A 144179-nucleotide genomic window follows, 5' to 3' on the forward strand; every position below is an offset into this window, starting at 1 on the left:
ATATATTAATGATACTGTTCAATAATTTCCACATTTGGTGGAATCCCCTTTCTTGGAACAGGCATATATAGATCTCTTCCAGTCAGTTGGTCAGGTAGCTGTCTTCCATATTTTTTGGCATAGATAAGTGAGCACTTCCAGTGCTGCATCTGTTTGTTGAAACATCTCAACTGATATTCCATCAATTCCCGGAGCCTTGTGTTTCACCAATGCCTTCAGTGTAGCTTGAACTTCTTTCTTCAGTACCATTGGTTCCTGATCATATACTAGCTCCTGAACGGTTGAACGTCAACTAATTCTTTTGGGTATAATGACTCTGTGTCTTACTTCCATCTTCTTTTGATGCTTCCTGCATTGTTTAATATTTTCCCCATAGAATCCTTCACTATTGCAACTCGAGGTTTCAGTTTTTTCTTCAGTTCTTTCAGCTTAAGAAATGCAGAACGTGTTCTTCCCCTTTGGTTCTCCATCTCCAGGTCTTTGCACATGTCATTATAATACTTTGTATTCGTGGGCCATCCTTTGAAATCTTCTGTTCGGCTCTTTTACTTCATCATTTCTTCCCTTCACTTTAGCTATTCTACATTCCAGGGCTCCCAGATTTATTTCAATTGGTCCATATAATAACAGGGTCTTGGAAAGCTCAACTGTAATTAAAGGAGATGGAATGGAAAGACCCTAAAAACAGTCTGGCTTTAAACATAGATGGGACAGCCACTCAGCTGCTTGAGAACGCTCCGACAATGAGTAAACAGCTACTTGAGGCTATTCCTAAAGCCTTTCCTCCAATAATTGATTGTAAACAGAATAAGGATGAGAGTGTTTATAATGATCAAACCAAGTTGCTCCAAAAATTTTCTTAACATCCTGGTTTAACCCTGCGTGCCCCAGGTAAAACTGGAGCTTTTAATGCTGTTTTCTTATCTGGGTTCAAACCTGAAATTTCAGCCTTAGTTAAATGGCATTGATTAGACTGGAAAACAACTCCCATTGTGGAATCAATTAATCTGGCTTATAAACTTTCCCAGCGTCTTGAGGCTGAAAGGGACAAAAAGGTTAACAAATTCCTGGCTCTCCAGTTGCAGCAATTACAGCCCCCACATCAAAATAAAAATGCCAAACCTTCTAATGGCCCCCAAACCTGGCATCTGCCACTATTGTAAGAAACCTGGTCATTGGAAAAATGAATGTCTTAAATTTAAAAAACTAAAATAAAAACTCCCTGACAAGATGTTGGGAATGAAATGGCTTTGGGAACAAAATGGGCTTTTCCTATGGTGGCACCTAACCCACAAGCAGAAACTGTTATAAATATTAATGGAGAAACTTGCCAATTTTTTTAAATTTACGCTGGAGCCCCCTATCTGCTATTAATACCACTTTTCTTTTTTTTGCAAAAGCCTGTGCCCCGGAGCACAAAAATCTCTCAGGTAGTGGGGGTTACTAATCATTTACAGACACTGATACAATCTGCCCCAATATCTCTTGGTCTTATTGAAGACTTACACCCTTTCTGCTTAGTCCTGATACCCTTGTTAATATATTGAGCCAAGATCTTTTATCTAAATGGAATTATCATCTACAATTTACCAAAAAAGGAGAAATAATTTTGAGTTTGCCTGGTGGCCCAAAATTTACCGACATAAGTCTTGAATTAGAGGAGATTCAAAAGGAAGAAGTCCCTTACTGTCTGTAGGTGCTGGTTATGCATAATGATGACTCAACTCAAGCCAGCCCTCTTCTCCTGATATTGTTTTACTAATTCCTGAAACTTTATGGGTCACCACATCTACTAACACAAGCTAAGTTTTCTCAGCAGAACCAGTCAAGATTCAAATAGATGCATCTAAACCCTTGCCAGAGATTCCTCAATATCCCCTTAAATGACAAGCTAAGGAAAGATTAACTCCCAGCATACAGGAATTCCTTACTAAAAGTGTGATTGACCCCTGCAGCAGTCTACGTAATACCCCATTCTCCTCGTTAAAAAACCAAACAATAGGGGCTGGAGATTTTTCCAGGACTTGCACGTCATTAGCCACATCATTATTCCTAGGATTCCAGTAGTCCCGAACCCACGCTGGTGGAAAAGCAGTTAAGAGTTCAGCTGTTAACTGAAAAGTCGGCAGTTTGCTTCCATCAGCCACTCCTCGGAAACCCTATGGAGCAGTTCTAACTGTCCTATAGGCTCCTTATGAGTCAAAATCAACCCGATGGCAACTGGTTTGATTTTTTTGGTTTTTAATGTGCCTCCAGATGCCACATGTCGTAGTCACCTGGGGCTGCAATAACAGAAATACAACAAGTGGATGGCTTTAACAAAGAAAAATTTATTCTCTCACAGTCTGGGAGGTTAGAAGTCTGAATTCAGGGTGCCAGCTCCAGGGGAGGCTTTCTGCCTCTGTTGGCTCTACAGGAAGGTCCTTGTCATCAGTCTTTGAGGAGTTTCTCAGCTCAGAGACCCCAGGTCCAAAAGATGTGCTCTTCTCCTAGCTCTTGTTTCTTGGTGGTATGAGATCCCCATGTCTCCCTGCTCACTTCTTCGTTTTATATCTCAAAAGAGATTGGCTTAGATTGTATCCTGTCTCATTAACATAACTGCCAATAATCCCACCTCATTAACATCATAGAGATAGGATTTACAACACATAGGAAAATCACATCAGATGACAAAATTGTGGACAATCACACAATACTTGGGATCATGGTCTAACCAAGCTGACACATGTTTTGGGGGACATAAGTCAATCTATAGCACCGTGCATTTCACTGTTGTTGAACTTCACAGTTTTTTTGTTTTGTTTTGTTTTTTAGTATTCCCTTGCACTCTGGAAGCCAGTATTTGTTTGCCTTTACCTGGGAAAGCCAGCAATTTACCTGGACTACCATGTCCAAAGGGTTTACCGAATCTCCTACTTATTTCCCTTTCTCAAATTTTGCATGCAGGTTTGTAGCCTTTACAATTTGACAACAAATCTTCTTTGTTGCAGTATGTTGATGATTTGTTGATTTGCTTAAAGACCTAGCAAGTCTGCCTCAAAGATAATGTAATTTTATTAAAATATCTAGCTGCTGGTGTAAATAAGGTTTCCAAAGAAAATTTACATAGCCCCAAAATTCGTTGCTGTTGAGATGATTCCAACTCATAGAGACCCTATAGGACAGAGCAGAACTACCCTATAGGGTTTCCAAGGAGTGGCTGGTGGATTTGAACTGCTGGCCTTTTAGTTATCAGCCAGAGCTCCCTTTCGTCAAATATTTAGGTCATTTAGTCTCTGCAGAAGGCATTTCCATTGACCCTAAACATAAAGAAGCTATTTTTTGCTTTCCCAACCCCTAAAACAAAGAAAAAACTCCGAGGATTTTTAGACCTTTGTGGCTATTGTGGAACTCAGATTCCTAATTCTTCTTTGTTGGCCCAGCCCTTTTTTAAATATTTAAAGGCCTCTGAACCAGATTCATTCCAAACTGCACAAGAAGACCAGGAGGCCATAGAGGAATTAAAACGGACTTTAATGAAAACATCTGCTCTAGGCTTTCCCAGCTATCACTTAGATTTTTTTTCTTTTTGTACATGAAGTGTCTGGAGACACTTTAGGTGTGTTGACCAAGAAACATGGAGGATATCAAAGATCTGTGGCCATTATAGCCTGCAGTCTGATGCTATAGCTAAAGGACACCCTTCCTGTGTCCGGGCTGCAGTGGCTATAGCCAAATTAGTAGAAAGCACTGCAGATATAGTGCCAGGATTTTTTTTTTTTTTTTAGATGTTTATGTGCCTTGTGCTGTATCCTCCATACTTAATTCTGCTTTGATTCAACAACTTTCTCCAGTCCTCTCAGTTCTTTTGGCTGCATCTAATGTTAGACTTGGGTTTTTTTTTTAATGTTAGACTATGTTCTGTGATTTGTTTAAATCCAGCCATGCTTCTCCCTGAGACTGACAATGATAATTACCCTATTCATAACTGCCTTGTTTAACTGAACAGCTTTTGACCCCTCGAAAAGATTTCGGAGAGATCCCTTTAACTAACCCTGATTTAGCTTGGTTTGTGGAAGGCTCTTACTTAAAACCAAATTCCACCAGCTCTCATTACCAGGCCAGATATGCCATCACAACTTCTAATGAATTCCTTGAGAGTGAAACTCTCCCTGAGGACACTTCTGCCCAGCAAGTGGAATTCTTTTTACTATAGCTTGCAAGCTTGTGTCAGCAATGTCTGTTAATACTTACACTAACACTAACAATAGGTACCGTTTTAGGGGTTGTACATGATTTTGGCATGTTATGGAAACAAGGGTGATTTTTAACTTCTTCTGGAACTGTCATAAAAAAATGGAATTATAAGGGCAGACCTTTTAAACGCTTTACTACTCCCCTCTGAAATTGCTGTAATAAAGATCCAAGTTCACCAGGCAAAGGGAGTACCTCAAACTGAAGAAATTAAAGGGAACACTCTTGCTGACAGAGCAGCCAAACAACCTGCTTCCAGAATTACTATTGCCCTAATGAAAAACAAAGAAAAGGACCCCTTAGACTTGTTTATTGATGGCTCTAACTTTTAGAAAAGCATTTGAAGCAGCAATTGACCCAACCAAGAGAGGCTGAAATATGGAAAGAGGTAGGTTTTTTTCAGGACCCTGCCACTAAAATATGGACAGGACCTAATCAGAAGCCTACCCTACCCAAACTTTTGCATGTTCCTATGTTGAGGACCCTACATGAAGGTTCTCACATATGATGTGAAAAAATGATTTAAAAAAAAAAAAATAGAGACCCCAAAAGAGTATTGATGGGGGAATTTTTCTGTAGCCACTGAATATGTTACCTCCCATTGTCCCATTTACCACTGCTACAATCCCAGAAAACATCTTAAAGTCCTACTTGGACAATTACATTTGTTCCCTGGGCCCAAGCTTGAACAGCAGCTACATTTCATTCAGCTCCCTCTAATGGTTATAAGTACGTGTTGGTGATGGTCTGTAGATTTTCTCATCGGGTAGAGGCTTTCTCCTGCTGCCATGCAACTGTGGCCTTTGTAGCCAAGGAACTCCTTGAAAAAAATCATTCCTACCTGGGAAGCACCAAAGATTCCTTGAAATGATAGGAGGACCCACTTTACTGGCCAAGCTATTCAAGAAATTTGTCAAATCTCCTCCATCTTTCAGAAATTGCATTGTTCCTATCACCCTCAGCCTTCTGGCCTAGTTGAAAGGGCCAGTGATATAATAAAAGCTCAATTGGCCAAGCTTTGTGAAGCCCTAAGTTCTTCCTGGATCAAATTCTTCCATATGCCCTTTTAAATTTAAGACCTACCCTCTTTGGGCCCCATAAGCTTACCCCTTACAAAGTGGTTACAGGAAGACCCATGTCCCTCCCTTTTGTTGCTTGTGTTGACTCCGATATTGTTCAACCTGAATTATTAAGATATTGCCAAACCTTAATCCAGTACTCTAAAGAATATTTTTCACAGGTTAAAGAAGCCTTTGAGGACCAGAGACCAGTACCTCAAAGTCTGCCTAATATTGCTCTGGGGGTTACGTAAACTGGAAGAAACAGCAGTTAAAAGACTCCCTAGAGCCTAACTGAAAGGACCATATTTAGTTCTCCTTAATAATTCTTGTGCTGCTAAATTATAGGGTGTTAAAACCTGGATCCATTTATCACAACTAAAAAAGGCCAAGACCCCCCTGTGGGCTTGCCAACTCTCTGGCCAGAAGCACGTGACATCTGAGGTAGACAACTAGTCCCAAGATCATGGAACAAGATATCATGCATGTGGCCAAAATTTTTGGACTTTGCCTTATAATTGTAGCTCTTCTTATGTTATTATCATCTCTGCTTCATGGTCGTGATATTATTCCTTGGTAATTGTATTCAAAATGAAGGTACCTTTAAGCCTTCTTCTCTTATTCTTAACAATTCCTTCCAGTACTTGGAAAGAAAATGCATTTGTCAGGTTAGCCCAATCTGTTGCCAATGACAGTAAGCAAACTGAATATTGGATCTTTCATCCCTCCCCACAATCTGGACTTTAAATCTCAAATCCATTGGCATCTCCTGTATTAGACTATGGTCATGGACCCAATGCTACTGTTAACCCCAACATCACCTCAACATGGCCTATACGTATTAAATTATGGCATCCCCCTGGGCTATTGGCTCAACCTCAGGTACCATGTCTTAATCTAACCTTAATTAGAACAAAGAAGTGTCCTGAAGCTGCTTGGGACCCTCCTGATCCCAACTGTTCAAATGATTTTTAAGTTTCTTGTCTAAAACTCCCTAGGTTTGGGACTGACATTCACACAGCTAATATAACAAATTACAAGAGTAGATTTGGGAGAATCTTCTGTGTCAACCTGTGGGGTCCAGAACAGTTAGGCTTAGGAGGACTACCAATTTGCAATAACTCCATAATGGAAGAATGGTTCATACAAGTAAACCAAAGCATTCCCTTTCCACACAATGAAAAAGGTGTGATTTGCACTCCCTATGGTTTTATGGGTATATATTTTTACATGGGGGAATAAACTATCCCATAATAACAGATCCTAACCCCAAAGACAGACCTTGCACTTGGGCACTGCCTTGTCTAGATGGTTGGAATATAACAGGCCAATGCACTTTAGGACATTTAGGAGTACCTATTTTTTTTTTATAGAAATCTGTTCCTATAATGAAAATATGCACTGATAGTTTGAAACTTCTTACTAGTATAAAAGAAATGCAGATCCTTTGAATTGGGCAGACCAAATGAAATACCAAAACCCTATAGCCAAAAAACCTAGCTTAGGATAGGTGCATATCTGAGCTTTTTTACCCTGATATGAAATCCTTCAGCTCAAAAACTCTCTTTGCAATCTATCTGCTACTGTGGCCCAAATTTCTGCTGATATTGCAGATGGAATGGCAGCTCAGCAGAAATCTTTAAACTCCCTGGTTAAGGTTATACTGGATAACAGAATAGTTCTTGATTATATTTTAGCTCAGCAAGGAGGGGTCTGTGCCATTGCTAACATCTTTTGCTGCACCTGGGTGAATGCCTCAGAAGTAGAACAAGATATCAGAAAAATCTGCCAGAGGGTTACTTAGCTGCACTCGATACCTCTTCTGTTTGACTCTCCCTTTTTTGATATCTTCAGTTGGCTACCCAACAGCTATGGTTCTTGGTTATGCTCATTATTACAAACTGAACTAATTCTTTTGATCATTATATTGTTGGTTATTGGACTAATGAAATGCTTTTTTAATGCTTGTATATAGGATAAAGCCCCTCTTCTTATGCAAAGAATTATGTATCTTGAAAAAACTTATGCTCTGTAACAGCTAACTTTTGCCTCTTCCCTGCCTTCCCTCTAAAGCAATGTGCATTGACCCTTACTGTTTGGGATCAGCCTGAATTGTTCCTCAAGTATCACCTTGACTGCTACCTCCATAACAGCTAAACCAACTCACCCTAAAGACCAGCCCTATTAGCAAGGCAAGGTGAAGAGACAGACCCTTATGAAAAAGCAGATAAAAGCCCTGGCAGAAGAAAGGTGACTCCATTGTGGGTGATGTGATCAATGCCCTTTAGTGCAGTCTTGATCAAAAGAGGAGAATGTGCTAGCAGACCTGAAAAATAAGAGGCATTTAAGCCAAATTTACAGCAATAGGTTAATCCACACTGACTTGGAGGAGGGTGGGGCAGGGTGAGGCAGAACTACAGCTGTTCTAAGAAAAAGTACTTGCACAGATTGCCCCCGCACCCTGTTCTTAAGAGATACAGGTTAATTCTGTAAATTAGCTGGTATGTAGAAAATAGCTGAAAAACAAGTTATTTCTAAATGTTTGTGGTCATGCTGAACATGCTGAATTTCCTCTATAGAAACCCCTCACACCATTGGAGACTGGGAGCATATTGCACTTGTGCTTTGTGCTGCCAACTTGAGCTGCTTTTCCTCAATAAAACTCTGTTTTTACTCCTAGCAGAATACAAGGTTTTGCACTTTTACAGCATTTTGCCTTGGAAATCCTATGGAGCACTGTTCTACTTTGACACACATGGCATTCCCATGACTGGAGGGCAACTAGCAACACAAGATTTCATTTTAAGTTGTTACAAGTAGCCATGCTGTAACCTCTCCCCTTGCCTCAAACCTTCAGTGGGTTTGTGGTGCTAGGAAGTAGGAGGGAGGGAGGGGTTTTGGAAAAGGAAGGAATTACTAGAAAAGAAGGCTGCATTGCATGTTTGCATCAACGAGGGCAAGCTCAAAGGCGAGATCAAAACTGACTGAATGCAGAATCTGAGCTAGAAGTAATTAAGAAAAATATAAGCCCCTTTCCCTACCGAGTCTTGGAAGATATACAGCTAGAATGCTCCTTAGAAGCAAGGATGGCAAGACTTGGTTTCATACATTTTGGACATGTTATCAGGAGGGACAAGCCCCTGGAGAAGGACATCATGCTTGGTAAAATAGAGGGTCAGTGAAAAAGAGGAAGACCCTCAGTGAGATGGATTGACACAGTGGCTGCAACAACGGACTCAAACATAGCAACGATTCTGAGGATGGTACAGGACCCAGCAGTGTTTCGTTCTGTTGTAAAAGGGTCACTATGAGTTGCAATCGACTCAACCTCACCTAACAACAAAAACGCTACCACGAATCTTCAGAGGTTTTTATGGGAATTTTGAGTTCCATAAGGAGATTGAGACTTTCAGTAGGTTTGAAACTACATATTATAAAGAGGAGTGACATCAGAAGTCCATAGGACACAAGGACGTCCAGATGGCTGACACCTGGGTTACTTTACCAAAACTTACAGTGGATAGAAACAACTGTTGTGGACAAAAGTTGCTGAGGAGTTCAGCTTCACTAACCCTCATCAACAAGAAGTGCTCTTTTATTTCCAGTAGCGCTTTCCCACACTCTCAGGTGGGCTGACCATGTGACCAGCTCTGGCAATTGAAATGTGAATGAAAACGACATATGCCACTTTGTTGCAAAACATCTAGTCCTTGACTCTCCAGCCTTCTCTTTCCTGGCTATGGCGATGGTAGACCTACTCATTGGGATGGGATGCCAGTTGGAGATCTAGAGGATAATTGTCAGCTGGCAGCACCTACAGTGGACTTTGCATGAAGAAGAAATAAAAACTTTTGCTGTTAAGCTCCTTAGGTTTAGGGTTATTTGATGGTTATGCCAAGTTACAGCTTCCAATTCAAGTTCTTTGAGCCCTGACTGGAGCAGGTACACAGAGCTCCCCTACCCCACAGGAAAACCAGAAACAGCAGAATTCTGAACCCAGTAGAAAAGGTGCTGTTGTGGAGAAAACTGTAATAATTTTAGGCGCATTCCATGCCAAGGGCTTTCTCCACTCTAACAGTTCTTAGGTCAGAACTACAGCATCCATTTTGCATCTCCCACTTTCCTGGAGAGTGTATCTTTAGGGGAGAGCAGAGCTGGCTGCCATCCATCATTTTGGAAAGTGATGAGATTTACAGAGATAGAAGACTAAACAAAGGACAAGTGCATTAACAAATCTAGCTGTCCAAAAGTCAGGGCTAATGTTAACCAAGACGAGCATTACTGCGATTCCATCAAGATGTCCTGTTATTTATTTAACTTTTCCATTTTCATTTTTTATTTGGGTAAGATAATTGCTTGTGATAAGCCTCTAGTGTGGAGGTCTAGTGCATACAGAGTGGGGGAGACGGGCTTCAGTCTGTGGTCTCCAGATGCACTGGGGAACGGAAATGGTGTATTAGCATATTGAAATGATCTCAATTAATGTCCTTTAGCTGGTTTTCTTCAAAAAGAAGAACCTCTCCAAAGTGAATAGCCTACTTGTTGGCAACAAGAAAAAAGCCTTTAGGAGGATAATGTGTTTACCTGCTTGAGGAAAGGTCTCCTTTGAGTGAATTTCATACGAAACAAAAGTACGCATAGTGTTTCTTCCTTTGGGTTTGGGACAGTATTACCTGTGTATTTCACCTCCTAGCATACACAGCATCTACACCAGCAGATCCCAGTGCATCAGCTGGACAACACTTGGTGCCACAAGTCCTCAAATGGATGAGACCTGTTTATAAATGACGACGTTATCATACAACCGTGAGCATTCCAATGGAAAGACAACCTTGACCTTCAAGGACCACACTCCCATTATGTACCTCTCCCCCACAGCCCACCCTGTCCTTCTCCCCACTGCCCTCTCTGTTCTGGTCTGAACTTCCAGGAAGCTTAAGTAGGAGTAAACCTGGAGGTGGTTCCTGGTTCTGTGAGGCTGGTAATCACTGGAGTATTTCAGTGTTTGTTGGACCACAACGAAAACAAGCCCCCAGGGGTGGTAATACAGGTCCTCCTTTATTCAGAAAAGAAAACAAAGGTTTGCAGAGTGTCTTGTCCATGCTGATACTTCCGTTGCTGTTGCCAAGACCAACAAAGAGTCGACTCTGACTCGTGGAGAGTCACCTGTGTCAGAGCAGAACTGTGCCCCGTGTCGGAGGAGAACCGTGCTCGGCGTCGGAGCGGAACCGTGCCCCGCGTCGGAGGAGAACCGTGCTCCGCGTCGGAGGAGAACCGTGCCCGGCGTCGGAGCAGAACCGTGCCCCGCGTCGGAGGGGAACCGTGCCCCGCGTCGGAGCGGAACGGTGCCCCGCGTCGGAGCGGAACGGTGCTCCGCGTCGGAGCGGAACGGTGCTCCGTGGGGTTTTCAGGGGCTGGCTTTTCAGAGGTAGATCACCAGGCCTTTCTTCCAAGGCACCTCTGGGTGGGCTCAAACCTCCAACTTTTCATTTAGTAGCCAAGTACGTAACCATCTGCACTACCCAGGAATTCCCAAACAATATTAAAAGGATTTGGCCCTTCGACCCTCTGCTTATCTAAATTTACCAATTGTTTACAAGTCAGTTTAAATCCTTGCTCCTCAAGAAGCTTTCCCTCTCCAGTCCTTCACTGCCTGAAACACTCTTTGGGCCAGGTCACTCGCTGCTGGGGAAACCTCTTCAATTGTCCCTGCCTTACTCCCCCGAGACTGAAAGCTGCCCCCGGGGGAGGCCAGGGCCCAGTCAACTTCAGAGGGTTGGGAAGGGGGGAGTTTGCCCCACCCTGGCCCGCAAAAAGATAAAGGAAAGAGGGTTGGGCAGAAACTCTGTGGAAGGTTCCTTCTATCTCCTCAGACCCAGTGGCTCTGGGGCAGGGGAGGGTCCTACTTCGGAAAATAGAGCCTTCAGAAACAAGGATTAACCACTTTGTGGTAGGGGCTGGACCAGGTGTTACACAGAACAAGAAAGACAGATGAGGACTTGGGGGATCTTACAGTTCATGGGAGCTTTTTTTCCCGCAAAAAAGATTTCATTAGTTTGCTCTGAAGATATTTTGTTTCTACTTAGCTTTAACTTCCAATTCCCACCACTATATTTTAAAAATTATGTGATACATCATTACATGTAATAAAGTATATATGTATTTATGTACGTAAGGTCCCATAAGTTTGCACTCAGCTACTAATCTAAAGGTGGCATTTTGAACCCACCCAGGAGGGCCATGAAAGAAAGGCCTAGAGATCTGCTTCTGTAAAGATTACTGCCAAGAAAACCCTACGGAGCAGTTCTACTCTGTGACACATGGAGTCATCGTGAGTTGGAATAACTCAATGTTCTTTTTTTTTTTTCATGTACATAATATATATCCATACATTAGTTTATATACATATACATAACATGTGGAGTCCTGGGTGGCGCAAATGATCAAGAGCTACGCTACTAAACAAAAGGTTGGCAGTTTGAACCCACCCAGAAGCAACTTAAAAGAAAGTACGGGCAATCTGCTTCCAAAAGGTCACAGCCTTGAAAACCCTATGGATCACTGTTCTGCTCTACAACACATGGGGCGGCTACGAGTCTGAATCAGTCCCACAGCATCGGGTTTGATTTGGGCATTTCTATAAATATGTGTGCAGTAAAAAGAATTATAATAAGATGGTCTCCATAACCCTACCACCAGGTTAAGTCATATGACGCGGTGGTCGAGAGCTCGGCTGCTAACCAAAAGTTCAGTGGTTTGAATCCACCAGCTGCCCTTTGGAAACCCTATGGGGCAGTTCTACTCTGTCCTTTAGGGTTGCTGTGAGTCAGAATGGACTCGAGGGCAATGGGCAGGTGATACCTGTAATTACCGTGTGCCCCTCCCCATCACATCACGATCCTGCTCCTCACCCACTTTCTGTGTTTTGTATTAACCATCCCCTTATTCTGCCTTGGACTTTTGCCATGCACACACGTATCATACACATGTATTACCACAAAATACATTTTTGGGTTCACATTTTTTTTTTACCGTTCTATAAATTGCATAAACTTTATGTCTTCTCTTACAACTTTCTTTTCTGTTTCTTGATAAACATTCTATCTGTGAGATTCAACCATACTGAAAATAGCTGTAGTTCATGCACTTTGACTGCTACATACCTTTCTACCATATGAATACACCAGAGTATTTTGTATCCACTTTCCTTCTGGCGGATATTCGGGCTAATCCTAATGTTTTGCACTTACTGTATCAACAATGTTGCTCTGAAGTCTCACATGCGTGTCTCAGTGCACATATGCTAGAGTACACAGCTATGAGTAAACTTTTTGGTTATGAGAATAAAATGCCTTCAAGTTTGCTAGATAATGTTGAATGGTTTTCCAAAATAGTTACAGTATTTTAGACTCTCCCCACATTGTATAAGAGTTTTTATTGCTCCACACCCTCGCTAGCACTTGGTACAGCCCACGGCAGAAGATTTTAGGTAGCCATATCTAAATGTCTTAAAAATAAAGAAGGAATCATCCATGTGGGCATAAACCCATAGGACTTAAAAGTTAGACTCTCGGTGTAAAATATACCTGGTTATTATGTTTTTATTTATTAAAATAGTGTGGCTTTAGCTGGGTACACTCTCAAAATCCTGGTATAAAATTCCAAGTTTATAAACTAAAAGAAGTGAGGATAGATCTTTATGTTGCAAAAGGATTCATTACTTATACAGAATTTATAAAACGTAATAGCGTATGTTGGGTGCTGCATCTTAGTTATCTAGTGCTGCTGTAAGAGAAATACTACAAGTGGGTGACTTTAACAAACAAATTTATTTTCTCATAGTTTAGGAGGCTAGAAGTTCGAAATTCAGGGCACCGGCTCTAGGGGAAGGCTTTCTCTCTCTGTCCTCTCTGGGGGAAGGTCCTTGTTGCTTTTCATCTTCTGCTCCTTGGCTCTTTGGTTATCTTCACGTGGTGGCCCATCTATCTTCCCCCATCTCTGCTTGCTGAATCTGCTTTTATATCTCAAAAGAGGTTGATTTAAGAGACATGCTCCACTAACCCTGCCTCATTAACATAACAAGAAAACCCATTCCCAAATGGGATTATGTCCACAGGTATAGGGGTTAGGATTCACAACACTCACTTTTGGGCAACATGATTCAATCCATAACTACAGCCCCATGTACTATATGAACATCTGATCTGTATGCAGTGAGGCCGTTTTCAGGTAGGGATGTCATTGGTCACCCTCTTCTGTGGATCCATTCTCTAGCAGACTTTGCCATGGCATGGGATGCACACGAGTCCAGCAGAGCGGCATCAGTGATGTCTCCATCCTCAGCTTCTGCCGACGTTGAACATTCCTGCCTTCACTCTCTTACCTTCTCCAAGTGAGAACAGGCTTCTCTGAGATCAGCTTCCTGACACTGGACAGAACATTCCAAGAGGGCAGAAGCAACATCCGCTTCCCTCCTCACTGTACTCTTAGATGGCAGCCCAGTGCCTGACACTGTCAGAGCCATCAGCAAACTTTTCTCAAATAAGTGAATTACCACTCAAAAAATAGTGCATGTCTTCATCTATTGCTTATTTACTCGTGCATTCATTCCAGAAAGGACACTCACCCTAATATCTGGTTGGCATGAGAATGGGGACAGCATCTCCTCACTAGCGCCATCGGCACTCAGGCCCAGTAACAAGGAGTTACAGCACTGTGAACAGACAAGAGGGGAGACATTTACGATGTCCCTAAAGACCAGAAGGGCCAGGCCTCAACCAGGCTGTGGGGATCCAAGGAAGGAGCCTCAGAAAGCATCGAGGTGGACACACCAGAGGAGGAGACTGAGCATGCAGAGCTTGGTGCTAATGACAGAGGGAGAAAGATGAGTGGGAGCAACCATGGCCACCACGATGCTGTGCTGAGCTTGCGGAGAGGGCAGGGCGAGGGAGCCCTGGGGAGCAGACCCTTTTCCAGGAGCCCACACAGGCCTAGATAAGCTGGTGTGATGCTGGTGAGCTCCGAGATGTTCTCTGACTCTGCTCCATCGCTCTCTGCATAGTGTCCTTGTAAGAGCCTTACCAAGTCAGTTAGACACAGACTTGGCCAAGAAGTAGTGAGAGACAGGGGCCCCAACAGAGAATCTCATCCATATGGAGAAGGCACACTGTGGAAAGGAATGGAATGAGGCCAAATAAGCTTTCTGAGAGAGAAACAGACAGAAGTGGCAGGTCGGGTGGCTGCAGCTGAGAAGAAAAAAGGGCCGGAGTACACACTATCTGAGAGGCAAGCAGAGTCTATACAGAACCCAGGACAGAGCTGTTGTGGAAAATTCTGTAAGTAAGGCACACTCTGATTACAGCTTCACCAGAGAAAGCCAGACAAGGGGAACACACAGGGGCCACAGAGGATGACTGGCCTTCAGACCTCAAACAAAAGCACCAGAGAGGAACTTGGTAGACTCTAGAGTTTTATTTTTGCTTGGCCTTTGTAATCCTGAAATTCCAAAATAAATAAATAAATAAAACAAGGTTTTATAGAAAGTCACCCCTGAAACCTGAGAGCTAACATCATCAGGCGCTGCTATCCTAGCTTAGGAAGCCCTGGTGGTGTAGTGGTTAAGAGCTATGGCTGCTAACCAAAAGATCAGCATTTTGAATCCACCAGGTTCTCCTTGGAAACTCTATGGGGCCAGTTCAAACTCTATAGGACTCCTATAGGGTCACTGAATCCACTTGACAGTAACGGGTGGTTTTTTATCCAGGCTTAAATGTCTCCTGGAATATCCCTCCTGCATCCCTGACCACACACTGCCGTCTTGGTCTGGTCACTGCCCTCCCCTCCTCTCTCCCCACCTGCAGTTGAAGGAATGAGTCTTACTAAGAACCCCTTTACTTCACTCCCCTCAGTTCCTCTTTCTCACTCCAGTCCTTCCATCCTTCTATATAACCTGTGTGATGTGTGTTTTTATTCCATTTCTTTCCATTTCTCTCTTACTCCTTTTCCTTCCCCCTATTCCTCACTTTCCTCCCTTCTTCTTTTCCTTTCTTTCTCCACCTCCTCCTTCTCTTCCAATGTGTTGGTCTCTTTCATGTTTGAACACATTGCAGATGACAAACCAGTGCCTACCAGACAACAAGGAGTTGAGGTGGATTACTTGGCTCTTTATCAGTCACTTCAGTGCTGCCTGAAAGTTGAGAAGCTAATTGAGATCCTTCATAAAATGTGTTCTTTGGAGTGTACTATCATGGCCATCCCTGAGCTAAGCACATGTCCCAGGTCTGCAAAGAGCAAGAGGTAATGGGAACAGGAGAGGAAAGAAGATTGTGAGTCCTGCAGTATCACAGACATAATAATCTCAAAAGTTCTAGCTGAATTAGATGGAATCAGGGACAAGTTGACTTAACTACTGGGAAAGTGTTTCCCGACTGGAATGATTTTCCACGGAAGAGAAAAGAATGGTGTCCTTTGCTGCTCTTTGTGAACTGGGAAGATTCTGTGTATTCTAGATGCCTTAAGTTTGACATGGATGATGGCTAAAGGTAGGAGGTTGGGCTTTAACCTCCTAGGGCCCTGCTAACCTGAATTATCAGCCATCATTCCAACCTAAACATTCCCTCTGTATCCAAATCTCACCTCAAACTGTAAATCTTGGAGCCATCTGTGAGTTTTCCCTCCCATGTAGCCTCAAAAAGTCAATTTAGATCTTCCTACTCCCTTTTTTTTTTTTTACTCCCTTAACCCATTGCCATCAAGTCAGCTCGGGCCCATAGCAACCTTATAGAACTACCCCATAGAGTTTCCAAGGAGTGGCTGGTGGATTTGAACTGTCGACAATTTGGTTAGCAGCCAAACTCTTAACCACTGTGCCACCAGGGCTCCACCATAATCATATATTGCCTAGTAAGTAACAACCAAAATCATAGCTATTGTGGTGTATTATACATTATTATAAAATCTATATGTTAACACATACTGTTAATATACTGCAGCTTCTTACCTATTTCATGAATGCTTGTGCCATTGCTCCAAATACATCATGGGCCCCTTAAGACTGAAAACCACATTCTTTACTATCCTTTGTTCTCCATGACTCATGGTGCCTCACACAGGAAGGACAAAGACCACATGGGTCACCATCTCCTCCACAAGCCTTGGGAGCCATTGCTGGTTAAGTCAACATATTTTCTGCTGAGCCTGGACTCAACTTCTGAACTTTTCTTAGCACCATGCTCCAGACAGCTGCCACCAATCCAGGTGAGGAGAGAACTATTTGCCGTCCTTGTTTGTTACAGTTAATTTTATGTGTCCACTTGGCTAGGCTAACTTAGCTGCTGTTTCATATGTAATAACACAATGTGATCACTTTCCATAATGTAATCTAATGTAATGCAATCAATCAATTAGTTCAACAGGGAGTTTCCTTAGGGTGTATTCTGCCTTCAGACTATAAATAGACATTTTGTCAGAACTTTCTCTTTCTCCACTCTAAACTCTTTCTGTTACCTGACTTATGGATCGTGGGATGCAAGCTGGCAGGAGACTCCAGTTTGCCACCTGGCCTACAGACTTTGGACTTACCAGCCCCCACAATCCCATGAACCAATTCCTGGAGTAAGTCTCTCTCTATATCTCTTTCTCTCTCTCCTGTCTCTCTCCACATGTGTGTGTGTGTGTGCATGTGTATACACACACACACAAAGGGGAAGAACACACTCAGAGTTTCTCAAGCTGAAAGAACTGAGGAAAAAATTCAAGCCTTGAGTTGCAATAGTGAAAGATTCTATGGGGAAAATATTAAATGACGCAGGAGGCTTTGAAAGAAGATGTAGGGAATACACAGAGTCATTATACCAGAAAGAATTAGCCAATGCTCAACCATTTCAAGAGGTGGCATATGATCAGGAACCAATGGTGCTGAAGGAAGAAGTCCAAGCTGCACTGCAGTCATTGGCAGAAAACAAGGCTCCAGGAATTGATGGAATGTCAATTGAGATGTTTCAACAAATGGATGCAGCGCTGGAGGTGCTCATCTATGCCAAGAAACATGGAAGACAGCTTCCTGGCCAACTGACTGGAAGAGATCCATATTTATGCCTTTTCGCAAGAAAGGTGATCCAACTAAATGTGGAAATTATAGAACAATATCATTAATATCACACACAAGCAAGATTTTGCTGGAGATCATTCAAAAACAGCTGCAGCTGTATATCAACACGGAACTGCCAGAAATTCAGGGTGATTTCAGAAGAGGACATGGAACCAGGGATATCATTGCTGATGTCAGATGGATCCTGGCTGAAAGCAGAGAATACCAGAAGGATGTTTACCTGTGTTTTATTGACTATACAAAGGCATTTAACTGTGTGGATCATAACAAACTATGGAAAACACTGCAAGAATGGGAATTCCAGAACACTTAGTTATGCTCATGAGGAACCTTTACATAGATCAAGAGGCAGCTGTTCAGACAGAACAAGGGGCTACCAATTGGTTTAAAGTCAGGAAAGGTGTGCGTCAGGGTTGTATTCTTTCACCACACCTATTTAATGTATGCTGAACAAATAATACAAGAAGCTGCTATATGAAGATGAATGGGGCATCAGGACTGGAGGAAGACTCATTAACAACATGCGTTACGCAGATAACACAACCTTGCTTGCTGAAAGTGAAGAGGACTTGAAGCACTTACTAATGAAGATCAGAGACCACAGCCTTCAGCATAAAGAAAGAAAACAAAAATCCTCACAACTGGACCAATAAGCAACACTATGATAAATGGAGAAAAGATTGAAGTTGTCAAGGATTTCATTTTACTTGGGTCCACAATCAACATCCATGGAAGCAGCAGTCAAGAAATCAAACGACACATTGCTTTGGGCAAATACGGGGCAAAGACCTCTTCAAAGTGTTGAAAAGCAAAGATGTCACCTTGAAGACTAAGGTGCACCTGACCCAAGCCATGGCATTTTCAACCACATCCTATGCATGTGAAAGCTGGACAATGAATAAGGAAGACGGAAGAAGAGTTGATGCCTTTGAATTGTGGTTTTGGTGAAGAATATTGAATATTCCATGGACTGCCAAAAGAATGAACAAATTTGTCTTGGAAGAAGTGCAACCAGAATGCTCCTTAGAAGCAAGGAGAGTGAGACTGCATCTTACATACTTTGGACATGTTGTCAGGAGGGATCAGACCCTGGAGAAGGACATCATGCTTGACAAAGTATAGGGTCAGTGGAAAAGAGGAAGACCCTCAAAGAGGTGGACTGACACGGTGGCTACAGCAATGAGCTGAAGCATAACAACAATAGTAAGGATGGCGCAGGGCCAGGCAGTATTTCATTCTTTTGTGCATAGGGTCGCTATGAGTTAGAACCGACTCGACGGCACCTAACAATAACAAATATATGTGTATATAATATATGTGTGTGTGTGTGTGCATATATACATACTATCTCACTGGTTCTGTCTCTCCAGAGAACCCAGACTAAGACACCATTCCACGTTCCAGCCCCTCTTCTTTGATCACTTGGGCACATTGGTCTTGTAGGAAGTAGCGTCCCCCACCCACCTGGTGAGAACAAAGAAGCACAGAGCTGGTATCACCCATTATGGTAAGCAGGCACAGACGACTTGGGGACCTTAGGGTAAAAATTTCTCATCGCCAACTTTGGCCACATTTTCTCTCTCTTTCTCCATCTCTCTATGGTGCCTTGCCCATTCTCACCAACTTTCTGGCTTTGAGCTCTCTTCGAACTCATAAACTTGGTGATTCCCTGCTCCCCCTGGTACACATCTGCTCAGCCTTCAGGACCTGTCCAAATGTAACCTCTTCGGTGAAGTCTTCGCCAGGTCTGGCAGTTAAACTTAGGCCGTCTGTTTGCATGGTGCTGGCCTATGTCCCCAGCATAGTACTTGTGCATTTTGACATAAGCTGTTAGTTTTCTGCCCAGCTGTCTCTCCCACTAGACACACAGCTCCTGGAATGTGTGCCTGAGCTTCTTTCCGTTTTGTATCCCCAGTGCTTCAAATAGATTTTGGCTGTTATTAAATTGTGAGCTTCCAGAACAGTTCTACTGTGTACACACAGGGTCGCCATGAATCGGAATTGACTACAGCGACAACAAAAATCATATTATTCACTATACGAAAAAAAATTGTAAGCTTCCTCAAAGGACTATCTAAAGGCATTATTGACTTGAAAAATCCATTAGGATTCAACACGTTGTCTTACTGGATAAACTGAGATTCAGACCTCCCCATCATTTTACCCCTGATTATTTTGTCCCAGGAAAGCAGGCTGGGGGCCAGGAGACAGGCAGATCTGATGGCTTGTGATGGGAACATTTATGATGCCAGTCTCCCCGCTCCTGACTTCCTTCACAAGAGTGGTTGGGGACATTGTACAACAATAGCACTCGATTCACGCTTTACTATTTTGCTCTCACTTGCTCCAAGTGGCACAACTGCCGCTGGTCCTCGGAGCACATCTGTTTCCCATTCCACTCTATGGGAACACCATAGTCAGAGCCGAGAGTCCAATCTGGAGCAGGGCTCCACGGGAAGAAGACTCCCCAAATCCCTTTTGCTTTCCAACTGGAATAGCTTGTGAAAAGGAAACTGCTGTGCTTCGGGTCCGGCAAATGAGCTGCAGCAATAGCACCAACCACTGAGAGGGACGTTACCCATTGCCCCTGAGTCAATTCCAACTCATAGAGACTCTATAGGACCGAGTAGAACTGCCCATACCGCTTCCAAGCCTGTAATCTTTACAACAGCAGATTGTCACATCTCTCTCCCACAGAGCAGCTGGTAGGTTTGAACAGCCAACCTTCCGGTTAGCAGCTGAGCGCTTAACCACTGTGCCACCGGAGCTCCTTGAGAAGGATGTTAATTCCTCTAATTGATGGTGAGTGTCCGTCATTTCAAAATACGATATTTTTCTGTGAGGAAACCAGGCCAATTTATCCATTTACACTGTTGCCACGCATTTGTGAAATGAAAGTTTTCTCTGAGTTCAATGTGATGAAACACTGATTGCGGACTTCTGGTGGCCAGGAAACCAGATGTCAGGGCTGAGATGAGGATTCCAAGGCTGAGGGTTCTCCTGAAGAAGGGAAAAAAGAGAACGAGGCCTGCCCTCATGCAGATTCCATGTGACAGAGAAGCCTTGATGGCCAGTCAGGCGTACATGGCGTATCATCAGTTACCCAACACTCCATTGGCATAGAACACTGGCTGTGACCCTTGGTTAGTCACTTCCACTTGCAGAACACCCTCATCTGTAAATTGGTGACAACAATCCTGCCTGACTCCATCAAAGGGTTGTGGTGTGGATAGAATAGTGGATATCAGAGAACACTTCTTAAACTGTTGTTAGTTACCATCAAGTTGGCTCCAGCTCACGGAGACCTCGTGTATAACAGAACAAAACGCTGTGCCATCCTGCACCATCTTCATGATCCCCGGCACGGTTGAGTCCATTGTTAAGGCTGTTATGTCAAACCATCTCACTGAGGGTTTCCCTTGTTTTTATTGGCCCACTACTTTACCGAACATGATGTCCTTTTCTAGGGATTGGTCTTTCCTAAAGACATGTCCAAAGGAAGCACACTGAAGTCTCCCCATCCTTGCTTTTAAGGAACATTCCAACTGTATTTCTCCTAAAACTGATTCGTTCATTCTTTTGGCAGTATGGTATGCTCAATACTCTTTGACAATACCACAGTTTGAATTCATCGTGTCTTTTTCTGTCTTCCTTTTTCAATGATCCGACTTTACGCATGCTTATTAGGTGACTGAAAAGACATGGCTTGGGTCGGACACACTGTAGTCATTAAAGCAACACCTTCATTTTTTAAAACTGTAAAGAGGTCCCTTGCAGTAGATTTGCCCCGTGCAGTACGTCATTGGATTTCTTGACTGCTGCTTCCACGGACATTGATTGTGGATCTAGGTAGAACGAAATCTACTCTGGCAGGTCTTTGACCTTCACCAGTCAGTGCTTCAAGTCATCTTCATTTTCAGCAAGCAAGGTTGTATCATCTGGTCCTGATGCTGCGTTCTTCTTCATATAGTCCACCTTCTCTAACTATTTGTTCAGCATACAGATTTAAAAAATATGCTTATCCAGTACTTGTGCATGGATCAAAAGTCAGTCATACGAACAGAACAAGCAGATACTGCGTGGCACAAAATTGGAAAAGGTGTACAGCAGGATTTGTAAACTACAAACCTAGTACTCTCTACCGTAACCCCCGTTTATTTCCTTTGTGGACTTATAATCTGTAAGTGTGTTGCTCACTCGTCTATGCCAAGAAATATGGAAGACAGCTTCCCAGCCAACTGACTGGAAGAGATCCATATTTATATCTATTCTCAAGAAAGGTGATACAACCAAATGTGGAAATTATAGAACAATATCGTTAATATGACATGCGAGCAAAATTTTGCTGAAGATCATTCAAAAATGGCTGCAGCAGTATATCAACAGGGAACTGCCAGAAATTCAGGCTGGTTTCAGAAGAGGACGTGGAACCAGGAATATCATCGCTGATGTCAGATTGATCCCGGCTGAAAGCAGAGAATACCAGAAGGATGTTTACCTGTGTTTTATTGACTATGCAAAGGCATTCAACTGGGTGGATCATAACAAAATATAGATAACATTGTGAAGAATGGGAATTCCAGAACACTTAATTGTGCTCATGAGGAACCTTTACATAGATCAAGAGGCAGTTGTTCAGACAGAACGAGGGGATACTGATTGGTTTAAAGTCAGGAAAGGTGTGCGTCAGGGTTGTATCCTTTCACCATACCTATTCAGTCTATATGCTAAGCAAATAATCTGAGAAGCTGGACTATATGAAGGATAACAGGGTATCAGAATTGGTAGAAGACTCATTAACAACCTGTGTTATGCAGATGACACAACCTTGTTTGCTGAAAGTGAAGAGAACTTGAAGGACTTACTAATGAAGATCGAAGACCACAGCCTTCAGTATGGATTACACCTCAACATAAAGAAAACAAAAATCCTCACAACTGGACCAATGAGCAACATCACGATAAACAGAGAAAAGATTGAAGTTGTCAAGGATTTCGTTTTACTTGGATCCACAATCAACAGCCATGGAAGCAGCAGTCAAAAAAGCAAACGACGCGTTGCACTGGGTAAATCGGCTGCAAAGGACCTCTTCAAAGTGTTAAAAAGCAAAGATGTCACCTTGAAGACTAAGGTGCACCTGACCCAAGCCATGGTATTTTCAATCACATCATATGCATGTGAAAGCTGGACAATGAATAAGGAAGACCGAAGAAGAATTGATGCCTTTGAACTGTGGTGTTGGCGAAGAATATTGAATATTCCATGGACTGCTAAAAGAATTAACAAATTTGTCTTGGAAGAAGTGCAACCAGAATGCTCCTTAGAAGCAAGGAGAGTGAGACTGCATCTTACATACTTTGGACATGTTGTCAGGAGGGATCAGTTCCTGGAGAAGGACATCATGCTTGACAAAGTATAGGGTCAGTGGAAAAGAGGAAGACCCTCGAAGAGGTGGATTGACACAGTGGCTGCAACAATGGGGTCAAGCATAACAACAATTGTAAGGATGGCGCAGGGCCAGGCAGTGTTTCATTCTTTTGTGCATAGGGTCACTATGAGTCGGAACCGACTCGATGGCACCTACCAACAACAACAACAAAGTGTGTTGTGTATGCATTGCTGTCTTGTTCAATGTCTTGCCCACTAGAACGAAAGCTCTCTGCAGGATTGAGAACAGTGCCCAACACATAAGACAAACTCACACCTAACAGTTACTACCATCTTGCTGCTGTCCCTCCTCAAAGCTTACTCATTCCCACAAACACCTTTGCTGAAGCTTTCCCTCTGCTCCTGAAACATCTTCCCCTCAATTTTACAGCAATCTAAGCTCTATACTTCCTTGTGGGACCAGTTCAAGCCCCACTGCTTCTGTGAAATGTTTTCTCACTTTTACTTTTTATACTCTTCCTTTTGAAAGACAGTTCCTCACTATAATATACACCGTCCACAGTGCACGGCCACACCCTCAGTCACACACTCACTCAGCAAGTGCTGAGTCATTTGGTGTGTTTCTCTCTCCTCCTCAACCCAGTGCAGTGCTCAGCCCAGCTCTTCGTGAGCGTCACCTAATAAAATGCACATTTCTCCCACAAAGAACAGGACAGTATGTCAAAAAAAAAAAGAAAAGAAAACTGCTGCCATTGAGTCAATTCTGATTCATAGGAACCCTATAAGATATAGCAGAACTGACCCACAGGATTCCCAAGGCTATAATCTTTATGGAAGCAGACTGCCACATCTTTCTCCCGTAGTCTCTGGTAGGTTTGAAAGACCAACCAAGCACCTAACCACTGTGCACCAGGGCTCCTGGTAAAGAAGAGTCATTATTAGAAATCTCAAAACATCCAAGAGTTGCAGAAGATGCCAGTCCAAGAACTTATTCTGAAAGGGTGTCAAGGAGACAACATTTCCTTCCTACTCAGGTATCATACCACACAGACATTTATTTGCCCACTGAATGTGGGAAATTTCCTGAAGGAACTAATTCATTCCTGCTAAGAACCTGGAGGGGAGCTGAATTTCTCCGGTAACGACCAGGCATGCTGCAGGGAAAAGCCCCTGGAAGTTATAGTTCACTTGTTATGACCATCCTTTCCACCTCCCTGGGCTCCTCTGCCCCAGGTGGATACACCCCAAATCAGAGAACACCCAGCAGCTCTCATATGGAAGACCCCAATTTTATTTTTCTTTATATCTATCTCTTCTAACAAAGAGGAAAACAGAGTTATCAAGTTCACGGATGCACTCACATAAAGCAGGTGGGGCCCCTTACGCTGATCATCAAGGATAGCCAGAATACCCTTAAGCAAGAAGCTGTGGAAGGCCCCCAGGAGTAAACATCCAATTTCCCCAAACACAGAGACCAGTTGACACACAAATTCACAGGCCCGCATTCCTGTGGGCAGATCTGCTGCAAAAGACCTCTTTAAAGTGTTGAAAAGCAAAGATGTTACCTTGAAGACCAAGGTGCACCTAATTCAAGCCATGGTGTTTTCAATTGCCTCATGTGCGTGCTAAAGCTGGACAGTGAATAAGCAAGGCCAAAGAATTGAAACCTTTGAACTGTGGTGTTGGCAAAGAATACTGAATATACCATGGGCGTCCAGAAGAATAAACAAATCTGTCTTGGAAGAAGTACAGCCAGAATGCTCCTTAGAAGCAAGAATGGTGAGACTATGCCTTGCATACTTTGGACATGTTACCAGGAAGGATCAGTCCCTAGAGAAGGATATCATCCTTGCTAAAGTAGAGGGTCAGCAAAAAAAAGGAAGTCCCTCAAGGAGATGGATGGACACAGTGGTTGCAACAATGGGCTGAAGCATAACAATTGTGAGGATGGTCCAGGACTGGGCAGTGTTTTGTTCTGTTGTATGTAGGGTTGCTATGAGTGGGAACAGAATCAACGGTACCTAACAACAACACATTCCCTTAGCTAGAATTCTGTGTAACTACTCCTGGGCTGTGATGGTTTCTGAAGCATTCAGAGGAAACTGACTGCTTGGGGACTCAGCTCAGGCTCCTGAAGGCTGAAAAAGCAAAAGCTTCTTTTTCAAGGGTGTCACTCTTGTGCACCAGGCACTGTCACGTCTTGTGTCTCCTGGAATGTCCATAACACACTTGTGCTGTGGGTGATATCTCAACTTTATTTGCAAGCAAGGAAACTGAGGCTTAGAGAATCTGCCCAAAGCACCCAGCTAGTACACAAAGACGAAGGCTCTAGCTAGAGTCGGAAGTCTCAGATCGATCCCCTTCCCATTACAGAAACCAGCCTCATCGGGGTGAGGCAACAGGAGGCAGGAAGAATGGGGCAAGGGTGATAAATGTCAATGGGGAAAGCAGACGCCACCTTGCAAACTCAACAGTCCCTTATACTTCCGATCAGCTCTCCACCATCCCAGCCCCAAGGTTTATAGACCTCCCACCAGGCTGTGCATCTTTTATCAAGGTAAAGGACGAAACTGCCCCGATTTTCGTATTTTATCCTTTTCATGGAATTTTTATTCATTCATGTACTCAATATTTACTGAAGGTCTACTGTGCCCCACACATTGTCCTGAGTGCCAGAGGTCTTACAAGGAATCCCTGAGTAGGGCAAATGGTTAATGTGCTCCACTGCTAACCAAAAGGTTGGAGGTTCCAGTTTACCCCAAGGCACCTCAGAAGAAAGGTCAGGTGATGTACTTGTGAAACATCAGCCATTGAAAACCCTATGGAACACAGTTCTACTCTTAACACACGTGAGGTCACCACGAACTGCAGTCAACTGGACAGCAACTGATTGGTTAGAGATGGCGCAAAACAAACCAGATAAAGATCTGCCCTCAAGCAGCTTACGCTCATTACCACTATTCGAGGTTGTTCAGTTCACTTATTTGTTTTCTTGTGCATTTGCTTGCTTATTGCCTGTCCCCACCCCCAGCCCAGTCCTGAATGTGCAGGTCTCATAACAGAAGGGAGACTATCTCCTTCTCCACTCCAGCGCTTACAATAGCGGATCTACCAAGGCCAGCGCAGCACCATAGCCCCCAAAACGTGAGTTGGTCTTTTTAGGCTTTTTCCCTTTAAAGGCATCCCCCCCTTCAGTTCATTCGCTCAGCTGTGCATTGTATCAACAGACTTGAAGGGTGGAAACACCCTGTATCATTTTTATAGACTCTGAACTTGATGGGAACGTTCTGAACTATCTGCCACATTCTTTGTCTTCCTCTTGCATATGCCTCTAGCAGATGCCGCCTAAGCACACAGATTGGAAAAAAAAATGTTCATAGCATTGGAAAAGTGAAGTGAGCAGTATGGGTCCTCAGCGTCCATCCGCCCCTTCAGTCCTAACAGAGCCTCAGCTTGGCTCCTACCTCCCCTGACCTCACACGACAGCGAGCTCCTGGGCTGCTGGAATGGTCTAAGTCATGCCCATTTCCAGGGATTGGCTCAGGAATGGGCATGTGACCCAATTTCAGCCACTGAAACAACAGGGGTCTCTCAGCCCTGAAAGAGAACCAGGAGGAGATATGTCTCGCCTCCTTCCCTGGTCAGTGTCGCGTTTGGCCGCCTGGAGCTGCTACAGTTCTCTTGTGACCAGGCCAAGGAGGAAGCCAGCTCTGAGAGTGACTGGGCAAAAGATGGAAGAACGTGAATCCTTGAGGACAGTCCTGAACCATAAATCAGGAACCCTGTGGATTACCTGTTTTATGAAGAGAAAAACTGCCTTATTTTTTAAAGCAAATTTGATGCAGTTTCTGTAGTTTTCAGCCTCGAGCATCCTGATGGATATCGCAGAGTAAAGGAGATGACTTACATGGGTAAGGGCCACCACTGAGTCAGCTCTGAGTCAGCGCGCCCTGTGTGTTACAGAGAAGAGCTGAGCTCCGTAGTTTCCAATGGCCGATTTCTGGGAAATAGGTCACCAGGCCTTTCTTCTGAGGTGCCTCTGTTTTTAGACTCGAACTTCCCACCTTCCAGTTAGCAGTCGAGCAAGCTCACTGTTTGCACTACCCAGGGACTCTGGGGTAAGGGTAGGAGAACAGGTAGTCTGCAAAATTCCTCTCTGAGTGACGACCTACAGAGGAAATGACAGACGGGCTTCCCGGGAACACAGCCAAGTGTGATAAGTGCACCTGTCTTGACTGGTGAGTTTGGGGCTCTCCTGAGGAGTTGTTATGCTTTCCCCTTTCCAGTAACGAAAAGTGCGTTACTCAGTTTTCCATCTTGCTCTGGCTGCTAGGAAGCTCAACACAAAACCTGTTGCTGCATCACAACTCTGTCAGCCCATATGATTGGCAATATTTGCTGCTGCTTCTCTTTTCTATCAAGTTTTCTATTTTTACTGTATCCCTTTAACCTTATTGTACATTTATATTCCTTTAAACTTGTTGTGCATGGCCAATTTAGATTCTCTTTGACAAGGGATGAGGTATAAATAAATCAATCGATAACACAGCCATGAGACTAGTGTCTCAAGAGGAATTTATAAAATGAACCTCCAGATGGAGCCTGCTGACCTAAGCTGATCAGCTTTCTCAAAGCAAAATGTACAAATACCCATGATGTCAAGCCTTTTGCCCAGCTTTTCAGAGTCAGGAGGATACTGCTTAGAACTCTACCCAAAGTGGACATGGTGCGTGCTCAGGGTGAACCTAATAATAGAATTAGCTGTGATGGGGGTAGGGGTGGCTGAGAGTGAAGATGAGGGTGCTATGCAGCCCAGGAATGCAGAGCACCCTGAAATCAGGGTAGGCTCTAGCAGGCAAAGACTTTGTGAATGATGTAGGACTTGAGGAGGACTTTTTCTGTTCTGTGGTTGACCTCTGTGAGGGCAGTAACTCCATTTCACCTATTTATTTTTGGCTCCTCAGCTCCTAGCAGAATGCCTGACGCATCCTAAATACTCTATATTTAACTCTCTTATACTCATTTGTGCTCCGTGGCTTTAGGCAAGTCATTTCACCTCACTGTTCGTTGTATTTTCTCATTTGTAAATGAGGGTGAACTCCTAGGCTGTTGTGAGGATTGAATGAGTCAGTACATATAAAGTGTTCAGAATACCCTCTCGTTGCTAGTTGTCGTCGAGTGCACTCTGACTCATGACGACCCCATGTGTGCCGAGTAGAACTGCTCCGCAGGGTTCTCAAGGCTGTGACCTTTCAGGAGCTGATCCCCAGGCCTGTCTCCCAAAGCGCCTCTGGGTAGGTTCCAACTGCCAACCTTCCGGCCAGTAGTTGAGCACTTGACCCTTTGCGCCACCCAGGGACTCCTAGAACACTCTCTAAAAAAGCAAAACCAAACCCGCTGCCATTGAGTTGATTCCCACTCATAGGGACCCTATAGGACAAAGTAGAACTACCCCATAGGGTTTCCAAGGAGTGGCTGGTGAATTCGAACTGCCGAACACTCCCTGGCACACATTAAACATTTGCACTAACTATTACTATCTTTGGAGCCTTGGTGGCACAGTGGTTAAGCATTTGGCTGCTAACCAAAAGGTTGGCAGTTCGAAACCACCGTGTGCTCCTTGGAAACCCCGTAGTGCAGTTCTACTCTGTCCTGTGGGGTCGCTATGAGTCAGATTCAACTTGGAGGCAACAGATTTGGTTTCTTTGGGTCTTATCATCTTTAAGAAGCCACAATGTTTCCAGGCCTTAGTTGTTTTTTTTGTTTTTTTTTTCTCTTATCTCCTAAATGATTTTTTTTATTGTAAATATATAGAGAACACAACATTTGCCAATTTGACTTTGTTCACGTGTACCATTCGATAAAATAAGTGACATTAATCATGTTGTGCAAACATCACCAATATCCATTGCCAAATTCTCCATCCCATAAACAAAAACTTGACGCTTCCTACACAGTGATCCCCATTTCCTTGTTCCTTCTGCCCCTGATGGGCCACACCTTGGAAACACCATGGCGGCAGTTCTGCTCTGTCCTATAGGGTCACTGTGAGTCAGAATCAACTCAATGGCAACATTTTCTTTTTAGTTTCTACCCCTGATAACCACAATTTATTTCTAATCTCTGTACATTTGTCTAGGCCTTAGTTTTTGCATCTTTCAAGAGTCAGGTTTGAACTGAAGAAGAGATGTCAGATACACGGCCCTCTTCGCTGCTTTCTAATTCTCTGCCCATGACAGACATCACTAATTGATCACACCACTCTCTCCTACCGAGTCCCATCATAGCCTCGGATCCCCCCCCACCCCCACCGCCAGGGCAATTCTACAGGCAGCCACTGCCAGTCCTTCAAAGTTAACATAAGAAATGAAACCTACTCACCCTTCCGGGAAGATACAATCTTAAAGATTCTGTGATTCTAAATAAACAGGTCTAAGAAGGGGATGGGAGCCATAAGGAAGGAGTGGAGTCTGCCTGTTCCAGAACCATCCCCTTTAGATACACAGCCTTGAGACTTCGCTATTCCTCAGCTTCTCCAGGACAATGACTGGCCCGTTTTCTCCCCTTTTGCAGTGTAATTGCAGAGATAAAATGGTGTGTGGCTAATTGCTGGGTAGGCCACAAACAGAGCAACCCCACATGTAATTTCAGACTGGCAGAGACTGTAAATTATTCAACATGATAACCAAGGAATGATAGCAGCCTGTGGACGTGGAGAGAACGTTCCAAGAAAATAAGAAGCTGGCTTTCAAGCCAGGATACTCAAAAACAACCTTATACAAAAGTGAAGAGTACCTTGGGCAGAAATACAAAGGGGCAGCTGAAGCTGAGGCCTGGGAGAAAGGTCTATGGATTCTCATTTATCAGGGGCCTTAGTTTCCCTGTGAGAATAATAAACTGCTATAGAATGTCAATTCTTAGTTATCTGTGTTCCTGATGGAAGGGAAATATGTACAGAATAGTACAAAACAATATGTACCATATGGATTAAAATGACCCAGATGAAAGACCTTTCTGTCAAGCCATTCCCTAGATGATGCCAAAGGTTGCACAGTTCACCTCTAAGCAAAAGATTGGTGCTTCAAACCCACCCAGGGGCATCTCAGAAGAAAGAGCTGGGCACCTGCTTCCCAAAGGTGTAGGCTTGAAAACCTTACGCAGCAGTTCTCCTCGCCCACTTGGGGCCGCCGTAAGTCAGAACTGACTTCACAGCGATGGGTTCAGTTTTTGGCTATCAAGCCAGTGCCTCCTCCTGGCTTCCGTTTTCCCTTTAATGGCCCCACTATTCTCTCAGTTCCTCAGAAGCCTTCTTCCATTCCTCCTTCTCCCTCTGAGTGTTCATCCCATCATCAACATGTCCTAGCAAAGGTTTTCCCATCCTCCTTTTCTTTCCATTCCCATTGCCACCACCCTTGGTTTGGGCATCAACCATCATGGCGGCCGCTAGCTCTGCCCTCCTGGCTCTGGCTTTTCCTGCATGTTTCCACCTGTCCTTGATTTCTTAGAGAAAGCTCTGACCCAAGCACTCCGCTTCTCAAAAGCCTCAGCTGGTTTCTGCTGCCTGTGAAGGGAAGCCCAAGCTTCCGGCCTGATATTCAGGTCCTCCATAACACACAGCTCAACTCACCTTGAGGCTGCACTTTGTCACTCCCTTCCACTTGCCTCTGCTATCCCAAAACGGCCTATCGTCCACTGTCCCTGGGACATACTCCCTGCCTTGGAGGCTTTGCTTAGCTTGCCCTTGAAGGCCTTCCCCACAGATTCTGCAAGCCAAGCCTTTGACAAGTTTGAACATGCTGACATTCACTCCCTTGAGTCCTAAAATCCATGACCAAATTCCTTGGCCAAGTGGTAGCACCGTATCTCCCTCTGAAGATCTGCAGAGAGTCTGCTCCCACCTCCTGGGCAACTCCTTGACTATGCCACCTGCCACTGAAGGAAAGGACCCTCCAGCTCTGACCCTAACCCAAATGGCTGGGTGGTAGTGGGGATTTTATAAGCTTACCATTGAGATAGCTGGGCTGTGGTGAAGGGGTTGGTGGTTGGGTCATAATAGGCGAAAATCTCTTTAGAATCCTCTCTTGTCCTTCTTTACCCCCACTAACTTCAGTGTTGTTCCCCGATTCCCCAACTTTCTTTTAAGGCCATTAAAATCAAAGAAAGCCACAGTATTCTAATAGGTTTTAAGTCATTTTTTTCCCCCAAAACCAAAGCTCAGCCAGCTGGGCACAGGCTAAATGATAGGCTACACCCCTTTAACTCCTGTTCTATAAATTGAAGACAGACAGGGTCATCCTCACACATCCTCCATTGGAAATCAACCCTCAGCACCTCCACTTTATGCACCTCCGGGATGGGGCTGCTTTGGCTGCTCCCACCCCTTCTGCCCATCTGCTGGGATGGCACGGTGCCCACTCACAAGTTGGTTGGAACCCACGTAGATGCCAGGCAACAATGTGTTTTGATGGGCAGCCTGCAGAAGGTGGCAATTGCCATCTCTTGTGAGTGAAGGCCATAAGCAGTGCCAGCCCTGGCATGCCAGGTCTCTGTATACTTGTTCACACCTGTTGACTCCCCAATGCCAAAAAAGAGTACTTCAGTGAGGACAAGGGTGGGGAGAGAGTAAGTTCTCGAGTGTAACTGCCTCTTTTGGGTTCTCTGGTGGGGGCTGACAGAACCTAGGGAGACTTGGTTAGTCAGACCCAAGGCCATACCTGTGTCCAGCCTGGAATTGCTCTGTGGCTCTTTCTAACACTCAGGAAAAGGCACCAGCACAGGTGCAACTCAACACACACCTCACTTCCAAGCCAGAGACAGACACACACCTCACCTCCAAGCCAGAGACAGACACACACCTCACCTCCAAGCCGGAGGAGAGAAGCAAAGAGTTTAAGCTGACTTTAAGCAAGTTCTTTCCACCAACAGCCTAAAAGGCTACCTAGAGGCTTCCACTTCCTTGCTTGTCTACCTGTCCTGGGGAATTGCAGTTTTCTAGCTAGACCTGAGCCGAGCTCCATAGTCAGACAGACCTGGTCTTGTAGCTCAGTTCCACTTACTGGCCCAAGGATCTTGGGCAACTTACCACCCTTACCAGAGCCCCAGGTTCCTCATCACTAAAACGGGGGTAACCAAACCTACCAGACTGTCGCAAGAATGGAATAAGACAGCACAAGTGCCAGGTATGGCGCCTGACATGTAGTAGTTGCTCAACAAACTAGAGTCTCCTTTCCTTTTCTGTTTTCCCCTTTCTTCTGTCAGTCTCCATTCCAAACAGGAAAGGTGATTCAGGAGCCAATGACATTACAGGTGTCAGTCTAGGGATAGGTCATTGGGACCAAGTAGCAGAAGAGATCCGAAGGTAAGGACAGAGGGAGGGAGGAAGGAAGAGAACGAGATGGAACACGAGAGAAGGAAACCCTTTCTGAAATCCCCTGCAGTCTCTGCACTCCCATGGCAATGTCTCGTCCAACTAATGGTTGTGCCCTGAGCTCTATCGTCACCTCAGCTCGTCAGTGTCTTCCCACAATTTCACCTTCACTCCTCCACAAAACTGCCTTAGAAAAATAAATATGAAAGAAAACTTACTGGCAAATTCTCAGACTAAAAGGGACTAGGAAGAAGGGCCTGGTGGTCTGCTTCTGGAATTCAGCCAATGAAAACCCTGTGAATCACCACAGAACACCGTCCAATTCGCAGTCAGTCCTGGGGATGGCACATGACTGGACAATGTTTTGTTGCATTGTGCTTGAGGTTGCCAGGAATAGGACTGACTAGACAGCAGCCAGCAACAACAACAAATGCCCTGTCTAAATACACAAGACCGACCTACAAGTCCTTGCCGTGTTCGTGTTCGTGTTCTGTGGTGCCCACAATGTGCCCAAGGTGGTGCTGGGTGGAGTGAGGTGAGACAAGGCGTGAGCCCTGCCCTTCCGGCCCACAGTGTAGGAGGCAGACCAGAAGCACCAAACCCATTGCTGTCGAGTTGATTCCGACTCATAGCAACCCTATAGGACAGAGTAGAACCGCCCCATCGGGTTTCCAAGGAGTGCCTGGTGGACTCGAACTGCCGACCATTTGGTTAGCAGCTGTAGCTCAGGGGAGCCCAAATAGCCCTTCAGTAGATCAGGCAGGACTGAAGCTCCAAACGGGATGTAAGCAAACAGCTCTGGGAAAATGTGGCTTTAATTTCTCTCTCCTTCCCAACTGGCCAGTGCTCATGTCTCAACCTCATCATCAAAGTCTGCTTCTGGCCATAAAGCCCTTGAGGGAAGGACCATTACGCACCCCAGCGAGGGGCTCTAGGAAGAAGCCCTTACCAACCCTGAGACCCTTGTTTGCCTTGTTTGTCACAGGGACCCCATGTGACAGAGCAAGAGATGCCATGAGGTGGCCACATGGGTGGCTACTCTGCCCCACTGGCTCTGTGGAGCTGCTTTAATGGGCCCGTTGGGTTTGAAGGCTGATCCATGTACTTGGGGGTAGACTTGGAAGCTGGAAAGGCACTTGTAGGAACAGGATCTTGAGTCAGGAGCCGAAAACGTGCAAGACAACCCTGATCTGCCAGAGCTGCCCAAAAGGTTTCTCCAGGAGTCCGCCCGCAGTTCTCGAGGAGGTAGGTGAAGAAGGAGAGAAAAGGTAGCAAAACACTGAAAATAAAATACGCAAGCACAGTGATGCCACCCTAGGGCAGGGGAGTAGCATCAAGAGGATATTCGGGGTGGTACAGGAGAAGAAAATGACTCTCGAAAAAAAAGAAGGTGGAGGAAAATTCTCGCAGGGGTTGTCTTGGATGCTCAGGACTTCAGTGGAGTATCAGCCCCTAAAGCTCCAAGGAAAAAAAGGGCATCGTCACAGAGGGAACGGGACCTCTTGACCCTAAACAAAATCTAGCTTTTGTGTCCACAGGAAACTCAGAGAAGAGCTGACGCACCAGAAACCAAGCAATCAGTTCAGTTTACAAAACATCTCCTATATTCCCACCGTGAGCCTTATGCCAGGACCAACAGGGCGCTGAGACACACGTGGTCCCGGCCCCCATGGTGACTAAAGCAAGCCCTACAGTCAGTCAGCATGCCTGCATTCAGGGCTCAGCAACTCCATCCGAGCAGCTGGCCGAACCCAAGCAAGCTGCTTACGCCCAGGTTCCCCATCTGTGAAATGGGAACAAAAGCAACACACAACTCACAGGGTTGTTGACAGAATTAAACAAGGTGATCTGCGAAAACTTAGCATCGTGCCTGGAATGCAGGCTCAGTGAGCGTGTTATTATATTTTATTGTCGTCAGCAGTAGTATCATTACAATGATCATTATTATTTTGATGAGTTTCAGGGCCTAGTAGGGGAGGCAGAGATGAATCAAATATAAGCACAGAAAGTGTAATTTCACATGACGGTAAGTGCCACACAGAAGTAGCTCGTGGTATTTTGAGAGTGAAAACCTGGGAACCTCAGCTAGTCAGTTGTTGTTAGGTACCATCAAGTTGATTTTCAACTCACAGGGACCCCATGTGACAGAGTAGAACTGCCCCATAAGGCTTTCTTGGCTGCGTATCTTTACTGGAGCAGATTGCTTTTTCTTGCGGAGTCACTGGGTGGGTTCAAACTGCCAACCTTTCAGTTAGCAGCTGAAGTTCTTTAATTTCTCTTTTACCAATAGCTAATCAGGAGACTCCAAAAACGTTTTACTGGGGGGAGAACTGAGAGCTGCCAGCTGCTTAGGTGTTAGCCATGGGAAGAAGAGAGGAGGGGGCGTGAGTGGGGTTGGGCAACGAGACAAGTGCTCCAGGCAGAGAAAGCTACCTGTGTCCAGTCCCTGAGGCTGGTCCAAAGTCAAGACCAGAAGCTGATCCACAGAGGGTTGGTGGTGAGTCCCAAAGAGCCTAAGACAGAAACAGGAAGTCCCAGGAGGCAAGAAAAGGCTGCAGGATAGTCCTTATTCTATCAGAGTAAGACTGAGGAGAGACAGGAGAACCAGCTTCTCTACCCATAGGGCTGATGGCAGTCGGAGACACCCAACATAGCTCCACCGTGATCTGGAACTCGCAAGCCACGTGAGTGCCAGCAAAGCTCAGGCGCCCTGCCAGACCTGGGAAAAAATAGAACTGCCCGCTTCCCTCTCTGCGCCTCACCACGGCCCAGGGAGCAGTGTCCCCATGCTGCCCCCGGCCTGCCAGCTCCAGCGCCCTTACTCCTGTCTGACAGGGTCACACTCACCAGCCATGCTTCCCACTTCCCCCAAAGGAACAGCCAGGTCCAGCCCCAGCCAAGTGGTTCTCTGATAGTAGATCCAGTAACCTCCCTTTGAGAGAAGGACCGTGGCTGCAGAAACAACACTGGAGACTTTCTCCTGGGCTTGTCCTAAGGCCCCCAGAGTCCCATACTTAACTCGCTGAGATCTGTGGGTCCAGTGGGTAAAAGCATGGCTTAGGAGTCTCAAGGACCAGAGTACAAACCCCACCTCTGCCACTTACTGTGAGCCTTACAACCCTAAGCCCCAGTCATTTTATGGTATCAGCCATAAAATGGGGCTGATACCAACTATCCGTAGGGCCATCCCAAGAAGATAAAAGAGACACTGTATGAAGCATGCAACGCCTAGCACATTCTTGATAAGGGGTCACTAAACCAAACCACACCCATTGCTGTCAAATTGATTCCGACTAATAGTGACCCTATAAGACATAGGGCTCCCAAGGAGCAGTTGATGGATTCAAACTACAGACCTTTTGGCTAGCAACCAAGCTCTTATCCACTCCATCACCAGGAATCCAAGGGGAGAAAAAAGGCCTAACAATCTACTTCTGAAAAAAAATCAGCCATTGAAACCCTGTAGAGCACAGTTCTACTCTGACACACATGGGGTTGCCATGAATTTTAGTATGGCTACTACTGGTGGCGTAGTGGTTAAGTGCTATGGCTGCTAACCAAGGGGTCAGCAGTTCGAATCCACCAGGCGCTCCTTGGAAACTCTATGAGGCAGTTCTACTCTGTCCTATAGGGTCACTATGAGTCGGAATCAACTCAGTGGCAATGGGTTTGGTTTGGTTTTATTACTGTAAAGTAGCCTGAGCTGCGCTTGGCAAGGAGAATCAATTACCTTGGGAAGGTAGAGCTAACAACCCTCACTTTGAGGTTCTCACAATTACCACTCACTAGTTCTTTCCTAGGCTACCATCTGTGTGCCCTCTTTTTTAGTTACTTAGCCTTTTTCCCCCGTGTATCCGTCAGTTTGTAGTACTGTGGGGGCTTATGTGATGCTGGAAGCTATGCCACCTGTATTCAAATACAACCAGGGTCACCAACGGCTGACAGGTTTCAGCTGAGCTTTCAGACTAAGACAGACTAGGAAGAAGGACCCGGCAGTCTACTTCTGAAAAGAATTAGCCAGTGAAAACCTTACGAATAGCAGCGGAACATTGTCTGATATAGTGCCAAAAGATGAGCCCCCCAGATTGGAAGGCACTCAAAAGACGACTGGGGAAGAGCTGCCTCCTCAAAGTAGAGTCGACCTTAATGACACGGATGGAGTAAAGCTTTCAGGACCTTCATTTGCTGATGTGGCATGACTCAAAATGAGAAGAAACAGTTGCAAACATCTATTAATAATCAAAAAAAAATTTTTTTATATTACTAATCGGAACCTGGAATGTATGAAGTATGAATCTAAGAAAATTGGAAATCATCAAAAATGAAATAGAAGGCATAAACATCGATATCCTAGGCATTAGTGAGCTAAAATGGACTGGTATTGGCCATTCCAAATCAGACAATCATATGGTCAACTATACCAGAATGACAACTTGAAGAGGAATGGTGTTGCATACATCATCAAAAAGAACAGTTCAAGATCTATCCTGAAGTACAAGCCTGTCAGTGATAGGACAATATCCATACGCCTACAAGGAAGACCAGTTAATACGACTATTATTCAAATTTATGCACCAACCACTAAGGCCAGAGATGAAGAAACTGAAAAATTTTTATCAGCTTCTGCAGTTAGAAATTTATCAAACATGCAATCAAGATGCACTGATACTTACTGGTGATTGGAATGTGAAAATTGGAAACAAAGAAGAAGGATCGGTAGTTGGAAAATACGGCCTTGGTGACAGAAACGATGTCAGAGATCTCATGATTGAATTTTGCAAGACCAACAACTTCTTTATTGCAAATACCTTTTTTCAATAACATAAATGGCGACTATACATATGGACCTCTCCAGATGGAACACACAGGAATGAAACAGACTACATCTGTGGAAAGAGATGATGGAAAAGCTCAAAATTATCAGTCAGAAGAAAGCCAGGGGCCAACCGCACATCAGACCATCAATTACTCATATGCAAGTTCAAGTTGATACTGAAGAAGATTAGAACAAGTCCACAAGAGCCAGGAGAACAGAGGCTGAACGACGAGGTGAGCGTAGTGGGAGTGTTGGGGAGCTCTGGGGAGCTGCTCCATCAGGAACCTAAAGGAAGGCTGGGTGGCATGTGGGTGTTTCCCTCCAGCTAGGCTCAGCTGCCTGGGTGAACCTTGGGAGGTGGGGGGGGGCGGGTAGAGAGTTGAATTTAAACAGGGCTGGGATTTTGCCAGGCAACCGTGAAGGCGGGAGGCTGGGACAAGGAAGCTGACAGTGTGCATACTCACAGAATGAAACCTATTAGAAAGAAGGAAATTTGATACGTTAGAAACAGTCCTGATGCAGCCATCCATAAACCAGCCTCCGGTCCTGGTTCCCCCACCAACTACCAAAACCAAACCAACCCAACCTGGTGCCGTCGAGTCGATTCCGACTCATGGCGACCCTGTAGGACAGAGTAGAACTGCCCCATAGAGTTTCCAAGGAGCGCCTGGCAGATTCGAACTGCCGACCCTTTGATTAGCAGCTGTAGCAGTTAACCACTATGCCACTGGGGTTTCCCTCCCACCAACTGTGTGAACCTAAATCACCTCCACTCACTGAGCCTCCATTTTCTCACCTCTCAAATGGGGCTATAATCCACCTCACAGGATGACTTGAGAGTGATCTGATGAATGTGAGAGAAATGGATCAAACTGAAGCAAGGTACTATTTGTAAGCCAAATTCCACTGGGAAATGCTTTGTTAGCCAATCACTGTGTTCTTAAAAGTAATAAAAATTGCATTTCTTTAAAACCAAACCAAACCAGTTGCCGTAGAGTTGATTCCAACTCCTGGTGGCCCCATGTGCTGCAGAGTGGAACTGCTCCATAGTGTTTTCGGGGCTATGACCTTTCAGGAGCAGATTGCCAGACCTTTTACCCAAGGCGCCTCTGGGTGAGTTCAAACCACTAACCTTTCAGTTACTATTTGGGCATTTAACTGTTTGTGCCTCCTCTAGAATTAAAAGTGTTTCTTTAATTTTCATTATCAGTCCTTCCACAATTATATGATATCCTAAAGTTTTCTAGGACCTTGCTGACCCATTGGATGGTTTAATTTATTTACATCCATTGCTCACTTCAACCTGTTCTTTAAAAAGAGATACCTGTGCTAATCCCTGGGGAAGGGGAAGGGGGAGAATTTCTGTAAAGAGGAGTAACACCAGGTCCCCAATTTTGAGAATATTCTGGAACTCTGCCTTCGTACACCTTTCAGAGGTCTGGAACTACGTCTCTTTAATTTGCTTTGCCCAGAGATGACCACTGCACAAAGCAGAGATAACTACTTCTCGGAGATGACCACTGCACAGAGCAGAGATCACTGTTTCTCAGAAATGAACACTCTGCAGAGCAGCGATAACACTTCTCAGAGACAACCATTGCACAGAGCAGAGATAACACTTCTCAGAGATGAACACTGCACAGAGCAGAGATAACCCTTCTCAGAGACTACCACTACACAAAGCAGAGATAACACTTCTCAGAGACAACAAATACACAGAGCAGAGATAACGCTTCTCAGAGACAACCACTGCACAGATCAGAGATAACACTACTCAGAGATGACCACTGCACAGAGCAGAGATAACTACTACTCAGAGACAACCACTGCACAGAGCAGAGATCACTGTTTCTCAGGGGCGAACACTCTACAGAGCAGAGATAACACTTCTCAGAGATGACCATTGCACAGAGCAGAGATACTACTTCTCAGAGAAGACCACTGCACAGAACAGAGATAACACTTCTCAGAGATGACCACTGCACAAAGCAGAGATAACACTTCTCAGAGATGACCACTGCACAAAGCAGAGATAACACTTCTCAGAGATGACCACTGCACAAAGCAGAGACAACTACTTTATTAGAGACGATCACTGCAGAGATCAGAGATAACACTTCTCAGAGACGGCCACTGCACAGAGCAGAGATAACACTTCTCAGAGACGGCCACTGCATAGAGCAGAGACAACTGTTTCTCAGGGACGACCACTGCAGAGCAGAGATAACTGCTTATCAGAGACGACCATTGCACAGAGCAGAGATAACTACTTCTCAGGGACGACCACTGCACAGAGCAGAGATACCACTTCTCAGAGACGACCACTGCACAGAACAGAGATAACACTTCTCAGAGATGACCACTGCACAAAGCAGAGATAACACTTCTCAGAGATGACCACTGCACAGAGCAGAGACAACTACTTCTTCAGAGACGACCACTGCACAGATCAGAGATAACACTTCTCAGAGACGACCACTGCACAGAGCAGAGATAACTATTTCTCAGAGACGACCACTGCACAGAGCAGAGATAACTACTTCTTTAGAGACGACCACTGCACAGAGCAGAGATAACACTTCTCAGAAACTACCACTACACAAAGCAGAGATAACACTTCTCAGAGACAACTGCACAGATCAGAGATAACACTTCTCAGAGACGACCACTGCACAGAGCAGAGACAACTACTTCTTCAGAGACGACCACTGCACAGATCAGAGATAACACTTCTCAGAGACGACCACTGCACAGAGCAGAGATAACTATTTCTCAGAGACGACCACTGCACAGAGCAGAGATAACTACTTCTTTAGAGACGACCACTGCACAGAGCAGAGATAACACTTCTCAGAAACTACCACTACACAAAGCAGAGATAACACTTCTCAGAGACAACTGCACAGATCAGAGATAACACTACTCAGAGACGACCACTACACAAAGCAGAGATAACTGCTTCTCAAAGACAACCACTGCACAGAGCAGAGATAACACTTCTCAGAGACAGCCACTGCAGAGCAGAGATAACTGTTTCTCAGGGACGACCACTGCACAGAGCAGAGACAACTACTTCTCAGAGGGGCTGGGTACTGCTCCTGCTGACACTTTACAGTTTGCAGTGTTTAAATCCCTTTGAGTCATGCTCATCTGTTCCGTTCAATAGCCTGGGGTGCACAGAGCGGATGTGCTTACCCTCACCACCGAAGGGAAAACCAAGACTATGGGAGGGATATGCCTTGTCCAGGTGCCCAGAGCCCGTACGTGAGAGCGCTGCTTCCGAAACCTTGTCTTTCCGTTACCCTGTGGGACTTGTGGCCACAATGGAACTAGAACCCACGCTTCAGGCACACAAGTGTCACGCCATTGTTGCTGTTGTGTTGTTGTTGTCATTGAGGTTGTTGCTGCTATTGTGTTGTTGCTGTTGTTGCTCTTGTGTTGTTAGTTGATGCTGTTGTTGCCATTGTTGCCATTGTTGTGTTGTTGCTGCCGTTGTTGCGTTATTGCTGTTGTGTTGTTGCTGTTGTTGAGCTGTTGCTGTTGTTGTTGCTATTGTTGTGTTGTAGTTGTTGCTCTTCTGTTGTTGCTGCTGCTGCTGTTGTTGTTGTTGTTGTTGTTAGCTGCCATCAAGTTGGCTCTGACTCATGGAAACCCACGTACAACAGAACGAAACAGTGCCTGGTGGTCCTGTACAATCTTCACCATTTTTGGTAGGTTTGAGGCCATTATTGTGGCTACTGTGTCAGCCCATCTCAGTGAGGACCTCCCTCATCTTTGCTGGCCCTCCGCTTTACCAAATATGACGTCCTTCTAAGCAAGATCAGCCTCTGCCGGTGACATGTCCAAAGTAAGAAAGTCAAGTCTTGGACAATATTCTGTGATCCATAGGGTTTTCATTGGCTAATTTCAGAAGTAGATCCCCAGGCCTTTCTTCCTAGTCTGCCTTAGTCTGGACTCTCCGCTGAAACCTGTGGCCCATGGGTAACACTGCTGGTATTGGAAATGCCAGCGGCAGAGCTTCCAGCATCACAGCAACATCCAGCTACCACGGTGCGACACACTGACAGACACACGGTGAGCCCACAACCAGTGGGTGGGTGTGAAATGCTCCGAGTAGATAGCACAGCATGCGACACACTGACAGACACACGGTGAGCCCACAACCAGTGGACGGGTGTGAAATGCTCCGAGTAGGCAGCACAGCACCAAGGGAGCTCACACTCCATTGCAGAGGGTGGACAGTGCTCCACAGGAACTGAGCAGCATTCCAGAACATTCCCGTTCTGCAAATCATGCCTGCCCTGAGACTTTTGATGCTGATGTCTGAGGAAAAGGGCAGAAAGAGCAGCAGCTCAGAATTGAGACCCCTGAGTCCTCGTTCTGCTCCCACCACTACCTGTGGTGCTTTCATCTTCCCTCGCCTCAGTGGCATCGTTTGTATGATGAGGAGGTTGGTGTCATGCTGTCTTCAAGCCTTTCAACCTGACTTTTGTGCCTTACCTGAGCCTGCTTCCCCAGGTACAGATGGGCTTTGTGCCAGGGCTCAGAACATCTACCTGCCTGACCGACAACCACAAACAGCAAGGAAACCACAGTTGCTCTACTTCACTAGCGTGATGATGGAAAAACTTGGGGTGCTGAGTATCCATTGGCCTTTCAGAAATCCCCTAGAAAATACATTCTTACCAAAATGTTGGTAAGAATGTAATTAAAGCAAAGTGTTGATTAATTCATTCAAGTTGTATACAGATGGCATTTCAACTCTGGACCAGACGCTGTGCTAGGCACTGGGAACACGTCAGAAGCAATATCAGGCACAGTGTGCACCTTCCTGGACCTTATGGTCCCCTGGTGGCACAATGGTTAAGTGCTCGGCTGCTAACCGAAAGATCAGCAGTTCAAACCCACCCAGTGGCTCTACAGGAGAAAGACCTGCTGGTCTGCTGCCGTCCAGATTACAGCCTAGAAAACCCTACGGAGCAGTTCTATTCAGTCATCTACACTCGTGATGAGCAGCTCTGAGTCGGGGCCGCGTCGATGGCACACAGCAATACCACATGGCCCTCTAGTCGCCTCGATGGCACACAGCAATACCGCATGGCCCTCTAGTCGCCTCGATGGCACACAGCAATACCGCATGGCCCTCTAGTCGCCTCGATGGCACACAGCAATACCGCATGGCCCTCTAGTCGCCTCGATGGCACACAGCAATACCGCATGGGCCTCTAGTCGCCTCGATGGCACACAGCAATACCGCATGGCCCTCTAGTCGCCTCGATGGCACACAGCAATACCGCATGGGCCTCTAGGAGAGACAGGCGTGAATCAGTGAATAACAGAAGTGCCTGTGAAATTACCACCGTGGTAGCCCAATGAGGAGGCCCTGGGTGGCGCAAACAGTTACAGGCTCGGCTACTAACCGAAAGGCCAGTGGGGCAAACTCACCCTGGTGATCTGCTTCCAAAATGTCACAGCCTTGAGACCCCTGTGGGGCAGCTCTACTCTGACACATGGGGTCACCTTGAGTCAGAATCAGCTCCACAGCTACTAGTTTTGTTTGTTTTAGTGCAATGAAAGGAGAGTGCACACGGCCTGGGGAGAATGTAACGGGGCCTTGACGGGGTTGGAGAGTGCACACAGCCTGGGGAGAATGTAACGGGGGCTTCACGGGGTTGGAGAGTGCACACGGCCTGGGGAGAATGTAATGGGGCCTTGACGGGGTTGGAGAGTGCACACGGCCTGGGGAGAATGTAATGGGGGCTTGATGGGGTTGGAGAGTGCACACGGCCTGGGGAGAATGTAACGGGGCCTTGACGGGGTTGGAGAGTGCACACGGCCTGGGGAGAATGTAAGGGGGGCTTGATGGGGTTGGAGAGTGCACAGTGCCTGGGGAGAATGTAACGGGGGCTTGACGGGGTTGGAGAGTGCACACGGCCTGGGGAGAATGTAACGGGGCCTTGACGGGGTTGGAGAGTGCACACAGCCTGGGGAGAATGTAAGGGGGGCTTGATGGGGTTGGAGAGTGCACAGTGCCTGGGGAGAATGTAACGGGGGCTTGACGGGGTTGGAGAGATCAGAGCAGCCCTCTCCAAGGAAGTGACAACTGAGCTGCTATTGAAGAAGCAGGCAAAGAAGAGCGCTCCATTGGAGAATGGAGGGTGCAGTCTCCATGGTGGACGGAACGCAACAAACTCATAGTCTAAGGCAGACCAAGGAGCCCTGGTGGTGCAATGTTTAAGCACTCGACTGCTAACCTAAAGGTCAGTGGTTCAAACCTACCAGCAGCTCCACGGAAGAAAGATGTGGTGGTATGCTTCTGTAAAGATTATAACCAAATAAAAACACCCAAATCTGTTGCCATCGAGTCAGTTTGGACTCAGAGTGACCCTATAAAAGATTTAAAAAAAAAAAATAGAACATCCTGTGGGGCAGTTCTACTGTGTCCTAGAGGGTCACGATGAGCCGGAATCAACTTGATGGCAATGGGTTTGGTATTTTTGGTAAGGCAGGCCAGAGGAAAGTAATTACTGAGGGCAAGGAGAATAGGGTACAGACTGGAACCGGAAGGTTTGCAGGAGCCAAACGAAGAATACCTCTTAAAAAAAAAAAAAAAAATACATGTAATGTGTGTGCTGTTTGTCCTGATGGCATAATGGTTAAGAGCTCAGCTGCTAACCAAAAGTTTGGAGGTTTGAACCCACCCAGCAGCTCTGGGAGAGAAAGACCTGGCTATCTGCTTCTGTAAAGACTACAGTCAAGAAAACCCTATGGGGCAGTTCTACTCTGTCACGTGGAGTTGTTATGAGTCACAATCAACTCACCAGGACCCAACAGGAACAATTTTTTGACCTAGCAATGCTAGATCTAAAGATTCTTTTTACAAACACTTGCACAGGTCTGCAAAATATGTACGTAAGATGTTCATTGGAACAGGAAATCTGGAACGTGCTTGGGCTTGGCTGATTAGATCCTGGTACGTCTATGGGAATGGAATATTATTCAGTGTTAAAAGATGATGGGATAGATTTACATGTATTAAATGGAAAGCTGTATTATTATGTGAAAAAAGTACACTGCAGACTGAATGCATAGAGTGGATATAATTTACTTTTTAAATACATATGCATACTCTATATTGTGTATGCCATACACAATTCATTAAGCACAGAAACAAATCTAGGACTATACACATCAACGGCTTACAGTGGTTACCTCTTGGGAGCAGGAATGAAGAGGTAGGACTTTCATTTTTTCTTGATATGTACCTGTATTGTTTGAATTTTTTTTTTTATAACCAGCAACTATTTCTTTGGTAATTAAAAAAACGTGAATTTATTTTAAGAGACAGAGTGTCCACTGACCTCCTTGAAAATCTCCCCCCCCATAAGTCCATGGCCAAAATTAAACCTGTGTCTCTGCTTCCTTTGAGCAAGCTGACCACCTTTCTAAATTAAATCATTGCTTACCACCCACCTGTCCTCTCTCTCTTGCCTTATCTTTTCTTGGATTTGGTGGAGGAAAAAAGTGAATATGGGTCAAGTTATAAAAAAAAGGAAGGGACAAAGATGGGAAAAGGAAATAAGAAAAGGAAGAAGGGAAAGGAAAGAGAAAAGGAGCCCTTAAAGCATTTGCCTGCTAACAGAAAGGTTGGTGGTTCTAACCCACCAGTCATCCCTCAGGAGAAAGATGTGGCAGTCTGTTTCCCTAAAGATTTACAGCCCCCTTTTTTTTTTTATTTTCCATAGGTCCTTTCAAGGGCCTCCTGAGGGAGCGCCATTAAGAGTGAGAAAGACAAGATTGCAGTGCAAGAGCCGAAGGGACTGGGAGAATAGCATAAGACTTATTTAGAGGCAGAATGGTAACAACTGCAACAATGATAATAACCCTCATTACCCAGTGCCTACCTTTGGATTGATTCTTTCACACACGTTCGTATTAAAAAGCAGATGTACAACCTTGAACAGCACTGTGACTTCTTACAGTCTCAGTTTTCTCATCTGTATCACAGAGAAAGTTTCTTTGTTCACAGGTCCTTTTTGGGGGAGTCAACCAAGATTGTACCTAAATATAAAAAAAAAAAAAAGGTACTATTAAAACTGTCATTCACTTTATTATTCTCACCCCGGCAACTGCACCAGAACAGAGAACCACCACCATCAAGAAGCGCAGCAACGCCAGTATCCGGGGGTCACCATGTGCTTGCTCTTTAGATCTGCTGAAAAGTGGTGACTGGCAATCCGTCCGTTCACAGATTTTAAATAACTGCCTGTATGTACGGGAGAGGATCTGGCTGTGGGGAGGGGTGGTCGCTAGCACCCGCAGCTGCTATGGCTGCGAAAATTTCACCTCGAGCAGCCTAAACGTTCATTTTACAATGTACACTGCTGATTACTTAATTATGTCTAAAATATAAGTCAGACACTCTACGAACCCCGGGGAGTAAATTACACAGATCTATGAAGCAACATCTCTGCATTCATTCCGGTCTCATTTCTGAATTATCTTTCTCCCCCCAGTGAATCTGAAAAACCTCTTCCTCTTCTGCAAGTATATGGCTCAAGGATCATTTTCTCAGTGTTAGAAACTCTGCGGAGGAGAACCCATCTTCAGCCCAACGTTGCTCCTCTCACCAACAGGTTCCTGTCTTTTTTTCTGTTTGAACTAGGAGATCTGCATAGGCTTGATCTCAGCATGAACCTCCCTGTGACCTGATTTTGTTACCATGGTCACCAATTAGATGAGTCCTGTTGACTGCAGAACAACAGTCAAAGGATTTCTGTTAAGTTCTGGGGTAGAAAAACAGTCATATTTTGTGAACGCACTTTATATATTATTTTTCCCATTTGCCTGCTCTGAGGTCTCCCTTCCTGTATCTGCTGAGAACTTAGTTGTTTATAAAATTAAAAGAAAATGCTTCCAGGGTCTCAGTAATTAAATTTTCTTGCAAAGTGAATGGATGGCCTGGGACACTCATTCCTCTCTTCTCCCCCTGGGATAGAGCCATGTAGGTCTTACCTAGACCTCACCCTTGCCTAAATGACTTCACCCCTGTTCCATGGCCTCACAGGGGTACCAAAAAAACAAAACCAAACCAGTTGCCACTGAGTTGATTCTGACTCATAGCAACCCTATGGGACAGAGTAGAACTGCCCCATAGGGTTTCAAAGGAATGCCTGGTGGATTCGAATCGCTGACCTTTTGGTGAGCAGCCGAGCTCTTAACCACCGTGCCGCCAGTGCTCCCACATGGGTGCACATATACAGAAATACACTATGACCTTTATACACGATGACCTTCACCAATACTGAAACCAGGTGCTGTTGAGTCGACTCCAACTCGTGCCAACCCACGTGTGTAAGAGTAAAACTGCATTCTACGAGGTTTTCTTTTTTATAATTTATTTTATTTTACTTTTCGTTGCTGTGGAGGATACATGGCAGAACATACGCCAGTTCAATAACTTCTACATCTACGATTCACTGACGTTGATTACATTTGTCAAATCGTACAACCATTCTCACCTTCCTTTTCCGAATTGTTCCTCCCTCAGTAACTTAAACTCACTGCCCCCTAAGGTTCCTATCTATTCTTTTGAGTAACTGCTGTCAACTTGATCCCACATAGACAGTTCTTAAAAGAGCACAATGCTCAAGACAGATATTCTTTACTAACTAAGCTAAACTAGTGTTTGGTTTGGGGAAGACTTCAGGGGATATTTTTGGTTTAAGATTTAAAGATATCTCAGGGCAATAGTTTTTGGAGTTCTTCCAGCCTCCATGACTCCAGAAAGCCTGGATTTCATGGGAATTTGAATTTCTGCCCTGCAATTTCTCTCTTTGATCGTGATTATTCTATAGAATTTTTGATAAAAATCTTCAGTAATGGTAGCAGAGCACCATCCAATTCTTCTGGCCTCACGGCAAAGGAGGCAGTTGTTCGTGGAGGCAATTAGCCACACATTCCATTTCCTCCTCCTATTCCTGACTCTCCTTCTTCCTCTGTTGTTCCAGATGAATAGAGACAAATTGTTGTGGCTTAGATGGCCACTTGCAAGCTTTTAAGACCCAGGCACTATGCATGGAACTAGGAGGTAGAACAGAAGCACTAAACATGTTATTAGGCCAATTAGCTGGGATATCTGATGAAACCATGTCCCTAAATCTCTGATCCAAGAAATTAAAACCCATGAGGTATATGGTTATACATAAGCAGCCTCAACAGATGCTCTCCCTCTCTCTTTTTGTAAATACATCTACTACACAACTTTTGCCAATTCAACTTTTCACAGGTGTACGACTTATTGACAGCAATTACAATAATGGCCTGTGCAACCATACCCTTCATCAATACAATTTTTCATTACCATACACTGAAACTCAGTGTTCTCCATAGGGTTTTCAATGGCTGATTTCTCAGAAGTAGATTACCAGACCTTTCTTCCAAGGTGCCTCTGGGCACCTCTAACTTTTCAGTAGCAGCCAAGCATGCTGTTTGCCCTACCCAGGGCTTCTTTACCAATATTAGACATTTATATACCGAAAGTGCTTACGGATAATTTCGAAAGGGTCAGCTAGGCAAGGTTTCCATGTAATCATTCCAGTCAATGATTGTGATCCAGTGATTCAATGACTTCATAAAAACTATGGTTGTTGATTTATAAATGTTGACATTAACAGGTAACATGTAAGTACGGACTCTTTTATGACTACATTACTCTCCCATGGCTGCTGTAAAAACCCATCACAATCTGGGTAGCTTAAAACAACAGACATTTATTTTCTCACAGCTCTGGAGACCAGAAGTCTGATATTAAGGTGTCAGCAGGGTCACAGCCCTTCCAAGGGCTCAGAGGAGAATCCTTCCTGGCCTCTTCAGCTTCTGGTGGCTCCAGGAATTCTTTGACTTGTGACTGGGTAACTCCAAACTGTCTCCATCTTCACGTTGTCTTCTTCTCTGTCTCTGCATCTCGTTCTCTTCTGTCTCTCATAAAGACACTTGTCACTGGATTTACGACCCACCCAGATAATCCAGGATGATCTCATCTCAAGAACCTTCAACTTAATGTCATCTGTAAAGACCCTCTTTTCAAATAAGGTCACATTCACAAGGGACAAGGTCATGGACATATCTTTATGGGGACACCATTCAACTCACTACCATGACAATATATGCTTTTCTGAAGGTTTTACAAAATTAAGCTTAGAATTTTTATATGTATAAAATTTTTATATGTGTAAAATTGTCAATAATTTTGAACTTAGTACAATCCCAAAGATTATTTATAAGAATACACGCCTCTCCAAGGACTAGAAGGCAGGAGGGGACAGGAAAACTGGTAATAGGGAACCCAAGGTTGAGAAGGGAGAGTGTTGACATGTTGTGGGGTTGTTAACCAATGTCATGAAACATTACGTGTACTAACTGTTTAATGAGAAACTAGTTTGTTCTGTAAACAAACAGAACAAACTAAAGTACAATAAAATAAATAAAGAATACACACCTCCCTCAGCATTTACTTATTAAGCAAAGCTTAAAAATTTGATTTTAAATTGATGAATCAGGTATGAGAATGCTGAGAAGTTATGAAAGAAACTCTATATGAAATACCTTAGGATTTACCAAAATAGCTCTGTCGTTGGGTGCTGTTGACTTGATTACAACTCATAATGACCTCATGTGACAGAATAGAATTGCCCCATAGGGTTTTCTAGGCTGTAATCTTTATGGAAGTAGATCAGCAGATCTTTCTTCCACGGAGACACTAGGTGGATTTGAACTGCGAACCTTTGAGGTAGCAGCCGAGGGCTTAGCCATTGCATCGCCAGGGCTCTAAGACCAAAATAAATGCTGAAGGCATTCTGAGAATGGTAAAGATACAGAAGAACAACAGGAAATGAGAAGATGATTGGATCAACACGGGACTGAACAAATGGATGTGCTGAGTGAGAACTATCAACAAGTCACAAGCAACATGGAAGACGTAGCACAGGCTCTATGTTACCACTGTGAGCATTCCAGTGCCGGATGCAGGAACAGGGCCATCACACCACCTATTTCGTTGACTGCTATTAAGATGACTGGAATGGCGCATGTTATGCTGATATAGGTAACCCTAGTGTGTAATAGTTAAGAGCTACAGCTGCCAGCCAAAAGTTCGGAATTCAAATCCACCAGATACTCCTTGGAAAATCTATGGGGCAGTTCTACTGTGTCCTATAGGGTTGCTATGAATCGGAATCAACTCGACGGCAATGGGCTTGGGCTTGAGCATGTTGATAAAGGGAAACCCTGGTGGTGTAATGGTTAAGAACCCTTGGTTGAATCCACCAGGTGCTCCTTGGAAACCTTATGGGGCAGTTCTACTCTGTCCTATAGGGTCACTACGAGTTGGAACTGACTTGACAGCAACAGGTTTGGTTGTTTTTATTTGTTTGTTTGTTTATGCTGATAAAACCACTCATCAGTACAGCATTGTCATTGCTTCACATCTCCAGGCACTTTGTACAGCTGTTGCTGTTGCTGTACTTTTGATAGTTGCTTTTCACCATGTATCTGCCTGTTTCAGGCTATTTCTGTTGTAAATTGTTGTGGATGCCAGGAACTCTGTGGTTGAAAGTTTGTTTTTTGTTTGCTTGTTTCTGTTTTTTATCTCCCGCTAAAGCAACAAACTTAGGCTGAAACTAAATTGGGGAAAAGACTGAAGTTTGTAATCCTCCCCTCCCCGCAAAAAAAAAGTTGTAGAAAACCTGTGTTTTATTCTTATTTTCTGCCACTTCAATACTTTCTTAAGGGAGGGGATACCTTTTTTGCTTCTTCAACTGCCCTGCCACAAAGTCTATTGACAACCTTGGGTACTATATTAGGTTCCTACCTACTGCTGCTGTAATAAATTGCCAGAAACTTGGTGGCTCAAAACAATGTTTTCAGATGTCCAAAATGGGTCTCACGGGGTGTCATCACCATCAAGGTGTCAGCAGAGCTCTGTTCCTTTCCAGAGAATCTGTCTCCTTGCCCTTTCCAGCTTCTAGATGCCACCCACATTCCTTGACTGAGAGTCTCCTCCTCTATCTTCAAAGCTAGCAACAGTAGAGAGTTCTTACCACATCCCATCACTCAGACCTCCCCTTCTGCCTGCCTCTTCCATATTTCAGGACCCTTGTGTTTGTATTTTAGAGTCCTGGTGGCACAGTGGTTAAGAGCTCAGCTGCTAACCAAAAGGTCGCAGTTTGAATCCACCAACCACTTCTTGGAAACCCTAAGGGGCAGTTCTACTCTGTCCTATAGGGTCTCTATGAGTCAGAATTGACTCAACGACAATGGGTTTTTGTTGTTGTTGTTGTTTTTTGTGATTACATTGGGCCCACCCAGATAATCCAGAATAATTTCCCCATCTCAAGGTTCTTAATGTAATCATATCTGCAAATTTCCTTTCATCATGTAAAGTAACATATACACAGATTCCGGGGATTAGAATGTGAACATCTTGCGGGGCGGGGGGGAGCGGCATTATTCTGCCTACGGCAGGTACAAAATGGATCAAAGAATCAAGGCCACCTAACTCTTTGCAGTCCACACACATGCAACCCTTCCAAGTTCAGGCATATCTCTTCTGATCACCAGGGTTGTGAATTAATTCGTGATGTTCCTGGAAGCAGCTGGCAGAGGGAGAGGGGTGGGGATGAGAGAGAGGTGGCTAATGATCAGATCTTCAGTAGCTGAGTTTCTGTAATTCACAAGCACAAAACTACTCCTTTTCAAATGATTGCCATAAAAATTCCACCCCATGGGAAATGAAGTACACAGGTGTGCCTCATTACAAGCAAACTCCACTTAAGGAAATCTGCCTTCACCTCGTAGATGATTTGCTGAAGCCATAAACCACGAATCATACCCCAAAGTCCACCTCATCCTGCTGGAACTCCCAGCAGCTCGCACCACTTCATGTCTACTAATGGAGTAAAGCAGTTGCTAATGGGCTAATAAACTGGCCATTAACAGCTTCTTAAGTAGCAGGCTAGGGAGCTGAGCAACTGGAGTTATAGCCACTGAGAATGAGCTGAGTTGACTCGGTTTGTAAAAGACCCTAAACAGGGGAAAGAATTTTTTTCCCTGAAGGTTGACTTATTTGGCTTCATGTGTGGTAGCAGTGATTGCTCTCATTACCAAAGGATTTCTCGCTTTATAAAGATGTTCACGGTCAAGTTTCCTGCCAAGTCCTTCCTCTGGGCATTTAAACGTTGGTTTGCAGACCATGGATTACTTCCAGAGAGACTATTGAATAGAGACATTTTTAAATGATGCCTTAAGACATACTCTTTAAAATTCAATCAGAAATGAAGACAGAGCCTCATTACAATTGTAGCATGAATGTCCCCAAGCATAACCAGGTAAGAGTGCAGATGAATCAGGGTCCCTGGGTGGTGCAAATGGTTGATGTGCTCGGCTGCTCACTGAAAGGCTGGAAGCTTAAGTCTACCCAGAGGCACCTCAGAAGAGAGGCCTGGTGATCTACTTTCTAGAAATCAGGCATTGAAAACCCTATGGAGCACAGTTCTACTATGACACAAATGGAGTCGCCATGAGTCAGAGTCAACTCGACGGCAACTCGTTTTTGTTGCTAATCAAGCCCCTCTTCCCATTCACTCATTCAATAAAGATCTACTGGGCACATAGTGGGGGCTATTGTAGGTACAAGGGTACATTTGTTCTCAACGAGAGAGCAAAACTCCATGCCTTCGTGGGCTGACACTCTCTGAGTGCTGAGACAAAAAATAAACAGTAAACAAGTAAATGATGCAGGCTGTTAGAAACTGACTAGTGCGTGAAAAAAAGAGAGAGTGAGGAAAGGGAATCAGGGGTGTCGGGGGTTCAGGAGTGAAGGGAGACTGCCTTGAGAAGGTGATATTTAAACAAATGAAGGTGAGAGTGAGCCAGGAGGAATTCCAGGCATGGAGAACGGCTAGCACAAAGGCCTTGAGGCAGGGGCGTGTCTAGCTTATTTAAGGAAAAGTAAGGAGGCCTCTAAGGAGTACTGGTGGCACAACAGTTAAGTGCTCAGCTGCTTACCAAAAGGTTGGTAGTTCGAACCCACCCAGCAGCTTCATGAGAGAAAGACCAGGCAATCTGCTCTCATAAAGATTGTTGTTGTTGTTAGGTGCCATTGAGTCCGTTCTGACTCACAGCCACACTATGTACCACAAAATGAAACACTGCACGGCCCTGCACCAAGTTCACAATTGTTGTTTTGCCTGAGTCCATCATTGCAGCCACTGTGTCAATCCATCTTGTAGAGGTTCTTCCTCTTTTCCACTGACCCTGTACTTTACCAAGCATGATGTCCTTCTCCAGGGACTGATCCCTCCTGACAACATGTCCAAAGTATGTAAGATGCAGTCTCGCCATCCTTGCTTCTAAGGAGCATTCTGTCTGCACTTCCTCCAAGACAGACTTGTTTGTCCTTTTGGCAGTCCGTGGTATATTCAGTATTCTTCTCCAACACCACAATTCAAAGGTGTCAACTCTTCTTCAGTCTTCCTGATTCATTGTCCAGTTTTTGCATGCATATGAGGCCACCGAAAATACATGGCTTGGATCAGGAGCACCTTAGTCTTCAAGGTAACGTCTTTGCTATTCAGCACTTTAAAGAGGTCCTTTGCAGCAGATTTGCCCAATGCAATGCGTCGTTTGATTTCTTGACTGCTGCTTCCATGGGTGTTGATTGTGGAGCCAAGTAAAATGAAATCCTTGACAACTTCAATCTTTTCTGCATTTATCATGATGTTGTTTATCAGTCCAGTTGTGAGGATTTTTGTTTTGTTTATATGGAGATGTAATCCATACGGAAGGCTGTGGTCATTGATCTTCATCAGTAAGTTCTTCAAGTCCTCTTCACTTTCAGCAAGCAAGGTTGTGTCATCTGCATATGGCAGGTTGTTAATGAGTCTTCCTCCAAACCTGATGCCCCGTTCTTCTTCATATAGTCCAGCTTCTCGGATTATTTGCTCAGCATACAGATTGAATAGATATGGTGAAAGGATACAACCCCGACACACACCTTTCCTGACTTTAAACCAATCAGTATCCCCTTGTTCTGTCTGAACAACTGCCTCTTGATCTATGTACAGGTTCCTCATGAGCACAATTAACTGTTCTGGAATTCCCATTCTTCTCAATGTTATCCATAATTTGTTATGATCCACACAGTTGAATGCTTTAGCATAGTCAATAAAACACAGGTAAATACCCTTCTGGTATTCTCTGCTTTCAGCCAGGATCCATCTAACATCAAACGGATGCCCCTGGTTCCACATCCTCTTCTGAATCCGGCCTGAATTTCTGGCAGTTCCCTGTCGATACACTGCTGCAGTCACTTTTCAATGATCTTCAGCAAAATTTTGCTTGCCTATGAAAAAAAAAATTTTTTATGATATTAGAGATATTGTTCGATAATTTCCGCGTTCAGTTGGATCACCTTTCTTGAGAATAAGCATAAACATGGATCTCTTCCAGTCTATTGGCCAGGTAGCTGTCTCCCAAATTTCTTGGCATAGACGGGCAAGCACTTCCAGCACTGCAACTGTTTGTTGAAACATCTCAATTGATATCCTGTCAGTTTCTGGAGCGCTGTGTTTCGCCAACGCCTTCAGTGCGGCTTGGACCTCTACCATCAGTTTCTGATCATATGCTACCTTTCGAAGTGTTTGAACATCAACCAGTTCTTTTCGGTACAATGAGTCTGTGTATTCTTTTCATCTTCTTTTAATACTTTTCCCATAGAATCCTTCACTGTTGCAACTTGAGGCTTGAATTTTCACTTCAGTTCTTTCAGCTTGAGAAATGCCGAGTGTATTCTTCTCTTTTGGCTTTCTATCTCCAGCTCTTTGCGCATGTGATTATATGCTTTACTTTGCCTTCTTGAGCTGCCCTTTGAAATCTTCTGTTCAGCTCTTTTACTTCATCATTTATTCTGTTTATTTTAGCGACTTTATGTTCAAGAGCAAGGTTCAGAGTCTCTTCTGACATTCATTTTAGTGTTTTCTTTCTTTCCTGTCTTTTTAATAACCTCTTGCTTTCTTCAAGTATGATGTTTTTGATGTAATTCCACAACTGGTCTGGGCTTCAGTCATTGGTCTTCAATACGTCAAATCTACTCTTGAGGTGGTCTCTAAATCAGGTGGAATATACTCAAGGTCATACTTTGGCTCTTGTGGGTTTGTTCTAATTTTCTTCAGCTTCAACTTGAACTTGCATATGAGCAACTGATGGTCTGTTCTGCAGTTGGCTTCTAGTCTTGTTCTGACTGATGATATTGAGTTTTTCCATTGTCTTTTTCCATAGATGTAGTCAATTTGATTCCTGTGTATTCCATCTGGTGAGGTCCACGTGTATAGCTGCCATTCATGTTGTTGAAAAAAGGTATTTGCAATGAAGGATCTGTTCGTCTTGCCAAATTCTATCATGCAATCTCTGGCATCATTTCTATCACCAAGGCCATATTTTCCAGCTACCAATCCTTCTTCTTTGTTTCCAACTTTCGCATTCCAATCACCAGTAATTATCAATGCATCCTGACTGCATATTTGATCAATTTCAGACTGCAGAAGATGGTAGAAATCTTCAGTTTCTTCATCTGTGGCCTTAGTGGTTGGTGCATAAATTTGAATAATAGTTGTATTACTGGTCTTCCTTGTAGGTGTATGGATATTGTCCTATCACTGAAGCGTTGCGCTTTAGGATAGATCTTGAAATGTTCTTTTTCATGATGCAGGCAACACCATTCCTCTTCGAGCTGTCATTCCCAGCATAGTAGACTATACGATTGTTCGATTCAAAATGGCCAACACCGGTAATTTCAGCTCACTAATTTTTTTTAATGCCTAGATACCAATGTTTTTGCATTCCATTTCATTTTTGATGATTTCTAATTTTCTTAGAGTCATACTTAGTACATTCCAGGTTCTGATTTTTAATGGATGTTTGCAGCTGTTTCTTCTCATTTTGAGTTGTGCCACATCAGCAAGTGAAGGTTCCGAAAGCTTAATTCCCTTAATGCTCTCTCAGGCATTAAGGTCGACTCTACTTTGAGGAGGCAGCTCTTCCCCAGTTGTCTTTTCAGTGCCTTCCAACCTGGGGTCTCATCTTCCGGCACTTTATCAGACAATGTTCTGGTGCTATTCATAAGGTTTTCACTGGCTAATTCTTTTCAGAAGTAGACTGCCAGGTCCTTCTTCCTAGTCTGTCTTAGTCTAGAAGCTCAGCTGAAAACTGTCAGCCATGGGTGACCCTGATGGCATTTGAATACCGGTGTTATATCTTCCAGCATCACAGCAACATGCAAGCCACCACAATATGACAAACTGACAGACACGTGGGGGCACATAAGGATTACAGCTAAGAAAACCCTGTGAGACAGGTCTACTCTGTCACATGGGGTTGCTATAAGTGGAAAATCCACCCAATGGCATCCAACAAGGAGATCCCTATCCCTAGAAAAGAGAGAGTAGATGAAGTCATAGGGGTAACGGGGCCTAGATTATATGGGCCTTACATCAACTCGACAGCAATGGGTAAGAGGTCATTGTAGGCACGGAAGCTTTGAGCTAGACTACCAAATGCAAGGTTGATGGTTTGAACACGCCCAGCAGTTCCATGAAAGAAAGACCTGGTAATTCACTTCCATAAAGATTACAGCCAAGACAATCCTATGAAGTTCAGTTCTACTCTGTAATAGACGGGGCTTCCATGAATGGGAATCGAATAGACAGCAACGGGTATGGGCTATCGTAAGGACTTTGGCCTTTCTTCGGAGAGGGATGGAGAGCTGCTAAAGAGCACAGCAGAATGGTGAAGGAATCTGGTCTCTATGCAAAGTCTTCCCCACTTGTTTCTGGGGAACCCTAAAGTGATTCCTCACGTGAGGCAGTCAATAGCAAGCTGACTGCTCTTCCCCATAGTAGCCTCCCCATCACAATAATCCCCCCATGTCTACCCTTTTAGAAAATACCAATGTCTGGCCAGACTGCTGCTCCTCATACTGCCTATTCCAATTCTTAGCATGCCAGAGCAGTGCTTGGGGGTACAATCGTCCCAACCTGGTCCTGCTCTCTGAGAGCCACACCCAAAACCACACAGCTTTGGCCCAGACTCCCACAGCCTTTCAGGATAACAGCTCCTCCACCTTGGTCTCTTGCCAAGCTAGTTAGCCATTCATATTTCTTAAGAAGACTTTCCCCCAAATTTTTCAGTTCCTAGAGGATATACTTAATCTAATAACTCAAGATTTGTCTTAAATGATACCATCTCACAGTTCCATTTTCCATGAGTATATTATTCCTTTGAGGCGTAGCTATCTTACTTTAAAATCTGGCTTCGTTACTAGCCTCTCCTTCGGATTTATCCTGTCTTGGAAGCCCCCCTGATGGTAGGAAATACACCCTTCACTGCACCTTCCCCCAATCCTGCGCATCTAGCCTTTCACACGGTAAGAACTCAATCACTATTGATCAATTACGTTGCCATAGAGTCAGCCCCACTCACAGGAACCCAGGTGTGTCAGAGTAGAACTGGGCTCCACAGGGTTTTCGACAGCTGATTCTTTGGAAGTAGATCACCAGGCCTTTCTTACGAGGTGCCTCTGCGTGGACTTGAACCATTGGCACCACCCAGGGACTATTGCTAAATTGAAAAACAAAAACCAGTTACCATCGAGTCAGTTCCAAATCATTGGAACCCCATGCGTTTCAGAGTAGAAACTCCACAGGGTTTTCATGACTGTGACCTTTCAGAAGCAGATGGCCAGGCTCTTCTCCCAGGGTAGCTTCAGGTGGGTTTGAGCCACCACCTTTTTGGTTAGTAGCCAAGGGTTTACCTACTGATACCACCCAAGGACTCCCATCGCTAAATGTCGTTATTAGTTGCCACGGAGTTGATTCCGACTCATTGCTAAATTATTAATTCCTTACGAGCTCAGTCCTGCACTGAACAGAGAAGGTGCCCCAACCCAGTCAAAAAATGTCTATTTTTGGTAGGTAAGGGAAGCCTGGAAACACTATCAAATAATGGTGGAGTATGGTCAAGTACCTAAAACCAAAACCAAACCTGTTGCCATTGAGTTGATTCCGACTCATAACAACCCTATAGGATGGAGTAGAATTGCCCCGTACGATTTCCAAGGAGATGCTGGTGGATTCAAACCGCTGACCTTTTGGTTAGCAGCCTGAGCTTTGAACCACCTCGCCAAGTACAAGAACTGGGTATTACAAACTCTGGCCCCTGTGGATTCAGAGGGACGTGCATGGGGTCTGAGTTGTCAGAATTAATTTCCCAGAGAGCACAGGACTGAAACTGGAGACCGTGAAGGATGAGTAGGGCCAAACAAGACTCACAGAGCCACGGTACTCCTTTGAAGAAAGAGATATAGAATAATTGGCCACCACAATTTGTGTTGTTCAGTAATTACAGAATCAAGGAGCTAGTCATACAACTGGCCTAAATAAAGTCTATGAACTGACCAGGAACCCTTCCTGGAGTTTCACGACATGAAGTCAATCCAAAAACTGAACTCATTGCTATTAGTCAAATCTGAGCCATAGCAACCCTATAGAGCAGCGTAGCACTGCCCCATAGGGTTTCCAAGGCTGTAATCTTTATGGAATCAGACTGCCAGGTTTTTCTCTAGAGGAGCAGCTGGTGAGTTCAAGCCACCAATCTTTCAGTTAGTAGCCAAGCGCCTAACCACTGTGCCACCAGGGCTCCTACATCGAGCGGGGCATGTAGAATATCCCTCAGCAGAAACCCCATTAGTGTTCCATCAGCAACAAAAACAAACTACCCAGCACTTACTTCCATCCAGTGAGCTGAAATGCCGAAGATAAAAGTGTGCCTGTTAGCCCTTCAATATTAGTAAACTTTGGACAAAACAAGTCAGGTAGTTGGAGAGTCTAAAGGGCTTGTTGTAGGTATTCAGGATCTGGTGATTGGCACTAGGAACTACCACAAGTACATAATGGAGGAAAATGTGTTTACAGACAGGTGCAGGTAGCGTACAGGCTTAGGCAACGAGAGAGCATAACTCAAGGGTGCGATACCTTGGCCACTGTGCGTTACACCAAGAGGCATAATAACGCTGTTAGTTGCCACCTCAGCAATTAGCCCACCATTGGGAGCTGGTAAATGAATTAGCACATGTTGTCATTGGGAACTCAAGACATTGTTGAGAAAGCAGCAATCCAAGATACTGGAGACGGGTCCTGAGCGTCAACCTGCCGAGACCAGAGAGAGATCCGATATTCTGCTGTTTGATAAACGTGTAAGCCTGCACACTTATTAGCATTTCTCTTTCACCAATAAAAAAATTATCTCAGAACGTGTGTGTTAATTAAATAAACAATTTTTTTTTTATGGACATACTAGGGAAACCCTGGTGGTGTAGTGGTTAAGGGCTACGGCTGCTAACCAAAAGGTCGGCAGTTCAAATCCGCCAGGTGCTCCTTGGAAACTCTATGGGGCAGCTCTACTCTGTCCTCTAGGGTCACTATGAGTCGGAATCGACTTGATGGCAGTGGGTTTTATGGACATAGTAAAGGTGCTAAACCTGGCTGTAGGGCTTATGCGACATCAGAATATAAATTGGTTTCTAAAAGGTTAAAATGATTTTCCTGCACTAGAATTAAAGCTTATAATGTCTGGGTCATGCCTGTTGCAGGGGAGAAAATTATAAAATTCATGCAACAAGGTACTGGGCACCCTCCTATGCTGAAGAATTAGTATTTATTGGTTTATACCATACATATGGACTCCAGGTATTATTATTTAACTGATTGATCCCTGCTAAGAAATTAAGGTTGTGTCAAGTGTAAAGACTTTACATTTGTGCAACAAATATCATCTAGGCAAGACTTGAATAAATTAAATCACATAGAAAAATAGGTTGCTGGCTAGGAGTCTGGTAAACCTTTTCATTATGGAATAATTATTTGGAAAAGTGAGTAACAATTTGCTATGTAATTCAATATGTAACAACGATTTCCACTTATTTGTGTTTTCTGAAAATACTTGAGCATACTTGCTTTGTGGGTTGTAATTCTTAAAAAACAAAATATCAACCAAAAAATAATAAGTAAATAAGAAAAATAAAAAGATCGCCCAAAAAAAAAAAAATTTCTTTTTGGGCAGAAAATGTTATGAGATAGTGCCTTGACACAAAGACTTTTTTTTTTAAGTCAGTCTGATCCAAAGTTGTATGCCCCAAGTTTATAAGAAAAAATAAATCATTCGGATTAGGGTTGAAACAATTCATTTACAAGTTGTGGGAACTCTTTACACTATAATATTTGTAAAAACAAATAATATTTGTAAAAACAAATAATTTCTTTTTTTTTTTTATTTTTCTTTTAAGATAAAACAATGACCAACCTCAAAAGAAGAGTCAGGCATGTGAGTCATTCTTTGCTGACTCTCCATCTTTGCCTTCAGTCTCAGCTAGATGTGCTCCTCAGCCATGACATACTAGGCTGACCGTAAGCACAGGTTTGCCCAGCACAGTGCTGGTTTACACCTGATGTCCTGGCACAGTTAGGTGTCCCTCACCCTAAAAATGTCCTGAGCTGAGTGATAACTTATATTGTTACCCTGTATGTCATACAATACTGAGGAACTAGGAATCCATGGTATTTTTAACTGATTAAAAAGGCAGTATTTTGGGTATTATTCACATTGCCTCCAGTATGAAGTCACAGCTTTTTTACAACCCGCTTGGCAGGTTTTTGGAAACCCAGGTGGCGTAGTGGTTAAGAGCTATGGCTACTAAGCAAAAGGTTGGCAGTTCGAATCTACCAGGCACTCCTTGGAAACCCTATGGGGCAGTTCCACCCTGTCCTTTAGGGTAACATTGAGTCGGAATCGACTTGACGGCACCAAGGGTTTTTTTGGGGGGGGGCAGATTTTGCTAAGTAGTCAAACCTCTGTCCATGAGTTTGCTGAGTTTGCATTTTCAATCCCAAATCAAAATGTTATCATTACCCTCCTCTCTCTAGCACCCACTCCCTTTTGCCAGAAATTTCCTGAGCACAGCAGATACTGTCTGGAGGTTAGCAGCTGGGGTGAGTCAACAACAATTCACTGACCCCCAAAAAAGATCCCTCAAATGATGCTCAATCCCTGGGAGCATCCATCATTTTCCTTCTATTTTCTGTGTTTCGTTCTGTTGTGCATAACCAGAATCAACTTGACTGCAATGGGTTTGGTTTTGGTTGCACTTGCAAATGTGTGTTTCTTGTTTATAAGTAGAAACTGAGGCTTAAAGAAAGAAGAAAAACTCATTGGTAGCACAGCCTAATAGATTTTCCAAGCTCTACCCCGCAACCCTGGTGGCGTAGTGGTTAAGGTCTATGGGTACTAACCAGAAGGTCGGCAGTTCAAATCTGCCAGGCGCTCCTTGGAAACTCTATGGCGCAGTTCTACTCTGTCCTATAGGGTCGCTATGAGTCAGAATCGACTCAACGGCAGTGGGTTTGGTTTGGGTTTGGTACCCAGCAACCACCCCCACAGCCCCCGATAAAACACACACACACACCATCCCACAGCCCCTCCCAGTGATAGCAGAGAACCTTCAGAAGCGACGCAAAGCCACTCTACAAACATCCTGTTTCCCGGCTCTCCACTTCTTTATGTGCTGAATTGGTAACGGAGCTAATAAATGTCCAAGATTGCTCTTTCTGGGGGCCAAATTTTTCCTCTCTCCGTGTCATGCTTTTTATTCAGAAAATAATTTTCTTTGCATTGTTTTCACAAAAGCTTTCCAACGCCCCCAAATAATGCAGAGAAATTGGCTTTTATTTTGCACAGGCTTTTTCAATGCACCCTGTATCTCTCAGCATATCTATTATATTAATCCAAGCCATGATGATACAATGGGTAAAAAACAGCGTGCGGATGTGTATAAATGAAAAATTTAATAGATTTCCCTCTTAATGTAATAGAATTGGCATGAGGCATTGGGAACAGGAGGGAAAGTAGTCACTCAAGCATTGTGTTTACATGATATTTAAATACAAGTGGCTGGGGTGTAAGTACTCCTAAGTACACCTGAAAGGAATGGTGCCTCCTAATCATTGTTTCAGCAATTGACAGTTGTTTACACAACAGCAGCACATTCGCTGCTGATTGGAATAATAAACATGCTTAAATACCAGCTGGATAATAGAGGGATAATTGAAACATAGTTTAAAGCTCTGATTTACAGGCATTGTAACCACACTTTTATTTGCCATACAATACCACACTTCTGTGCAGTTTCTGAGGAAAAAAATTTAAAGGCATTGTTTCAAACGCTGAGGTCTATTAAACTTGATTAATACACCCAGCGTAAGTATCTATAGCTCAGCCATGCCTGGGTGTACTTGAGACACCCATTGTGCAATGTGTTTTATCAAAACACTCAAGGCTATAATGGAAGCATTCAGGGAGCTCACAGCAGCGGGTCCACGAGGGCCCTGAGGGCGGATGGGCCCACGAGTACTGGATACAGAACCAGAGGACAGCAGCCAGGTCTCATGACTCACAGGTGAAAACAACAGGGTTGACCTAGATGATCTCTAATTGTGCAGCTTTACAAAGTTGTGGTTCTAAACTCTATCAAATCTTCCTCCGTTTCTTCACCTGTGTTCTTTCTCCGTATCCGTTGCTACCATCTTAGTTCAGGCCAGCTTCTCTCTTACCTGGTCGACAACAAGAGGCTCAGACTGGTCTGCTTCCAGGTCCTCCCTGTTTAAAGCAGCCCACTTCGTGGTCAGCTCAGTATCCTTTTTCAGGTAGGAGTGCCAGAAGGAGGCTGGCTGCCTGCTCAGGTGGCCCTTGTGGGTGGGCAGCACTTGGCAGGTGTTAGTTGCCACTCAGGTCCTCAAATTTGGGGACCTATCTGTCAGTTTGTCACACTGTGGTGGCTTGCATGTTGCTGTGATGCTAGAAGCTATACCAATGGTATTTCAAATACCGGTAAGGCCACCCAGGGTGGACAGGCTTTGGCGGAGCTTCTAGACTAAGACAGACTAGGAAGAAAGGCCTGGCAATCTACTTCTGAAAATTAGCCAATGAAAATCCTATGGCTCACAACAGAATATTGTCCCACACAGTGTTGGAAGAGGAGCCCATCACGCTGAAAGGTACTCAAAACACACATTAGCTGCAACAATGGACTCAAGCATACTACCGATCATGAAGACGGGGCAGAACCAGGCAATGCTTTGTTCAGTTATACACGAGGGTTGCCATGAGTCAGAACCAACTCAATGGCAATTAACATCAACAAAAACATTGTAGAACCTGTTTGCCTGGCATGGGTCAGACATGGGGGACTCACTCATGCATCCAAATTAGCAGGAGCCTAATTTACCAACCAGAATGCTAATATGGTCATTGATTTATCAATTTACCACGGCAGATACATCTCACACAGTAATTCGCCGTGGCCATTCAGAACACTGTCTTGGAATGATGGCCTCAAAGGAGCAAATTACACATCAGAGAGTTGCTTTATAAACATAAAGTAAGAGCAAAAGGATGCGATGATTTGCCACTTTCCTCTCCAGGCGAAATGCTGCCTGAAAGTAATAGCTAAGCTCAAAAACCAAGCCCATTGCCCACGAGTTGATTCCGACTGATAACAACCATATAGGACAGAGTAGAACTGCCCCATAGTGTTTCCAAGGCTGTAATCTTTATGGAAGCGACTGCCACATCTTTCTCCCTCGGAGAAGCTGGTGGATTCGAACCACCAACCTTTTGGTTAGCAGCCTAGCATTTTAACCATTGTGCCACCAGAGCTCCTGAAAATAATAGCAACCCTTGACTATATGCCAGGCACCAAGCCAGTTACTTGCTAACTAATCATTAATTACTATATTAATGACTTATAATTATTACTAGACATTATCGTTCAGAGCTCTCTCTCCTCTGGATTGGGCTGAATATAAATGGGCACTTTTTTTTTTCTGACTCTTTTTTGTGGGTCACCTGCACCAGTCCCAGTGTAGTCTAACACCTCCTGAAAGACGTGGTAAACATGGCCCTGAGCAGGGTGGGGTGAGGCGCAATGGCAGAACAGACAGCAGGATCTCAGGAGACGTGTGGGGAAAGCAGAAGTGGACAATGCATGGCGACGGAGAAGGGGGGAGGGAAGCCCACAACCCCACATGCAAGGACAGTGGCAGGTGAACACTGACCTTTCGATTAAAGGGTTCAGGAACCCAGACCTTGGGTACCTGAGAGGGCTGGCTTATGGAGATCTCGGTAGTCTAGCTATAACTCAGTTTCAGTGGGTTAGGAATGATGTGAAGACCCCAGAGCAGGTGGAGGCTGTGCACCATTTTCGGCAAAGTACAGTGGGAAGGGGCACCCCCCGCCCCTTTCCTAAATAAGAGGCTTTATGCCAGGTGCTCAGTTTTGCTTCCCTGTTAAACTCAGGTGTGTTCACCGCACTTAACCACTTTGGCTGAAGAATGGCAGGCACAGCTATGGTGGGAAACAGTATGAGACAGGAAAGGATTTCTTTTCTCCTCCCTCCTGTATTTTTCAGAAATTAAAAATAGGCTACAATATTACTTTCAATGAAAGCAAATGATAAAGTATTATAAATCGCCAGCAGTGAACACAGCAGGAGAGCATTCCATCAGTGGAGAAGTGGGTTTCTCCCTCTCCGGATAAAGCACATTTTGGACTGATGACTGGCAAAGCCAGGTGGAGGAAGCTGGAACTTAGCATAGGAGCCTGGGGCCCAGGAAGGAACTGGCCTGACAGCTGGAATGGAGAAGGAATAAGACAGAGGACAGGAAAAGAGGAATTAATTGAAATTTTATATAGCGAGTATCAATCCCTGTTTCCTCCTTACCAACCTAGTTTTTATCCCAGGTTAAGAATTTACTGCTGAAGAAACTGAATGAATTGGGGAAACTCGGGCAGCTGGTGAGGGATGTTTGACATTTAGGGGGTCCCCAAAATTAAGGCAGCTCTCCAAATTCCACACCTTAAAAGGAACCCTGCCAGGTAATATCGTTTTTGTGTGCTGACTTGATTCCAATTCATAGTGACCCTACAGGACAGGCTAGAACTGCCTCATATGATTTTTTAGGCTGCCCAAAAGGTCAACAATTCGAATTCACCAGCCACTCCTTGGAAAACCTACGGGGCTGTTCTACTTTGTCCTATAGGGTCACTATGAGTCGAAATTGACTCAACAGCAATGGGAACCTTTATGGGAGCATATCCCAGGTCTTTTCTGCCACAGAGTGCTTGCGGGGAGGGGCGGGGTTTGAACAGCTGATCTTTGGGTTAGCAGCTGAGCACATAACCATTGCTCCAGCAGGGCTCCTAGAGATCCCAACCAGGATTTCCACTACCTCATTCTAGATATGAATAGGTAACTAAGGATTACCAAACACTTGAAGAAAGACAGAGAAGTTCAAGATAGCCAAAAAGTACCCATGGGGAAAACATGTAATTCTGTGGTGAGTGGAGAACTACAAAAAAAAAAAAAAAAAAACCTCTATATATTAATATATTCAGTATATTTGAGAAGATCCATAAAACAAGGATGGTGTATTACTTTAAAAAATAAAATAAAAAGTCAAAAGGGAGTATAAGAAAGAACACTGGGAAATTAACTGTATGATTGATGAAATTCAAAACAAGTTTGAAAGATAAAACCAAGGAATCAGCAAAAAGTAGCTTAAAAAGAAAGAGATAAAAAGCATCAGAGAAAAGAGAAGAAATACAAGTCAATCCAACAGCTTCAACATCTAGTTGATATGAGTCTCAGAGAAAATAGATAATACAAGAAATTTCCTAGCAACAAAGAACACAAGCCTTTTGATAAATGTGCCTATTGTGATTGACACAATAAATGAAAAGGAACTATAAATGTGAAATTTTGCATCTTTAACGGTTAAGAGAAAATTCTAGAAGCTTCTGGGGGGGCGGGGGGGACAGGTCGCCTGCAAAGAAATGAGAATAGAACTAGCATCACACTTCCCAAGAGCAACACTGAATGATAGAAGATAATACTTTTCAAAATTGAAGAAAATTTGATTCAATAGAGTTGTCAATTAAGTGTGCCGTTTTGAGACATGCAAAGACTCCACACCTTGCATTAGAAAAATACTTGAAGACCTGCTCCAGCAAAACAAAGGAATAACACCAGAAAGACTTGGAATTCAGGAAACATTCGTTCCAGGTCAGAAGTAAAGCCTAGCATAACAACTGTGCCACAGGCTTAGCAAGAAATCAGTCTGGATGGAACACAGGACACAGAGCACCACATGGGAGGAATCCATAATAAAAAGGTGGTTCCATAAATTTGATACCATGCTCGATAAGTTAGAAAAATTTAAGGATAAATTTTAGACAATGCAAAAAAAAAAAAGTAATTATAAACGCAAAGAAATACAAAACTATTTAAGAAAACATAATCACATTCCATGCTCATAAATTGAAAGACTTAAAACAGCAAAAATATCAATTCTACCAAAGTGATCTACACCCACAATGCAATCTCAATATAAACCCCAGCAACATTCTTTCCTGCAAAGGAAAAACAAATGACCAACTTCAGATGGAAAGGAAAGAAACCCCCAAAAAACCAAAGCAATATTCAGGAAAAAGAGCAAAAGCAGGAGGTCTCACACTCCCAAATATCAAAACATACTGTACAGTCACTGTAATCAAAACAGCCTGGTATTGGTTCAACGATAGACACACAGACTAGTGGAATAGAATTGAGAACTCAGAATTAAAGCTAGCCGTATATGGACAACTGATCTTCAACGAGGGGTCAAAGTCCATTCAGTGAGGCAGAAACAGTCTTTTCAATAAATAAATAAATAAATTTTTTAATAAATAAATTCAATAAATGCTGCTGGCAAAACTGGATATCCACCTGCAGAAAAATGAAACAGGATCCATACCCCGTGCCAAACAAAAAAAGCTAACTCAAAATGAATCGAAGACCTAAACGTCAAACCTAAAACCATAAAGTTCCTGGAAGAAAACATAGAAAGAAAACTATGGGACCTAAGCTTCTGTGAAAAGAGGATAACGATCATAACAAATGCAAGAATAGAAGACAGCAAAATAGATGGGACCTCATAAAAATTAAAAACTTATGCTTATCAAAAGAATTTATTAAAAGAGTAAATAGACAACCTACAGACTGGGAAAAAATCTTCAGAAAGGACTTATCTGATAAAGGTCTAATCTCTATAATCTATAGAAAACTGCAACAACTCAACAACAAAAAGCCCAATCACAAAATGAGCAAAGGGCATGAACAGAACCTTTGCCAAAGAGGACATTCAAGCAGCCAACAAACGTATGAAAAGATGTTAACAATCATCAGTCACTGCTGTTGTGGGTGCCATCAAGTCACTTCTGACTCATAGCAACTGACCCCATGTAAACAGAACGAAACACTGCATGGTCCTGTGCCATCCCCACAATCGTTATGCTTGAGCCCATTGTTGCAGCCACTGTGTCAATCCATCTCATTGAGGGTCTTCCTCTTTTTTACTGATCCTCTGCTTTAACAAGCATGATGTCCTTCTCCAGGGACTTGTCCCTCCTGATATCTTGTCTGAAGTTTGTGAGGCAAAGTCTCGCCATTCTTGCTTCTAAGGAGCATTCTGGCTGTATTTTTCCCAAGTCGGATTTGTTTGTTCTTCTTACAGTCCGTGGTATATTCAATACTCCTCACTACCACCGTAATTCAAAGGTGTCGAATCTTCCTCAGTCTTCCTTATTCATCGTCCAGATTTTGGATTCATATGAGGCAACTGAAAACACCACGGCTCGGTTCAGGCGCACCTTAGTCCTTAAAGTGGATTTTTACTTTTTAACACTCTAAAGAGGTGTTTTGCAGCAGACTTTCCCAATGCAATGCATCGCTTGATTTCTTGACTGCTGCTTCTGTGGGCAGTGATTGTGGACACAAGTAAAATGAAATCTTCAACAACTTCGATCTTTTCTCCATTAATCATGATGTTGCTTATTTGTCCAGTTGTGAGGGTTTTTTGTTTTCTTTATGTTGAGGTCACTAGCTATTGGAGAGATGCAAATCAAAACTACAATGAGATACTATCTTACCCCTGCTAAAATGGCACTGATAAAAACAAAACAACAACAACAACAAAAAAGCAGATAACAATAAATGTTGGGGAGGATGTGGGGAGATCATTGCTGGTGGGACTGTAAAGTTATAAAACCACTATGGAAAACAGTACAGCACTTTCTCAGCAAACTAGAAGTAGAACTAGCATGTGGTCTAGCAATTCTGCTCCTAGGTATATACCCTAGAGACCTAAAAATAATGACATGAACAGACATATGCACACCTATGTTCACTGATGCACAATAGCAAATAAATGGAAACAACCAAAGTGCTCATTAAAAGATGACTGGATAAGCAAATTGTGGTACATACATACAACGGAATACTACGCAACCATAAAGAACAATGATGAGTCTGTGAAATATATTATAACATAGATGGACCTGGAGGACATAATGCTAAGTGAAATAAGTCAAGCATATAAGGACAAATGTTGTATGATCCCGCTTTTGTAAGACAGAAATAGATATATAAAGAGAGACCAATGTTCATTGGTGGTTACAGGGAAGGGGAGAAGTACGCTTTAGAAGGTAGAGACTTGTTTTACTTACTTATTTATTTAGGTGATGGAAAAAGTGACACTGAACGTGGATGCAGTGAGCATAGCACAACTAAAGTAAAAATGAGTGTTTGAGCACATACATATGGGTACAGGCACATTGGTATACAGGTAGATATAGTTGTATACACAGGGGAGAACAGAGAAGTGTCTATAAAAAAAAATAGGTACATGTAAATACAAATATGTGGATAGTCCACAGACATAACCAAACATCTTCCGAGATTGGTTTTCTGAGTTAGAAGGCTCAGGGTCATAGTCTCATGGGACAACTCAGTCAACTGGCATGACACAAAAAAACAAAAACAAAAACAAAACAAACCCAGTGCCGTCAAGTCGATTCTGACTCATAGCAACCCTATAGGATAGAGTAGAACTGCCCTATAGAGTTTCCGAGGAGCGCCTGGCGGATTCAAACTGCCGACCCTTTGGTTAGCAGCCGTAGCACTTAACCACTATGCCACCAGGGTTTCCTGGCATGACACAGTTCACAAAAATCATGATCTGCTGGTGAGCAGCCATCTAAGACACAACTATGAGTCTCTACTTACTAAGAGCAAAACAGTAAGAAGGCAACAAAACTCTCAGAAAAGAATCAAGTCTATACCAGCCACAACTTCACCTACCCTGAGACCAGAAGAACTAGATTGTGCCCGATACAACCACAGACCATTCTGGCTGGAATCACAATAGATAGTCCCAGGTAAAATGGGAGAAAAATGAGCAGCAGAGCTCAAATTCTTATACACATATGGTGGGGGTTTGAATGTTGCTGTGATGCTGGAAGCTATGCCACCAGTATTTCAAATACCAGCAGTATTACGCGTGGTGGACAAGTTTCCGTGGAGCTTCCAGACTAAGATAGACTCGGAAGAAGGACCTGGCAATCTACTGCTGAAAAAAGTTGGCCAGTGAAAACTTTATGAATAGCAGCTGAATACTGTCTGATGTAGCGCCAGAAGATGAGCCCTCAGGTTGGAAGGCTTCCAAAACATGACTGGGGAAGAGCTGCCTCCTCAAAGTAGAGTTGACCTTAATGATGTGGATGGAGTCAAGATTTTGAGACCTTAATTTGTTGATGTGGTGAGAAGAAACAGCTACAAACATCCATAAATAATCAGAACCTGGAATGTACAAATTGTGAATTCAGGAAAATTGGAAATCATCAAAAATGAAATGGAACACATAAGCATCAATATCCTAGGCATTAGTGAGTTGAAATGGCCTGGTATTGGTCATTTTGAATTGGACAATCATATGGTCTTCTATACCAGAAATGACAACTTGAAGAGGAGTGGCATTGCATTCATCATCAAAAAGAACATTTCAAGATCTATCCTGAAATACAGTGTTGTCAGTGATAAGACAATATCCATATGCCTACAAGGAAAACCAGTTAATACAACTATTATTCAAATTTACCCACCAACCACTAAGGCCACAGATGAAGAAATTGAAGATTTTTACCAACTTCTGCAGTCTGAAATTGATCGAACATGCAATCAGGATGCACTGATACTTACTGGTGATAGGAATGTGAAAGTTGGAAACAAAGAAGAAGGATCGGTAGCTGGCCTTGGTGACACAAATGATGCCGGAGATCACATGACTGAATTTTGCAAGACCAGCCACTTCTTCATTCCAAATACCTTTTTTTCACCAACATAAACAGCAACTATACATGTGGACCTCTCTAGATGGAACACACGGGGATCAAATCAACTACACCTGTGGAAAGAGACAATAGAAAAGCTCAATGTCATTAGTCAGAAAAGGCTACGGGGCCAACCGCAGAACAGACCTTCAATTGCTCACATGGAAGTTCAAGCTGAAACTGAAGAAAATTAGAAGCCCCCAAGAACCAAAGTATGACCTTGAGTATACCCCACCTGAATTTAGACACTACCTCTAGAATAGATTTGACTTGTTGAACACTACTGACCGAAGACCAGACAAGTTGTAGAATGACATCAAGGACATCATACATGAAGAAAGTATGATATCATTAAAAACACAGGAAAGAAAGAAAAGATGAAAATGAATGTCAAAAAAGACTCTGAAACTTACTCTTTAACGTCGAGCAGCTAAAGCAAAATGAAGAAATGAAGTAAAAGACCTGAACAGAAGATTTCAAAGGGTGGCTCAAGAAACAAGGAAAGTATTATAAGGACATGTGCAAAGATCTGGAGTTAGAAAACCATAAGGGAAGAATGCACTCAGCATTTCTCAAGCTGAAAGAACTGAGGAAAAAATTCAAGCCTCGAGTTGCAATACTGAAGGATTCTACGGGGAAAATATTAAATGACACAGGAAGCATCAAAAGCAGATGGAAGAAGTACACAGAGTCACTGTACCAAAGAGAACTGGTCAACATTCAACCATCTCAGGAGGTAACATATGATTAGGAACTGATGGTAACGAAGGAAGAATCCAAGCTGCACTGAAGGCATTGGCAAAAAAAAAAAAAAGGCTCCAGGAATTGACAGAATACCAATTGAGATGTTTCAACAAATGGATGCAGCACTGGAAGTGCTCACTCATCTATGCCAGGAAATGTGGAAGACAGCTACCTGGCCAACTGACTGGAAGAGATCCATATTTATGCCTTATGCCTATTCCCAAGAAAGGTGATCCAACTGAATGTGGAAAATACGGAACAGTATCATTAAGATCACAGGCAAGTAAAATTTTGCTGAAGATCATTCAAAAACGGCTGCAGCAGCAACGGGGAACTGCCAGACGTTCAAGCTGGATTCAGAAGAGGGTGTGGATCTGAGGATATCACTGTTGATGTCAGATGGATGCTGGCTGAAAGCAGAGAATATCAGAAAGATGTTTACCTGTGTTTCATTGACTATGCTAAGGCATTCAACTGTGTGGATCATAATAAATTATGGATAACACTGCAAAGAGTGGGACATTCTGGAACACTTAATTGTGCTCATGAGGAACCTATACATAGATCAAGGAGCAGTCGTTCAAACAGAACAAGGGGATACTGCGTGGTTTAAAGTTGGGAAAGATGTGTGTCAGGGTTGTACCCTTTCACCATACCTATTCAATCTGTATGCTGAGCAAATAATCCAAGAGGCTGGACTATATGAAGAAGAATGGGGCACCAGGATTGGAGGAAGACTCATTAACAACCTGCCATATACAGATGACACAGCCTTGCTTGCTGAAAGTGAAGAGGACTTGAAGCACTTACTAATGAAGGTCAATGACCACAGCCTTTAGTATGGATTACACCTCACCATAAAGAAAACAAAAATCCTCACAACTGGACCAAGAACCAACATTATGATAAAGGGAGAAAAGATTAAAGTTGTCAAGGATTTCATTTTACTTGGCTCCACAATCAACACCCATGGAAGCAGCAGTCGAGAAATCAAACAACACATTGGCATTGAGCAAATCTGCTACAAAAGACCTTTTTAAAGTGTTGAAAAGCAAAGCTGTCACCTTGAAGACTAAGGTGCACCTGACCCAAGCCATGGTGTTTTCAGTAGCCTCATAATGCTTGCGAAAGCTGGATGATGAATAAGGAAGGCCAAAGAAGAATCGATGCCTTTGAATTGCGGTGTTGGAGAAGAATATTGAATATACCATGAACTGCCAAAAGAACAAATTTGTCTTGGAAGAGGTAAGACCAGAGTGCTCCTTGGAAGCAAGGGTGGTGAGACTTCATCTCACATACTTTGGACATGTTATCAGGAAGGATCACCAGTCCCTGGAGAAGGACATCATGCTTGGTAAAGTAGAGGGTCAGGGAAAAAGAGGAAGACCCTCAACAAGATGGATCAACACCGTGGCTGCAATGATGGGCTTGAACATAACAACAACCGTTGGGATGGTGCAGGACAGAACAGTGTTTCCTTCTGTAGTACATAGGCCACTATGAATCAGAAACAACTCGAAGACGCCTAACAACAACAACAAATATATATATATATATATATATATTTTATAAGCCAGACAAACTGGAACAGTAGAGAACAGAGGACTCCCTGAGACTATCGCCCTAAGACACTCTTTAAACCTAGAACCAAGCCTATCCCCATGAGATTACCTTTTAATGAAATAGCAAAGTGGCACACAAAATAAAGAATATTACCCATAAAGTCTGTGCTCTACTTAAAAACCATCTGTATGAGACCAAAAGGTCAACAATTACTCCAGTGAAGGTGGGAAGATAGGGGGCAGTGAAACTAGACTACCATATTTTTACATGAATAATGTGTGCCTTCTATGTTTGTTTGCCAATCTCGTCCTCCCCCTACGAGGTGTTTTCGAGATCGCAGCTGGCAAACAAACGTAGAAGGCACAGGTTATTAAGTAAAAATAAGGTACTGGAAATGGAACAAACAGAACACAATTAAAGAGAATGTTGACACATTGTAATAAATGTAACTAATGTCAGTGAACAATTTGTGCAGAAATTGTCTAATGGGAATCTAACTTGCTGTGTAAACTTTCATCAAAAACTCAATGAAATATTTAAAAAACAAAACAAAACATAGTTAACTACTTGGCTAAGATAGAGTTGTTTCTGGTATCTGAAATAAAACCAAACAGATCTACCTCCCTTTATGTTTTTCCATGTTTGCATAAAAACAAAAGAACATATATACACATACACACACACATACAGTAAGTTAATTTTTTTAATTGATGTCATTCCAGATATATGTATGCAACTTGCTTTTTTCACATTGTTGTTGAAGTACAGAAAATACATTTTCTTTAGTGTTTTAATATTAAAATAGAGGGAATATATTTTCTAGTTTGTTTTAGTATAGCTGTATAAACTGTGATTAATCTCTAGTCTTTGGAAAATGCTGCAGGTTCTGTTCAAGATACGGCTTAGCAGCCTGTTCCACTCTTAACAAGCATGACTGAGCTTTGTTTTGCAACTGGTAAACTTTAACAGAAGTCAAATGTTATCATGACGGTAGAAGTAATTCAAGTAAGTTTAATTTGATTATACAGCATTTAATTTTAGTTCTGAAATTCTGCCCCAATTAGACCTACTGGCATCTCAAAATTGAAAATGTCCTGTGACGCTAATACCTTACAACATGTTTTCTCCTATTCAAAACTGGTGATTGAGAGCTTGACATAACTAATGCCATATTTTTAAGTAATCGCTAAGCATTTTTTATAGCACCAGCTGCGCTGGTCTCCTCCAAAGGCATGCGGAGCTCTCTCAGCTCCTGTGGCCTTGGTCTCTCTCTTCTTTGTTCTCTTGGAGGATGGCCTTCAGCCTGCAAGGCAGCAGCTAGGAAGGCTGCCTGGTGCTTTTGATCTACAACTTTCTTTCTTGCTCCTTATCTCAGTCAGAGTAAACTTGGCAGGCCAGCTCCACTAGCCGAGAGATTTTTCTATAAGTTTTTTTTTTTTGCCCATTACAAACCTGAAAATTAGAGTCCAGATGTCTGGCATGCATATCATTAGTCTAATAGAGTTTCTTGTAGTTGTTTTGTGATGTATACTCATCTGACCATCTGTGGGCTATGCTTAAAAACATTAGGTAGCCCTGACCTTCCCCCTATATAACCCTACCATTAGCCCTTTAGAGTTAGACAGAATTTGGGAGAAATTTAACCCCCCTGTCTCTTGGATACTGGTGTTCAATAAAGCCCTCTTGCTGCTTACCTCCTCCTGTCTCAGTATTGGCTTTGCGGCAGGTGGCTCGAATCCGCGATTTGCGGTAACATTGGCGTTAGGCGCTGTCAAGTCGGTGCCAAGTCATGGTGACCCTATGCACAACAGAACGAACCACTGCCCAGTCCTGCACCATCCCGACAGTTGTTGCTGTGCTTGAACCCATTGTTGCAGCCACTATGTCAATCCATCTTGTTGAGGGTCTTCCTCTCTTTCTCTGACCCTCCATTTTGTCAAGCATGATGTCCTTCTCCAGGGACTGATCCCTGTCCAAAGTATTTAAGATGCAGTCTCACCATTCTTTCTTCTAAGGAGCATTCTGGCTGTACTTCTTCCAAGGCAGATTTGTTCGTTCTTCTGGCAGTCCATGGTATATTCAATATTCTCCTCCAACACCACAATGCAATGGCATCAATTCTTCTATCTTCCTCATTTATTGTCCAGCTTTCACATGCATATGAGGTGACTGAAAATACCATGGTTTGGGTCAGGCGCACCTTAGTCCTCAAGGTGACATCTTTGCTTTTCAACACTTTGAAGAGGTCCTCTGCAGCAGATTTGCCCAATGCAGTGCGTCTTTAAATTTTCTTGACTGCTGCTTTCATGGCTGTTGATTGTGGATCCAAGTAAAATGAAATCTTTGACAACTTCAGTCTTTTCTCTGTTTATCATGACGTTGCTCATTGGTCCAGTTGTGAGGATTTTTGCTTTCTTCATGTTGAGGTGTAATCCATACTGGAGGCTGTGGTCATTGATCTTCATTAGTAAGTGCTTCAAGTCCTCTTCACTTTCAGCGAGCAAGGTTGTGTCATCTGCATAACACAGGTTGTTAACAAGTCTTCTTCCGATCCTGATGCCCCATTCTTCATATAGTCCAGCTTCTTGGATTATTTTTTGCTCTGCATACAGATTGAATAGGTATGGTGAAAGGATACAACTCTGACACACATCTTTCCTGACTTTAAACCATGTAGTATCCCCTTGTTCTATTTTAACAACTGCCTCTTGATCCATGTACAGATTCCTCATGAACACAAAAAGTGTTCCAGAATTCCCATTCTTTGCAGTATTATCCATAATTTATTATGATCCACAGAGTTGAATGCCTTTTCATAGTCAATAGGAAATAGGTAAACATCTTTCTGATATTCTCTGGTTTTAGCCAGGATCCATCTGACATCAACCATGAGTTCCCTGTTGATATACTGCTACAGTTGCTTTTGAATGATCTTCAGCAAAATTTCGCTTGCATGTTATATTAATGATATTGTTCGATAAACTTCCACATCCGATTGGATCATCTTTCTTGAGAATAGGCATAAATATGGGTCTTTCCCAGTCAGTTGGCCAGGTAGCTGTCTTCCAAGTTTCTTGGCATAGGCGAGTGAGCACTTCCAGTGCTGCATCCATTTGTTGAAACATCTCAATTAATATTCTGTGAATTCCCAGAGCCTTGTTTTTCTCCAGCGCCTTGAGTGCAGCTTGGACTCTTCCTTCAGTATCGTTGGTTCCTGATCATATGTTACCTCTTGAAATGGTTGAACATCGACCAATACTCCGCGTATTCCTTCCATCTTCTTTTGATGCTTTCTGGATCATTTAATATTTTCCTCATAGAATCCTTCAGTATTTTTATTTCAGTTCTTTCAGCTTGAGAAATGTTGAGCGTGTTCTTCTGTTTTGGTTTTCTTTCTCCAGGCCTTTGCACATGTCATCATAATACTCTACTTTTTCACATAGTAATATTATTTAGACACCTTTCTATATACAGTGTAAGTACACTTACAACTCATTCTATTTAATAAGTTTATAATTTGTTATTGTTGTTAGTTGCCATCAAGTGGATTCCAACTCTTGGTGACCCCATTTGTACAGCGTAGAACTGCTACACAGGGTTTTCAAGGCCATGACCTTTCGAAAGCAGATCACAAGGCCTTACTTCCGAGGTGCTTCTGGGTGGGTTTGAACTGCCAATCTTTCAGTTAGCAGCTCAGTGTTTAAACCTTTGCACCACCCAGAGGCCCCTATGTTCACAATAAAAAAAAAAAAAAATAGTCCATGTAAATCCCCTTTTGATGAACACTCATATTGTTAGCAGATTTTTGCTATCCCAAATAATAATGTATAAATATCTTTGTACGTATTCTTATATATTGATCCATTTATTCTATGGAATGTATTATAAAAATGGGGTGACTAGAATCAAAAATACATGTGTTTATAATTTTAACAGATACTTTCAGATTATTTTCCCAAAAGGTTTTATCAGCTCACACTTACAACAGTATAGTGCAAGAATATCAGTTTCCATATATTCTCGCTAGCACTGGATGTTACCAATTTTTGTTTATTTGTTTGTTTCATCAGTCTCCTGAGGGAAAATCGTATCCGATTGTTGTTTTAATTGTGGCAAGCAGATTTTGAAATGTCCCAGTCTCTAGATACAGAAACAACGTGAGGGCATTTTGGTTTGTGTGTGTGCTAATTAGGTGTTGACAGTCAGTGTCCTAGGCTGGATTCTCTAGAGAAGCAAAATCATTGAGCATATAAATATATACAGAGATTTATATCAAGTGAACGGGTCACAAAATTTTAAAGGCTGGAGTGTCCCTAGTCAGTGGATCACGATAGAGGCTTCTCCTGATTCATGTAGCCACAGGGGCTGTTGAACCCAAGATCAACAGGTCAGAGAGCAGGGCTCTTGCTCACAGGCTATGAAGATCGACGAATCCCAAGATCGGCAGGAAAGCTGCTAGCTCAAGTACCAAGAACCAGAGGTCTGATGAATAGGAGTCAGCTGCGGGATCCAGTGCAGGCAAAAGCCAGAACATTCACTTATATTAGGATGCAGGCCACATGCCCAAGGAAACTTCCTTTCAACTGACTGGCCGCTCACAACAGATCCCCTCATGGAGGTGATCACATATAAACAATGAGAATCATGGCCTAGCCTAGATGACACACATTCTTAACCATCACAGGCAGAACACCTTTTTTGGAACATAGTGTGAGAAAGAGGGTGAGCGTGAGAGCAGTCAGGAGGGAAGTGTACTACCTCAGTCACAGTGACGGGGGCTGCTCACCCGGAGTCCCTGCAGAAGGGGAATGGCTTATCACCCCAGTCTGTACCACATGTCACCCCTGCTTAAACCACTGAAGGGACCTGACCAAGGACAAAAGACTCACGAGCTCTCAACTCTCTGTACCACAGCTTAGTGTGAAAAGACTGGCTAGGCTGACCAGATTACCAGTCTCAAGAACACGAACTGAGGAAACATGGCAAGAATCGTGTAGGTCACACTGGTGTGTGGGACTCTGGGGTCAGGGCAGAGTTAAGGATCATGGTGACCCAAGTTTATGAAGCTGCAACAGTAAGATGGGGAAGAGATTGGGAAGCAAACCGAAAAAGCCAAACCCACTGCCGTCGAGTCAATTCCCACTCATAGTGACCCTACAGGACAGAACAGAACTGCCCCATAGGGTTTCCAAGGCTGTAATCTTTACAGAAGCAAATCGCCACATCTTTTTCCCGAAGAGAAGCTGGAAGGTTCAAACCACCAACCTTTTGGTTAGCAGCGGAGTACTTTAGCCACTGTGCCACCAGGGTTCCTTGGTTGAGCAGCAGAAAAGAAAAAAGTGTGAGGCAAGAAAAGGTGTGTCTCTAGATGGTGCAAATGGTTAAGCACTTGGCAGATAACTAAAAGGTTGGAGGTTCAAGTCTATCCAGAGGTGCCTCAGAAGAAAAGCCTCGTGACCCACATCCGAAAATCAGCCCCCGAAAACCATGGAACACAGTTCTACCCTGACACTCCCGGGGCTGCCACGAGTCAGGACGGACTGTACAGCAAATGACGCTGGTGAGAAAAGACACAGAGCACAAAATAAAAGATAAACCTCTCCCGAAGCCTGTGGCTGTTGAGTCGACTTCTACTCAGCGCAGCCCTGCAGGACAGAGTGGAATCCTCACAGAAGCCGACACCGTGTCCTCCTCCTCGGAGGGGCTGGCTGGTGCTTTCCAACCGCCGACTTTTCCGTTAGCAGCTGAGTGCTTAACCGCAGCACCACCAGGACCCCTAAACCTCTTCTCGGGGGGCGGCGGATAGAGCACGTGCGGAGAGGAAAGCACAAACGGCGTAGGAGCGGGCTGCTCGTCGCCAGGAGAGACAGGGGCCAGCTTTTCCGTCAGCCTCCAACCCCCGACGCTTCTCTGGTTCCCATTTCTGTGCCTGCTTCAGCCCGTACTTTTATTATAATAAATTCATTGGCAGTTTTTTTTTCTTATTACGAAAGTACTTCAAATTTATCATAGAATATTTAGAAAATGTAAATAAATAGAACAGAAGAAAATAAAGAAGCATCCCTCATTCTGTCACTCAGAGACAACCACAGAACATGCTTCATCTTTTTTCTGCTGATTTTTAATCTGATCTTATGGCCTGTATTATTTTATAATCGGATTGTTCAGAATATTTAACAACCTAGAAATATTAAGAATATTAACAGTATATTATGAGCACTTTCCATGCTATCATTCTTTTATTAATGTACTTTTAACAACTACTTCGTCGTCTGTTCTACAGCTGAACCATAATTTACTTAACCAACCCTCCCATTTGGACATTTAGAGCCCTTTAATTGTCACTACATAGGGTGATAAACTTCCTTGTGCTGATATCTTTCCCTATAATCTTTGCAAAGTGATAAATAAAAAGTGGTATCTTGTTTTAGCTTGCATTTATCCAATTACTAGAGAGGCTAAACATTTAATGCGTTAATTAGACATTTTTAATTTTCTTTTACTAACGCCTGTTAACGCCTATTTATATCATTTTTTACTGGATTTGTTTTCAACGACTTCTGTTGTTGTTGTCGTTAGGTGCCGTCGAGTCAGTTCCTACTCACAGCATAACCCTGCATACAGCAGAACGAAACACTGCCCAGTCCCGTGCCATCTTCACAATCATTGCTATGCTTGAGCTCATCATTGCAACCACTGTATCAATCCATCCTGTTCGGGGTCTCCCTTTCATTCGCTGACCCTCTACTTTATCAGGCATGATGCTCTTCTCCAGGGAATGATCCCCCCGATAACATGTTCAAAGTACATGAGATGAAGTCTCACCATCCTTGCTTCTAAGGAGCATTCTGGCTGTACTTCTTCCAAGATAGATTTGTTCGTCCTTCTGGCAGTCCATGGTATTTTCAATATTCTTAGCCCACACTATAATTTGAAGGCATTGATTTTTCTTCAGTCTTCCTTACTCATTGTCCAACTTTTGCATGCATACGAGGAGACTGAAAGTACCACAGTTTGTATGAGGAGCACCTTAGTCCTCAGAGAAGCTCTTTATTTATTAAGGATATTAACCTTTGCTTTGTATAGTACAAATTTTTCCCTAATTTATTTGTCTTTCAATTTTGCTTGTTGTGGTTAGAAATCCAAAAGCTGCCTAATCCCAGCCCTTCTTTACAATACAGGCTGGGAAGCTCACTTTCCAGACTCCCTTGCAGCTAGATGTGGTCATATAACCAATTATGGCCAATAAAATATTAATGAAAGTTGTTAGGTGAAGTTTCTGGGAAAAATTTTGTTGTTTGCTTTTTTGAATAAGAGATAGGCTTTGTTGGCATCCCTCTTAGGTATTTTGTCATTTTGCCTTCTTTTTGCCTGGAAAATGAATGTGGTACAATGATCATCACGGAACCATGAGATGACTTGTATGAGGGCAAGAAATACACTCAAAGTACAGGAAGTGAAAGGATGGAGACAGCCTGGATTTTCTCACCAACTGTCAGTCTGGACTACCAATCTCCAAATTTCTTGTTTCATGAGGTAAATAAATCTTTATCCATTTTAAAATACTGTAAATCAGGTTTCCCATTACTAGCAGCCATGGATATTTCAGATGAGTAAGTTTATGGTAGTTTTACAAGCATAATTTTTAAGTTAATAAAATATACCATTTTTTTCTTTTATAAGCCTACCAAGTGCCAAACATGTACCAGAACAATGAATGAATGAATTGTTCATGCCTTTTGAATGTAAAGAAATACTTTCCTCATACCAAATATCACCCCAATATCCATCTATGTGTGCTTCTAATATTTACAAATGTGTTTTACTTTTAAATCATCAATCTATCTGGAAATTTGCTTTATGGAATGAGTTAGGAGAATCTAATTTTTTTCTCTAAATGACAATACAATTTCTAAAACACCATTTATTATTGTTATGGACTAAACTGTATCCTCCCAAAATATGTGATGGAATCCTAACTCCTGCACCTCTGGAAGTAATCCTGTTTGGAAATAGAGGGGGATTTTTGTTATAGTAATAAGATCATACCCAAGTAGCGTGGGTTCTATATCTCATCACTTCTGAGTTCAAAAAGGAGCAGATTGGACACAGAGGCACAGCGCTACTGACAAGGTGAGAATTGACATGAGCAGGACCCTGATCTGGACTTTTAGCTGCAGAAATGTGAGAAAATAAATTTCTGTTCTTTAAAGTCACCCACTTGTGATATTTCTATTACAGTACAGTAGGGCTAGGAAATTAAAACAAGTAGGTAGTCTTTTTTTCCCAAAGAAAAGACTTAACATGTCACCCTACACTGTAATTACTCAACCCTTATAATCCATTTTATTGTTGTAGAGCAAACCCAGTCTTACTCTTTTCCCCACAAATATATTATTTCAGCCTATTATTTTGCACTTAATCATTGAGATAACTTGAGAATCATTTTGCTAAATTCCAAACATAATTCCTTGGAAATTTTGATCAAAATTGAATTAAAACTATAGATTATTGATATCTCTAAATATTGATTCTTCTCATCCATTCACTCTGATTTACTTTTATGTCTTTTGGTGATATTTTATAGTTTTCTTTCAATAAGTTTATTCCTAGGTATTTTATAGATTTTGTTGCTATTAATACAATTTTTTTTTTCTATTTTCTAATAGATTTTGTTAGATACTAAAGCAATGATTTGCATTTGTTTTACATACAGGTACCCTCTGAAATCTTATAATGCTTTATAAAATGATTTTGATTTTTTGTATTTTTAGATATGTGATCATAGTCTTCAAATAATTATAATTTTGTCAAATTTGTTCCTCTAGCTGTTTATCTTGTTTTATGCTTCAGCTAGGACAATTGAAGTGCCTGGGTGGTGCTAACAGTTAAGAGCTCGACACTAACCAAAAAATTGATAAGTCAAACCCACCCAGGGGGCTCTTTTTGAAAAAGGCCTGACGATTTGTTTCTAAAAGCTCACAGCCTTGAAAACCCTGTGGAATGCAGTTCTGCTTTACACACATAGGGTCACCATGAGTCCAAGTCAATTTGACGGCACCTGGAGCTGGAGAGAACCAGTACAGGATAAAGGTGGGAACAAGCACTGGGTGTTTAGTGAGCCTTCCTCCAGTGTTCGCTATGCCTTATGACGCTGGTTGTTCATGTGTAATAAGTAATCTTTAGCATGTAAAGAAAACATTTCTATTTTTAGGAAGAACTGTTTAATTTTATCAAAAGCCTTTTTTGGCATAGGTTAAGGTCATAATTTTTTTTTCCTTTTCTAAACTATTGTCATAATTAATTATATTAAGAGATTTCCTATATATAGAAAAACCCTGGAAAACTGAAATGAAAATTCTTGGCCATGATATATTTTCATATGTGCTGGTGGATAGTGTTTGCTAATATATCACTTATATTTCTTTTAATGTATCCATCATCAGAAGCACCTGGAAGGTGTTTTAAAACAGACTGCTGACCCTAACCACTGGACTTCTGATGCTGTGTTGGTTCAGGGCCACGCTTTGAGGACCACTGCTCCATATATCCACTGTCTGGTTCTCCGATGCTCTGATACACACGAAAGGCAATGGTTTCTAGAGCATACCTCTCAGGTTTTCCTCTCTCTGCATCTCTCTGCATTTCACTCCTGGGTTCCTTAGTGTACAATGTGCCTGCACAGTTCCTCATTCTGTCCAGTTATCTCTGGGCAGCTCTGACTTGAAGGAGTTGAAGAAAGATGACGGAGAGCGAGGAGGAGGAAGAGGAACGGGAGGCGCATGGCATCAGCAACTCCAGCGCCTAAATCTTGGATTAGCACTTACACCTATTTGAGCCCCAGAGACACGGGAAAGGGATTGTGTGTGAAGTGTCTTTCCACAGGTTTTCAAGTTATTTCTGTTTGTGCAGTCAAGAATGGGCCCGTTTTTATCTATCCTTTGTTTTTTTGTGATCAGTATAGCTTTGACGTTTCATCATTTTCCAGTCTGTATTTTTAATATTCACACATGTTTCAGCAGGTCTTTGGCGGGAGCTATATCAGAGCCCAGGAGCCCTGGTGGTACAGTGGTGAAAGCGCTCAGCTACTAACTGAAACATCGGGGGTTCGAACCCACCAGCAGCTCTGCAGGAGAAGGATGTGGCAGCCTGCTTTGGTGAAGACTTATAGCCTTGGGAACCCTGTGGGACAGTTCTACTCTGTCCTATAGGGTCACTATGAGTCAGAATCGACTCAATGGCAATGGGTATATTAGAGCCTATTATTGACCAGGCACCATCTGAACTAAGATATCATTTTGAACCAAAACTCTTTTGCACAACTTGGCCAAAGTAGAAAGTTAGAGATATTGATCCTTTTTCTTTCACATCCATCCCATTCTTGACCGTATATAACGGAGAATCCAAAGATATAAGCCTCATGTAACTTAATATTTATGTGTCTAAGAGCAATCTGCCACTAACTCCATGTATGAAGCTACTTACATACAATCCTTTATGGAAAACAGAGTGAAATGTTCCTGTGGGACCAGACTATGGCTGCAGCTCCTGTCTCCCCACGCATTTTGAGACCCCAGCTTCACCACAGACACCATCACCACCATCACTACTACCAGCCCCACTGCTTGACTCCTGTAAATGGGACTTTTGAATCATGTCGACCACCTCAGGGCAGCACCCTACCCAACCATCACAAGCCTAGCTGAGACCTACCTGGGGGTCTGCCGAAGGACTGGCCACAAAATGGTTTCCTGGGAGAACAGCAGTCCCCACACACCATTCCAATGACATACACGCTTTTTAAAAAGTGGGGGGCAAACATTTTCAGGAATCGTTCACAGATTATAAAGGGAGAGAGAGAGCTCACACACACGAGCATAGTAAGCACGTGAGCACTCAGAAACATGGAAAAGGACATTTCTCCGTTGGTGACAATGCTTCTTATATGACATTCAAACACCACAAGTGCTGTTCAGTGGCTTAAAGTCACAGAAGGTGAGCGAAAGCACTTATCGCCTTTGTAGAAAGGGAAGAATAGGCAGCAAATCCGCCTCACAAAGTCCCACTCTGACTTAAATATAGGGTAAGCAGTACTAGAAATCTGTCCACACAAAGCCCGCCATTATGATTCTGAACAAACAGGGAGCCACAATTCCTCAGGACTCCTTGTTAATATATGGTTAGTTATGTCAAGGACGCTAAACAAAGCTGCTTTTCACGTGTCGGTTTGAGCTCTCCCCGTTGATAACCACAGCGACTCCTGGGTCACAACCCCAAACAGGCAGCCATTGTGCAAGAGAAAACAGCCAATGGCTCCAACGAGACAGGGCCACTAGGAATCCAGGCTTTCAGTCACCACGGCCGGGTCTCAGCAAAACTCAGAAGGTAAAGTTTTACTTTGGGGTCTGTTTGTTCTCCTGACACACCTCCTCCACACACACAGTGCTCACCTGTTCTGTCAGCTCTGATTCTCACCTGGAGCCACCCTCCTCCCAAGTAACCCCTGCCCCAATTCTAAAACCTGTTACTGTCGAGTCTATTCTGACTCACAGTGACCCTACAGGACAGAGTAGAACTGCCCTATAAGGTTTCCAAGGCTGTAATCTTTACAGAAGCAGGCTGCCACATTTTCTCCCGCGGAGCAGCCGGTGGGTTCGAACCACTGACCTTTCAGACAGCAGCCAAGTGCTTAACCACTTCATCACTAGTGCTCCTTCCCTGACTCTGGTGACCCACTACAGCCTTCCCTCAGGACCCGGATTTCAGCCAGTCTGTTGTTGTGTGCTATCAAGCCAATTCAGATGCAAAGCGACCCTGTGTGACAGAGAACTGGCCCCTAGAGTTTCCTAGGCTGTAGCCTTTATAGGATCAGATCACAGGTCTTTTTTCCTGCAGAGTCAGTCTGAACAGCCATCCTTTTGGTTAGCAGCCAAGTGCTTAACCACTGTGCCCCAGGGCTCCTTCTGCCAGTCTAAGGGGGCATAAACGGTTAAGTGCTCAGCTACTGGCTACTCATTGAAAGCCTTGCGGTTGACAGTTGGAATCTACCCAGAAGCACCTTGGAAGAAAGGCCTGGTGATCTTCCAAAAGATCACAACCATTGAAAACCCCGTGGAGCACAGTTCTACTCTGAAACACATAGGGTCGCCATGAGTCGGGGTCAACTGGGCAGAAGCTGACCTACCAGAACCTGAGGCACCGACGGCTGATAGATTAATCAGTCTCCCTGCCAGATAACCGAAGCCCTCATTCCAGATGGAAGGGGCATTTTAACAGCAGCCTTGAGTGTCTAATCACAGCTGAGCAGGGAGATGGGCGTAGGGTGGGTGAAGAGGGAAACCTGAGGTCCTTCCTCTGGCTCCACCCAGAACAAGACCAAACCAGCTTCTTTGCCATCACATCACACTGAGTTTTGGGACAGTATTTTCTGGATCTCCGCCTCCACTACTGATTAACAAATCCATGTAAAAAAGTCTGTGAGGTCGAGGAACAGAAGGTAAGGTACCGGACAAGCTGCCCTAAAGCTTTATGTAATATGAGTCTTCTGAGGCCCCACACCCTCAGAGGCCCTCCTCTCCCTCAGCCTGAAAGGCAAAGCCCACCTGCCGCCACCCTCTAACATCCTTCTTGAAACAAGCCTCTTTCAGGTGTCTTTCAGAGCAGCTAATTCCCCTCAGTGCACTTCTCCAGCACTCATGGTCCTGCCATCTTGAACCATCCCTCTGAGCCCAAGAGGCAAAGGGGTGGCCTTGTCCAGGCAGCCAAAGGCCAGTTCATCTCCCCTCCTCCAAGGACCAGAGTGCCCGGGAATTGGCCACAGAGAGAACAGACCTTCTGAGAGGGGCTGGAGGTGGATCGTGAGCCTGTGAGTGAATGGAGTCCATCCAGGAAGAGGACACAAAGGCCTGCTTCACCTCGAAACAGACAAGAGAGAAGCAAGAAAGATCAGCCTCCTAGAGGCTCTCTTAGTGAGTCAAACGTGCTCCAGACACAATGGTGGCCTCTTGAGCTAGCACCGCTAAGAGCCCACATCCAGAAGCTTTACCTCTGAGTGGGATTCATTGTATTTGTTGCCATATAAGCCACTTTCAACTTCTGCAGGGCAAGGAAGGGTGAAGGGTGAAGGCTGAAGGAAAGGGACCTGAATTTGCATTCAGTAGGACATTAATGGAAACTGGAATGGATGAGCTTCTTTGGGGGGAAAAGTGGAAACAATGCCTAGCAAGTCTTCAGAAATAACCCCTTCTCCATCCCCACTGCCCCAGCCCGTTCCAAGCCCATTGTCACTTAGTTGCCAGGATTGTCACAAAACTCTTCTTATTAACTGCAGCTCCTGTCCTGGTTCTATCCAGTTCTACTCCCCACTCTGCAGTACCTCCAGAGCGCTTATTGTGGAAGTAAATCCAAGCTTGCTGATTCCTAGTGGAGGTCACCCTACCAGCCCCTCTGCCTGCAGAGCAGACACTAAGTGTCTCAATCTGGCTCTAAACTACTTCTCCCCCCTCATGTCCACACAAGTCCTATTTTGTCCCACAAGCTCCAGCCACCCTGAGCTTGCTTTTCCCATTGAATATACTAGGCTTGTTCACAATTCTGAGCCATTGAGTACACCTGGTCTTTTGGCCTGATATGTCTTTTTATGGCCATGATGACTACATACCTCTTCTGAATTTGTTTCTGAGTTCCTCTTCTTCTGGGCTGCCTGTGCATACCTCTGTCCTCACCTGTTGCACAGAGTATTGTAAAGTATCCGTGTGTCTCCCCCACTCAACTCAGCGCGCCTTAGAGGGAGGGAGGAGCCTTGGGATCTTTGCACAGTCTCTCACATAGTGTCGAGTCAAGTAGATGCTCAGTTAGTGTCTATTCAACAATGGGACCTGGGGGAAAATAAGCCTTCTCCACGTTTAGACCTGATGTCATCTACATACCCAGCTTGCTAAGGAAGATGGCTGCTAAACACTCTGACCTCAACCAGGTAACCAACCACCCAACTTGATACTTCCCCCTGCTGGTCTTCCCACCTTTAACCTCCCACACAGTGCACTGGTCTCTCCCTGAACTCTCTCCATACTTAGAAGACCCTCCATTCTCCCAGAAGGAAGCCAGAGTCTTTCATTAGAATGATGCTCAAAATTCACCTCCTTCCGGGCAGCCTTCTTTGAGTGATTGCACTCAGGTCTGTTCATCCCTTCTGCCACGTCCCACCGGAGGAAGAGGCATATTTCATGTTTTATGATTCTGCCCTTGGACTTCTTGAGATTTTCCCTCTTGAATGTGTATGTCCTAGCTCCCTGGTGAGAGCTCAGGCTCCTACAAGCATAAATTTGAGGATCCCCTCAACACTTCTGCATCACACCAGGTGTGATCATGTTGAGGAGGAAAAGGAGAAAATACACCACCATCTGCTTTTTACTTAAGATTTAATTTAGAGGCAATCGTAGGAATCATCACAAGGCACCCTGAGGTGTCACACTTTTCTAGACTTTACAGGAGAGAGCAAAGGTGTACCAAATGAAGTCTGAAGTGTCAGAAGCTCCAGCCAAGCTCAGAACATTCCAAATGAACATGGGAATCTTTGAAAAAATTATATCTCAATTTGGGACAAATAGGATTTTCTATTCCAGATTTTTTTTTTTTTTTTTTTAATATACAACTTTTCAGGAAATGAAATATTCTTAAAGCTTGGACTCCAACCATCACGTCCAGGTGCTTAAAGCAATATGCACATTTCCAGCTCCGTTTCCCCAGAGTGGAGTCAGTCTACTGTGTCTTCTTGGGAAAGTCACGCTTGAACCCAAAAGGGTGCCAGAACCTGCTGGAAGTGAAAAGCAGACACTGCAACAGCCACCCCGACTCCGCCACCACCAGATAAACCCCGACCCTCACCTTTGAGACGCCTGTTGGAGCCCGTCTGTCAGCATCGCTCAGGAGGACACTCCGCTCTGCTCCCCTGAACCCCTAGAAGACAGATCTCTACGCTCCCATAATGCTGTGTAAGCAGCCCTGTTGCTGCACTTTGTACCCCATTACAGGTTGTAGGTAGTTCAGCTTTTGGGTAGGCTCAGTTTGATCACAATCCCGGTCATTAAGAGCCAGCTACCTGAGAGGCAGTACGTGTGAGCCGAGGATGGTGAACAAGGTGAGGGCGTCTCTGTTCCACGGAGCTTGGATCTTGCAGAGAAGACAGACATCATTTAGGTGATTCTAGGTGTGATGAATGCTATGGGGAAAAATACAAGATGCTATGGGCACATAGGAGCCCTGGTGGCACCGCCACTCTTTGGAAACCTTATGGTGCAGTTCCACTCTGTCCTATAGGGTCACCATGACTCAGAATTGACTCCACGGCAACGGGTTTGGTTTTATTTACTTTTGGTATGGGCACATATGAGCCCTGGTGGCACTGTGGTTAAGAGGTATGCTGCTAACCAAAAGGTCAGCAGTTCAAATCCACCAACCACTCCTTGGAAACTCTATGTGGTAGTTCTACTGTGTCCTATAGGGTCACTACAAGTAAGAGTTGGCTCGGTGGCAACAGGTTATGAGCACGTATAACAGAGAGAGAAAGTGGTCTGGAATGGGAATCAGGAAAGTCCTCCTGGGGTGCATGACTCTTGAGACTTTCAGATTAATAGAATGTAGTCAACCAAAGGAGCGGGTACTAGATCTTCAAAGGCCAAAATGAGAGAGAGAAAGGTAACAGAAGGAACAGGTAGAACATGTATTTGGAGCAGTGTGTGAAAAAATATGGTGAGGTAAGAAAGGTAATAGTAACATCAAGTTTTTACCATGTCACTGACAGTATTTTAGGTGCTTTATTTGTCTCATCTCAATGATACTCATAATAGCCTCAGATACCCTTGTCATCTCTATTTTTAAAATGAGGAAACTGGGCCCAGAGGAAATCCCTGGGTGGTGCAAATGTTAAAGTGCTGGGCCGCTAACCAAAAGGTTGAAAGTTTGAATCTACCCAGAGATGCCTCCAGAGAAAGGCCTGGCAATCTATTTCCAAAAAACCCGGCCTTGAAAACCCTGTGAAACACAGATCTCTTAACACACGGGGCCACCGTGAGTCAGAGCAGACACCACGGCAACAAGCTTTAGGGAGAAGCCCAGAAAGGATACATTTCTCGCCCTCAACCCCATAGCTCAATGTGGCACAGGCAGGATTTAAACCCAGACAGCCTGAATGCCAACCCCACGTTCTCAACCACTGTGCCCCATGATGGGGAGGCCATATCAGGCAGTGTCTTGTTGGCTTTTTCCCTAAGAGAAATGGGAGGAGTTGAAAATTGTAGGCTAGGCAAAGGCATGATCATTCTTAGACTTTAAAAGCCTCATCGAGGCTGCTGTCTTGAGGACAGGTTGGAAGAAGACAAGAATATATTCAGGAAGACCACTGAGAAGGCTGCCATAGTTATTCCAAGGAGAGAAGATGGTGGTGAAGTAAAGTAAACGGGGTCAAAAGATACACGTTGGTAGAAATGTCAGCACTGACTTACTGACTGCATATAACGGGAAGGCAGGAACTACCAGATGTTCTCATATACCTTACCTTACTGTTTCTAACAACTCTACTAGACAGACTTAGCCTATTTTCCGCTTTGGGAAATGAAAATCTAAATAAATGGGTACTCAAAGTCAGTGAGCTACACATGGTGAAAATAGGATTTGAACTTAGAACTCTAAAGTTTTGTACATAGGTCTGTCTTTCTACTCTTTGAGGGCTGGGCCCATGTCTTGGTCATGTATGTTTTCTCAGTCCACAGGGGCTCAATACATTACTGAATTACCAAGCAGAAGAAACGGAGTCTATGGGCTCCTGCTCTGCCCTGGTCATGCCTGTTAGGACATCATCGCATGTCACCCAGTAGGCAAGTCATTCATCCCTCTAGGTCCCACTGCCCCAAACAGCACCATGAGAATCTTCCCTGCTTACTGAGCAGGGCTCATCAAAAAGTACCCAGACCTCAGCTTTCTCTGCTTACCTGTCAGGCCCCAGAAGTGGCATCTGCCCACTGGCCTCCTCAAACCTGACGGTTTGGAGCCCCGTGTCTGCGTTCCACAGCCTCATCAGTCCCTTAGGTAAAAAAAATTAAGCCAAATTAAGCTGGGCAGCTTAGGTATTATTTAAGTTCCTCCAAAGTCTTAATAAATTTCACAAATATTTAACAAGAGAATTAATTTATGTAAAGATCTGTACATATTTGATAAACTTGAACCAATTTATTAAATCCTGTCCTGTTTTAATAAACGCTGGATTAGGGGTAGACTTCCTACAAATAGTAAATACATAAAGAAAATATTTGTCATGTGTGCATATGTACTGTACCTGCTTTTTCAAAGATTAAGAAAAGATTGTCTTTGCTGTAAGGACTCATGCCATCACTTTGTGTTGTGTGTTTTTTGGGAGCAGGGAGTGGAGTGGACTAGTTTGTGTTCAGACTATCAAGTTGGCAGTGACATCATGGGGAAGACGGCATCCCAGAGGCAGCGTGGAAAGTTCAGAATGCATAAAACTCCTAGAGTAACGTAAGGACTAGGGTGAAACTGAGAGGGTCTAGTGTACCTATGCTCTGTTTTCATTAAAGGCAAATGCCTTTCTCATCATTCTTTCTCCCAGCACGGTTTCCTGCTTTTTCTGGCCGACAAACTTTTCCATCCTTGCTCAAGACTTAGCTCAGACATCCAGTCTTGTGTGAAGCCTTCTTTAGCCTCATCTCCACCTCCTTGCAGAGTTGGCATTTGCTGCCCTAGACTCGAATATCACACTGAGTGTCTACCAAAAAAAACCAAAACAAAATTACCAAACCTGTTCTTTGGAGTCAATTCTGACTCATAGCAACCCTATAGGACGGAGTAGAACTGCCCCATAGGGTTTCCAAATAGCGACTGGTAGATTCAAACTGCCAACCTTTTGGTTAGCAGCTGAGCTCTTAACCAGTGTGCCACCAGGGCTCCTCATACCCCTTAGGATGGCTATTATCAGAAAAATGGACAATAACAAGTGTTGGTGAAGATATGGAGAAATCAAAACCCTCATGTAAGCTGGTGGGAATGTAAAATGGTGCAGCCACTGTGCAAAACAGTTTTGCAGTTTCTCAAAAAGTTAAATATAAATTACCATGTAGCTGTTGTTGTTAGGTGCCATCGAGTTGGTACCGACTCATAGCGACCTCATGCACAACTGAACGAAACACTGCCTGGTCCTGTACCATCCTGACAATTGTTGCTACGCTTCAGCCCATTGTTGTAGCCACTGTATCAATCCATCTCACTGTGGGTCTTCCTCTTTTTCCCTGACCATCTATTTTTCCAAGCATGATGTCCTTCTCCAGGGACTGATCCCTCCTGATAACATGCCCAAAATATGTAAGATGTAGTCTCGCCATCCTTGCTTCTAAGGAGCATTCTGGTTGTACTTCTGCCAAGACAGATTTGTTGGTTCTTTGGCAGCCAATGGTATACTGAATATTCTTTGCCAATGCCACAATTCAAAGGCATCAATTCTTCTTCAGTCTTCCTTATTCATTGTCCAGCTTTCACATGCATATGATGAGACTGAAAATACCATGGCTTGAGTCAGGCAGGAAACCCTAGGGGTGTAGTGGTTAAGTGCTACAGCTGTTAACCAAGAGGTCAGCAGTTCGAATCCACCAGATGCTCCTTGGAAACTCTAAGGGGCAATTCTACTCTGTCCTACAGGGTTGCTTTGAGTTGGAATCGACTCGATGGTAGTGGGTTTGGTTTTTGGCTTTTGGGTCTTCAAGGTGACATCTTTGCTTTTCAACACTTTAAAGAGGTCTTTCGTAGTAGATTTGCCCAATGAAATGTGTCTTTTGATTTTCTTGACTGCTGCTTCCATGGTCGTCGGTTGTGGGAGCCAAGTGAAATGAAATCCTTGACAACTTCAATCTTTTCTTCTTTCATCATGATGTTGTTATTGGTCCAGTTGTAAGAACTTTTGTTTTCTTTATGTTGTGGTGTAATCCATACTGAAGGCTGTGGTCTTTGATTTTCATCAGTAAGTGTTTCAAGTCCTCTTCACTTTCAGCAAGCAAGGTTGTGTCATCTGCATAATGCAGATTGTTAATGAGTCTTCCTCCAATCCTGGTGGCCTGTTCTTCTTCTTACAGTCCAGCTTCTTGGATTATTTGCTCAGCATACAGATTGAATACGTATGGTGAAAGGATACAATCCTGATGCACATCTTTCCTGACTTTAAACCATGCAGTATCCTCTTGTTCTGTCTGAACGACTGCCTCTTGATCTGTGTACAAGTCCCTCATGAGCACAATTAAGTGTTCTGGAATTCCTATTATTCACAATATTATCCATAGTTTGTTATGATCCACACAGTTAAATACCTTTGCATAGGCAATAAAACACAGGTAAACATCTTTCTGGTATTTTCTGTTTTCAGCCAGGATCCATCTGACATCAGCAGTGATATCCCTGGTTCCACACCCACTTCTGAATCCATACTGAATTTCTGGCAGTTCTCTGTCGATATACCGCTGCAGCCACTTTTGAATGATCTTCAGCAAAATTTTGCTTGTGTGTGATAGTAATGATATTGTTCGAAAATTTCCACATTCAGTTGGATCACCTTTCTTGGGAATAGGCATAAATATGGATTTCTTCCAGTCAGTTGGCCAGGTAGCTGTCTTCCAAGTTTCTTGGCATAGACGAGTGAGTGCTTTCAGCACTACATCCATTTCTTGAAACATCTCAATTGATATTGCACCAATTCCTGGAGCCTTGTTTTTCACCAGTGCCTTCATTGTAGCTTGGACTTCTTCCTTCAGTACCGTTGGTTCCCGATCATATGCTACGTCTTAAAATGGTTAAACGTCAACCAATTCTTTTTGGTATAATGACTCTGTGTATTCCTTCCACCTTCTTTTGATGCTTCCTGCGTCATTTAATATTTTTCCCGTGGGCTTGAGAAATGCCAAGCCTATTCATCCCTTTTGGTTTTCTAACTCCAGCTCTTTGCACATGTCATTATGATACTTTACTTTGTCTTCTCACGCTGCCCTTTGAAATCTTATGTTCAGTTCTTTTACTTCATCTTCTCTTCCTTTTGCTTTAGCTACTCAGTGTTCAAGAGCAAGATTCAGAGTGTCTTCTGACACCCACTTTGGTCTTTTCTTTCTTTCTTGTCTTTCTAATGACATCTTGCTTTCTTCATGGACGATGTCCTTGATGTCATTCCACAACTTGTCTGGTCTTTGATCATCATTGTTCAACGCATCAAATCTATTCGTGAGATGGTCTCTAAATCAGGTGGGATATACTCAAGGTCATACTTTGGCTCTTGTAGACTTGTTCTAATTTTCTTCAGTTTCAACTTGAACTTGCATATGAGCAATTGATGATCTTTCCACAGTCAGCCCTGGCCTTGTTCTGACTGATGATATTGAGCTTTTCATCACCTTTTTCCACAAATGTGTTCAATTTGATTCCTGTATCTTTCATCTATCTGGTGAGGTCTATGTGTATAGTTGCCATTTATGTTGGTGAGAGAAGGTATTTGCAATAAAGAGGTCATTTGGTCTTGCAAAATTCTATGATGTGATCTCCAGCACCATTTCTATCACTAAGGCCTTATTTTCCAACTACCGATCCTTCTTCTTTGTTTCCAACTTTCACATTCCAATCACCAGTAATTATCAATGCATCCTGATTGCAGGTTTGATCAATTTTAGACTGCAGAAGCTGGTAAAAATCTTCAATTTCTTCATCTTTGGCCTTAGTGGGTGGTGTATAAATTTGAATAATAGTCATATTAACTGGTCTTCCTTGTAGGCATGTGGATATTATCCTATCATTGACAGCATTGTACTTCAGGGTAGATCTTGAAATGTTCTTTTTTGATGATTAATGCAACGCCATTCCTCTTTAAGTGGTCATTCCCAGCATAGAAGACCATATGATTGTCCCATTCAAAATGGCCAATGCCAGTCCATTTCAGCTCACTAATGCCTAAGATATCAGTGTTTATGCTTTCCATTTCATTTTTGACAATTTCCAATTTTCCTAGATTCATACTTCATACATTCCATGTTCTGATTACTAATGGATGTTTGCAGCTGTTTCTTGTCATTTTGAGTGGTGCCACATCAGCAAATGGAGGTCCTGAAAGCTTGACTCCATCCACATCATTAAGGTCGACTTTAAGGAGGCAGCTCTTCCCTAGTCATCTTTTGAGTGCCTTCCAACCTGGGAGTTCATCTTTTGTCACTGTATCAGACCATGTTTTGCTGCTATTCATAAGGTTTTCAGTGGCTAATGATTTTCAGAAATAGACCACCAGCTCATTTTATGTAGTCTGTCTCAGTCTGGAAGCTCTGCTGAAAACTTTTTACCATGGATGACCCTGTTGGTCTCTGAATATTGGTGGCATAGCTTTCAACAACACAGCAACACACAAGCCCCCAGAGTACAACAAACTGACAGACACGTGCAGGAAGAAGAAATGGTTGGCAGTCATGAAAGATAGATCCAATTGATCAACACAAAAAGATGCCAGAAGAAAGCAAAGTAGTGGGTGAAGGAGAACTAATAATCAAAGAACTAATAGGAGAAAAGTTCTCTCTGCTGAACAAAGACCTAATCCTTCACATTGAAGAGGTTTACCAAGTGTTAGAAGGAATAAAGAAAAAAGATATAAACATGTCTTGCCAAAAGTATGAAACATGAAGGATTAAGAAATATATACTGTGTAGATTAGGTTTCCAGATAGACAAAATTAGCAACAATCAAAAAAATAACTCAATCATTGAATTCTCATAAGTAAGCCTAAAAAAGAAAAGATAGTTGAAAGATGTTTTATATATAATTCTGATATCAAAGATTTGCCAAAAAATTCCCACCTATTGCAGCAATTATTTCTGTGTGGGCATGGAAGAAGGGAATTGTTGACATGCTATTATTCAGAAATTCCACCATTATGTCTCCTAATGAAAAATTACTGGTGAAAAAAATTTAGACACATGAAACATCAATTCAAACGGAGACCTCTTGAAAGAAGAAGGCATAACGCACAAGAATTAATTGTTATCAGTGAAGCCAGAAGTATGTATAATTATTGAAAACAAGTGTTGATGATATGGCTATGAAAAAAATATGGTTTCAAAAGAAGACATGATGTTAAAGAAGAACAAGTATAAATCTGAAAATGAGAATTGAGATTTTATGAGATTCAAAGAAGAGTAGGAAAGGAAGAAGTAAATGCATGGTTGAATTTAATTTTTACCTAAGAGAAGAATTTTAATTCATGAAATTGATAAAGAAAAAGACGTCTTACAATGTTTATTAAAAAGGTAAAGATGACGCTAGTAGAATACAACTAAAGATGCTAAAACTTCAAATTATTTTGTGAAGGGGTGAAGAGGAACAACAACGAAGAGGTACCATTGAAGCAAAAGTTAATAAAAAGAAAATCAAAGCACATAATAACCAGAACAGAAACAATAAAAGGAGCAATACCAAACATAACACTTATCCCAAATGGGTTAAATTCTCTTCTTAAAAAACAAAGATTTTCAAGTTAGTTTGAAAACATTAGAAACTGAAGCTAAATATAAGCTCTTTATAAGAGATTTACTTAAAATGACACAAAGACAAAATATTGAAAATAAAAAGATAGGATTGCAATTTTACATTTAAAATGTTTTTCTCTACTCTAGGCATAGAAACAATAAATTTTTAATTAAGTTTAAAAAGACAGAGTTACACACCGAAACAAATAAGCAGTTCCATGGGCCAAAAAGTGGGATAAACCACTACAAAGGCAAAGAGAAGAGTAAAGCCAAAATAAAATGTTAAAACTTCAACAAATTAACAGGAGAATCAGGAAGAGAGAAGAAAATAAAAAAGGAGAAAAAATGATTGATAAGCAAAGATAACTTACTAATAAAAATAACTAAAACAAGATGGTAGATATAACCCATAATTTGTATGCAACCGTAACAAATTTAAATGGATTAAGTATCTACTTTTTAAAAGGCAGAGGCCATCGGGTTCTATTAAAAACATTAGCAACAATAACAATAAAATCCAGCTATTTATTATGCTGCTTAAAAGATCCACACCCAAAATTTTTTTTTTAGTATTATTGTCTTAAGTTAAAACAATTTTAGATGAAAAACCTTAATAGGTCCTAACAGGAAATAGCAAAGTTCATTATCAAAAAAGGAACAATACATCAATTAGGCATAATAGTCATGATTCCTGAGCAAAGGAGGCAAGATTCGTGAAACTGGTCCTGGTCCACTTACTTTAAAAGTTTGCATTTGAGAATGACACTTCACTTTTGTACGTAGGGTCTATTTTACATTGCCACATCGACTGAGGCTTCAATATAAATATCTCCTTATATTACCGAGAACTTTGTTTCCATTCAGATTTTCTTTTCAATCTTATTTAAAACATTTACGAGAATGGCTGCATTTTAGATACAAGTTTCAAAGAAATAATGTCTTACAAACCATGTTCTCTGATGATAGTGCAATTAATAAGAATTGAACAATAAATAAATTTTTTTTAAACATTTAACCCAGAACCCAGTGCCGTCGAGTCAATTCTGACTCATAGTGACCCTATAGGACAGAGTAGAACTTTGCCATAGAGTTTCCAAGGAGCGCCTGGTGGATTCAAACTCCCGACCCTTTGGTTAGCAGCCATAGCACTTAACCACTATGCCACCAGGGTTTCTAAAAATCAAACACCCACAAAAATCCTGAGTTAAAGAGGAAATTACAAAGGATCTATAACTAGAGAAGTTCCACTTATCAAAACTTGAAAGATGCAATTAACATATTAATGACTTAGAGGAAAATACATAGCCTTAAATTCATTTATCACAAGTAAACAAGATTGAAAACAAATGAGTTACACATTTATTCAGCAAAGTAGCAAGAGTAAACAAGAAAAATGGGAAAGCAGAAAAACAAAATACTAAGAATGAAAAGGGGAACTTAACTAAAATTATGAGAGAATTACTTGAACAACATGTATATAATACATAAAATAATTTTCTAGAATAATATAAAATGTCAAATATAGACAAATATAAATTATCAAAAATATTTCAAGATGAAATGGAAAAGAAACCAATACCCATTTTAAAAAATTGAATTGGTAGGTTTTCCCACTCCTGCCTCCTACCTCTCCAAAAAAAAAGAAACCAAGACCAGCTGGTTTTACCAAATCTTCACAGACAGAAGTTTTTTGTAAAAAAATAGAATAAAAGAGTCTCCCATTCATTGTATAATATGACACTAGTATAGCTTTGATATGCAAAAAATAAAAAATAGATATATCTCACAAATTTAGCATAGAAGAAAAATCATAAATATTTAGCAAGTTGAATCCAACACTGTATAAAAAATGTGTAGTGTCCAAGAAGGATGTATCCTAGAAATGCAATGATAGTTTAACATCAGACCCTTGTAAAGTAATAGCCCACACTAACAGTGTAAAGGAGAAAAATACGTATGATTTTCTCAACATATATAGAATGTGCATTTAACGACATTAACCATCATTCATGAAAGACTCTTAACTAGCTAGAAATAGAAAAGAATTTCCTTAACATGACAAAACATAACTACCAAAAAGCTACTTGTTAAACAATACTGACAGTAGGAGAGCAGGGATACCTTATTTCCTGACTTTAATGGAGAAACATCTATAATTTTACCATAAATTTTTACCATTAAATGTGTTATGTTCTGTAATTTTTGGTATAAGCTCTTGATCAGATCAAGGAAATTCCCCTCTATTCCTCATTTATAAGAGTTTTTACCCCACACTAAATTTTAGCCAAAGACAAGAATAAAATAAAATTATCACTATTCGCAGATAAACTTTTAGGGCTAATAAGAAATGTCTCAAGATTGCTAGACATATGATATCAAAAAAAAAAAGCTCATTGGTGTCAATTCTGACTCATGGCAACCCCATGTTAGGATATCTTAGCTGTAAACATCATGGAAGCAGGTTGTCAGGCCTTTCTTCCACAGTGCTGCTGGGTGGGTTAGAACTGCCAACCTTTCAATTAGTAGTCAAGTGCATGTGACGTTGTTGTTGTTAGGTGTGGCTGAGTCTGTTCAGACTCACAGCAACACTATCCAGAACAAAATGAACCACTGCCCAGTCCTGCTCCATCCTCACAATTTTTGCCAAGTTTGGGCACAATATTGCAGCCACTGTGTCAATCCATCTCATTGAGGGTTGTCCTCTTTTTTTGTTGACCCTCTACTTTACCAAGCATGATGTCCTTCTCCAGGGACTGGTCCCTCTTGATAACATGTCCAACATATGTGAGACGAAGTTTCACCATCCTCGCTTCAAAGAAGCGTTCTGGCTGTACCTCTTTCAAGACAGATTTGCCTGTTCTTTCAACAGTCCATGGTATATTCAATATTCTTTGGCAACACCACAATTCAAAGGCATCAATTCTTCTTCGGTCTTCCTATTCATTGTCCTGCTTTCCCATGCCTAAGAGCTGATTGAAAACACCGTGGCGTGGATCAGGTGCACCTTAGTCCTCAAAGTGACATCTATGCTTTTTAACACTCTAAAGCAGTCTTTTGCAGTAGAATTGCCCAGTGCAATACATCGTTTGATTTCTTGACTGCTGCTTCTATGGGTGTTGATTGTGGATCCAAGTAAAATGAAATCCTTGACAGCTTCAGTATTTTCTCCATTTATCATGATGTTGCTTATTGGTCCGCTTGTAAGGATTTTTGTTTTCTTTATGTTGAGGTGTAATACTGAAGGCTATAGTCTTTGGTCTTCATCAGTAAGTGCTCCAAGTCCTCTTCACTCTCAGTAAGCAAGGTTGTGTCATCTGTATAATGCAGGTTGTTAATAAATCTTCCTCCAAACTTGATGCCACCTTCTGCTCCATATAGTCAAGCTTCTCGGATTACTTGCTCAGCGTACAGATTCAATGAGTATGGTGAAAGGATACAGCCCTAACACACACCTTTCCTGATCTTAAACCACGTAGTATCCCCTTGTTCTGTTTGAAGGACTGCCTCTTGATCTATGTACAGGTTCCCATGAGCACAAGTAAGTGTTCTGAAATTAGCATTCTTCACAATGTTATCCATAATTTGTTATGATCCACACAGTCTAAGGCCTTTGCATAGTCAATAAAACACAGGTAAACATCTTTCTGGTAATCTCTGCTTTCAGCCAGGATCCATCTGACATCACCAATGGAATCCCTCGTTCCATGTCATCTTCTAAATCCGGCTTGAATTTCTGGCAGTTCCCCGTCAATGTACTGCTGCAACCGGTTTTGAATTACCTTCAGCAAAATTTTACTTACTTGTGATATTAACGATATTCGATAATTTCTGCATTCTGTTGGATCAGCTTTCTTTGGAGTAGGCACAAATATGTATCTCTTCCAGTCAGTTGGCCAGGTAGCTGTCTTCCAAGCTTCGCAACATAGACAAGTGAGCACTTCCAGCATTGCATCCATTTGTTGAAACATCTCAGTTGGTATTCTGTCAATTTCTGGAGCCTTGTTTTTCACCAATGCCTTCAGTGTTGCTTGGGCTTCTTCCTTCAATACCATTAGTACTTGATCATATATTACCTCCTAAAATGGTTAAACATCAACCAATTCTTTTTGGTACAGTGACTCTGTATTCCTTCCATTTTTTTTTGATGCTTCTTGGGTCATTCAATGTTTTGCCAGTAAACCAAACCAAAAAGCCAAAGCCGTTGCTATCAAGTTGATTCCGACTCATGATGACCCTATAAGTCAGAGTAGAACTGCCCCACAGGGTTTCCAAGGAGCCACTGGTAGATTTGAAGCCCCTGGTAGATTTGAACTGCCTACCTTTTGGTTAGCAGCCAAGTTCTTAACCACTGTGCCACCAGGGCTCCTTTTTTTTTTTACACATAAAATCCTTCAATATTGCAATGTGAGGCTTGAATTTTTTCTTCAGTTTTTCCAGTTTGAGAAATGCTGAGCATGTTCTTCCTTTTTGGTTTTCTAACTTCTGGTCTTTGCACTTGTCGTTATAATACTTTGTCTTCTCGAACTGGCCTTTGGAATATTCTGTTCAGCTCTTTCACTTCATAGTTTCTTCCATTTGCTTTAGCTATTCTACGTTCAAGAGCAAGTTGCAGAGTCTCTTTGGACATCCATTTTGATCTTTCCTTTCTTTCCTGTCTTTTTAATGACCTTTTCCTTTCTTTATATATGATGTCCTTGATGTCATTCCACAACTTGTCTGGCCTTCGGTCATTAGTGTTCCACGTGTCAAATCTATTCTTGAGGTGGTCTCTAAAGTCAGGCAGGATATACTGAAGGTCATACTTTGGCTCTTGTGGGTTTGTTCTAATTTTCTTCAGCTTCAACTTGAACTTGCATATGAGCAACTGATGGTCTGTTTCGCAGTTGGCTCCTAGTCTCGTTCTGACTGATGATATTGAGTTTTTCCATTGTCTCTTTCCATAGATGTAGTCAATTTGATTCCTGTGTATTCCATCTGGTGAGGTCCACATGTATAGCTGCCATTCGTGTTGTCGAAAAAAGGTATTTGCAATGAAGAAGCTGTTGGTCTTGCAAAATTCTATCATGTGATCTCTGGCATCATTTCTATCACCAAGGCCATATTTTCCAACTACAGATCCTTCTTCTTTGTTTCCAACTTTCACATTCGAATCACCAGTAATTATCAATGCATTCTGATTGCATGTTTGATCAATTTCAGACTGCAAAAGTTGACAAAAATCTTCAATTTCTTCACCTTCGGCTTTAGTGGTTGGTGCATAAATTTGAATAACAGTCATACTAACTGGTCTTCCTTGTAGGCGTATGGATATTATCCTATCACTGACAGTGTTGCACTTCAGGATAGATCTTGGAATGTTCTTTTTGATGATGAATGCAATTCCATTCCTCTTCAAGTTGTCATTCCTGGTAGAGCAGACCATATGCGAATGTCTGATTCAAAATGGCCAATACCAGTCCATCTCAGCTCACTAATGCCTAGGATATTGATGTTTATGCCTTCTATTTCATTTTTGATAATTTCTAATTTTCCTGGATTCATATTTCGTACATTCCAGGTTCCAATTATTAATGGATGTTTGCAGCTGTTTCTTCTCATTTTGAGTAATGGCACATCAGCAAATGAAGGTCCCGAAAGCTTTACTCCAGCCACATCATTAAGGTCAACTGTACTTTGAGGAGGCAGCTCTTCCCCAGTCATCCTCTGAATGCCTTCCAACCTGGGGGGCTCATCTTCCAGAACTATATCAGACCATATTTGCTGCTATTCGTAAGGTTTTCACTGGCTAATTCTTTTCAGCAGTAGATCACCAGATTCTTCTTCCTAGTCCGTCTTAGTCTGGAAGCCCCACTGAAACCTGTCCACCATAGGTGACGTACTGGTATTTGAATTACCCGTGGCATATTTTCCAGCATCACGGCAACATGCAAGCCACCATAGTACAACAAACTGACCCATGGGAATTAACATGGATAGATCTCAAAATAAAACAGGCATTAGGTTTAAAAAAGGTTTTGGAAATTTATGTGTGCTATGAGGTCTTTTAAGTCATTTTTTTAATGCAGAAAACATTACTATGTATTATTAATGAATACATGCAATAAGTGTACAAAAAGTCTAGACTGAGTACACACCAAATTCATGATGATTATTCCCTCTAAGGATGGTTAGATGGAAACTGGACTAGAGATGGAAATACAGGGGATTTTAACTTCATCTATAAGATTTTATTTCAATAAAAACAAATCTGAAGCAAATCTGAAAAAACGTTAACTTTTTTTTCATTTTGGGTGGTATGTGTCTAGGTTTTATTATACTATTTTTATACTTCTCTTTTTTTAATAAAATATTTTAAATAAAAAAATCATAAAATATATATCTGCAACTGTAAATTAAAGAAAGATAAATATTTTATAGTGATGAAAGGTACAATCCACAAAGGAGATACAACCATCATAAACATGTACACATCCAAGAAAGCAGAGAAATTAATAAAGTACAATTTATTAGAAACAAGGAAACACTGAGAAAACCACAGTAATAGTGGAAGATTTTAACTTGTCTTTGAAAAAATCTAAATAGATGAAGTAGATAAAAAATAATCATATAACAAATTTGAAGAACATAACTGCAACCCTGATTTAATATATTTAGAACCTTGTAACATAAAACTGGATACCCTGGTTGGCGTAGTGGTTAAGTGCTACAGCTGCTGACCAAAAGGTCAGCAGTTCAAATCTACCAGGCGCTCCTTGGAAACTCTATGGGGCAGTTCTACTCTGTCCTATAGGGTCTGAATTGACTCAGTGGCAACGGGTTGATTTTTTTTTTTAACATAAAACCAAGAATTCTTTTCAAATAGTCTTGAAACATTTTAAAAACTGATCATACATTTAAAAGAAAAAAAAAACATTGCCATCAACACATCAGGCTGCTGGAGAATGTCCTCTGGGCCAGTCTCAGCACCACGGCCCATCTCAACACATTCTCCCACCTTACCTCAGGGGCCAGGTCTCACCACACCTCCTGTGGATTCGCTAAAAATGCCCAGGCTAATCAAGTCCCTCTTTGGAAATTTCTTCTCCTGAGGAGGAGTAGAGGACCGAACTGGATGGAGGAAAGGCACAACCTGGGCTCTTCTCGACCTAATTTAAATAAGTCATAAGTCACAGCCTCCAAATTCCCTCTTCTAGAGCAACAATCCTCTGTATATCCATTGTGGTGAAATTCTCCTTCCAGTTAGTTGCACTTGGTGAGGTGAAAGAGGCAGGTGGCCAAAGAACACATGGGGGGACAGGGGACAGGAAAGTGGGGAACTAGTGACAATCAAATGTCAGAGGGAAGTGCTGTCCACAAAGCGCGTTCCTCAGGCTCCCAGACAGATGTGTGCTGGGTTTGCTCACTGTGGTGAGAGTATATGTCAGGTTTCTATGGCCACGTGTAAAATGGCAGAGCACCTTCCCCATAACCTGAGTCAGAAACAAATTGGAAGATTTATAACGGGGAGGTACAATTCTTCAGCTACATTGGTTCAAAGATGGTGAAGTAATGAGTTAAGCCATTCACTCAGAGTGTTTCATGAAGCAGATCTAATGTGCAGTTTTGTGATGTTAGCGCCTCAGTAAATCAAAAAGCTTAACAAATATTAAGACGGCAAAGATTACCTGTGTGGGACAGAGTTGGTCTTTCATCCATTATCATTTAGGAAGTTCAGGGCTCCAGAAGAAAGCAGGCAGGGTGTCATGTGACTGGATGGAGGCATTGGGAGAGGCTGGGAGGTAGATGAAGAGCCCCTGCTAAGAGCCTCATAAAATCAAAAAATCAACCCCCTTGCCATTAAGTCGATTCCAGCTCATAGCAACCCTATAGGACAGAGTAGAACTGCTCCATAGGGTTCCCAAGAAGTGACTGGTGGATTTGAACTGCTGACCTTTTGGTTAACAGCTGAACTCTTAATCATTGCATCACCAGGGCTCATAGTAATACCAATCTTTCCAGTTCTTCAGCATGGATGCCTGAGATTTACAACCACAGAAATTTCCAGATGGCGAGGTCTGTCCCTTTGCTAAGTATTTCCTGAGGGCCTATCTTGGCTCTGGACACCCTCTCAAGCAGACCAGCTACACGCCCAGCACCAGTCACTGTGCCCCCCAAATTTAAGGCACTGCTGCTGACCCTCCTCAGGAAAAAATCTGGGTCTATCCCAGGGCACCCCAAATCTACTGGGAATATGCCATGGGGAGAAGCCTTCTCCCAAAGGTGCAGTTGCAAGAGATTGGTTTAAAAAGCCAGTTGCTGATGAGTTGATCCTGCTCATGATGACCCCATGTGTGTCAGAGCAGAACGGTGTCCCACAGGATTTTCAATGGCTGGTTTTTCTGAAGTTTATTCAAAGCCTTTCTTTCGAGGTCCCTGGGTGGATTCGAACCTCCAACCTTTCAGTTAACAGCCAAGTGTGTTACCATTTGCACCACCCAGTACTCCTGAGACTGACTTAGGAGATGCCAGTATATTAAATCTTTCCTTCTGAAGAGAACCGACTAGTAGACAGGTAAAAGCCACAAGCACCACCCTTTTTTTCTTTTCTATATCACAGCCAACGGCAGAGGCCAGAGATGGCTACCTGCCCATAAAATGCCCAGGAGGTCCAATCCCTAGAGCCGGAAAGACTTATTGATCACCTAGGCCTAGGGCTTCAAGGGACTGGCTGGAGCTGGACCCCCAGGGCCTTGCTGGGCCTCCTTCCTTGTTCCTGCAAAGCAGTTCTACTGCTACATATCTTACCCATTGAAATGTCACATGGTATTTCTTGGAAAAAGAAAGGCTACGTCTTCTTATTTTACAGATGACAAAACTGAGGCTTGGAGAAGAGAACAGCTGAGCATGGTATATAATCAAGCTATGGGAATTTAAACGCTCTAGGATTTTAAAGGAAGAAAACATAATTCCATGACAGGGGAACAGCATCCTTGTTAATGGATTAAATTTTGTCCCCAAAAGATATGTTTTGAAATTCTAACTGGTGGATATAATCCTGTTGGAAACAGGGCTTTCTTTCCATTAATTAGACCCAAGTTAAAAAAGAGCAAATTAGGGGCTCCCTGGGTGGTGCAAATGGTTAAGTACTCAGTTACTAAACGAAAGGCTGGTGGTTCAAATCCTACCCAGTAGTGCCTTAGAAGAAAGGCCTGGCAATCTGCTTCAAAAAGGACACAGCCGTGGAGCACAGCTCTGCTCCGCAACACATGGGGTCACCTTGAGTCAGAATTGACTCAATGGGAACTGGAAAAAAAAGAAAAAGAGCAGATTAGACACAGAGACAGACAGACACGCAAACACGCGAGCACACATACACAAGGTAAGACAGACGGCGTGTGAGGCTCGCCAAGGAACCAAGGAATGTCTGCGGTCAGCGACAAGGAAGGAATTGACGTGGCCAAGACTCTGGTTTGGTCTTTTTCCCTCCAGAACTGTCGGAATAAAAATTTCTTTTCTTTAAAGCCACACATTTGGGGTATTTCTGTTACAACAGCACTAGGAAACTAAGACATCCCCTGTCATAGGTCAAATTGTGTCCCCCCAAAAATATACATCAACCTGGCTAGGCCATGATTCCCAGTATTGAGTGATTATCCTCCACTTTGTGATATGTTGTGAATCCTAGACCCTATGCCTGTGGCTGGAGCCCTGGTGGCGCAGTGGTTAAGAGCTCAGGTGCTAACCAAAAGGTTAGCAGTTCGAATCTACCAGCTGCTCCTTGGAAACCTTACAGGGCAGTCCTACTCTGTCCTATAGGGTCACTGTGAATAGCAATTGATTCAACATCAAGGGGTTATGCCTGCGGTTACAGTTTCATTTGGGATGAGCTGTCTGTCATGTTAATGAGCCAGGATTAAGTCATGTTAAAGAGGATTAGGTTTTTTGTTATGTTAACAAGGTAGGATTAGGGTAGAATGCAACATTCTTCCTCAGGTCACAGCCCTGATTCCATGTAAGGGGAGTTTCCCTGGGAGATGGCCTCCATCACCTTTTATCTTACAAGAGATAAAGGAGAGAGAAGCAAGCAGAGTGAGAGGGACCTGATTACCACCAAGAAAGAGCCAGTAGCGGAGCATGTCCTTTGGACCCCGGGTTCCTGTGCAAGAGAACCTCCTAGACCTGGGGGAAGATTGATGCCAACATAGATGGAGATCTCCAAGGAAAGCTGGGCCCAAAAATGTTGAAGGAAGACAAGAACCTTCCCCCAAGACAACAAGGAGAGAAAGCCTTCCCTCAGAGCCGGTACCCTGAATTCAGACTTCTAGCCTCCTAAACCATGAGAGAATAAATTTCTGTTTGTTAAAGCCATCCACTTGTGGTATTTCTGTTATAGCAGCACTAGATAACTAAGACACTCCCCCTTGGTAAGTATCCCTTGAAAAGGGAAATGAGCAAAGGAAAGTCGAGATTCTCGATCTCCAAGGTGGATCGGTGACCATATTTGACATACTGGCCCCTACAGTGCAGAGGTAAGAAGCTTGTCCAAAGTGACATGTACTTGTGCTTCCCTCAGGTACCCAGCTGTCTCCTGACAAAATGGCAGGAAGATGCCTCTCCGCCGAATCACACCCTCCACCAGTACAAAGGTTTCCAGAATCAATGCTGGAATAAATCCAATCTCTCCTCCTCACAGCTTTCAGGGGGGCCCAGTGACGAGGCTTTGAGGCCTCAGCTATTTCTCAGAGCTCAGGAAGAAACTTTCTCTTGTGTCCAGGGATTTGCACTAACTCTGTTAAGAGGGAGAAGATAGTGGAAGAAAGAAAGAGTTGTACAGGTTTATATTGAACTCTGTCCTGATTATGTAACCAAAATGACTATGTTTTTTAAGTTAAACATTTTTTAAAGGTATTAGCCTTTGTTATTATTTGTCTGGGAATCCATGATAGTCTCATTTTATTAGATCCAAATTTCCTATTTAGACAACAGAGCCTAAGAGCCTCTTCAGAACAAGTAAATAATATGCATTTTCCAAAGTAATTTGCAGACAGAAATACATATGCGCTCTGCTCAGGTTACCAAAAGGACAGAATCACCAGGAAAGTAATGATGTTGTTCAATGATTTCAAAAACTAAGTATATTTACACGCAGACAGAAATACTGACCATGTCCTAGAAATGTCCACTTCAGCCTGCTTGATAAATTACACCTCATTTTACCACCTTCCATATGCCGTTTTTGATGGTTTTGAAAAGGCCGCTGGGAGAGCATCATCTTGAAACCGTAAGGACTATTTTCAAAAATAGATATTTCCCTGTCCCTCTTCCACTCGCATAATCAACTACATGAAGTATTCCCAGGTCCACTCACAGAAATCACCTTCAGAAAGGATTAGAGCACCTGTTCCGGGCGAGCTTCAGCTTCCTTCTGCTGGCTGTCTCCAAGCTCAGCTCTGTTTGGGGACTGGGTTGGAGGCAGAGCCCAGCTAGTGGCTGACATCCACCGTGCATCCACAGACAGGTCCATGGGGTCAATTGCCCCATCTATGCCGAGCCCAGTAACAGTTGGTCTAAAGTCAGTCAGAGGCTTGGGGACAGATTGCTGGGAAGGAGAATGGGGGTAAGAGAGGGAGTGGAGAGAACAGCCTGGAAGACCAGCTTGGAGAAGCATCTGGGGCATCTTCTAACTTCTTCTAAAGAGGACATCTTAGTTTGCTCGGGCTGCTGTAACGAAATATAGCAAAGTCCATGGTTTTAAGGAACAGACACTTCTTGTCTCACAGCTCTAGAAACTACGCCCAAATCAGGCTATCGGCCATGTTGATTCCTTCTAAGGGCTCTGAGAGAGAAACAGTTGCACGCCTCTCTCCTAGCTCCTGGTGACTCCTGGCAATTTTGGGGTCCCTTGGCTTGCATCTGACTCCATTGTCTCATGGTTGTCTAACTTTCTATGTCTGTTCTCCTCTTTTATAAGAAATCACTCAAATGGGATTAGGACCCATCTTACTCAGTATATGACCTCGTGTTAACTGATAATATATTCAAAGACCTTATTTACAAATAAGATCATGTTCACAGGTACCAGGAATTAGGACTTCAATGTATCTTTGGGGCGGGGGGGTACACAACTCAATCCATAACAGAGTGCTGGGTTCTTCACTAGGGCTGGATGGCAGCTGCCCCTGAACCTCAGCACAGACTAGCAGTCAATTACTCCCTCACCCTCAATCCAGGCAAATCCAGTTCTATGCCTGCTCTCTGAAATGCCCTTCCCCCTCCTTTCTGCTAAATTCGGTCTAATTCTTCAAAACTCTCCTACCTTCTTTGTGAAAACCTCCTTGAGTTAATCCTGATCAGTTGTGGAAGACCTAGTTTCTGTAGGCTGCAGTCCAAAAAGGTAAAATGGATCAGAAGTTTGAAAGTCATACATGGTATATATAAAGTACATGTGGACTTACGTACCATTTCTCAAGACTATTTGTGGGGGCTATGAGTCGGAATTGACTCAACTGCACCAGGTTTGGCTTTTTTTTTTTTGGTTAGTATTTGTCTTGGGGGTCCTGGTGGTATAATAGTTAAAGAGCTTGACTGCTAACCAAATGGTCAGCAGTTCGAATCCACCAGCCACTCCTTGGGAACCCTATGGGGCAGTTCTACTCTGTCCTATAAGGTCGCTATGAATTGGAATCAACTCTATGGCAAAGGGTTTGGTGGGTTTTTTTTTTTTTAGTATTTGTTCTATTCTTTCCCATATAGATCACATGGGTTCAGTTTTCTTAGGTATTTGCTGAAACAAAAGTAACAATCTAATCACATGTCCCTTACGAGAGATTTACCACTTTTAACAAAACAACAGGAACTCAATATGTGTCAGCTGAGATGGGTGCCAGCTTGCTGTGACTTCAGCAGACAGCCAGTGCCGCACAGTCAGTGTTCTGGAATACGTACTCCTGCCCCCCCCACGCTCCCCACCCAATGCCACGCTGACAGAGGCGAGAAAGAGAAACCAGGGACTAGGCTGAGTTTCAGTGACGTCACACCTCCTACAGTTTATTTGGGTCAGTTTTATGGCCACTATTCAGCGAGGGAAGATTTTGCTCAAAGTGCCGGTCTGTGTGGGTAATTAAGGAGAGAACAGTGAATTCAGCTCCTGACTTGACTCTGAACACCACGGAAAGCCTGGTTGGCACTGGCTGTTGCCATAGCCAAATTGATGGGTGTCACAGGTGGGCAAGAGAGACCAGTATTCACCCGCAGAGGTAACATTCCCTAGTATTTCTTTATTCTATAGACAAGGGTCATTCTCCTAGCTACAAAGACAGGGCCGATGTTCCACTCTAGGCATTTAAAATGGAGATGCCAAACCCTGAAGATATTTCCCAAAGCAGAGTTCTTTACAGGTCCAGATCGCCATGCTGATATTTTGAAAGGGATTTCATTCAAGTAGATTTATAAATTCTGACTTATTTGCTAAGAAATCAAAGAACTTTATAGTTCTTTGATGTAGGTCCCTGATATAGTTCCACATAACTACTCCTCATTAAATATACTTGGATGTCTTTGGAATGGGTGTCTTTTATACTTTTTATAAAGCTCTTTTATTTTATCCATTAGACTGTATGTTCCCCAAGGAAAGGAGCTGTGTTCGTTTCTTCTATAGACAACCCAATTCAGTGCCCATCCTGGGACCCAAAACCCAGAGTACCCTCTAGGTGAATGCTCCAAGCAGGTTGTTGACATTTGATTAGCTTTCCAGCTCTGGAAATTAATCCAGTTTCCATCTCATGAAGACATGCACATGCAGAAGCAAATGCCCTAAATGGTGATTGTAGATGAGGACACCCACTAACAAACTTCAAACATTGCTAATTTCCCAAAACCTCACCAGCTCCATCCAAAGGCTAGCAGAGTCGTCACAATGGCTACTTGATGATGAAGCTAACGTGTTAACCATGCTAACGTGGCCCAGTGAAATGTCAAGCTGGGAAGAATAAAGGTTAATATATTCTATTAGTCCCAATCGTCATAAGAATTTTACCTAACAATAAGGTTCATTAAATGCTGAATCTAACAATTATATTCACCATAATAGATATTATTCAGACACATATTATCTGAATAGTTGTGATTTATTAATTTAGACACAAATTTAATTAGCAATTGATTTCAATTGTGTCTCCCCCTGAACAGCAAGTGTTGTGAAAAAGCATACTGGAAAAAAATATCATCTAAGAAATATCAGGTAGCAATAAAGGAAGCAACCACTCTACTTTCACAAACACTATTATGGCTTTTCCCTGAAAAAATAACAACAAAAATAATCCCAGGCAGCTTGAAGAGGTGGCTGTTTTCCCCCATCTGAAACGCTGCTCCTGACCCCAGGGGTAACAACGCCACAGCGAATCTGAAGCTGCCCTGGTGCAGCAGAGGGATGTGACAGCCCATGGACCACTGTCTCCATCACAAACCCTCTCTCCAGCTCCAGGTGTAAATGGGGAGGAATTGCTCTGACTCCCAACTGCTGTCCCCTGGAAAAACCCCAGGAAGACCCAGTGCCACCTCTCACCATCTCCACAAACTTCTAATATCTTGTACTTGGAACCAATGTTTTTAATTCCTTCTTTGGTATCAAACAAACAAAATAATGTTCATAATCAAGAAATTGAGGCAGAGAAATAGAAATAAAGAAGGATGCTTTGTCCTTAAAAGGGAAAAATGAAATTTTCCTTTCAGTGGCCCTTTAGTGAATCCCCTACAGTCACCTCCATTCCTACTCCAACTACACCTGACAGGCTGTAAGAAATGCCTGTTTAGGAAGGGAGCATTTGGCTTCGAATGAAGTGCAGAGATTTTGGGTAAGAGAATGACAAATTGAGGAAGTCAGAGGAGGTAGAGGGGAAGAATTGGAATAGATGTCTTCTTTCTCCTCATTCCCTCTTCTACGAGCCTCTACCCTAGCTGGCTTCCGTTGTACTGGCTCCATGCCTTGGACTATCAAAGACTGCTAACTATATCCCTTTAACAAATATGTACATTATTAATAGAAGCAGACACTTGAGATTTTGGATTTAAATCTTCTATACCCAGACTGTGGTCCTTAAATATTGTTTTCTACTGAAAGGAACAAGGGCTTCTTGGTGAAATGGTTGATTCTAGATCTGGGGCTGGAAATACACAAGATGAGCCTAGAACACCTTGTCATACCGGGCAGGAAGAAGACTACCAAAGACTACTAGGGTCTTATCTAAAGGACTCAGAATCCAGCTTATAGGGGCCCCCACTGCAAAATTTGGGGACAACTTTATTGAAACACATCAAATATAAATCTACAAGTTTCTAATCTCTGTCTCTTTGTCTCTGTCTCTCTCTCTCAGCTTCTATCTTTCTCTCTCTCTCACACACACACACACACACACATTTTTGGAGGATAAAATAAAATCAACTCATTATTCTGAAAATTAGTACAAAGGAAAGAATCAAGCACCATTTTGCAACCCTAACAAATAATGAATCAAGACAATTATCTTTAATAGTCACTAACATCACAAAAAGAAAGACAACCAGATGTTACACCCCTCTGGGTGGATGTGCAGGATAGCATACCTGAAGTCCTCTTGTGGAAACATTGAGTTTGGTCAATCCACTAGATCTAATTACCAGCTTTCAAGATCTCCTAGAGGTAAAAGAACATGTTCGATGATATCACACGGATGCATCCAGAAAAACCAATCACTTGTTTATAGAACAAATCACTTTCTTCCAAACCATAAGCTGCAAGCTGCAAGGAAAACCCAAAGCAAATATAGCAAGCAACAACAACAACAAAAAAGGTTGGGGGAGCCAACGGGTTGAAAGAGACTTTGAGCCATATCAACGAAGTGCAATGCTCAAAGACCTTGCTTGGATTCTCCTTCAAAAACACCAACCTGAAAGAATATTATGATGAAATCAGGGAAATTTGAACATAAACTGGATATTTAATGATATTAAGGAATTACTGCTATTTTTAAGCATGACAATGATAATATAGTTATGTGGGTTTTTTAATTAAGGAGTTTTTGGCTTATGGAGATACATACTGAAATATTTACTGATGAAACGAGATGAGGAGAAACAGGGAATAGAGTCAGGCAAGCCAGGCCCTTGGGGAAGAACATTAAAGAAGGCCCCCACTCAGGTCACGCAAGTTCAGGGTCCGCAGCGGAGCGCGAAGACCTTCCTCAGTGTTGCTCCCGGCGCCTTGTTGCCTCACCTTACTGTTGCTCCTGTTGTGGTTTCTGGAATTTGCTTCCAAATAACTTGATAGTGAGGAGACAAGAGACAATGTTGGGGTGGGAATATTCATGCAACAAGACTTAAAACTTAAAACTTTCTGTAATTTTTTTTTAGATAAGTCATGCTATTTTAAAATGTTTTAAGTTGACATTAACTTTTGAAATCACTGACAGTAATCACTGTTTTCAGTTTGCTACCAATCAGCACTAAACCATGAGCACTTTCACATCAAGGCTTATTCAGCTTTGACTGGTTCACCGAGAAATTCGTATTCTGCCTATGAGGCAGGCTGTATGCTGGAGCCAGAGACATAACGTGGAGCAAGACAGTCCCTGCCCACATGGCACCCACATTCTATAAAGGACAAAGGCTAAAAGGGGCAAACCAACCCAAAAAAAAGGAGAGAGGTGCTAATTCAGAAAATCACAAAAGGGGTTGTACTTTGGGAAGGGAGCCTAAGAAAGACCTCTCAGAGGAGGCAATATTTAAGCTGAGCCTTGAGGAAGAGAAGGTGCCGCCATGTAAGGAGTGATGGGGGAACTCCAGGCAGAGGCAACTGGAACCAAGGGCACAAAGGCCCTAAATCCAGGAAAACTGGCCTGTTGAAGAAAACAAAACAAGATGGATATGGCCAGCACATCGTGTACCAGGGGCAGAGAGGAGCAGATGAACTGAAGAGGTAGGCACGGGCTAGATCATTTCAGGCCTTATAGATGTGTACTATCTGTGCTTCTTTGCTTGTATTTTAGTCTTTCGGCCACTGAAACAGCCAGAATAGTGCATAAGCTCAATGTATTGAACTGGATTAACTCCTACTATGTTTGGAAAGTTGCTTCGGGAGGAGCTCAGATGTATGCTCTTTATGAATTAATTCTAACATTTGTGTTACTGTTAACAACAGTTCTATTGATAGCTCAGCTTTGTTTACTTCAGGAAACCTACTGAAAAACTGGTGTATTTAACTCCTTCCCTCCTTCAGCAAAGGTTTGGCAGAGGATAAAATATGAATGAGGCTGGGAGTCGTTCACACTTTCCACAGCTTGAAGTGAGCTGCAAGGTGGAATTAACTGGGGTTGGCAGGGCTAGAAATCAGGCCTAGCCTCTTAGTTCCAGTGACACGAAGTCTTCCCAGTTTGGCTTCCTAATACGGTTTGAAATAAGTTTTTGGAATGTCAAACATTCCCATATTCAAAGGTAAGTATATATGTATATTCCAAAGCCAAATAAAAATGTCTTTTGGATTATCTGCCATCATCTGCCACTTTGGATACAGCTCCTCTTGTTTAGTCCTGTGATCAAGAGTTAACATTAGACCTCAAACACAAACGAGTGGAAAAGGTAACAGAGGGGAAAGGCTTTCAAAGTACTCTGAAATCCAACCAGTTTGTCCATGTCTGATTTGTTGGGCAAAAGGACTTTCACCTGTTAGGAGAGCAAGGTAATCTAGTTTGAGAACTAGAAAGAGCAAATGGAGTGTTCTCTTTTTTCATAATTGTTCACATGTCATGGCATTACAAGGGCATAGTAACTATTCAAAACTGAAAGCAATTTAATGAAAATGTATGCATACTGGTGGCCTTGATATGATAATGCTGAGGATGAAATATAAACCTTAGGGAACAAATGCTGTAGAAGGCACCAAGAGGCTTTGTTCATCACGTCACGGTAAGTCGGGCTCCAGAGAAGGTAGCATGGAGTAAGCTCTCCCTTCCTGTGACCTGCAGGCTGTGGATGCAGAGAACTCAGGCGGATGGAGATGGGAGGATAGTCAGCTGGGACCTCTGTGGCCCGAAGCCACCACAGAAGGAGAAAATCCCACCTCCTGGAACCATCTCCCTGTCCTCAACCCCAATCTAGGTCTTCATTTGCCTGAAAGACGCACATGTAAAACTGATCTCCTTTAGCAAATCTTCCCTGATTAACCCCATCCAGATCGGTCGCTCCTCTTGGGTTCCATTTATGGACTGAACGTTTGTACATGTTGATGTATTGCTTAGAAGAACATAATTTGCTGATACATTGTTCCGGATCATTTAATCTGAGTATTTTTTGTGTTCACTGGAGAATTCAGGTGCCTGGAACTTTTCCCCTTCATTTGGGAATTGAGGTATAAAGACAATTTTCTGTAAATGCTTGTGGCATTATTCCCAGAAGGGGAACTATTGGACGACATTTCTATCAGAGATGAAAACTGGCCTGTCGTTTTGTTTAAACATTGCTTGGTCACTGAAATTCCCATTCAGCTGAGATAATTTGTATTGATTCCTCCCACATATTCCTTCATTAAGCCCCACAGTCTTAACTTCCTTCTCCTACCCCTTTGCGAGCTGACTCTGAAAGAAAAGACCTCTGCTTAGAGGCAATCAGCTCTGCTGCCTGTATGGGGTTTCATACCCTCCACCCACGAAAAATAATAATAATAAACTCTAAAAGAGATAGGCTTTGACTCATTCCCTTAAGGCCCCTGATGCTGCTTTTTTATTAAATTTGCTGACTGGTTTCCTCTAGTCTATGGACTGGACATGTGGTCATTTCTTTTCATGGCTGACTGCTCATCTTCTCACACGATCAGTGAACCTGCTATCAGAGAAAACGAGAGCCCCTTCAGCAGCCCCCTCCTTGCTTTCTTATCTCTACCCCAAAATCTCAGGAAGAAGGAACCTAAGACTATGAACCAGATAAACAGTGTTGCTGGTGGTGAATATTCATAACGGTGACACTAGGTCTTACCAAGAACAGATTCTAAGGCCATCTCAAAAGGCTAGCTGTGATTTCAGCTTCCTTTGATTTCTCCATATGAAGAAGCATTGAACGTGTGCAACCAGGAGCAGAATAGATATTATCAGCTCCCCTCCCCCGCACCCGACTTTTCTTGGTCATTTCTCTGGTGCCACCTCAGATTCCATCTCCTGGGTATGGGCTCTTGACAGTACCAGGACTGATTAGCTTCGTCCCTGCCACATCTAAAGTACTCTGTCCACTTTGTGGCCCGGCGTTCACTCTTATTCCTTTGAGCATGCATGCCAGGTCTTGCCATCAGACTGTGTGTTTTCACGGAAGAGGCCAACTTTCACTCTTCTTAGATCCCCCGGATACTGGAATAGTGTCAATAAATAATTTTACAATAAATATTTGATCCATCTAAAACCTTAACTTTTAAATGATCAGATCTTTGTTGCTTATTTTATATGGCATCCCAAATAAAGTAAAATTAGAAATCCATCCCTATCTTCTCTCCCAGTCCTGGGTGTTCATTATCCCAAGCTTGACTGCAAGCCCCTGGTCATCATGAAAAGCCAGATATTTCTTTTTCTAATAGAAGAGGGAAGGGATTCATTGCTTAGGGGACCCTGAGTTTCCATTACCGTAGAGTAATTTGGAAAAGGAGAGTGGTAATAGTTGCGAACACGATGAACACAATCAATGTTACTGAGTTATACATGTAAAAATTACTGAATTACTGAGAGTGTTTTGTTATACATGTATTTTACCACAATATTTTTCATTTTTTTAAGAGACAGGACGGCCTACAGTGTGACTTCAGTAGAGCGGTGGGGTAGGGATGGTGGTACAGGTGGAGGTGGGGATTGAGTCCTGGAATTATTGGCTGTCAGAGTAGGAGGGGCCTGAAAGAGTCCCTTAGCCCAACTTTCACATTTTATAGATAAGAAAAATGAGGTCCAGAGAGGGCAGTGACAGACCGTAGGCAAGAGCTGGTCCTGGGTAATAGAGATTGGACTCCAGGTTCCCTGGTTCTATATTTTGTATTAAGTCAATTAACTATACACCTTTAATAAAAATTATATTAATAATGAAGGTGAACATCTGGGGTTAACCTATTAAAGGATGGCGACCCACTGATGAAGGTTTTTAAAAGCTACCTATAAACAGCCTGTAAGGGACACACCTAGAGTCACCCAGGAAAGTCATAGTAAAGGGATGGTAATATGAAGTATTGGGATGCTGGTGGCTCAGTTGTAGAATTTTCACCTTCCACGAGGAGACCCAGGTTTGAGTCCCGGCCGATGCGTGCCACGTGCAGCTGTCATCCGCCTGTCACGGTCGTTTGCATGTTGCTGTAATGCTGAACAGGTTTCAGTGGAGCTTCCAGACTAGGACAGGCTAGGAAGAAAGGCCTAGACACCTACTTTCAAAAATGAGCCAATGAAAATACTATGGATGACAACAGTCCAATCTGCAACCGATCATGGAGATGGCGCAGGGCCAGGCCGTGTTTCATTCTGTTGTGCATGGGGTCACCACGAGTTGGGGGCCGACATGATGGCAGCTAACAACAACAATACTTCACACAATAAAAAAAAATTGTAAAGAATCTACTGTATTAAATGTATATGAACCCAGCGAAGAAGATCTTGATTCAACTGGTACTTGCAGTAGACACACAGATATTAAATGAAAATCATTCTAGTCCCAAATCATTTTTTGTTAATATATCTAGAGTACACCACTTTATTGTTCACTTTGTACTCAAAGAGAGATTACATGGGCTCCTATTTAACATAACCGAATGTAGGGAATCAGGAAATAGGCCAAACTCAGACAAGGTAGGTGGGTGCAGAGCTGAGTTGTCCAGCCGGCCATGCATAACCAGTGATGTGCAAAAAGGACGAGGTGAAAGGCAGGCAGTACCTCTGCTGGGTGAGAAAGGATGCCTGCGAAGCCCCTAATGAGTTAACTAATGGAGGCAGAAGGTCCCTGGAAGGGGTTCATCAGTGTCACGTGCTGCTGGATCTTTCCTGGAAGCCAAACAGTCAAAGCAAATCAGGGGAGCCGAGCCATTTGTGCTTTGGAATCCCCAGAGACCACAGGTCAGCCAGCTGGCGCAAGGTCCTGGGCTGCTGAGGGTGGCGTAGAGCTGGGAGTTTCTCACTCCAGGCTCAGGGCTCCAGCAGGCATAGCCTTGGATCAAAAACAGACAGCTGGGAAGGACAGAGCAATTGTATCAAAGAAACTTTGGGCTGGATCAGACTTTGGCAAGTCATTTAACTCTTTCCCTCCCCCCTCCTTTTTTTTTTTTGTTTTTAATTATTATTGTTTTTGGGGGCTTACTTCTTACTGGTTTTTTTTTTTTCTTTTTTTTTATTGTGCTTTATAGCTTAAGTTAGCTTCTCATTCACAGATTCATATACATATTGTTTTGTGACAAAGTTTGCAATCCCCATAACGTGACAACATCCTCCCCCTTTCTACCCCAGGTCTCTCGTGTCCATTTGTCCGTTTTTCCTGTCCTTTCCTGCCTTCTCATCTTGCTTTTGGGCAGGAGCTGCCCATTTGGTCTCGTATACTTGACTGAACTAAGCAGCTCGTCCCTCACATGTGTTACTGTTTGTTTTATAGGCCTGTCTAATCTTTGGCTGAAGCTGGACTTCGGGAGTGGCTTCGGTGCTAAGTTAGCAGGGTGTCCAGGGACGATAGTCTCAGGTATTCCTTGTCAGACCAGTAAGTCTAGTCTTTTTTCATGAGTTTGAATTTTGTTCTACATTTTTCTGTGAGCAGACATCTAAGATACGCCTAGTGGTCCCATCCCATCTGGAGCAAAGGAGAATGAAGAAAGCCAAAGAGACAGGAAAATATTACTGTTATTTTAAAGAAAATATTCCACAACCTGCATGTGTCAGACATTCTCCCTGAATCCTGGACCAAATTCCCCTTGGGATATTTTGAAACAGTTCCTATCCTTAAAAGAGCTAGAGATGAGGTCCAAAAAGTACACTGACGAACTTCCTTGGAATTAAAAGAGATTCAAAGCCACTTTAAGAAACTATATAACAACTCTCTTCTTACGAAATAGAGACATTGTGGAAAGACAGGGAGGTTGAGACGGGGAGGCGAGTTGCTATGTTAGAGGTTGCAGAGGTTATTTCGAAATCAGAATTACTGCATGATTCGTAGCTATACCATCACAGAGCTATATTTAAGTGATTGTTTTCAGAATAGCAACTGCTTCATAGAAATGTTTAATAGGCAAAGAAAGTTAAATTACCCATTGCCCACTGTCCATCTGTACGTAAAAAAGCACAAATCCATATGTTAGCCCTCCCAGCCTTCACCACTAGACCACGAGGCTCACCAGGAACTCCGTTTGGCAGGTGGGAGAGGGAGTAAGCCAGAACAGAGGGCCTAGCGAGGGAGCCCAGCAGTCAGAACCCAAATGCCTGCCCGAAGAAAGCTGGTGAGCTAAGATGTTCCGAGGACAGACATCAGACCCAAAAGCATCCAGCGCCAAACAGGTGACATCATTATGCTCCCTGGGGGATTTATCTAGACTGAAGCAGGGCCACAGCCAAGGGCTTCTACACAGGAGACAGAGCCCAGCCTCCACAACCAGACCGGACTTGGGCCTCCGGACCCAACGGAGGCTGAGGCAGAAGCCCAACAAGAAGGCATGCTGTCAGGGAGACACACTACACACCAAGCTATAAGCACAAAACAAACTCCAAGCCCATCTCCTGGTAGGAACGAGGTGCCTGCTGTGTATTCAGGCTGGCTCTCATCGGCTGTGGATTTGATGATGGCGGATGCTTGGTGGGCTGGAGCAGGTGGGACCCGTGCAAGGACTCATTGTAAGAAGGAGATCACCAAGTAGCAAATCGTCTCATGGACACACAGACTGTATGTGAGAGATCATTTCGTTTAGTGATTTTTGGACTTCGGTCCATTGTCGTTAACTGCTGCTGAGTTGGCTCCAATTCATGGCGACCCTATGTTGCCCGGTCTTGAATCATCTTCATGACCATTGGTCTGCTTGAGACTATTGTTGTGACCGTTGCGTCAATCCACCTCACTGAGGGTTTCCCTCGTTTACCCTCCACTTTACCAAACGTGATGTCCTTCTCAAGTAATCGGTCCCTCCTGATGACGCATCCGAAGTAAGTAGTCAAAATTTCAGACACTATTCTGTGATCCAAAGGGTTTTCTTTGGCTAATTCTCAGAAGTAGATCACCAGGCCCTTTTTCCATTAGTAAGTGATAGAATTTAGCACTTAAATTTTAAACCTGGCGATTCTTTTCATTGTTGTTGTGAATAGAATAGTATGGATTGGAATGGAATAGAATCAAGAACATTGCTTATGCTAACTTATTTCAGTTGTGTGTGTGGGTGTGTGTTTGCAAGGAGCGGGAAATGATGCAGTATGATTTAAAGTAATTTCCACTGTGGGTCACAGTCAAAAAAGTTAGAAAGTTATTGAATAAGTCAGCCTCTCTTATTTTACTGAGAAGTAAATTAAGAACCAAGGAGGGAAAGAGACCACAGAAGGCTGTCCAACTAGATGATGGTAAAGCTGGGACTAAAGCCAGACCTCCAAGTCAGAGTCCTTCTGCCACTTAACAAAGACAATACTTTATGAACAAAAAAGTCAGAACATGTAAAAATTTTGTTTATATGACTATCCTTAACAGGAGCCCAGTGGCACAGAGGTTAAGAGCTGCTAACCCAAAGGTCAACAGTCCAAATCCACCAGCCACTCCTTGGAAACCCTATGGGGCCGTTCTACTCTGTCCTGTAGGGTCACTATGAATCAGAATCAGGTTTATCCTTAACTGGTACCAAATAAAATTACATTTTGTTGTGACTTTAACAAACTGTGCTAATTGAAAAGAGTAAAACCTCAAAAGAAAAAAAAAAAAGAACTTTGTCAGAAAAATCTCAGCTCTGTGGTTACCATAACTATAGCCCGTAGCCCTTCTCAAGGTACATTTTAATCCTTTTACCCAAAAAACTAAACCTGCAATTTAGGTATTCAGCCACCAGGTGTCACACCACAAAGACACATTCCGAGCAACAAGGCACCTGTGTCTCCTCTTTTAATAAAACAATACAATTTGATAACACAACATAAATACAATACCACCAAAAAAATACACAATTCTTTCAAAGCAAAAAAAAAAAAAAAAAAAATCAAAACTTCTAAGGTACAGTTTATTATCTTTCTCTCTGATCCTTAATACAATTTTTATCAGTTTACCCTGAATTTTAAATTAGTCAAAACCCCTGTAGTTGGTTCATCCTCAACTCTTAGGTTTCCTCTGCCCCAAGCCCCCTAAGCCACTCAGCCACCAGGAGCCCAGTATTTTGTCTGGACTTACGAGGTCATCAAAGGGAAGAACTAGGTGTGTTTTTCCAACCTCCTTTTCTCATATTTTTGCATTTTTTCACTCCACTGAGCAGAAGGAGCAGAGAGAGGAGGCTGGGGCGGCCTGAGGTCGTACATGTCTCTCAGGCTGGGGCGGCCCGAGGTCGTACATGTCTCTCAGGCTGTCGTTCCCTAAGAGTTTTCTTCTTAGATCTTTTTTTACTTTCCCCCAAACCTTTAGTTTTACCTACTTGGACTTGGACTTAATTTGTATCCTGTATCTACTTGTACTTGCGTGGAAAACTCTATCCTTTACCAAGCCACGTCCATTATCGTATTTAACTCTTGGACTGTCCCTGCATAAGAAGCGGAGAAGCATTCCTACGGACAAGGAATTGAAGGTTCAAAAAGGTGAAATGACTTTTCTGATGCCTTACCATTAAGTAAAATTACAGAGTCAGATTCTGTGACCACAAATGCAGTGTTTTTTTCTATTATTTTATTAGTCAGGGTCAGGAACCCTGGTGGCGCAACAGTTAAGTGCTCATCTACTAACCAAGAGGTTGATGGTTCAAACCCACCAGCTGCCCCGAAGGAGAAGGACCTGGCCATCTGCTCCCACAAAGACTATAGCCAAGAAAACTCTGTGGGGCAGTTCTACTCTGTCACATGGAGTCGCTATGAGTCAGAATCGACTTGATGGCACTCAACACCAGTAATCAGAAGACAGAAACTATACAGTAGTTTGAACAAGGAAAGTTTAATATAAAGAATTATTAACTGATGATAGGGGATTAACTTCCAAGGGATAAGGAGAGCTCTGAGGAATAAAGGAATTGCAGATATAGGGAGCAGCCCCAATGTCCAGGACAGAGTCAGAGCACCCCAGGGCTGAGAGCGGACCAGGCCTCAGTGGGGGGGGTGTGGCCATGCCCACTGGATGGTGGAAAAGTCCACTAGGTTGCTGCTTGCTAGAGCTGGAAGGCAGGAAACTGTCTTCTGGGATGGAGTGGGGGCACCAGCAAGACTCCCTGGGAAGCCACCCACTGGGGTGCCAGGGAAACTTGCTGGAGGGTGAGCACCACTGGGTGGTCCACAGGGTGGGAGCGAAAAGGAAGGAGCACACAGAAGCCGGGAGAGGCTCCACCTCCTGCAGTGCCCTACAGCACCCTCTACTGGCAAGGCTAATAGTGCACCAGCTCCAATGCCAAAAAGAAGGGTGGATTTGGAGCTGAGAGGCATCAACCCAGATGTGAGTGGTGTTTGATACATAGAAGCACATCTGTACTTTCTCCAAAAGGCAATTTGTAGATGCTGCTGTCTAGAATGTAAGGATTGTTTCCCAGTGGTAATGGAAAAGGGAGTTTCCCTTTAGATGATGATACCCTGAGGTGTTGTAAAAGCATAAAGACAAAACATCAGAACTGTGGGTTCTAATTCAGGTCACCCCTGAGAAGAGAGTGGGGAGGGTTATCAGGAAGGTTGCACAGGGGCCTATGGGTGCTGAAGCAGTAGGGGGTCCATGGGTGTTTGCTATGCTAGTCTGGTCCCTACATTTTTGAATGTCTGACATATTTTGTGGTAAAGATAAAAGAATAAATTAAATTAGTGGTAAATAAAATCTTAAAAGACACAATGAGGCAAAGATTCAAATTCGCTTCTTAGATTTGGGTAATCTTCCTTATTGCCTTCCTTGTAATCCCCGTTACCGTTTTTATTCCCTGCCTTGCTCCTTACAAACTGGCTTTTCTCAAGGTTCTGTCCTGAATCCACCCACCCTCCACTTACTCCGCAAGCTCTCTAAGTGGTCTTTCTAATTCCAAGACTGCCCTCTTCTTCTGTCGTGAATGATACCCAAATTTTATTTTTTCTACCTTGGATAAAGCTCCTAAGCTACAGTCCCATTCAGTCTAATCTGACTTGGAAATTCAGATAGTCCACAGGTACCTCAGATCCCATATGTATGGGCTTCTTTCGTGTGCTACTTTGGTGGCTAACATCGCCATCCACCCACTTGCCCAAACAAGTAATCCACACACTGTTTTTTATTTTAAAAACATTTGTACAGTGTTTCCCTCAGTCTACAAATTCAGTCGCCAAGTTCTGTCCTGTCCACTTTGAATTTCCTCTAAACTGGGTTTGTTTCTCTCTGTCCCCATATGAATTTCCTGGTTGCGATCACCACAGTCCCTCCTCCCCATCACCAGCGCTTTCTCCCTTGTCCTCCTTTCTGCTCCCCTCAAACCCAGTCCATGCTGGAGTCAGAGTCAGATCAGGAGGCTAGATGGCGTGGAAGCTCCAGGGGCACCAGCTTATGAGACACATTGAATCATCACTCACATGCCAGTTAACTCAGGTTCCCACGTGTCATTTAAATAATTGACAAAATGTACATGGCCCCAACTCTGCCAAAGTAGATGGTGGTCATATCGGATATGACCGAGCTCTTGGTAATATTTTTAGTGGCACAAAGTGATTGCTTAGTGCAAATCTAAGCCATACCACCCACACACAGTAGGTATTTAATGACTATTTATTGAATAAGTGAACCCATTCATAAATCACCTCCCTTACCATCAAAGAGTAGAAATGAGTCAAGACACTGTATGAGGCCCAGACATTTGAGTGGATGAGAATAGCTAACTAGCTAACGAGGAGAAATGACCACAAGGACAGCCAGCTCACTGATGTTATATGTGGATTACCTTTGTCGGATTCTTCTTTCCAAATTGGTTTTCCTTCCATTCCAGAATGCTACTAAGGTGCTATCCTCACCAGCAATCTGTGGGGCATATTGAAAATGCTAATGATATTCACCCAAGGAAAGTGGAAACCACCAGGTAAATCTGTGCAGTGCTGGCCACCGCACGTACTGAGCACCCCTGAGACCGGCTGGGTGGGGATCCGAGAGGAACTAAGTCTGCACAAAAGTTCTTCATTATTCCCACCAACCCAGAGAAAAGGAGGGAGAGAGGGCTAACGGCCTTTTATCTAGGTGCTGCAAGCGCCTACCAAGAAGCAATAAGAATTTGTATAACAAGCACATTGTCCTCAGAGAGAAAAGAAGAAAGGGAAAAATGTAATCCACCCAACCATGTACGCCAAGTCACAAAATTTAATTAGGAAGATAAGAATTGGGGGGCGAGACTGGATTGATGTTCTTTTTTTTTTTTTTTTTTTTTTTTCTAGTTATGAGCTCAGGGAGAGGAATGAGAGAAATAATTTAAGCATAGAATTAATATCTTCTAATAATCTTAGACAAAACCTGACTTTGTTTAGCTTTGGCTTATAAATTAGCTCATGATTAAAGTATCTCCTCAGCAGGGTGCCATTGTCTTGTGAGGCCTGTTTGCTGAATGCCGCTCTGACCTGGGCGCCCACTAGCTCAAGTGCAAGACTCCCAAGTGTGAGGGAACAATTATTACAAAGTGAAGTACTTGCAGTTTTGCTGCAAAATCAATGAACTTTTCAAGTGATTTTTATCATATTTTGCAGCAGCTCCGCTGGCTTTTGAGTGGTTATCACACCGTCAGCCCCGGTGTTTTTAAAGAGTCTTGTTCACCTGGAAGCCTCCCCTTGAAGAGCAGCTGGTGCCCCTGGCCGGGGAGTCAGGCTGCTTGAGGGGGGATTTCCAGGAGATAGTGTGAGTTAGGGTATCTTTGGGTGGTGCGAAAGTTTAACTCGCTCGGCTGCTAACTGAGTTTGCCGATTTGAGTCCACCCAGAGGCACCTTGGAAGAAAGTTCCAGTGATCTACTTCTGAAAAAATCAGCCACTGAAAACCCTGTGGAACACATTCTCCTCTGACACACATGGGGTGACCATGATTTGGACACAACTAGTGGAAGGACTGGTCTAGTGTGAGTTAGGGTGAGGGAGCGGTCCTCCTTTGACCTTTAAGTCCCTTTGGCAGCTCTGGACTGGGTTCTTGCCCTGGCTTAGGTTTTCCTGGCTCACCTCAGAGAGAAACTCCAGGAAATCGCATCTTTCATATTCTATCACGGGTTGATGGGTATGCAAAGCATCAAGATCAACTACCCTTTGTGAGGCTGGGGCTCATGGATACCACGGGGGCTGCCTGAGAGTACCCCCCAAAAGAAAAACTGCTGCCGTAGAGTCGATTCCGACTCATAGCAACCCTATGTGACAGAGTTGAACTGCCCCATGGGGTTTTCAAGGAGAAGCTGGTGGATTTGAACTGCCAAGCTTCGGTTAGCAGCCAAGCTCTTAACCACTGCACCACAAGAGAAATCACACTAGAAAGACAGATCTTGAAGATGAAAATCAGTGTAGACTCCAGGACCATGTGCCGCTCTCCCACGCTTTCCTGGGGGCTGAGGGGGGGCCCAGGAGGGAGTGAGATAGTGGAAGTCAACGCTGGTTATGAGGGGAAGGAGAAGGGAAAGGAAAGTTCCCATTCTAAGCAATCTTCTCCATCAGAGGAACTCATACCATGCCCTTCAGGCCCTGAATGAATTAAGCCTGAAGACATTAAAGAAGTAAAATCCAACAAGAGTCTTTGCTTAAAACATATTTGGTTCATTTCTCATATTCACTGATAATCCAGGTGACCCACATAAAATATTGAAGCTTCAACGTACAGGTTACTTAAAGTGACTCTAAACTCGACCTATTTCATAACATTCAATAACAAAACCACCTTTAGTTGTGACGCTGAATTAGCGAGAAATCTGGACATACGCTCACTGTCCTCCCCCTCCCCTACTGGTCCAGAACTCAGGGGACTTACACCCCAATAGAAAAATCAGAAGAAGCCCCTAAAGGGTAGATTTGACCTAGGGCGAGTGCTCTTTTGAATGTGAACTAAACAATTATTTTCTCTAATAAACTAGTCATAGATAACCTGATAGTTATGATCAACAACAGTAAGTTAATAAATATTTCTTAAGCACTTGCTATGTACTTAGCACAAAGGTAAGATCTGTGAGTTCCATGGCATAAAGACAAAATGTAATTCCTCACTGTAGGAGACAGCTGTTAAGGGGCAAGCTCTAAGGCACTCGCTTGGAGATGGACCTCAATTGTTCTCACAGGACGGGTAGGATTTGGATAAGTGGGGAGAGGGGGAGAGAAATCCACAGTAGGCCCCCCCCCCCAAAAAACCCAAATCCATTGCCACGAGTCAATTCCAGCTCGTAGCGACTCTATAGGACAGAGTAGAACTACCCCGTAGGGTTTCCAAGGAGCAGCTGGTGGACTTAAACTGGCAACCTTTTTGTTAGCAGCCGAACACCTAACCACTTGCCACCAGGGCTCCAATTCATAGCACAGGGTCACCAAAAGGAAAGGCAGACAGTGCTGATGAGAGTAAGAGCATGTCACCTGGGTTATTTTAAAGACCATCTGAGTTAGGCACAGCAGGTAACGTGCAGGCTTGCTGTTTTAATTCCATTCGATGTTGCTAATTTTGTGGTGTGTCATGAAGGGAATTTATTACGGTTACCCCCAAATAAGTGTCTACAAGCTCAGCTCTTGCTACTGTCTTTAAACCTACCTACTTTGAGAAGATACAATAGAAAGCCAAGGAACTGTCTCTTGTTTGGAAAAAAGGTTCACCAAATGACAGCAATTGTGTATTGAGAACTTTCTACACACCAGGTGCTATCTTAAGGACTTAACTCTCTTTTATCTTGTTTAATCCTCACAACCATCCCGTGAGGTAGGCATTATATTAGCTCCATTTTACAAAAAAGGAAGCTGAGTCACAGAAAAGTTAGGTAGTTTGCCCAAGGCCAAACAGCTGGTAGGTGACAGTCAGAGTGAGGACCTAGCTGAAGTCTGGAAATCCTTTGGTAACACCACTTTGAGGTGATAGTGCTGACTGTTGTGAGATCAGGTACAAGCATCCTACCTTTGGTTAAATAAGAATTTGACAAGAGAAATTTCTTTTTTCCAAGACCTCAAGTCAAGCAATATTCCATGTGCTCGACCAGTATGCGTATGGGCAGCTACACTCTGCCAGGCACTGAATAGCAAGGAATTCAGACTCAGAAAGGGAGAGAAAGCTACAGGCAGACCAACCAACCCCTCAGGACTTGAGGGTTTGGAGTCAGCTCGGTGGAGAAGTTGGAATCAATCTGGGTCTAGAACGAATCCTTGGGTGGTACAAACAGTAACACACGCTTTACTAACCGAAAGGTTGGCAGTTCAAACTCACCCAGAGGCACCTCAGAAGGAAGGCCTGGTGATCTATCCCGAAAGATCTTGGCCATTGAAAACCCTATGGAGCAGTTCTACTCGGAAACATGTGAGGTCGCCATGAGTTGGAACCAACTCATTGATAACTGGTTTTCCAGAAGGCTGAGTAAGATTTGGAAAGAGAAGTAGAAGGAGAGCCTTGAATAAAGGAGAGCTGAGCATAAACTAAGATACAAAATTCAGAGTATGCACAGCGTTTTCATGTATCAGTGCGTGTAATGATCTGACTGGAGCAGAATAACAGAAGTAATGAAAAATATATCAAAAAGGTAAAGTTAGGACCATACATGGGAAATCTGAACATTCAGCTAAAGTGTAAGTACTATAGATATTGGGAGACCACAGAGGATTTTAAACCTTGAGTAAGTCAGTAAAAGCTGTGCTTGAAATAGATAGACTGAGAACAAATTGGAGCAGGGGTGAGAGAGGCTGAGGCTGCAAGTATCTGGAAAACAGTGATAGCAGTGTGAGTGGAAAGGGCAAGTTAAATATGGACAAGAGTCACAAAGAACACAGGGTGATGAGCTGGAGAAACATTCCACGCAGGAAGGCATGGTCAAATTGACCTTCACAGCACCAACCAACAGAAAGAAAGAAATCAGAAGAAGCTGTTGGAGTGGGAAGGGGTAGAGGAAAAAAGACTTTGGTTTTAGACTTAGTGAATCATATATGTAGAAAAAAAAAAAGTGACCATAAAATATGTCATCTGGGACATTTTTGAAAGTGAAGGGGACACTGTTAATAATTACCCACAACAAAACAGACACCTGGGACCACCCCAGGGAAACCAGGATATATGGTCAGCCTAGACTCGGTGATGAAGGGGGGTGATGGTTCAGCAGTAGGATTCTCACTTTCCACACAGGACACCTAGGTTCGGTTACTAGCCAACACACCTCATGCAGAGCCACCACCCCCTGTCACTGAAGGCTTGTTTGTTTCTATGATGCTGAACAAGTTTCAGCAGAACTTCCAGATTAAGGCAGACTAGGAAGAAAATTCTAGTGATCTACTTCCAAAAATCAACCAATGAAAACCTTATGTTCTGTAGAAGAATCCTGATCAAAAGGTGGAAAATGCAGAACAGAACTGAAAATTCTCATGCAATCCAGACTTTCCGGAGCCATGGAAGCTGGACGAACCCCTGAAGCTATTGCCCTGAGATAATCTTTAAGCCTTTAACCAAAAATATCCCCTGAAGTCTTCTTAAAACCAAAGTTTAGCTTAACTAGTAAAAAATGTTTGTCTTGAGCATTATGCTCTTTTAAGAACAAGCTATATGAGATGAAATTGACAAGAGCAACTTGAAAGATTAGACAGGAATCTTAGAAGACAGTGAGTTTATATTAATGGGGGAGGAACAATTCAGAAAAGGAGGGTGAGAATGGTTGCACAACATGAAGAATGTAATCAATGTCATTGAATTGTACACTTAGAAACTGTTGAACTGGTGTATGTTCTGTTGTGTATATTTTCAACAACAACAACAAAAAAGCCTTATGCATCACAATGGTCCAATCCATAACCCATTATGAAGATGGCACAAGACTGGACTACATTTCATCCCACTATGCATGGAGTCACTATGAATCAGGGGTGGACTCCACAGTCACTAACAACAGACTAGGAGATAGTGGACATGTTCAAGAGCATGGTCATGCAGCCTGGAGCACTGGAGGAAAGACAGGGCTAGGAAATTTGGTCTCTCCTAGGTAGCAAATGCCTTTGAATTATGATGGTGGGGAAGAATATTGAATATGCCATGGACTGCCAGAAGAAGGAACAAGTCTGTCTTGGAAGAAGTACAGCCAAAATGCTCATTAGAAGCAAGGGTAGCAAGACTTCATCTCACATACTTTGCACATGTTATCAGGAGGGACCAGTCCCTGGAGAAGCACATCATGCTTGGTGAAGTAGAGGGTCACCAAGCAAAAGGAAAACCCTCAAAGAGACAGATTGACACAGAGGCTACAACAGGTACGGAGATTAAAAATGTGAAGCTTTGAGAAAGGGCAGCTGTCTAAAACATCCATTTCTATAGAGAACAGGGGTCCAAGAGCTGTGATTTGGTAGCTGGCTGCACACGGGAGACAAGAAGGGTCAAAGGGAGCCCAAGAAGGAGTTAGAGAACAGGTGGTCAGAAAGGAAGGAAGAGAGTGAGTCGTTGTTGTTAGGTGCCGTCGAGTCGGTCCTGACTCGTAGCAACCCTATGTAAAACAGAACGAAACACTGCCTGGTCCTGTGCCGTCGTCACAATTATTGTTTTGCTTGAGCCCATTGTTGCAGCCACTGTGTCAGTCCATCTTGTGGATCTTCGTCTTTTTGGTTGACCCTCTGCTTCACCAAGCAAGACGTCCTTCTCCAAGGACTGATCTCTCTTCATAATACGTCTGAAGGATGTGAGATGTAGTCTTGCCGCCCTTGCCTCTAAGGAGCATTCTGGCCAGAGTCGAGTTGTTTGCATTTCAGGAGCTTCCCTTTATTGTATACACCAACACACACACACACGCGTACACCCCCCACTTCAGGTAGTTGCACCCCTTCTCCTCAACCTCCATGCTCTAGGCAACGCCATACTTAGTCTCTAACTACTGCCCCCCCCCAGAAACTGCACGCAATGTTTGCACACTTCCTCAAGCACCCCACATCTCTCAGGCTTCTGTGTCTCTTCACACCCTGTCACCTCCGCTTAGAAGGCACTCCTCCCCCGGCCTCTCCCTCCTCCCCTGGCGCACCAGGCTCATTCCTACTCTTCTTTCAAGATTTAGCTCAGTCGTCACCTCTTCCAGGAAGGCTCTTCTGAATCACCAACGTGGCAGGGTGTCCCACTCAGTGCTCAATAGCGTGCTGGGTTTGCCTCAGCCACTGCACCTGCTACACTGTATTGCAGTTGCCTGCTTACTTGATGGTCTCCGTCTGCAGACCTCTACTCCGTCATCCCCAGTACAATGCCTGGTGCAGGGATGGCGCTCAATGGCTGCTTGGTGAGTGGATCAATGGATCGAGAGAGTAGCACAAGGTCCCTGAAAAAAGCTTGGTGTTTCCTCACTGGTCACTAAAGGCTTAAATCTGTCTGTTTGTTGTTATTATCCACATGTGTCTGTCAGTTTGTCGTACTGTGGGGGCTTGCGTGTTGCTGTGATGCTAGAAGTTATGCCACTAATATTCAGATACCAGCAGCATCACCCATGAAGGACAGGTTTCAGCTGAGCTTACAGACTAAGACAGACCAGGCCGAATGGCCCAGCAGTCTACCTCTGAAAAGAATTAGCCAGTGCAAAAAAAAAAAAATTCTTTGTTTGATGACTGTAAAAAATGTAGAAATGGTCCTGGGTTCCTGACATAAAATGATTGGGAAGGGAAATGCAAGCAGATGCCTGGCCTTCTAATGAAAAAAATCGGAGCGTTAATGGCTACAAGGATTAAAGTGGCTAGTTTCTGTTCTCCCCCCTCCCCACACCCCGAATTAGGGGTGAAGGTGGGGAGGACAGTTATCTAGGGGAGAGGGCTGCAGGGGAATGGGTGTGGTCGGGTGCATAAAAATCAAGTTTTACCTAAGTCCTGAGTCGTCTCTGAAGAGTAGGGGGTGGAAAGCAATCCCTGACAGAACTCACAGGTGCCCACTGAACATTCTTCTGAGAGCCAGCAATGGCGCCACAGACAGAATCTAACCCAGCTGCAAGGGCCGCTGGCCCTAATCATCACTCAGAGAAGTCAGCGGGCCTCTACCCAATGTGGGGACAGTTCTAAGGGGTGACGTGGCTGAAGCAAACACTGATCACAAAGGCAGGGAAGAGAGCCATCAGGCGCGAGAATCCCAGAACCCAAGAGGAAGCTGGGCAAAGAGCGGAAGCCAACCAACTAGTGGGCCGAGATTTTGTAGGAAGAGACGAACTTGTTCTCTGAGCGGGTATTGCGGTGGTGGGCTACGGGTCACGTCTTCAGCTCCACTGGAAGCTAGGGCAGAACCAGAGGTAAATGCCCCCATTTCCTGGCAGAAATTCTGGCCTGAAGACTGATGTAAAAGTTTCAAGCCACATAGGAAAGAAAGCCTCACACAGAGAGAAGATGACAAATTACAAAGGACATCTGTGTTGGTTTATATAAGGAAACTGCTTCCAATACCATCCTATCACCAAGACTTCCCAAGCGGAGGCCACCGGGATTTCTATAGGTGCCTTAGCCCAAAACACAGCAGCAATGAACCCCTGGGGTCAGGGACAAAAATCAATGCACGCACTGCCTTTGAAAGCTCAAGATGTTCTATAAAAGCTTTGAGCAAGGACAAGAAAAAATAGAGTTTCTTTGGGTCTAGAGATTTGTTTTTTCCTCCTTCTTTTTTATTTATTTATTTATTTATTTTTTAAAAGATTGCCTCTCTGCTCCAAGAGATGAGGATTGAAAAGTCTTACTCACTGTGTGAAGGATCAGAGAAAACCTTGAAAACCCTCATCTCTTGGAGGATTCACAAAGGTTTCAAGAAGCAGCAGAACTGTGTGGGACTCCTGTTCAGGCCCGTGTGGACGTCAGGTCCGTGCAGGCACCCCCCCCCGAGCCTTCCCCCGGGACAAGTCTTTCAAGTGAGCACAGCTGTCCTTGGCTCTGGACACAGCAGTTTGAAAAAAAGGAAAATGAGGCCCACACTTCTAGCCTAATTTCAGAAGCCTTAAACGTCTCTGCATCTAAGAACCATCGGGCGGGGGAGGGGGGAGTTGTTAAAAACAGAGATTCCCAGCACCCACCATGGACATTCCACTTCACTTTTTTTTATCTAGACCGAAGCAGAATTGATGCCTTTGAACTGTGGTGTTGGAGAAGAATATCGAATATACCACGGACTGCCAAAAGAATGAACAAATCTGTCTTGGAAGAAATACAACTAGAATGCTCCTTAGAAGCAAGGATGGCAACACTATGTCTCACATATTTTGGACATGTTATCAGGCGGGACCAGTCCCTGGAGAAGGACATCATGCTTGGTAAAGCAGAGTGTCTGCAAAAAAGAGGAAGACCCTCAACAAGATGGACTGACACAGTGGCTACGACAATGGGCTCAAGCATAGCAACGATTGTGAGGATGGCACAGGACTGGGCAGTATTGCGTTCCATTGTACAGGGTGTCGCTATGAGTCAGGGCTGACTGAATGGCACCAACAACAGCATCAACATCTAGAACAGTGCTTCTCAAGCCATCTCTGATGAAGCACCAGTTTTCGTTTACTTTCACTCCATCACAGATTGCTTTGTAAAATACAATACAAATGAATTTACAAAAAAATTAAATTAAAAACGGACACATGATACAATCCCCTCCTTTTTTTTTTTTTTTGTTAAGAGACAATGGATGTAAAATTACTCTGTCAAATTGCTGTAAAACTTTATAAATGCTTACTCTCAATTTCTGTTCTTATCTCAGCAAGGACTAGTCATGAAAAGTCTGTAAAAGGTGGAAACTCCCAAGACCCAGAAAAACAGGCAGTACCATCAGGTCCCAGCTCTCACAGTTCTCGCCGCATATGAAAAGATGGACCAAGGAGTGAACGAATCAATGAATGAAGGAGGAGGCTATACATATGGCAAATATTATATACCACACACGTTAGTGTAAGAGAAAATTACCCCCTGCATCTTCCAAGTACGTGTGCTTTCATTTAAATAACTCCAGGAGGATAAGGAATGTGTGGCTCATTGCCTCTGTGAACAGCTGCCTCTTTTGCCACGAGACCGGAATTGGATGGTGCCCAGCAACTATTACTGAGCATTTTGATCAAAGATTCTATAGAAGAATCCTGATCAAAAGAGGGAAAATTCAAAGCAGAATTCCAAGTTCTCATGGAACCCAGACTGACTCCCCACACCTGAATTCTTTACCTTTAGGAAGTCTTTAACCTTGAACAGAAACTATCCTCTGAAGTCGTCTTTGAACCAAACAATAGTTTATCCTAATCAGAAAAGAATGTCTGCCTTAAGCATTATACTCTTCTAAGGAAGTATCTATAATGATCAAACTCATATCAGCAACTTGAAAGGCTAGATGGGAGCTTGGGGGCAGTGAGTGTGTCAGGGAGGCAGAAGTGCTTAGGAAAAGGCCAAGAAAGGTGACACATCTTGAAGAAGGCAACCGATGTCAGTGAATTGCACAAGTAGAAACTGTTGTAGAGGTGTATGTTTTGTTGTATTTTCACCAAAATCAAAAGAAAAATAAAAGAGTTTAACTGATTAGCCAAGATGTGTATATTAAGAGATAATTAAAACAAATAAACAACCAAATAGGCAACTCCAGGAGGAAAATAACGTGAGAAGAAAAAGAACATTCAAGTTGTGGGACAAGGCCTCCCTGGAAGCGCAGAATCAAGTGAGAGGCGTGCAAGCTCCTTGGCAGCCAGGGAGACCATGTCGAGACAAATGAGGGATGATGGTGGCTACAAGCAGCGTGGAAAGTCATTCAGGTCCAAAGCCCAGCCTCCAAGTTTAGGCTAATGCTCATTTCAACAGCACGACTCTCTCCAAAAGGCTCCAAGAGGCAGCACAGTGTGGTAGATAAAACCAGGCTTGGAAAGCAGAAGACCTGGCCGACGCTGGTGCCACCACCACAGACACCCTCTGTTCTCCCAGGGTGGCAGGAGCCGTGGGGCAGGAAGGCTGGGCTCCCCTCTGCACGGTGCTGCTCAGCCTGTGGGTTGAAGATAACACCTCCAGCAGGAAAGGCTTGGAGGGCCTTGTGTGTCTTGAATTCGCAGGGCTCCAGGCGCCAGGAGCCAGAAGCAGGCCTCTTAGCAGTCAGCCTGTGCAGAAGCCTGCCTTTTGGAGGTTCTGAGTACTTCTCCTTTCTCAGGGGAAACTGTGGGCCAGTAAGCAGGGGGTGGCTTCCTAGAATCCTTCCTGTTTTGTTCTGTTTTGTTTTCCCAGAAAAGCCCACGCTATCCCATTCCTCCCCTCTCCTGAGTCTGTCCTGGGGAGACTAGCTGCCATCTTGGCCCTCTGTCCTCCTGTACTACACCTCCAGTGCGCTGTCCTCACGCACTCCACGTCCACTGTCCTGTCCTCCTGTACCCACGTCCACTGTCCTGTCCGCCTGTACCCCATGTCCACTGTCCTATCCTCCTGCACCCCACGTCCACTGTCCTGTCCTCCTGTACCCACGTCCACTGTCCTGTCCACCTGTACCCCATGTCCACTGTCCTATCCTCCTGCACCCCACGTCCACTGTCCTGTCCTCCTGTACCCACGTCCACTGTCCTGTCCGCCTGTACCCCATGTCCACTGTCCTATCCTCCTGCACCCCACGTCCACTGTCCTGTCCTCCTGCACCCCACGTCCACTGTCCTGTCCTCCTGTACCCACGTCCACTGTCCTGTCCTCCTGTACCCATGTCCACTGTCCTGTCCTCCTGTACCCACGTCCCCTGTCCTGTCCTCCTGTACCCCATGTCCACTGTCCTGTCCTCCTGCACCCCACATCCACTGTCCTGTCCTCCTGTACCCATGTCCACTGTCCTATCCTCCTGCACCCCACGTCCACTGTCCTGTCCTCCTGTACCCACGTCCACTGTCCTGTCCTCCTGTACCCATGTCCACTGTCCTGTCCTCCTGTACCCACGTCCCCTGTCCTGTCCTCCTGTACCCATGTCCACTGTCCTGTCCTCCTGCACCCCGCATGCACTGCCCTGTCCTCCTACATCCCACGTCCACTGCCCTGTCCTGTCCTGTCCCCCTCGGAGGCTCCCTGGACCTCATTAGAGTTCCCCCTAGTCTACTCCCCAATCATTGAAAAGATAAATAAGGCAAGAACATCATTTCTGCAGAGAAAAGTACAGGTTGTCCCCTACTTACGACAGGGACCGTTCTGACCACTCTGTCGTAAGTCGGTTCTGACATAAGTCGAACACTCTACCTCTTTTTTTTTTTCAATTTTCATTATTATTGCCTTTTATTATCAGTGTCCTTATAAATCCAATCTTTGTCTTTGAGGGTCGAAAACATTATATATAAACTTACAGATATATTTTAATACATATAAAAAATACATATACACATATATAATATAAAAAATACACAAATCATAAAATTTACTCAGGCGGTGAAGGAGAGTCGATGATATTGGCGTTTTGTGGAAGGTTCTGGACCATCTGGACTATCCCCAGGAATGGGGATGCCATTTCTAGTCAGAAAATTAGTGACAGTTGTTTTATGGTCCTTTTCTTTTTTTCTTCATGTATTTTGCAATAACATCTCAGTGCTTCCCAAATCTGCCTGTGGACGTTAGCAAAGTGATCAGAGTTTGGGTCCATGTTTTCAAGCAACTGAGGCTCCTGAGTTAGTTCAGAAAACTAAATCGATATGGCAGTGTTTCAAACAGTAAATCATAAAATTGAATGTCTGTGAATGAACATCTGAGAATGATAACACCAGCAAATTACAGGCTGCAACATTGTGTGTAGTACATACTACTAATGCAAGATGTACCAAAAAAAAAGGACGGTTCTAAGTGCCAGCACTGTAACTCAAGAGTCAGGCGGAGTTTGGAACGAGCAGATTTGGGCATATTGATGCAGATTCTGCCCTCACTGCTTTGATGAGTTTGTCCAGGTGGGTATTTCCCATGCCCTGTGTTTATTTTGGAGCCCTGGTGGTTAAGAGCTCAGCTGCTGACCAGAAGGTTGGCAGTTCAAATCCAGCAGCCACTCCTTGGAAACTCTATGGGGCAGTTCCACTCCGTCCTATATGATCACTATGAGTTGGAGTTGACTCAAGAGCAACGTGTTTGGTTTTTTTTTGTGTGTGTGTGTGTGTGCACGTGTGTGTGTGCACGCATACACACATGCTCTTATTCCATTAACCCCTATAGACCATACACTCCCCAAAGGCAGGACCAATATCTACTCTTATCCCTGGATCCCATAGAGTAAGGGTCCCAATTCGCTACCTGATTCCACCCAACCACACAACAATGCAGTGGAATTGGCAGTAGGGGCAGTGATAGTTTATAAGACACAGGAAAAAAGTGCACCTGTCATCATGTAGTTTTTAGCTAAGATCACTGCCTTCTTCCATAGGCCTCAGTCTCGGCCTCTGTTAAATGTACAGACCTTATACTCCTAGTCTAGGGCCAATGTACAGCTCAGCACTCTGAGCATGTACTTTATTCATTTATTCAACAAATAATTGTAGGGTGCTTACTATGTGTCAAACAAGTCCTGGTGTACAATGGTTAAGTGTTTGGCTACTAATCAAATGGTTGGCAGTTGGAACCCAGTTGGCCACTCCATGGGAGAAAAGACCTGGTGAACTGCTCCCATAAAGATCATAGCCTAGGAAACCCTATGGGGCAGTTCTACTCTGTCACTTGGGGTCACTATGAGTTGGAAACAGAATTTGATTTTGAGTTTTGTTCCTAGCACTGTATCTTGCACATAGAAGGTTCGATAAATGTTATTGTTATCATTGTCTTTGGAGAATATTCTGCCAGCTGTGATTGGAATTCTTCAGTCAGCGGGAGTGTGGGGAAGGAGGAGGAAAGTAGTGATTTCACGGAGGAACTAAAGATTTCCTCATCTCCCCCTGCAGTGCAAGGTACCAGATTACGCACATAGTCAAACACAGTCCTATCAAAGGCTATTCTCTCTTGAACGACGGGAGGTGTGTCATCATCATCAAAGCAACAAAGAACCGTGGCCGTGGGCCATGGACCAAGAAATGGGCACTGCTTTCTTTATATAGGTTTGGTGTTGAAGCCACCTTCAATAATATATCATAAACCTATAGTATCACTTACTTAGTTTATTCAGCCTCTGTCTCCGTATCTCTTCCCCTCTCTCTCCCTCTCATCTTTTATGGATTCCCCAATCCCTTCTTACAAGTAATTCTGGCCCATTTGCACACCACAGTTACACAATAAAAGTGATATTGGATAATAAGAACCATTTTTAAGAAAGAGTTATAATAATGAAACTATTTTTTGTCCACTCTATGTTTATAAGAAAGAGAGAAATCCCTTGCCCTAGATCTTCATACCCTTATTGTTGTACTCAACCTGCATGGATTTTCCTCAAAAGTTTCACCTGACCCTCTCTTTGAGACAGGTCCTGTGCTCCACTGTCACCCCGTGTCCCAGAACTCAGAGATTTGCCACCCAGATCCCACTTCAAAGAAGGACTTGCTGCCAGCTGTGGGGAGTGCAGACAGCAGACAACCACCAGCTATCAGCTCTTTCAGGGTCTGCCTGAGCTACCAAGAAGTACCTTGAATGAAGTCACATCCTTCATGGGGCTTCCCACATCTGGTGACTAAACAAGGCAGTGGTATAAATGCCTGGCCATTACAATCCAACACAAGACAATTCTGATAATATTTACTCCAGAGTTCCCTTCCAGGTGTCCTGAGTTATTGTCAAGTCTGTATCTGAGTTCAGATTTTCTCTCTTTCTAATCCTGCTTCCTCCCCCTTCCTTTCATAGGTGCTGATTGCTAATAAATATCTTGCACCCCAAACTCTGTCTTAGTGTCTGTACCCACAGAACCCAACTAGCAACACTGTATTAGCCCTTGGGCAGCCATGTTAAACTACCTACAGTTTATGCTGTTGCCAATGAATATTTCTGTTTCTACCACTAAGAGCAAATAACTGTTATTAGGAAAACGAATCATCCCCCAAGATATATGAAGCAAACATTGACAGAATTGAAGGGAAAAATAGTTCTGTATTAGTAGTTGGAGACTTCAATACACCATTTCCAATAGTGGATAGAACATCTAGGTAGGAGATCAGTAAGGAAACAGAGGGCTTGAACAACTCTATGAACCAATTAGACCTAACATACATATATAGAACACTCTACCCAACAATAGCAGAATACATGTTCTTCTCCCATGCACATGGATCATTCTTAAAGATAGATCATATGTTAGGTCACAAAACAAGGCTCAATAAATTTAAAAAAGATTGAAATCATGCAAAGCCTCATCTCCATCTGAATAAAATGAAACCAGAAATCATTAATAAAAGGAAAAATGGAAAATTCACAAAAATATGGAAATTAAACAGCACACTATTAAACAACCAATGGGTAAAAGAAAAAAAAATCACAAGAGACATTAGAAATCCTCGGAGATGGATGAAAATGAAAGCACAATCTACCAAAATTCATGGGATGCAGCAAAGGCAGTGCTCAGTGGGAACCTTAGGGCTGTTTAAATTAAGCAAGAAGAAACCAAACAAGAACATCAACACAGCTATTTTAACTATACTCCATATATACAAAAAGTTAAGTAAAGGCATAGAAGACATAAAAAAGACTCAAATCAAATTTCTACAGATGAAAATTACATCTGAGATGAAAAGTAAACTAGATACAACAGCAGAACAGATACACCAGAAGAAAAGAACAGTGAACCTAAAGGTATAACAGTAAAAAATAACCAAAATGAATCACAGAGACAAAAAAAAATTTTTTTTTTTTTAATTGAGGGAGCATTAGTGAGCTGGGGACAACTTCAAGACGTCTAATTATATGAGTAATTGGAATTGCCAAAGGGGGTAGAGAAAAAAATACTTGAAGAAATAATGGCTGAAATTTTTCCAAATTTGATAAAAACTATAAAACCACAAATCTTAAATGTTTAATGAGCCCCACACAAGAGAAATATGGAGAAAAATGCATGAAGGCACATCATAATCTAATTATTTGAGTCAGTGTGAGAGAAAATCTCAAAAGCAATTGGAGAGAAAAAAGCAGTTACGTAGAAAAAGATAAGGATGACAGCAGATGTTTCAGCAACGAAACCTAGACGACACCGAAGCAACTTCCTTAAAGTACCTAAAAAAAGAAAATAAAGTTAACCCAGAATTCTACACTCAGTGAAAACATCCCCCAAAACCGAAGGTGAAATGAAGACTTTTTCAGGTATCTAAAAGTTGTACCTTCATGAGAGGCTGAGGAATCAATCAGAAAATAGCTGTTAAGCAGCTACAAATCTAAGAAAAATGTCAGTCTTATGGAGTGCAACCATAAGCCCTACCAGAGAGGAAGGCTTTGAGTTACGGTGTTGAATTTGGTGTTGGCCAAGAATATTGAATATACCGCGGACGGCCAGAAGAACGAACAAATCTGTCTTGGAAGAAGTACAACTAGAATGCTCCTTAGCAGCAAGGACGGCAAGACTTCGTATCACATACATGGGGCATGTTATCAGGAAGGCTCAGTCCCTGCAGAAGGACCACATGCTTGGTTGAGGGTCAGTAAAAAAGAGGAAGACCCTCAAAGAGTTGGACTGACATAGTGATTGCAACACTGGGCTCAAGTAAAGTGATCGTGAGGATGGCACAGGACCAGGCAGTGTTTCATTCTGTGCACACAGGGTCACTAGCAGTCAGAGCTGACTCAATGGCACCTAACAACAACAACAAGGAGTAGCCCTGACTATATATCAGACTTTCAGCTGAGACCACTGAAGGCAAAACCAGAAATTAACCAGCCCACTATCTCAATTCCCAGTTGAATCAAAGCAATCTGCCCTTAGTATAATTGCTGGGCAGAAAAAAAAAAAAAAATCAAATCTTCTCTGGAAGAAGATAGCATCTTTAAGACTCTTAGAATTTTTTATGTATAATGTCCAACATTTAATAAAATATTAAGAATCATGCCAGGAGATAGGACCAAGTGATTGAAAATACAGAGAAAAAACACAGTGAAAACAGACTCACAGGTGATCCAGATATTTCAATTATCAGACACAGAATTTAAAATGACTATGACTATGACTAATGTGCTTAAGAAAAATGTATGACTAGAAGAATTTCACCAGAAAATTATTATTGAAAGAATCAAATATAACATCTAACACAGAAAAAATACATTTACAAATATTAAGAACTAAAGAGATCCGTTTAACAGCAAAAGAAAAGGTTATTGAACTGGAAGATCAGTTAGCAGAAAATATATAGACAGGCACACGGCGGGGGAAACACAATGCAAGTAAATTAGTAAATAACTTGTGGGTTGAAGGAGAAATCAAAATGGAAATCAGGAAATATTTTGAATTGCAAGATAGCAAAATACGTCATTATCTAAACTTGTAGATTACAGCTAAAGCAGCACTTAGAGGAAAACATAGCTTTAAATGTACACAGTAGAAAATAACACCAAATAAAAAACCAAACTCAGTACCGTCGAGTCGATTCCAACTCACAGCGACCCTGTAGGACAGAGTAAAACTGCCCCATAGAGTTTCCAAGGAGCGCCTGGCGGATTCGAACTGCCAACCCTTGGGTTAGCAGCCATAGCACTTAACCACTACGCCACCAGGGTTTCCAGTAGAAGATAAAGACTGAAAATCAATTATGTAACTATCCACCTTGAGAATCTAAAAAAATAACAGCAAATTAAAGAAAAAGAATGTAGAAGGAAGAAAATTTAAACAAAATGGACAGATTAATTTAAAAACCACAAATTAGCAATACTGGTACAAAGACAAAAAAAAAATCTGAATAGTCCTATATCTATTTAATACATTGAATTCATAGTTTAAAACTTATCTTGCAAAGGAAATTGCAGGCCCAGATGACCATCAGTTAACTTTTCCAAACGTTTAAGGAATAACAACAATCTTAAAGCAACCCCTCTATGATCATTATGTAAAACAAGCATAAGTGGAGCCTTGATAGAAAACCCGACCAGCGTTATTACAAGGAAAAAACAAGCCAACGTCTCTGATAAACATATGTTCAAAAGTCCTAAGCAACACATGGGCAGACAGAACCCAGCGATACGTAAAACAGAAAATACATCACAACCAAGTTGTTTTATTCCAAGAATACAAAGTCGATTTAGAATTTAAGAATCAATCAATGTAATTTATTACATTGACAAAAAATGAATAATGAAACGTAATCATCTCAGTAGATGCAGAAAAAGCATTTGATAATATCCAACACCAGTCCATGATATTTTTAAAGAAATTATTAGCAAGCTAAAAATAAAAAAGGAACTTGCTTAATCTGATAAACGGTATCTACAAAAAAGGGCACACAACATAGTTAAGGGCGAAATAATGTTTTTATCCTGAGATCAGAAACAAGGATGTCCATTATCACCACTAACTACTGTTTAACAATAGGCTCCTGGAGGTTCTAGTCAATGTTTAAGGCAAGAAAAAAAATAAAGATTCAAAGGCAAGATATAAAGCTGTCATTATGCACAGACATGTAATGGGTTGTATACAAATTTCAATAATAATTTACAGAGAAAATACTCAGATTAATAAGTAATTTCATCAAGTGATTTTCATCACTGATAAAAAGTCAATATACACGATGGATTTTATTTCTATATATTAGAAACAAAAAATTAGAAAATGGAATTTTAAAATTATGCCATTTATAAAAACAACTAAAATGTCAATCTAATGAGAGGTGTGTAAGACCTTTACCAAGACAACTATAAAACATTATTATTGAGAGAAACCGGAGAACACCTATATAAACAAAAGGAAAAATCACGTTCATAGACTGGAAGAGTACGAGTTTTAAGGATGTTGATTCTCCCCCAATTGATATATGGATTCAGTGCAACCTCAGTCAATACCCTACCGTGAATATGAATAAGCTGTTTCTAAAAATTTAGTGGAAATTCAAAGGTCAAGAATGAACAACACAACTATACGTTCATATTGGGAAAACAATTTTATCTTGACCCTTAATTCATACCACGCACAATAGATGCAGGTATTTGTAAAACACAGTTGTTCAATTAAAGTTTCTACAATGAAGAAAATGTTACACACCTGTGTCATCCAATGATGTAGCCACTAACCACATATGGCAATAGAGCACTTGAAATGCAGCTAGTGTGATTGAGGAGCTAACATTTTAATTTTATTTTATTATTTCATTTCATTTCAAATAATTTAAATTTTAATTACTTCAAACTGTTGCTTCCAGCCCAGATGGACTGGAAAATCAGATTTACCCTCCCACTTGAAACAACCCAAAAAAAAGGACAAAAAACCTGAAACAATGACTTTCAGGACACTAAATATCAAGCAACAAAGAACAATGATCCCTGAAAGGTGGAAAATGAGGTGAGCCCTACAATTGTCTCAGCATAATGGCTTGAGAGAGCTTTCAAGACGCAGCGTAGGGAGAAGGAACCCAGACAGAGCCCAGTAGAACAAGTCCAAGGAAACCAAAGCAGCTAGAGGTCACAGGAAAGAGTACCAGAAAAAAGAAAGCTGTACGCAGAGAGAACTCTGTAAATCTGCAGAAAGTCCCATCAAGTATTAAATAGAGTACTGATCCCGATACGTGTGTGGGAAAACTACCCTGGTCAAGGGGAAGAACCACAAAAAAGAATTAGAAAGAACCACAACTAAAACTCATACAAAGTTGGGAATAGTGCCTGTTCCCACCAGAATACCTCAGAATTCACAGGGCGCAGGTAGATATTCACAGATTCTTGCCTCAGTTGTGAGCAAACGTTAACCTAGGTTAAACACTGCTCTTGTCCTGCCTAAGAAAACTTAAAAACAAGACTCAAAAGTCTCAAACTGTTTCCAAATAACCGTTTCCCAGAAAAAAGCTCAAGAATAATTAGAGGAAAACAAAAATATCTAGCACACAATGAGGTAAAATTTACCATGTCTCACATAAACAAAAAAATTACCAGGTATGCAAAGAAGAAAACAAAACAAGCAATAGTAAGGAGAAAAATCATCCAAAGCAGACCCAGAACTAACACAGATGTTAGAATTGGCAGACAAGGACATTAAAAGTTATTATAACTATATTCTATATACACAAAAAGTTAAGTAAAGGCATAAAATACGTAAGAAAGACTCAAGTCAAATTTCTACAAATGAAAATTACAATGTCTAAACTCCAAACTTCCTGAGGAGCCAAATTAGTGGGCTGAGGGTTGTGGGGCCTATGGTCTTGGAGAACATCTAGCTCAACCAGCATAGCATAGTTTATAAAGAAAATGTTCTACATTCTACTTTGGTGAGTAACATCTGGGGTCTTAAAAGCCTGTGAGTGGCCATCTAAGATACTCCATTGGTCTCACCCCTTCAGGAGCAAGGGAGAATGAAGAAAACTAAAGATACAAGAGAAAGATTAGTCCAACGGACTGATGGGCCACATCTACCACAGCCTACACCAGGCTGAGGCCAGTACTAGATGGTGCCCAGCTACCACCACTGACCACTCTGACAGAATCACAATATATGATTCTAGACAGACGTAGTGAAAAATGTAGAACAAAATTCTAACTCAAAAAAAAGACCAGACTTCCTGGCCTGACAGAGACTGCAGAAACCCCACGAGTATGGCCCCCAAACATGCTTTTAGCTCAGCAATAAAGTGACTTCTGAGGTTCACCCTTCAGCCAAAGATTAAACAGGCCCATAAAACAAAAAAGACTAAAGGGGCACAATAGCCCAGGGGCACAGACTAGAAGGCAGAAGGGGACAGGAAAGCTGGTAATAGGGAACCCAAAGTGAAGAAGGGAGAGTGTTGACATGTCGTGGGGTTGTTAACTAATGTCATAAAATAATATGTGTACTAATTTTAATGAGAAACTACTTTGTTCTGTAAACCTTCATCTAAAGAACAATAAAAAGAAAAGAAAACCCTACAGGTCACAACAGCAACAACAAAAAAGGAAATCCTTAAAAATCAAGCAGAATATTTGGCTTAGCAATAAACAAATAAAACATAAAAAAAAAGAAAAGAACAATGTCCAAGATGAAAAAATAGATTAAATGAAACTAACAGCAGAGTAGATATTCCAGAAGACCAATATTAGTGAACCTGAAGACATAACAATAAAAGCTGTCCAAAATGAAGCACAATGAAATAGATTTTTTTTTTAATGAAGAGAACATCAGTGAGCTCTGAGACAACTTCAAGTGTTCTAATTATATGAGTAATAGGAATTGCCAAAGGCAAAGGGGGAGGAAAAAGAAAAAATACTTGCAGAAATGTTGGTTCAATTTTTTTTAATTTGATGAAAACTGTAAGCCCACAAATCCAAAATGCTTCCTGAACCTGGCACAAAAAAACACAGAGCAAAATACACCAAAGCATATCATTATCTAATTTTTCTAAGCCAGTGTTAAAGAGAGACTGTTAAAAGCAATCAGAGGGGCAGACAAGGCAGTTATGTAGAGAAGCAAAGATAAGGATGACAGCAGATTCTGCATCAGAAACTATACAAAGGAAAAGACAATGGAGCAACATCTTTAAAGTACAGAATTTTAAAAATTGCTAACCTATAACTTTATACCCAGTGAAAATATTTTTTAAAACTGGAGGGGAAATAGAGATTTTTTCAGATATACAAAGGCTGATAGAATTCATCACTGGGAGATTCTTAGTACAAAAAATGTCAAAGAAAGATCTTCAAGCAGAAAGGAAATGATACCAAATAGAAATAAGGATCTACATAAATGATGGAAGAGCTGTAAAAGTGGCAACCAAATAAGTAAATCTAAAACTATAAAACTTCTGGGGGGGAGAACACAAGAAAAAAAGCTTTGTGACCCTGGATTAGTCAAATATTTCTTAGACACAACAACAAAATTGAATCCGTAAAAATGCAAACTGATAAACTGGACTTCAAATCTTCTGCTCTTTGAAAGACTCAAGAGAATGGAAAGACAAGCCATAGACTGGGAAAAAATATTTGCAGATCACATATTCAACAAAGGATTCGAACCTGAAATTTATGAATAGCTCTCAAAACTCAATAGTAAGAAAACAAGCAGTAGTTTCTTAAAAACTGGGCAAAATATTTTAACAGGCACCTTACCAAAGAAGAAATATGGATGGCAAATAAACACAAAAAAAGACATCCAAGATCATTAATCATTTGGAAAATGCAAATTAAGACTACGGTGAGATAGCACTACATACCAACTAGAATGGTCATGAACTGATTGCAGATATGTAATAGGTTACAAATACTTTGGAAAACAGCTCTTTAGTTTTCTGAAAGATTACCTAGAGTCTATACAAAGGAGCTCAGCCCTACTAACACGTTGATTTCTGCCTAGGGAGTCCCAGGCCAGGCTTCTAACCTACAGAACGGTAAGAAAATAAACCTGTAATATTTTAAGCCACTAAGTTCAGGAGATTCTACTACTGCAGCAATAGAAAATTACCGTATTTTGATGCAAATAACACAAGTGTTCTGTTTTTTTGCCAACTGTGCCCGCCCCCAGCAAGGTATTTTCATAAGTGCATCATTCTAATTTTTATGTGTGTGATTATCTGTGTAAAAATATGGTAATACATGTTTATAGAATTTTTATTTGTAATTTCCAAAAATAGGAAAGAATCCAAATGTTCATCAACAGGTGAGTGGATAAACAAGTTGTAGTACATCCACACAATGGAATATTACTGAGCGATAAAACCAATAAACTATTGACACACACACACACCATAGATCTCAAAATAAGTATGCTGAGTAAAAGAAATCACAGAGAGAGTGAGAAAGAGAACATGCTGCATGATTCTATTTACATAAAATTCTAGAAAATCCAAACTAAAAATCTATACTGACAGAAAGCAGACCAGTGGTTGCCTTCAGACAGGGAGTGGTGGCAGGGAGATACTACAAGGAAACGTTTGGGGGTGATAGGTATGTTCATTACCTTGATTGTGGTGATGGTTTCACAGGTGTGCATATGTCAAAACTTATCCAAATGTACACTTTAAAATGTGTAGCTAATTTTATGTCAATGACACCTCAATAAAGCTGTTAAAAAGGATTTCAAATAGCCACATTTGAATTAGTGAAGTTCTAGAAGAAAGGAAAAAAAAAACACACAAGGAAGACAAAAATCCTCACAACTGGACAAGTAAGCAACATCATGATGCACAGAAAAGATTGAAGTTATCAAGTATTTCATTTTACTCGGATCCCCCATCAATGCCCATGGAAGCAGAAGTCAAGAAACCAAGCAATGTATTATTGCATTGGGGAATCTGCTGCAAAAGACCTCTTGAAAATGTTAAAAAGTAAACATGTCACTTTGAGAACTAAGGTGTGCCTGACCCAAGCCATGGTGTTTTCAATTGCCTCATATGCATTTGAAAGCTGGACAGTGAATAAGGAAGACCAAAGAATCGATGCCTTTGAATTATGGCCTTGGAAAAGAATATTGAATATACCATGGACTGCCGGAAGAAGGAACAAATCTGCCTTGGAAGAAGTATAACCAGTATGCGCCTTAGAAATGAGAATGATGAGACAACTTTGGATGTGTTATTAGGAGGGACCAGTCCGTGGTGAAAGACATCATGCTTGGTAAAGTAGAGGGTCAGCAAAAAAGAGGGACAGCTTCAATGAGATGGATTGACACAATGGCTGCAACAATGGGCTCAAACATAGCAAACGTTGTGAGGACGGTGCAGGACTGGGCGG

The sequence above is a fragment of the Loxodonta africana genome, chromosome 25, assembly GCF_030014295.1.
Source record: "Loxodonta africana isolate mLoxAfr1 chromosome 25, mLoxAfr1.hap2, whole genome shotgun sequence".
NCBI lineage: Eukaryota > Metazoa > Chordata > Mammalia > Proboscidea > Elephantidae > Loxodonta > Loxodonta africana.